At 41.9% G+C, this 131,825-nt stretch overlaps 2 protein-coding genes across 4 annotated transcripts; both read right to left on the reverse strand.

Moving 5' to 3' along the window:
• Nucleotides 1–329: 329 nt before the first annotated feature.
• On the reverse strand, nucleotides 330–54,617 carry LOC142160713 (pancreatic triacylglycerol lipase-like). Its single transcript, XM_075215596.1, has 11 exons — nucleotides 53,742–54,617; nucleotides 21,158–21,206; nucleotides 18,899–19,053; nucleotides 14,090–14,215; nucleotides 13,293–13,427; nucleotides 10,210–10,318; nucleotides 9,216–9,335; nucleotides 7,458–7,577; nucleotides 6,928–7,046; nucleotides 1,046–1,162; nucleotides 330–439 (listed from the first exon to the last, which is right to left on the reverse strand). Exons 2-10 carry the CDS (start codon nucleotides 21,204–21,206, stop codon nucleotides 1,052–1,054), a joined length of 1,044 nt encoding a protein of 347 aa, XP_075071697.1. The 5' UTR covers nucleotides 53,742–54,617; the 3' UTR covers nucleotides 330–439; nucleotides 1,046–1,051.
• A 178-nt stretch (nucleotides 54,618–54,795) lies between these two features.
• Nucleotides 54,796–98,436, reverse strand: CCDC172 (coiled-coil domain containing 172). Of its 3 annotated transcripts, XM_075215597.1 has the most exons (8): nucleotides 98,294–98,436; nucleotides 96,633–96,718; nucleotides 96,026–96,142; nucleotides 93,488–93,653; nucleotides 92,923–93,024; nucleotides 92,724–92,826; nucleotides 73,124–73,211; nucleotides 54,796–55,230 (listed from the first exon to the last, which is right to left on the reverse strand). In XM_075215597.1, exons 1-8 carry the CDS (start codon nucleotides 98,382–98,384, stop codon nucleotides 55,153–55,155), a joined length of 831 nt encoding a protein of 276 aa, XP_075071698.1. In that variant the 5' UTR covers nucleotides 98,385–98,436; the 3' UTR covers nucleotides 54,796–55,152. The 3 variants fall into 3 exon arrangements, with proteins under 3 accessions (XP_075071698.1, XP_075071701.1, XP_075071699.1); XM_075215600.1 differs by lacking the exon at nucleotides 96,026–96,142; XM_075215598.1 differs by lacking the exons at nucleotides 54,796–55,230; nucleotides 73,124–73,211 and adding an exon at nucleotides 91,474–92,617.
• Between the last annotated feature and the right edge of the window lie 33,389 nt (nucleotides 98,437–131,825).

Genomic DNA, 131,825 nt, shown 5'->3' on the forward strand with positions numbered 1-131,825 from the left:
CTTATTGGACCTATATAACTCAATTCTGTAACCAGTGTTGGAAGATGTAGACTATATATAATAAAAAGGAATTACAGCTAGATTGTAACACTTCACCTGATACACAATGTTCTGCTACTGTTCAGCCTTAATGTTTCTTGCACCTGTGGATAAAATATTAGTTGACGTAAAAGGTGTTTTGTAACATTGGGGTTTAATAATGTAATAAGCCCAGGTAACTGTAATATGCAGCAATCAGGAATAACATAATATTGTGTACTGGGTACAATGGTTTATATGTGAGGTCTAAGAGCGGAGTAAGAAATATTTAGTACAAACAGAGACACAGGTTTTCCAAATGAAGCCTTTATTATACGTCATATGTAACATTCACACATTGCCTGGTTGGATTTAGCTGCTGGAACGTGGTGTCCGATGACTTCTGAAGATGTAAATGTATCTGAAAATAAATATAATGAAAAACATTAATAATATACAGTATGTGATTATTCACTCCCTACTGTAAATGATACAGATACTGTAAGTCACCGAGGAGTAACCTTTTATATACGTCACACAAAGCCGAGGTATTTCTTATAATACACAAGTATTCACTAATGATCACTGAGGTGATGACATCAGAACTCACTGCTTATACAGATAATATTTACAGATGTGTATATATATATATATTAGCATGTCTTATATGTGTATTATATATGAGATAAAGGGACAGAGATAATCACTGAGCTCCTCCTCCTACAGTCACTGCGAGGAGCTCTGCCATAAAAAGTAATGAGGGGAATGTCATCCACACAGACATGAACACATAGCTCCTCCTCCTACAGTAACTGTGAGGAGCTCTGCAAAACAATTTAATTATGGGGAGATGGACAATCCTAATATAGAATATAGAGACTTCAGAGTAGACCTGTTCATCTTGTCTGTGTTTCAGTCTTAGATATGCTGTACATGTGCTTACATTCTTACTATTATACTGCTTCTACTGGGAGGCCAGTCCCTGAATCTACTACTTGTTACAATGTAATGATGATTTGCCATTTACCTTTGATTAAGGTGTGGTGAGGTAAAAGGTTTGACTGGAAGAGGTAACACCGCGGAAGGTATCGGCATAGTGACCCATCTTTGGACATCCGGCACTTGGACAGGATTTGCAGCTGCCCTGTTAAATGATAGATAAAATGTTAGCAGAATGTCTGTTTTACCTTACATACTAAAGGGAGGGCAAACAGACATAGGCACAATGGGGAATCAGTGGAGGGGATCACGTGGAAGAGGAGCGCGTACAGGGACATGGGAAAAGGGAGGTGAGGACATCCAGCATGGAGATGGTTAGGTGGATGGCTGGTAGGCTTTAAGGAACAGGTGAGTTTTAAGTGCCCGTTTGAAGGTGCACAGATTAGGGGACAGTCGGATAGGGTGTGAGAGGTAGTTCCAATGGAGGGGGGCAGCACGGGTGATCAGGCACAGAGTGGTCAGACGGGCTAGGATCTGGTACACGGGTGATCAGGCACAGAGTGGTCAGACGGGCTAGGATCTGGTACACGGGTGATCAGGCACAGGATGGTCAGACGGGCTAGGATCTGGTACACGGGTGATCAGGCACAGAGTGGTCAGACGGGCTAGGGTCTGGTACACGGGTGATCAGGCACAGAATGGTCAGACGGGCTAGGATCTGGTAAACGGGTGATCAGGCACACAGTGGTCAGACGGGCTAGGGTCTGGTACACGGGTGATCAGGCACAGAATGGTCAGACGGGCTAGGATCTGGTACACGGGTGATCAGGCACAGAGTGGTCAGACGGGCTAGGATCTGGTACAAGGGTGATCAGGCACAGAATGGTCAGACGGGCTAGGATCTGGTACACGGGTGATCAGGCACAGAATGGTCAGACGGGCTAGGATCTGGTACACGGGTGATCAGGCACAGAGTGGTCAGACGGGCTAGGATCTGGTACACGGGTGATCAGGCACAGAATGGTCAGACGGGCTAGGATCTGGTACACGGGTGATCAGGCACAGAAAGGGTCAGATGGGCTAGGATCTAGTACACGGGTGATCAGGCACAGAGTGGTCAGACGGGCTAGGATCTGGTACACGGGTGATCAGGCACAGAGTGGTCAGACGGCCTAGGATCTGGTACACGGGTGATCAGGCACAGAGTGGTCAGACGGGCTAGGATCTGGTAAACGGGTGATCAGGCACAGAATGGTCAGACGGGCTAGGATCTGGTACACGGGTGATCAGGCACAGAATGGTCAGGCGGGCTAGGATCTGGTACACGGGTGATCAGGCACAGAGTGGTCAGACGGGCTAGGATCTGGTACACGGGTGATCAGGCACAGAATGGTCAGACGGGCTAGGATCTGGTAAACGGGTGATCAGGCACAGAATGGTCAGACGGGCTAGGATCTGGTAAACGGGTGATCAGGCACAGAATGGTCAGACGGGCTAGGATCTGGTAAACGGGTGATCAGGCACAGAATGGTCAGACGGGCTAGGGTCTGGTACACGGGTGATCAGGTACAGAATGGTCAGACGGGCTAGGATCTGGTACACGGGTGATCAGGCACAGAATGGTCAGACGGGCTAGGATCTGGTACACGGGTGATCAGGCACAGAATGGTCAGACGGGCTAGGATCTGGTACACGGGTGATCAGGCACAGAGTGGTCAGACGGGCTAGGATCTGGTACACGGGTGATCAGGCACAGAATGGTCAGACGGGCTAGGGTCTGGTACACGGGTGATCAGGCACAGAATGGTCAGACGAGCTAGGATCTGGTACACGGGTGATCAGGCACAGAGTGGTCAGACAGGCTAGGATCTGGTACATGGGGGATCAGGCACAGAATGGTCAGACGGGCTAGGATCTGGTACACGGGTGATCAGGCACAGAGTGGTCAGACGGGCTAGGGTCTGGTACACGGGTGATCAGGCACAGAATGGTCAGATGGGCTAGGATCTGGTACACGGGTGATCAGGCACAGAGTGGTCAGACGGGCTAGGATCTGGTACACGGGTGATCAGGCACAGAGTGGTCAGACGGGCTAGGATCTGGTACATTGGTGATCAGGCACAGAATGGTCAGACGGGCTAGGATCTGGTACATGGGTGATCAGGCACAGAGTGGTCAGACGGGCTATGATCTGGTACATGGGTGATCAGGCACAGAATGGTCAGACGGGCTAGGATCTGGTACACGGGTGATCAGGCACAGAGTGGTCAGACGGGCTATGATCTGGTACATGGGTGATCAGGCACAGAATGGTCAGACGGGCTAGGATCTGGTACATGGGTGATCAGGCACAGAGTGGTCAGACGGGCTAGGATCTGGTACACGGGTGATCAGGCACAGAATGGTCAGACGGGCTAGGATCTGGTACACGGGTGATCAGGCACAGAGTGGTCAGACGGGCTAGGATCTGGTACACGGGTGATCAGGCACAGAATGGTCAGACGGGCTAGGATCTGGTACACGGGTGATCAGGCACAGAATGGTCAGACGGGCTAGGATCTGGTACACGGGTGATCAGGCACAGAGTGGTCAGACGGGCTAGGATCTGGTACACGGGTGATCAGGCACAGAGTGGTCAGACGGGCTAGGATCTGGTACACGGGTGATCAGGCACAGAGTGGTCAGACGGGCTAGGATCTGGTACACGGGTGATCAGGCACAGAATGGTCAGACGGGCTAGGATCTGGTACACGGGTGATCAGGCACAGAGTGGTCAGACGGGCTAGGATCTGGTACACGGGTGATCAGGCACAGAATGGTCAGACGGGCTAGGATCTGGTACACGGGTGATCAGGCACAGAATGGTCAGACGGGCTAGGATCTGGTACACGGGTGATCAGGCACAGAATGGTCAGATGGGCTAGGATCTGGTACACGGGTGATCAGGCACAGAGTGGTCAGACGGGCTAGGATCTGGTACACGGGTGATCAGGCACAGAGTGGTCAGACGGGCTAGGATCTGGTACACGGGTGATCAGGCACAGAGTGGTCAGACGGGCTAGGATCTGGTACACGGGTGATCAGGCACAGAATGGTCAGACGGGCTAGGATCTGGTACACGGGTGATCAGGCACAGAATGGTCAGACGGGCTAGGATCTGGTACACGGGTGATCAGGCACAGAATGGTCAGATGGGCTAGGATCTGGTACACGGGTGATCAGGCACAGAGTGGTCAGACGGGCTAGGATCTGGTACACGGGTGATCAGGCACAGAGTGGTCAGACGGGCTAGGATCTGGTACACGGGTGATCAGGCACAGAGTGGTCAGACGGGCTAGGATCTGGTACACGGGTGATCAGGCACAGAGTGGTCAGACGGGCTAGGATCTGGTACACGGGTGATCAGGCACAGAGTGGTCAGACGGGCTAGGATCTGGTACATGGGTGATCAGGCACAGAGTGGTCAGACGGCCTAGGATCTGGTACACGGGTGATCAGGCACAGAGTGATCAGATGGGCTAGGATCTGGTACACGGGTGATCAGGCACAGAGTGGTCAGACGGGCTAGGATCTGGTACACGGGTGATCAGGCACAGAGTGGTCAGACGGGCTAGGACCTGGTACACGGGTGATCAGGCACAGAATGGTCAGACGGGCTAGGGTCTGGTACACGGGTGATCAGGCACAGAATGGTCAGACGGGCTAGGATCTGGTACACGGGTGATCAGGCACAGAGTGGTCAGACGGGCTAGGATCTGGTACACGGGTGATCAGGCACAGAATGGTCAGACGGGCTAGGATCTGGTACACGGGTGATCAGGCACAGAGTGGTCAGACGGGCTAGGATCTGGTACACGGGTGATCAGGCACAGAATGGTCAGACGGGCTAGGATCTGGTAAACGGGTGATCAGGCACAGAGTGGTCAGACGGGCTAGGATCTGGTACACGGGTGATCAGGCACAGAGTGGTCAGACGGGCTAGGATCTGGTACACGGGTGAACAGGCACAGAGTGGTCAGACGGGCTAGGATCTGGTACACGGGTGATCAGGCACAGAGTGGTCAGACGGGCTAGGATCTGGTACACGGGTGATCAGGCACAGAGTGGTCAGACGGGCTAGGATCTGGTACACGGGTGATCAGGCACAGAGTGGTCAGACGGGCTAGGATCTGGTACACGGGTGATCAGGCACAGAGTGGTCAGACGGGCTAGGATCTGGTACACGGGTGATCAGGCACAGAATGGTCAGACGGGCTAGGATCTGGTAAACGGGTGATCAGGCACAGAATGGTCAGACGGGCTAGGATCTGGTACACGGGTGATCAGGCACAGAGTGGTCAGACGGGCTAGGATCTGGTACACGGGTGAACAGGCACAGAGTGGTCAGACGGGCTAGGATCTGGTACACGGGTGATCAGGCACAGAGTGGTCAGACGGGCTAGGATCTGGTACACGGGTGATCAGGCACAGAGTGGTCAGACGGGCTAGGATCTGGTACACGGGTGATCAGGCACAGAGTGGTCAGACGGGCTAGGATCTGGTACACGGGTGATCAGGCACAGAGTGGTCAGACGGGCTAGGACCTGGTACACGGGTGATCAGGCACAGAATGGTCAGACGGGCTAGGATCTGGTACACGGGTGATCAGGCACAGAGTGGTCAGACGGGCTAGGGTCTGGTACACGGGTGATCAGGCACAGAATGGTCAGACGGGCTAGGATCTGGTACACGGGTGATCAGGCACAGAGTGGTCAGACGGGCTAGAATCTGGTACATGGGTGATCAGGCACAGAATGGTCAGACGGGCTAGGATCTGGTACACGGGTGATCAGGCACAGAGTGGTCAGACGGGCTAGGATCTGGTACACGGGTGATCAGGCACAGAGTGGTCAGACGGGCTAGGATCTGGTACATGGGTGATCAGGCACAGAATGGTCAGACGGGCTAGGATCTGGTACACGGGTGATCAGGCACAGAGTGGTCAGACGGGCTAGGACCTGGTACACGGGTGATCAGGCACAGAATGGTCAGACGGGCTAGGATCTGGTACACGGGTGATCAGGCACAGAGTGGTCAGACGGGCTAGGATCTGGTACATGGGTGATCAGGCACAGAATGGTCAGACAGGCTAGGACCTGGTACACGGGTGATCAGGCACAGAATGGTTAGACAGGCTAGGACCTGGTACACGGGTGATCAGGCACAGAATGGTCAGTCGGGCTAGGATCTGGTACACGGGTGATCAGGCACAGAATGGTCAGACAGGCTAGGATCTGGTACATGGGTGATCAGGCACACAGTGGTCTGTGGTCTGTTACACCAGACAGCTGGAGAGACTTCTTCTACATGAAGTGACAGGAGCGTATGAGTGATTAGTAGGCATCTGTCAGCACGGCTCTGAGGCAGAGCAGTTTGATAGGTCAGTGCAGGAACAGGCTGGGCTGGGGGGCAGGGGGGCATCTGTCTCCCCGGGCCGGTCCCTTAGCGGGCTACCTTGGGCTGGGTCACTGGGCCACCTGCATTATTTTGTCATTTAAAATAGGCTCCTGAGTCAAGTCTTGCCCCCCGGGCTAAAGTTTGCCAGCCCTTCCCTGGGCCAGTGACAAGACTTTTACTCTGCTAGAGGGAATTATGACCCTCCCCCCCCCCTTCCTACCCACTGCAAGTTACAAGGAAATTTGAAGTCAATGCAGAGTCTTGTGGACAGAATTTGAGATCACTTCTAATATCCTTATAATTTAAGCAGAGTATATGGAACCTTTCCAACTCATTTTGTAATGTTTTCTGACACTGCTGATGTGTAACGCCGTGACAGATGGGTTCCAATGATTTTAATATAAGTATTGGTGAAATTATGGAACACACCACCCTCCAAACTACAAACTGGGAACCATGAAATGAGCCCCAGATGAGTAAATACTGTAAAATATTAACACCCAGGTAAGCAGCATCACACTCAGAGACACTCACCGCCTGGTAGGTATTCCAGTTTGAGCAGGGGTTACTTGTGAAGGTGTTGGCATTGGTGATACTGTCTGTGTAGTACTTGTAGGCTCTCAAGTGGTTACATGTGACAAAGTTAATAACTCCTGAAAAGAAAATCCATTGGATTAATGTCATAAAAACATATCTTTCACCTCAAGGTATACCTCCAGTCTCGCTTTATTATAGCTGCACAAAACGGCCACTCTGTCTAGTGCAGGTTAGATAATGAGGGGGCTGGTGGCTTCTGTGGTATAGTGAAGATTTGCACCTTTGAACCATGTTGGGTGTTTCAGTCATCTTGCAGTCGGGGTTCAGAAATAGTGACATAACCCTGAGGGTTTGGTGCAAGAGAAGCTTAGGAATTGACTGTAGTCTGGTTATTACAGCACAATGATAAATAATGTTCTTAAGTGTCATACACCTGAACTTCCAATACATATACAGGCTGCACAGCACTCATATAGGCAGAATCAGGGACACGGCAGGCCTGAATGTAGTAATAAGACAATATTTACCATTCCATATATCTTCAACATTGACGTTGGGGATCTCTATGTTCTGAGGACATCCAGGCATTTTGATACCACCATTGGGGAAGAAATCCAGATGACCACTAAGCTGGCTTGTTCCGAAGCCTGGAAGACACATATTTTATGTTAGGGGATTATATATTATGACACATGTTCTGTATATGTGGAAACAAGATTTAATTGGTCAAGTATTATACAGAGCAAGGATGGAGCCATTGCTGTAAATCCTAAAATACTGAAGGAGAACCACAGTCATGAAGACTCTTGAAGGAGGAACCGTGTGATAAAAGGGCAGCCATATATGTTATTTGTTGCTCTTATTGTTGTGATTTTATAGCTACATTGTGTTTTACTTAAAATAAAGCAAAGAACAAACCTGACTGACTTGTATCTAAAGTTGTGTGGCACAATGTTGTAGGTCACAGGGCCTACAGGAGTTGGGACTGGAGAGCGGATGGAGTAGGAAATAGAAAAGTCTAGATCTGCCTCTGCCCCCAAATATATAAATGTGGTGTGAAATCAGCTGTTTGGCAGGGGGGGTATATTTGAGAAATGCTGGTGGGCAGGGGGCCATTTGAGGGAAAAGCTGGGCGGGAGGTGATAATGTGCAACAAAAGCTGCTGGGCAGGGGGACATGTGTGAAAAGATTTAGGCCCAGACATGTTGCTGGCTTCAGTCGCCAAACTTTAAGTCCGGTTTGGAGTCTGGTGCTCACCTCCGGTCTCTGGGGTCTGACGCACTGCCCTCTAGCTGCCAGGTAGCCCCCTCTCCGCTATGTTGCTCCCTCTAATGGTGGGCCCATGGAAATGTCTCTTTTTTTAAACTGTGATCATGTGACCGTCTATGTGACCGCAATAGACTGGGCCAAATATTTATCTCAGGCTGGTGACAGCGCCCCCCCTCCCCCCAAGAGGGCACCTGTTACATCCCTCATTCTTACACACTGCACAACAAGCGTCCATAGCAGACTATTTGTTAGGCAATTTAACTTTACATTTTGAACAACTAAAAAACATAACCGACGTCTCCCAACAGACTTAGTTCTGGAGCTACTCCCTTTATCTGACATGACAGAAAAGTATGTGATAAAGGGACACCATTAGTGCGTAATATAGACAAGAGAAACAACGAAAGACAGGTCCTCTGCTAAAACTGGGTGAATAAACCACTCAGAAAAAGAAATAAAAAACTCGCACTCTATTACTCCCTTAAGGGTATAGAGAAAAGGAGATATGTGACAGACAGAGATCCTGTGGCTGACAGTGTGTCAGCTCTGGGGTGCTCACCAAGGAGCAGCTACTAGTTGCAAGGGATTAGTCCAAGGACCCTAGGGCCCAGCACAGGTAAGACTATCTCCCAAATACCATTTCTAGTGTGAGGCTGAATGACTGGAGGCCCTGCAACATCTTCCTCCGTGCAGGCCCCGCTGGTACTATTTCCTCTCTCCCAGCGGGGAGAAAGGAGTCAATCACATGTAGCCGCACCTCTAGAGTTCTGCTGTGTCGGTTTAGGAGTCAAATAAAAGAATTAAATAAAATGATTAAAATAAAAGTTATAATCCAAGCTAAAACTCCTGGATGAGGCTCTATACCCCAAGGTCTTCCAATTGGATGAAAGACAAATACAAAGTAGTTAACCAATACCCTTTCTATAATATCTGAATAATTAAGGTTATTTTAACACAAAAGGACCCCACAGCAGTAAGACAATCACCAAACGCAAAAGAGCTATAAAGATACCAACCCAAGCTAGGAACAAGAGGACCAGCGTCTGTGTGGATCACATCAACGAGAGTAGCATCTGAAGGATCCAGCCTCACTTCTGCGGCTGTGTTCTGGAAGTATGGCTCAGCTGGGTCCAGACCTGACGGGTGAGAACCGACAGAAATAATGAATCCACCAGACTTACTAGTCCCTCCCCCCCGAAAGCATCATTCCTCTTTTCTACCATGAAATTCTTCTACCAACCCTCTCCTCTTCCATCGGTTTAACTGGTCACCCCCAGTTTCTTTCCCAATATCTAATTAGTGCCCAGACTTCAGCTGTTATTTCCTGCTCATCCCAAGTTCCTCCCCATTGGCTATTCCCACTTCTTTCCCTCATCTCACTATTTCCAGTTCTCCCTCGCACCTCATAGGCTATTTCCATCTCTTCCTCATAGCTCTAAGTTTATTTCCAGGCCCCCCTCCCCCCCCCCCCTACACACACGCACACCCCATTTGTTATTCCAGTTCCTACTCACACCATAATTACTATTTCCAGCTCTTCCCCAAACCTCATTGGCTATTCCCACTTCTTCCCCAAACCTCATTGGCTATTCCCACTTCTTCCCCAAACCTCACTGACTATTTCTAGCTTTTCCCCACATCTCATCGATCATTTCCCCCTACACACACACACTGACCAACACACCTCATTGGCTATCCCAGCTCTTCCCCGCAGCTCATTAGATCTTTCCAGATCTTTCTGAAAACCTCACTATATTCAGCTCTTCCTTATACCTCATTGGCTCCTTCCAGTTCTTCCTCACAGCTCATTTACAATTCCCTGCTATTCACCATACATCATTTAGAGTTTCCAGTTTCACTGACTACTTCCAGGTCTCCCCAGACCTCATCTGTAATTTATAGTGCTTCCCCACACACCACTGACAGCCATTGCTCTTCTACAGTTTCATTGGGGTTTTTTGTTAATCACTTTCCCCTGGATGCCATAACTTCTATGTCCTGATTGGTCACCTGTTATCCTAGAGATGCCTCTCATCCTCTTTCCAGCCTCTCCAGCTGTGTGTGCCCCCAAGCTGTGGCCAATCAGATGGACGTTGGAAGGAGCATAGCCAAAGTTTTTCTGGTAACAGATATATTGTATTAGTTAATGATGTCAGTAGTGATTAGTAACAGCATTTAAGAACTAGAAGAATCCTTGAACAAGAGCCCACAGTGTGAAACTGTAGGAAGTGAGACTGAAAGTTGACCTATGGAAGGACTTATTTACAAAAAAGGTGACAGATCCACTGAACTGTCCCCCGGCAGAGGTGACTGCTACTAAGAGGAGGTCACAAAGTGACCAAGTAGTAACACACAATCAGGCTCGGTATCGGTGTGTGCTTCAATCTGCACAAGCTGTAGAAGAGGAGACATTTATACAGGCTGATGGGAAGAGTTGGGTGGAGAGTGGACTGTGGGCACCTTCGGCAGTGCACCATCTGTTATTTAACGAAAGGGGTGGATATAAAGTTGGAGGAGGGCGGACTTTTCATGTGACTTTTACACTTTAACCGTCAACTGGCTGTGTCAGTGGTAACCAGCTGCATAACCAGCAAAAGCAGTGTAATTGGGAACATAACCACTAACAAGTAATGTAACTAGCATCTAACAGTCTAACTAGCATTGCAACAAGCAACCAGCAGTGTAACGACTAACCAGCTGTGTACCTGGTGACCAGCAGTGTATTCAGGAAAAGCAGAGTAATCAGCAACACAACCACTAATGAGTACTGTAACTGGATGTCAACAGTGTAACCAACAGTGTGACCAGCAGTGTGACCAGCAGTGTAATCAACAGTATAATCAGCAGTGTAACCAGCAGTGTGACCAGCAATCAGTAGTGTGATCAGCAGTGTACCCAGCAGTGTAACCAGCAGTGTGATCAGCAATGTGACCAGCAGTGTGACCAGCAGTGTAACCAGCAATGTGACCAGCAGTGTAACCAGCAGTGTGATCAGCAATGTGACCAGCAGTGTAATCAGCAGTATAACCAGCAGTGTAATCAGCAGTGTGACCAGCAGTGTAACCAGCAGTGTGACCAGCAATCAGTAGTGTGATCAGCAGTGTACCCAGCAGTGTAACCAGCAGTGTGATCAGCAATGTGACCAGCAGTGTGACCAGCAGTGTAACCAGCAATGTGACCAGCAGTGTAACCAGCAGTGTGATCAGCAATGTGACCAGCAGTGTAATCAGCAGTATAACCAGCAGTGTAATCAGCAGTGTGACCAGCAGTGTAACCAGCAGTGTGACCAGCAATCAGTAGTGTGATCAGCAGTGTACCCAGCAGTGTAACCAGCAGTGTGATCAGCAATGTGACCAGCAGTGTGACCAGCAGTGTAACCAGCAATGTGACCAGCAGTGTAACCAGCAGTGTGATCAGCAATGTGACCAGCAGTGTAATCAGCAGTATAACCAGCAGTGTAATCAGCAGTGTGACCAGCAATGTGACCAGCAGTGTGACCAGCAATGCAATCAGCAGTGTAATCAGCAGTGTGACCAGCAATGTAACCAGCAGTGTGACCAGCAGTGTAATCAGCAATGTGACCAGCAGTGTGACCAGCAGTGTAACCAGCAATGTGACCAGCAGTGTAACCAGCAGTGTGATCAGCAATGTGACCAGCAGTGTGACCAGCAGTGTAACCAGCAATGTGACCAGCAGTGTAACCAGCAGTGTGATCAGCAATGTGACCAGCAGTGTGACCAGCAGTGTAACCAGCAATGTGACCAGCAGTGTAACCAGCAGTGTGATCAGCAATGTGACCAGCAGTGTAATCAGCAGTATAACCAGCAGTGTAATCAGCAGTGTGACCAGCAATGTGACCAGCAGTGTGACCAGCAGTGCAATCAGCAGTGTAATCAGCAGTGTGACCAGCAATGTGACCAGCAGTGTGACCAGCAGTGTAACCAGCAGTGTAACCAGCAGTGTAACCAGCAATGTAACCGGCATTCTGACCAGCATTCTACATAGATGTGTACCCACTCAGTGGCGCATGCAGGGGGGTTTCTGGGTCTCCAGAGACCCCCCCCCCTCTGCTAAAAAGTGCCCTACATAGCGGCCCTGTAGTATACAGAACAGCAGTGGACGCTTCTTTGACAGCACCGTGGCTGCTGTATACTACAGTGCAGCCGAAACGGAGCTGCCGCGCAGGTTTACGTAGAAGTGACATCGATCATATAAGAAAATACAAAACAGAATAAAAGAACCAGCACTAAACACAGATTTATGGAGAATAGGACATAAAGAGGGGTGATCTCAAATAAGATAAAATGAAAAGTTGTTAGACATCATTAGGGGGATAAAGGTTACATTGGCCTTTAGATTGATGGTCTAAGGACTCTAATATCTCCAGTTGCCTACAGTACTAGGTATTCTCCTGTATTTAATGGGCAGGGTCCTAACCTGGCTCCCCCCGTTTCACTTCCAAGATGGGAAGCGTTGGGGCTGATGGAACGGTGGTTTGACTGTAGATGCTGTGGATTGGTCTTTATTTCTCCTTTTACCTCTAAATGCATTAAGGTATTTTTATAAGATTATGAGACACTTGACATGTTCAGGGAATTTGGAATTTCTTTTTGGACTACCAGGATAGACACCCCACCCCCCCTTTTTTTCAGGACTCTGAGATTTTTACAAGTTATTTCTACAAGTAATTTTTGGACTATACATTTATTCCCAGCTAAGGATTCATTCTATGTTTATTTGTTTACTGTTTATTTTTGCCTCTATTATTAGCATTAAAGCATCCATTTTATCTTATCTGAGATCACCCCTATTTATACCCATATGTCCTATTCTCCATATATCTGTGTTTAGCGCTGGTTCTTAATACAACATTGGATCACCTTGCATGTATTGTACCTTGCTGCTTTTACAGATTACCTTATTGTTTGGTTAGTGCACAGTACTTACTGTTGATCATATAAGAAGAACTGACAGCCCCGGTATCTTTAGCGATGTGCACAATTGTGTGATAACAAATCTGTATTGTGACTCTAGCTTAATCAGTTTTCTAAGACTATGAAGACAGAGTAGTCATAGAACTAAGTTATCATTACCGATAGAATGTCTACAAAATAGGCCACTTCTGCCCCCACCACACGGATATTATTAGACGCCTGTGAGTACAGAGTACGGGATCCACCGCTCCAGTCTACGCAAATGCAGTTTGAGTCTTCAATCTGGAACAGTTTCTGGAGGAAAACATAACATTATAATACAACGTTATATATTATGAACATGTGGTGATGACACATACAGTATTATGGAGAAACTTTACGTCTGTTGATGTTACTTCCTCCCTATCTCCATATACACCTGGGATCATCCCCATCACAAATTGTTGGTACAGAGCTGTCAATATATAAATAATTGGTTGGATTACCCCCTGGTTCACCCTGGAAAATGAGTGGACTTAAAAGAGAGCCTGGAGCTGGGGAGCTGGTGGGTTCTGACGTGGAAACAGCACCGAGGATTTCAAGAACCGAGGAGGGAAGTGTACTCCAGCGGTGCCGACCAGAAGCAGGGTGACTTTGTGTACGGTCGCTGTCTATGTTGCCGTGGGGTATCTGCAGCGACCCTGTTTAGGATTGTTTCAATAAGCTAACGGCTCGGATGATCTTGCAACATGGTATATCATCATCATCATCATTTATTTATATAGCACCAACATATTCCATAGCGCTTATCCTTGTTCATTGATTGTGTAACATTGTGCAGTGTTGTGTGTGAATTGTTGGATCATTTATAGCTTTTTGTGAGAATTTCTAACGTTAATAAATGCTTCAGTCAATGTGGCTTAAATACTCAGACCCTGATGACGTCTAACATCAGTCAGGAAGATATCACGTCATACCCTGCATATGTCGGACAGCCAGGAGCCCTCTCCACTGTCAGTAAAGCCGTGGATCACAAGGCGGGTTTTCCTGGATGTGCGGAAGTTGGATGAGGAGATGGTGGAAGGGGTAATGGCGCTGATCACCTGCAGGAAGAGGATTTGCATGGACATAAGTTAATATATGTACAGGCTCAGTTAATAAGGTAACAGAGAATCTAATGCAAATTTGTTCAATTTTGCTGTTAGCAGCCAGAACAATTCAGAAACTACAAAATGTCATTAAATATTCTTTGTATCCCAAGTGGGATTTTTTAGCACCTTAAGACATTTTTGCATTATTCACAAACACAGAATTACAGCTCCTTGCACACCTGGAGCCTGATTCATTAGAGCACGCGACATAAACGTAAACTGCATTATTTCTAATAGGCACATAAATCGGACTATGCCTCTCGTTGAATACGGGTCTAGGTCCGCTCGGCTCTAACAGACATCACACTGCAGGATACGTCCAATAAATATGTGGAATATAAAGTCCCAAAAGAACACACAGAAAAAAGTATTCAACGATTGTCACCTGTTAATAATATAGTCATTAATGATAAAACATTAAAAACAAAGGTCTTTGCCTTTGCCATTCCCCTCTCCCCATTAAATACATGTGTCAGGATGTTATTAATGTCTACTGTACATAAAATGCATTTTTACAGTTGCTCCTGATTGCAAACATGCGACCGCCATCACCATCACACGGTACTTACACCATCACACGGTACTTACACCATCACTCGGCACCTACACCATCACTCGGCACTTACACCATCACTCGGCACTTACACCATCACTCGGCACTTACACCATCACTCGGCACTAACACAATTACACGGCACCTACACCATCACTCGGCACTTACACCATCACTCGGCACCTACACCATCACTCGGCACCTACACCATCACTCGGCACTAACACAATTACACGGCACTTACACCATCACTCGGCACCTACACCATCACTCGGCACCTACACCATCACTCGGCACCTACACCATCACTCGGCACCTACACCATCACTCGGCACCTACACCATCACTCGGCACTTACACCATCACTCGGCACTAACACAATTACACGGCACTTACACCATCACTCGGCACTTACACCATCACTCGGCACTTACACCTGCCATTAGCTTGTGCAAGTGATACGACAGAAAATATAAAAATCTGACTTTAGCTGTGCTTTAATATGAGATTAGCTCACTACTGCAGAGCTGTAACTAGGCATGTGCCGTCGCCCAGGGCGCAAGCCCAGTAGGGCGCAGCAGCCGTCCGCTACCAGGCTCTGTTTCTACAAGCTTATACTTCCGCAGTGGAACGCAAACTTGGATTCCAAATGCAGAAATTCCTGCCAGTGGAACGACTGCGTGTAAGTAGGTAAAAGTCTCTCTCTCTCCCCCCCAGAAGGAGAAAAATGGAATCCTGTATTACTCCCAAAACATTGCACAATTATCACTATGTTGTTTCATATCGAAGATTCACTGCACACAATTCTTATGCTACATATAATGTCATCTTTAACGCTTTATAAATATAATTATACACTACTCAAGGACTATAGGCACATCTTAGTTCCTGCTCCTACTGGTTGCTGATATGGGATATTTGGGAAGGTGAGCCCTGAAATCATAGTCTCATCCAAGGTGATTATTTAAGCTTGTAGTTTACATATCTAAATCAGAGAATAAATGTGTACTAAAGCAGAGATGGGGTACCATTATATATAAAACTGCAGTCTACTATACCCAGGGCTGCCAAGAGGAATTCAGGGCCCGGGTACAACAAACTCATGGGGCCCCCCCATAGTTGAGTAAGCCCTAAAAATTTTTTGCGCCGCCTGACGGCGGCGCAAAAAACACGACGCGGGTTTGGTCATACATTCAGGGGCGTGTCAATGCGCCATTGGAGCGTGGCTAGCCTAACGACGGTGCAAAAATTTTCGGGAATGTGGTCATACATTTGGGGCCGTGGCAATGCACCGTTGGGCGCATAGCTAGCACATCAAAATCACTAGGTCCTGAATTCACCACAGCGTCACATATGTCCAAGCACTCCTGACTTTTAAGACATCCAGCACCACAGTGTAGTATACAAAGAATGCAGTGTGTACACAAACAGTTCAGTCTTGGCCTGCGCCCACTGGGCTCACCAAACATTGGCATTGTCCCTACTAGAATCACAACATTTCACACACTATGCTGCTCTGTCCTACCTGTTCTTCTCACTTTCTCCACCCGAGGCTGCTGGTTTCTTTAGTTGTGGCTTGCCTGGATCTTGGAATGTAGAAGGACCTATTTGGGAAAAAAATGGCTACATTTAGAAAATTTCAGTCAGACGCAGCGTTAAATCAATAGCACCCACGATTAATAATTAGGCCTTCCTCCAGCCCCAACATTAAAATAATAGAATTCACATGTAATAAATAAACCTATTTCCCGTCATGCAAACAGCCTAGCAATACCTATTTCCCGCAACCATCACTGCCATTAAATAATTCATAGTCACATTTAATAAATAGACCTCATCCTCCCCAAACTCACCTCCACATTCAATAGGCCCCAAATCACCCCATCTTAAATTAATAATCCCCACTATTAAATTGCCTCACCATCATCCTACAAACAAAATAGCGCCCATTAATTAGCCACCACCTACCGCACACACACTACATTGCAACAAGCCCCATCACAACTACACTGCGCCCTCCATGCTGCTTTCCCCCCTTTTTATTCACTCTGTGCCTCTTTGCCCCTTTTTTTTATAACTCTGTGCCTCTCTGCCGCTGTTTTCCTCCTCTGTGCCTCTCTGCCCCTCTTTTCCTCCTCTGTGCCTCTCTGCCCCTCTTTTCCTCCTCTGAGCCTCTCTGCCCCTCTTTTCCTCCTCTGTGCCTCTCTGCCCCTCTTTTCCTCCTCTGTGCCTCTCTGCCCCTCTTTTCCTCCTCTGTGCCTCTCTGCCCCTCTTTTCCTCCTCTGTGCCTCTCTGCCCCTCTTTTCCTCCTCTGTGCCTCTCTTTTCCTCCTCTGTGCCCCTCTTTTCCTCCTCTGTGCCCCTCTTTTCCTCCTCTGTGCCCCTCTTTTCCTCCTCTGTGCCCCTCTTTTCCTCCTCTGTGCCTCTCTTTTCCTCCTCTGTGCCTCTCTTTTCCTCCTCTGTGCCTCTCTTTTCCTCCTCTGTGCCCCCTTTTCCTCCTCTGTGCCTCTCTTTTCCTCCTCTGTGCCCCTCTTTTCCTCCTCTGTGCCCCTCTTTTCCTCCTCTGTGCCCCTCTTTTCCTCCTCTGTGCCTCTCTTTTCCTCCTCTGTGCCCCTCTTTTCCTCCTCTGTGCCTCTCTTTTCCTCCTCTGTGCCTCTCTTTTCCTCCCCTGTGCCTCTCTTTTCCTCCTCTGTGCCTCTCTTTTCCTCCTCTGTGCCTCTCTTTTCCTCCTCTGTGCCTCTCTTTTCCTCCTCTGTGCCTCTCTTTTCCTCCTCTGTCCCTCTCTTTTCCTCCTCTGTGCCTCTCAGTTTCTTTCCTTACCTTTTGTCAGCTTCTTTCTTTTCTTCTCTTCTCTTCTGTCTTCTCTTCTTTCTTCTTCTTTGGTCTTGTCAGGCTGCGGCGCTCCTCACTGACTGACTGCCGGGCGTGACTTGATGACGTCACGCCCGACAGTCAGTGTGAATGGAGAAGACAGGAGAGGAGGGACGCGGCGCCGCGGTCACGTGAGTATTGATTTTTTTATTTTTATTTTTATTTCTTATAGCTCCCCCCACCAACGCCCCCCCCCCCCCTCCCCCTACCCCGCGGGAATTTTTTTTTTAAAAAAATAAAAATACGCAAAATACAAAAAAATAAAATAAAAAAAAAAAATGACAAAAAATAGCAGCAAGGGCCCGGCCCGGGCCCCCTGGCATGGCCGGGCCCGGGTAAAATGTACCCGCTCCCCCCCCCTCTCGGCGGCCCTGACTATACCCCACATGTCCACCCCGGAGGGCTTAAACATTTTGAATTCCCAAGACACAGCCAATCTCTTCGCTAAGTATTATGGGGCCCTCTGCAATCTTAGAGACAATGCAGCCACCCCACAACACTCCCCTGCTCACATGCAGAACTTCCTGCACCACCTCACTCTCCCCTCCCGAGATGACTCTCTCTCTCTCTCTCGTAAATTAATGACACTTAATGGAAAAAACACCTTCTTTAGGTAGAACTGATATGAATATTTATTAAATTGTAGTTATTTAAATTAGATTTTAGTGTTCCCCTTATGGTTAAAATAGTGCATTCTCTATTGCCCAAAACACCTTTTTACATATCACAGTTTTGAGGGGCAAAGGAAGGCTACATGGTACAGTGTGATGAAGAGAGCCATTACTATGGCATAATATGAACTGGGGGCATTACTGTGCCATAATAGGAATATAATATTAAATAACAGATTTTTGTCAGGTAAGGTATGCGTTAATATTTTTTCTTTAACAGTTTAAAACTCTTTCTTATAACCATCCAGTTTTGTGTACCTCCTTTACTGTTCTTATTTGAGTATTGAGTGCATGAAATACTAAAATACCTTTTGGTATATATTTTTGCATACTTTAAATGGTCATTAGAGCAGAGAACCAGTTGTTAATTTATTTGAATCCCACCACTGTATATATATATATCATGTATTTGCAAATATGTGTAACAGAATTCTTTCAGTGAAGTGCTAGCCACACCCCCATATTAGGTTGGTCACTCCCACTTAGATGGAGGGCGCCGGTGCCCTGTCTAGTTACGGCACTACACTACTGCACTACTCACCTGAAAGCTGTTCTGATTATTTCTGGTGTACAGCAGGAAGCGTGTGTTGATTTTCTCCGGGGTCCATGGTAATTTGGCAAAGGGTCGTTCTGCAGTTCCTGACCAAGGTCTGGCATCAGAAAAGCAGCCGATTCTGCTGTAGCAAACCTCAGCACCTAAACATGAGGACAAGGAACATTCATTACCTGTTTAATTTTGGAACGGGGCAAAATCATACTAACACTGTAATTGTAAGATCTGACGGGTAGTATCCACTCACGTCTCATGTCTGTCTCCCTTGTACGATATTATCATTTCTTCCGCTACCTCATGCTATTAATGCCAGCTCGAGACTAGTTCTATATTCCAGAATGTGCACCATATAACATTTTGTGATAAACAGGCCTAGAACTTATCCCCTGCTGCCTGACATCTCCACTTGGCTGTAGGCCCCACCGATCTCACCTGTTTCTATATCTGTACAACGACTTCAACTGTGTTTGCTGCTACCATCTCTGTTTGGCTGATCAACTCACTGAGCCAACTGATCGTCCTGGACCACATGATAAAGCTCCAAAGACTGCCTACTCTATTAACCCCGGGGCAGTATTCTTCACCTTCAGCATTGCCCAGCACAATGTGGATCTATTGTGTGTCTTCCTCTCTTTCTCCTACTCACTTTCACCACACTTCTCTCCAAACTCCTCTTCTCCCTCCAACATCCTATTTCTGTCTCACCCATTATTTCCCCTTCACTACTTGTCACCTCGCTTTTCTGCACCCATGAACTGATTTGTTTCCTGCACCCACCACCCGCCAACCTACGCAACCAAAAACAAACCTCACACCCACAAATCATCACATGTCCTCTTCCTCACAATGAAGCTTCTCATGGCTGCTGGTGACATCTCACTTTCACGCATCTGTCCATGATCTATTCATTTCATAATCCTTCAACCACCTTAACGTTACAGAAACCTGGCTTACCTCCTCTAACATTGCAACTCTCTCCTACAGAAATACTCCCAGACCCAGAAACATTTAAGGGAGTGGAGCAGGCATTCCCCATTCTGCACCTTGCGAATCAAACCCCGGGAACCCTCCTTCTCTTTCTCTTCCTTTGAAGCCCACCTTCGTGTTGCTGTCATTTATCGCCCTCCTGGTTCAGTTTCCCAATTCCTTGAAAACTTTGTTGCCTGGCTCACTTATCTTGTATCCTTGACCTGCCTACTTTTATATTAGGCAATTTCAACATTCTCATTGACAACCCCACGGTCTCTGCTGCCACAAAACTTCTTGCACTTACTTCTGTCTTTGGTCTTTATCTCTTAGCCCCAATGATGGACACTCCCTTGACCTTGTCTTCTCCTGCTTCTGCTCCATCGCTAATCTATCAGACTTGGCTTCCCGATCCTCAAGCACAACTTTCTTTCCTTTAGCCTCACCTTACTGCAATCCACATGCAAACAGCAGAACCTACATTTTTTCAACCAGACCCACTTTACATTTTTCACTAAAACAACCGCTGTCTCTTATGACTTCCCTGTCCTGTCCTAATCACGCTGCCTCTTCCTCCAACAAAACACTACCTTCAGCTCCAGCCAGTGCAGCTCCAGCCCCCTCATGTATTCACCGACAATACAAACCTCAACGTGACACCAAACAAACCCACTTCCTGAAATCTTGCTCCAATGCAAACATCCTCAAATAACAATTCATCCTTTCTTTTTATAACACTGCCCTTTCACTTGCCAAGCAAATATAATTCACTTCACTAATATCCCCCGAGTCTTCTAACCCGCCACCTTCAACTCTGCCCACCTGCACCTTCTCCCCTTCCTCCTTCACAGCCCATGAATCTACCACCAACTTAAAAGACAAAATCTACATCATTCAACGTGTCTAATCCTACAAACCCCATCCAGCTTGTCCTACACCCCTCCAGTCACCCCTCAGTTCATGTTCTCCAGTCTCTGCACTCATCTTATTACCTCACCCTGCATCCTGCCCCCTCTACCCTATTCCCTCCCAACTTCCTCTACTGCATGCCCACCTCTTGTACCCGTCTCTCAACCCTGGCACATTTCTTTCCTCCTTTAAACACGCGCTTATCTCTGGACTCAGCCTTCTCTCCAACCACCACCCTAGTCCTCTCCTCCTCTCCTCCATTTTGTCTCCAAACTACTTAAGGGACTTGTGTAGAACTGTCAGTTTACCTTCTCTCCTCTCACTGCGGCACCTTATAAATCAACGGAATAGTAATAATAATAATCACTATACCTTTCACAGCGCCAAGGAAGAAAATACCAACAGTCCAGATAAACATCATCTACAGAAGACAAAATAGATATTACAAGTGAAACAAATAAAAAGTACACACAGTCATGTCACACTGAAAAAAGAGTACACACGGTGATATGTCACACTGAATAAACAGTACACAAGTGATACATTATACTGAATAAAGAGTACACAAGTGATACATTATACTGAATAAAGAGTACACACAAGTGATACATTATACTGAATAAAGAGTACACACAAGTGATACATTATACTGAATAAACTGTACACAAGTGATACATTATACTGAATAAAGAGTACACAAGTGATACATTATACTGAATAAAGAGTACACACAAGTGATACATTACACTTAGTAAAGAGTACACACAAGTGATACATTATACTGAATAAAGAGTACACAAGTGATACCTTATACTGAATAAAGAGTACACAAGTGATACATTATACTGAATAAAGACCACACACAGTGATATCACACTCACCTTCATCCCTGCAGACTCTCTGTCAGCTACACATTGATAAAAACATTGTACTGTATATATAGACATATGGATGGATGGGAGGAGTCAGTAAATATAGACTCGTACAGTTGGGAGGAGTTAGGCCGTATACTGCTGTACATCCTCCAGCACAATTAATAATTAAGAGCATTTATCTTATAGTGCTATTAATATATCTGTTTGTTACTGTGTCAGATATTAGATAAGTGCACTGTAAGATTCTTACATGTGGAAAACTACCAGTTCTAGTACAACAGAAGCCAGTGAAAATGGTGTAGAATAATATGGGACTTGTCATATATATTAATATTTTCTGTTCCCTAAGGTACATACATGAGTACAAGCACCTACTTCCACCACTACACACTTCGCAAAGTGCGTTATCAGAGCGCAACAGGGAGATATGTCTAAGTTTGGATGCACACTTAGAAATACGCCATTTTACTGTGCATGTGCAGTACAGAAAAACGAATTTCGCGCTTTTTGCGCTATTCTTGAACAAACAGTTTACTGTAAAGGACATAACTGGCAAAATCAGGTGTCCAAGGTCAACACTAAATGAGATTTATTGGTTTAGCAACAGCTTAAGACAACACAGATAAAGAACAAATTTTATGTAACATTTCCATGAATTGATCGCCTCCAAACTACCAAACCAGACTACAGGTATCTCCTGAAATTTCACAGAAAACCAAGAGCTGTCACTGATCTTTAACTTACTGCTACTTGTTAAAGAACTATTATTTTTTTGTACAATTTATCTTTATTGACAAACAAAAAGCATATTTCCAATAAACAAGTAGTAAAACAAGAACAAGGATTTGCTCATAGGCTTAGTGGTTTTGCATATTTATCACACCGCACAGTACAAAACAGGATGTACAAGGTTGATCCTTATATTTATCATTTTAGTCTCTGCAAATATATGTGGAAAAGTAGGTGAGTCCAAAAGACAAAGGTATATAGTGATAAAGCGCTACGGAATTTGCTGGCGCTATATAAATAAATGTTGATGTTGATGATGATGATAAATCCACAGTCCCCTTGGTTGAATTATTCCTCATAAGGTTTATGTGATGTTAAATACTTTTGTGTCAAAAAAGACAAAAGTATTATAGGAGTGATACCTTTATTGAACAACAAAAACAAATGATAATATTTGCTAGCTTTCAGAGCACAGAGGCCCCTTCATCAGGCAAGTTTACAAATGAATGACTGAGGAAAAGGCACAACATTTAAGAGCTGTTACACCAAGAAATTTATAGAGGGGGGGTGGGGGATACATCATTAAGATAAGCTAAAGTAATAAAATGAAGGTTTTCGTCATGGATGGAAGAGTAAAAGTCCTAAGAGTTCAGAGATCTAGAGCTACTCTGCTGTGGGGTGTGAAGTGTGTCCATGTAGTGGGTCATAACCCCGGATGTTATATTGAGTCCTTGAGTCAATGACTGGAATGTTCTTATCAGTTTGAATTCCCATATTTTTCTCTCCCTGTCATTTTTAAAAAGACCTTTTAGTATTAAGACTTTTAAATCTGTCATTCTGTGTCCTGGTTCAGAGAAGTGTTTACCCACGGGGGTGTCCAGAGACTTCCTTATTGTGTGTCTGTGTAGAGCCTCTTTTCTTTTTATTTAAATATTACACGCTCTTACGGTGCACCTCCTGCAACACTGATTGTGCCTGATTCATCAGGACACGCATATACCGAATTTGAACGTAAAAGAGCCGGGAGATACGTCCGGGAACTCACGTAAAGCCATTGGAGGGAAAGGAGAGGAAAGACATAACAAAGAGCAAATGGGCTGAAATACAAACATATGAAAAGCTGAAAAGCATAACAATTTCTGGACAGCTCCTGGTATTCATGGAAGCAAAGACAGCTCCCATGGTCAGGAATGAACAATTGCAGTGTGGGTGTCACTGGAGGTTGGTGACAGTGATCACCAGGGAAACCAGAACATGTAGAATAAGTTACTTTAGAGAATGAAAAGAGTATACCTAGAACTTAGAGCCGAAGTCCTGGCATCCAGCTTCAGCAATTGGTAAGTAAATTAATCAGAAAACCTCGACTCTGTGTTTATAGAGCTCTACTGAATAGGCAACTAATTTGCCTGTCAGGCTACAGTAACTTAGATCAAATCGTATATCTTCTAACAGTAAGACAGAGAAGGAAAACAAGCCAAGAATGTTGCAGTTATACAGTTCACAAGTCAAGAACTACAAAAAGGAATCTTCTGTAGGGTGAGAACTTGATCTATAAGACAGAAAAAGATAAAATAAACAAACATTCTGAGGCTTGGTGAGGAGTCCAACCAAACTTAAGGACTCCTCATGCCAGACAATGCTCATGTGACTCCAAGTGACATTTAGTGGCCTCAGAGCTGAGAGAACTTTATTTTCTATTCATGTTTCCTTTGGGGTTGCCATTTCTCTTCTCCTGAGTGAGCTGCAGTTGGAAGCAGATGTAAATGGTGGTCTTGTCAGTCTGGGAGATAGATACGTTTAGATCGATAAATCAGACAGATCTTGAAAGATTTGGCTTCCTTGGCCATAAAAATTGTAGGTGCCACATTTGACGATCTCCTCTTTCTGGGTGAAATAATGTAATCTACAATTTACATCCCTTGGTTTATCTGTCGGACCACCCCTTTTCCGAGCTCTGTCAAACGTTATGAGCTCTAAGATTTTGTTAAATATTTTGGTCAATATGTCTTTTAGCCCTGTGCTGGGATATCTTCTGGTATACCTCTTATTGGCAGATTGTTTCTGTAGCTCTTATTGTCTAGGTCGGCACTTCTATTTCATAGTAGTTTTAGTTCCATCGCCTGTTGGAAAACAGCCACTCAGAGCCTATTGCGGACGTCATCTGAGATGATTTGTTTTCTTCCAAGACTGTCACTCTAGCAGCGCGGTGTGAAAAATCTGCTCAGAAATTTGTTACTTCTTTGCTTATTGTTTCCTGTAGTTTGACTTCCAGTATTTCAAAATATTGCTTAGTTGGTAAGTCTTGTTTGATTGCCAGTTTTAAGAAGCTGCAGGAACATGAGAATATCACGATTATTCAAAACAACAGAATTATGAGCGCGATCTTTGACTTGAGAGAGTGTTTCAGAGGTGGTGGAATAGTTAGGTTAGGCTGGAGGATGCTAGAGGTGCTTGATACGCTCAAGGAGGTCTTAGGTCTGGATGTTGAGGTGTGTCCATTGTCTTTCCCGAGTCTCCTTTTTGTAAGGGCCCTTCTTGAGCTTTCCCATCGACGTGAGACACTGATTGGTAGCACAGAGCTCTCGATGAGTTTTATTCTAATAAAAACGGTATACTATTGGATGGAAGGTTTATCACTGGCCACTTCTCCTCATAGAGACAATAAACAGCCATTTGTATTGTCCAAAATTAAGTGCTTTGCATTTTTGTTGTTACATTGGTTCTTTAAGACGGCTGATGAACATCAGGGGGTAAATGTATTATGGTCCGATTTTTTCAACTCGCCGGAAATCGGCGACTTTGCAGCTAAACTTTAAAGCGGCGATGGCTTTTAAAAGCAAGTTTGCCTTTACAAGCCATTGCCGCTTTAAATTTTAGCTGCAAAGTAGCCGATTTCCGGCGAGTTCAAAAAATCGGACCATAATACATTTACCCCCAGATCTTCTACTATACTGGTCTACAAAATGTTACTTTTTGAATGTTAAACTGATCTGATAGGGTGTTTCTTATAATATTTTTTGTGCTGATTACAAATTTACGTGGAAAGGGCCTGTGTTTTTGAATAACATGCTTTTAAAAATAATTTAAATTAGAATTTTCCTTTAATATTCACAATATAATACATATGCAGTTAACTCAAATAAAATGAACTTTTAGTGCTGTTTCTGCTGTACTTAGCTTGAGGAACATCCCGTTTTAGTGTCCAGCAGTAATCTGCAAGTATATTTGGATTCTATATTCCTTGGAAGCTAGTTTCCATCATTGATATATCCTGGTTGAGGCATTCACTGTGTTCGTCACTTACATCTCCAAGATTTTCTGGAAAAAAGTCCAAATACGAATCCAAAAATGTATTTTCAAAGACATATTGCATTCAAGGGCTCTGTAGTTTTTAAGAAGTTCATTAACCAGTTCTTTGTAGTTCTCGGTCTTCTTGTTTTCCAGGAAGTTTTTCACAACTTTTTGGAATGATTACCATACAGATGCCTCAGACTCGTTCAAGCTTCTCTCAAAATCTTCATCCTACATGAGCTTTCGTATTTGTGGTCGAACAAATATCCCCTCTTTGATTTTTGTGTCACTTATTCTAGGATACTCTACATCACCAGCAGCAGCAGCTACTTTATATTGTGGCACTAATTCCGCAGTACATCACCAAGTTCCATACTTCTGGTGCCACTGGAATTGGTGGATCTGCACTGTGAGGAACAGGCCTGTTTCTAACCCCAAATTGCTTGTGATTCCACTGATTTTTGTGATACAAAACTAACAGTCTGTGAATGGTCCTTCAGTTCTCTCCATACCGTGGGAAGTGCAAATGGCATGTGACGAGCTTTACCATTCAGCCAACTATTAAGCAAAGTTACACATGAAGCAAAACAGATATGAGGGGCCCAAGATTTGTCCTGATCTCCAATTTTACACCCAAAGTAGAGCTCATACGATTTTCTTACCAAAGGAGTAATGTTTCTTCTTTGTGACTTGAAAGCTAATTCACCACACGTGTAACAAAAATTGTTTGGATGATTTATACGACTACGAGGCATTTTGTGGAAGTCTGCACACTGTATACCTATAAACTGAAAATGAAGGAGTGACTCATACAGTTTCATAATATACGCAGCAGAATAATTTACTTTATTTTCAGCTTATACAGAAATAAGTGATTCATAGGGAATGGCTAATGCATTGAACATGATTGTTTGCTCATTATGAAAGTCATGAAAGAAAAATAAATAATTTTTAAATATTTTAAAAAATACTTATAAACCAGGTTGTTTTTAGCAAAATGTATAATTTTGAAAAACAAAAATGTAAGTTTAAAAAAAATGAAGTCCTTAGGACAGATTCTGAGCTAATATTTGGAATTAGCATCAGAAAATACATACAAATCAGTCAAAATTATCCATTTAACAAAACCATAGTTGACCAGTGTTATCTCTAGGAGTCTTCCATGTTAGTCTAATTTTAGGATAGGTCATAGACACAATAATTAATTCTTCTGTATCTTCAATCAACAGCAGAGCCTCACTCAATTGGAGAAGCTTCAATACTATGTTCTGAGTATACTGATTTTGCTAGAAAAACGGTCTTGTCTGTATCTCTCCTTATAAATTGTAAGAAGACTGTAGTTTCAGAGATGGCCACAAGAGGGTAATAGGGCTCTATCATTTGGGAGAAATGAGAAGGAATGGTCTGTTTTATTATTTAGTAGGGACTTGGCTGCTATGTATTACGACTAAAGAAAATGTCTGCATTTGTAAGTGATGTCATTTAACACAGCGACACTAACATTTCCTGTTTTATATATAATCTCGGCACTGACACTTGCTCAGTGTCCCTGCAACTTGTTTGTGGTGCTTCTGACTCCTCGTTTGTTGCTCCTTGTGTGGTGCAGGATCTCCTGTGTACCGAACTTTGCCTGTCTGACCACGCTGTGCCTGACCACCTGTGTACCAGATCCAAGCCTGTTTGACCATTCTGTGCCAGTCACAGTGTTCCTGATTCCCCTCTGTGACTGGATCACTATTAAATAAGTTTCGGTAAAAATGTATCTAAAGCAAATAGCGCAGGGCGCTTATTTATGTAATTGCACGTGCACTTATTTTTCATATTGTGTATATTATGAGATAGGAAATTGTTATTTCTGAGACCAGGGGAAGAAATGTGTCTCTTGTTTAACCTTGCTATAGGATGTGCCTATTTCTGATGTATATATCTGATACAATGAGCCTTTGTTTACAAAGCCTCTTGTGTATTATGATGTGGGGAAACTAGCTTGTTTTTGGCTTTTGTTGTTCGGTGTGAATATGTATTCCAAACGGTCTGATGAAAGGCCCCATGTTAATTAGATCTTTTGATGTGTGAAGGTCCTGTTAGACAGACAGGAACTCTAAACAATGGAGACAGAACATCTGAAGGGGGGATGTGGAAGTCAAACTGTGTTAGATGCAAAACTAGATTACATCCTGAGATCTGAGTGAATATTCTAGATGGGTTGGAGCTGGCTAGGTCCAAGGGGCTGGCTTACCTCTGCTAGGAGTTATGTCAGAACTGTATAAAAGGTGAGCTGTGTGAGCATGTAGTGTATTCTTCTGATTTTAATCTGAACTGATTACTGGTACTACTAACCAGTGTGAGCAAATAAACATTTTGCTTCAAGACTTGCTTGAAAACATCTTCAATATTGCTGTATTCCTGTGATCTACAGATTAGACCCAAAATCTAATCCGTTCTCCGGCTGACTCTGAGGTTTGGACCCAAGCGTTTCCAGTCCCACCGCTCTGCCTGCTACCCAGCAGCCCTGGTCAATGTGATAGGCCAGGGGGGGATCCATTCACAGCAACCCGGATCCTTAGTAAGAGGTCCGGAGTTACCAGCCCGGGTACACCAGCAACGAGGTACACTAGCAGCATCAGTTACCCAGAAGGAACGTGGTTCTGAGTGCCATAGAAGGAGCTCAGTGGTGGCAGCATTGTAAGCCCCTCCTACTGCGGCAGGCAGGCGCATTTGGGATAACGAAAGGGAACGGTAGCAAAGTAAGCCCAGCGCGTTCCCAGCAACCACAGACAGGGTGGCATAGTCGGTCCATCCTGTCACACCATCCTAGTAGCTGTCTCAGCTATACCCCAGGAATCTTCCCACTTTCCTCTTAGGGCCCAGTGTTACATTCTGAGGCAGTCCAGGGGGCCACGACCTGCGGGTTCCCGACAGCAAAGTCCATCCTGCCTTGCGGAAGTTCTTGGTGAATATTGGGGAATCGGTTAGACTCCGCACAACAGTATGTACGCTCCAATAATTTAAAACCGGCGGTAGTCAAAATTCCGAATGTAATAAAACCGACATTGGCTATTGTTGGTTATACCTTCTGATGTTATTAAAGGTGTCAGCGGTGTTAATGTGGATGTGAAGCCACAACGCTTTTGAACTTAAACAGGTTGCTGTTTATTGAACTTGAATACCAGTAGATATATGCAGGTACTCACAGTTGGTTTGTAATGTGTAGTACAGGAGGCAATCAGGCAATATCCAGTCTTGTATACGGTACACTCTTGTATAGATATACAGATGCAGGCAGCTTATAGGTTATATACTGTAACACTCTGATACTCTCCCATCTGCACGTCCGTGCAGTTTATTGTGCAAGAAGCAAGCTTGAAAATCCCGCCCTGACAGGCGAGTCATGTGACCTGCTACCCAGAAGTGCCGATCACGACACAGAGGAGACAGCGCTGGAACGCAGAGAAGGTGAGTCTGTTACACGTACTTACATATATATTATTAGTTGTTATTATTTTGGAAAAGTGCAAAGCATCAGAAGGTTTTGAAAACGCGTTCAAAAGGCATCAGTGATTTATCTCAATAGTGCACAATAGTTTTCAGGAACTGTTAACTATGTATTTTACCAGCATAAATGAGAATAAGCGCTTAAGGGTTTTTTTTATTGTTATTTCAAGTTTTACCCAATGTTTTGCTGTCAGTTGTACAGTAAATGTGAACTTGATTCCGGAAAAATAAAGATTGCTCACATAAAAGTACACTTTAGCATTGAATTCTTCCTGCATCAGCAGTTATGTATTTGAGGACATTAAGGTAGAAAGAGCAGCGTTCATGACCTGTGAAAATTCCAAGTATGGACAGATGGGAATAATACTAACGTAACTGAATGCAGAGAAAGCTCCACCGCAGCAGCTACAAATGATCTCTCAAGGACACTGGAGGTTTGTCTTATCTTCAGCTTATACTTTTTATACACAGTGGCTGTTATGTAAAGGAATTAATGCCTCCTGTTGACTGCAAGTTGGAATGCAGATGCTGACATATAAAGGTTTATTTATTCAACTGAAGTCCATTAAATTAAGCAAACACCAAAACAGTAATATAATCTAATTGTTTTATAGGTGATGGCTTCGAGCATGCAAATAAATTTGCCAACTATAGACTTTGTGTGTGATTGGGGGGGGGGGTGTCCTTACTCCTCTCTTTACTCCATATTACAGCTATATCCAAGAAAGAATTTGGTGCAAACTTTGCTAAAAAGTACAAAAATGAGAATACTGACATCAAGAAGAAACAAAACTAGGCAGCTCGGTGACACAGTGATCGGCATAGCTGCCTCACAGCACTGGGGCTATGGGCCCTATCTGTATGGAGTTTCTATGCTCTCCCTGGGTTGGCGTGGGTTGCCTCTGTGTGCTCTGTTTCCTCCCATACTCCAAAAACCTACTGGTAGGTTGTGTTCTGGTAAACTTAGTGTATGTACATGTATTCCTATACTTGTGGGGACATTGGCCTGTTTACACACCAACATTGTGGGCACCTCTTCTATAGTGGGAACACAAAATGAGGTTTCCACGAAACTGACTCCTAATAGGCCCAACATCAAAATCTGGCACGTCTCAACAAGTCACTTTGGTTGGACAACAAGTGTGTGTGTTTATGCCGTGGAGGGGATTGTGTGTGCCCTCCACCACCAGCTGTTGGTGGACCAGCAGGCTCATACACATGTCAGACCACGTGTGCCAGAAGTGAAGGGGATTGCAGCTTTCCTGCCAAAAGGAAAGAGGGGACAGTGGGGCACAGCCCAGTGGAGGCTCCTACTGTAGCCTGGAGAGCAGTGGAGAGGAGTATGTCCCTGACCTTTTGGAGGAGAGTGGTTTAGACACCAGCATTGAAAGCGGTGATGCGCCATTGCAGGGTAGTGGAACACATCGAAGGAACACAGAGACTCGTTCTACAACCTGATGGAACCAGTGTTTTAAACACAGAAGGCAGAAGAGATGATGCTGTGTCTGTCCAAACACTTTACAAACAAATGATGGCTCTAGGGCGTATAATACAAAGCAGTACTGCCTGTAGTGTGAAATACCTCTCTCATAAATAGCCTGGCACATCAAGCATGTTCACCGTAAGAAGACTGAAGTTGCCTGGGCCCTGCAATTTCCCAAGCACTCGATGGAAAAGCACATGTTCAGAATAGAGTCAACTTTGCACACAACTCTAAATTAATAAGACAGGCCGAGATGTTCTGATTTCACGAAAACTACCAAAGACATTGTTCCCCAACGTCTCATGCACTGTGCTGCTTGCCAAGGCTTGGTTGCAGGACACATGAAGAGAAGTAAACCAAAGGTGGAAAAACCCAACCCTGGCAAAAAGTCCAGTCTCTGCGTGCCTTTGCTCAGCTGAGTCCACCTGACATTAATGGTGGCTTTTGTAAGCGTTTGAACAACAGATGAAATTTTCCTCACAGTCAAAAAAGACAGATGCATTATCCAAATGAGTCAATATCTCTGTCAGAAGCTTAGAGAATTGGTAAGGATACCGTTACATGCCAAAAGAGCTACCCTTTTGGAGAAGATGGAAGACTTGAGGGACCCCAACGGGAAATGAGATAGTGAGAATAAAGAGGTAGAGATGGAGAAAGATTGGTTTGAGAGGTAAACAAAGAGGATGATCCACAATTGGTGCCAATAGCTGAAGAGGTCCACAAGGATAAACACGGAGAAATTACCCTTTGATTTTCTGGCAAGAAGATCATTGTTAATTTTGGCCAGGTCAGGTTTCAGTGGAGTGGAGGGGGTGAAAGCTATATTGGAAAGGGTCAATGAGGGAGTTCACAGAGAATGAAAAGAGAGGAAAATGTGTGCACTAGGATTACTCCATAGCCTACAATTTTATCACATTTAAAATATGCATTTTATGCTTTACTGGTATACATTAAAATTAAAAAAATATTCTAAAATGGTCTGCTGTTTTTAATATCTACATTCTCATTGGCTAGCAAAATATTAAAAAAAGTGGAATAAGAAAAATTATCTGGGAGATACATATATCAAACTGTTAAAATAGCAGCCTATGGCTGCCACACCACATCTCTGCTCCCTATATTATATAACTGTAGTTAACTTGTAATCCTCATTAGTTGTTAATTTGTCACACTCATTGTTGAAAGTCTGTCATCTATTATGGTATAATCCTTAACCATGCAATAAACACATTTTGAGCCTTGTAGGTGTTGTGTCTGTGGGGGGTCGCTACCCCATGTACCCACCAGGGGGGTTCCCCTGGTCTACCCTGAAAGTACTCACCTGATCCTGAGGGACTGCTATGGAAGGTGTTAGTTACTCTCCCCGGCTGCAGCAAGCCCACCACCATACTTTGTGGCGTTCGCTCCTTGTCCTCCTGCAGACAAGACAAAAGAGACATACCCCCAAGTGGGAGGGAAGGGGGAAGGGACTGTCCGGGGCTACGACCAGGAATGGAGACACTTGCTTGATTCCGCCTGTCGTCACCCCGTGTTATTCTAGCTTGGACACAGGGCTGCAAGTATTCGGGACAGAGAAAATTCTTGCCCAAACTCTCTACTCACCAGTGGTGAGGGCCATCCCGCAGTTTAAGTGACAGGGCTACACTTGCCAGCAAAAGCGTTGCCGGGTCTGGCGGTTCCCACCTGGTACCGTCAGTGCACTGCCGTAACTCAGGTGAACCACGCCCTACCCCACGGGACACTGCCAGCCCTGGAAACATCAGGCTAACCTGCCGGAACTCAGAACAGGCACCCAAATGGAACCACGGGTAGCTCCCCCCAGAACTCACAAGGGCTGTGTTGCAATGACAGCGAGGAACCCAACCACTACCTCTGGAACCTACGGGTATAATGGGTGGGGATTTCCCGGGTGGAAGGACTACCGTGTGGCTTTTCCTCTAGCGTGGCGCTTTGTCCATTTTCCTTGCCCCTTCCAGGCCTAGTGTGTGGCCAGAGAACAGACCAAACCCCAGAGCCTCTCTCCAACGGGTCGCTGACTTCTTACTCCTGGAGAGGAAATACAACCCAACCCCATTAAATCACATAGATTGCACATATACCTTAATGCTCAAAAAAGTGAGAAACTACAAAAAAAAAAAAAAGAAAAAATAGAAAATAGTCTGCAGACATCCAAAACCCGAAAAAATCTTCTAAAGGACAATCTATTCGGATAGTAATATATTACAAACATAAATTCCAAGACAAAAGATGGAAAAATATAATATGTAGATTCATAAAGAGTTCCATTGAGAAACAGACACCATAGTTTACTCCATACAGCATACCAATGACTTTATACATCCATCCTATAGACCAGGGGTGGGCAAACCTGTCCTCAAGGGCCATATCCAGTTCATGTTTTTAGGATTTCTTTAATCATGTACAGCTGAGTTAATCTATTTGGCTGGGTCAGTAATTATCCCACCTGTTTCTACAGACAGAAATCCTAAAAACATGAACTGGATATGGCCCTTGAGGACAGGTTTGCCCACCCCTGCTATAGACCAACAGCTAAATATAAAGTTCCAGGGATACCACGCCAGGAAAAAACAGGTACCTTAGGTATATGATATGTCCAAAAGACCGGTCCAAAAAGCAGTACCGAAATTAGGCTAGGCTCCCCAATTTCATTGCTGTAAATAGAGAAACGCCGGCCGGCTGTAATTTCCTTTGCAAACTCATTCAGTTATAGTTTGGATTGTTGTGCGCATGCACAATGCTCCGTCGTAGGTCTTATAGATGTGTGTGTTGTATAATCTGGATCTTTGTTTCTCAAAGGATATATCAATTTATAAAGTGCATAGATTACGCCAACGCGTTTCACCTGTGCACACGGCAGGCTTCTGCAGGGAATGTTGAATAGTCTATATGTAATATGCAATGTTCTATACGAACATTGCATATTACTATATCGACCGGTCTTTCGGACATATCATATACCTAAGGTACCTGTTTATATTTTTTCCTGGCGTGATATCCCGAGTTATGTTTTATCAAATGCCTAGCAACCGTAGTTAGTTGCTTAAAGTTGTTTTTATCTCATCCTGCATTTTTTAAGTTACCCCCCCTATGTTCTAAAACATGTCTTTTAAAGGGTCTGTTTGTCATACCCAGGTAGTTCAGTTTGCACGGGCAGGTTAAACAATATATAACCCTAAGGGAATCACAATTTTAAAATCCCTTAATGCTCCAGATTCTGGAGTATTTGTCAGTATATTCTTTGACTTGTATCATACATTGACACGCCTTACACCTTGTAAAATCCAGATGGTCTCCTATCCATTTGATTCTTCTCTGGAGATAGGAAGCTATGCATAAGACGATCTCTTAAATTTTTAGCCCTTCTCCATGTTATGTTAATTTTATCATCCAAGACATTTCTAAAATCTTCGTCCATCAATGGAATATTCCAATGTTTTTTAAATATTCTGGCAATGTCCTTCCATGCCGCACAAAAAGTCCCCACCAGTCGCACCTTAGAGTCTCTCGATTCAAGTTTCGGTGGGGGATAAATAATAATATCTTTGTCCCTGTTATTGACTGCTCTTTCTGTTTGTGGATAATTTTGTGACTGTATCCTCTGTGATGTAATATATCTTTAAGTTCTTTAGACCTTTTCTTGTAAGTTTCGTCTTCAGAACAATCGCGTCTCATCCTCAATAGTTCCTCCTTTGGGATCCCTTGATTTACCGGTGGGATATGAGAGCTGGTGAAGTGTAATAGGTTATTAGTGGCGGTCTTCTTGCAGTAAACATCTAACATCAATTTTTCTTCCAACGTTTTGGACATGGTCAGATCTAGAAAGTTAATCTGTCACGAATTTCAGATGTCAATTATAAATTTAACTGATTGATATTTAATATTTCTGTAAGTGTGTCGTGAAACAAGAAGTTTTCACCATCCCAACTGATGCCCATGTGTGGGGTGGCGAGTTTGGGGCGGACCTGGTCCTCTATGGTCCTTATAAAGAAGACCTGCTCATCATCTGGGCAGGAGGCCAGGAGAGAGCCCAACTTTTTGTGGATACATTAAATAAAAATTAATATAATTTGAAAATAGTCTTATGACCCCAGTTCAATAGATTTCTTATTGATGTGTATTGCCTCCCCATATACCCCTTCCCTTTTTTCTCCCTTGTAATTTACAATGTATGTTTTTGGTTTTTTTGTCTTTTGTATGTACTGTGTAATCAAAAAGAAGAAACTTTAATAAAATCATTATTGAAAAAAAAAATAGATTTTTTAGATTGGTCTCTTAAAGTGATAGATGGTTGTATTACGTCTAGGACAAAAAGAAGGTGGATGTTACAAACTATTTGCATTACAGAATCTAACACTACAAACCATGGAGGGATAATATTCCAAAAGGCCAGTTGTTACGATTAAAACGCAATTGTTCTGATGAAATTTACCCTTAGATCCTGCTAAAGCCCTCTCAGAGGTCAACAGAAAAACCCATAGACAGTTGGCTCCCCGAGAAACCTACAGGATGCTATAAATGTGGAGGGACGAGGTGTCTTACATGTAGTCACATGAGAAATAAACAAACATTCTTGTTACATAATGATACCCAATATTCCATCAAGGGCTTTATTAATTTCAACACTAAATATGTGGTGTATGTATTAATATGTAAATGTAACAAATGTATGTGGGTAGGACAGTTAGAACATTAAAAACATGCATTTTGGAGCACAGTCGTTATGTAGTCAACAAGTCCTTGGTGCACAGTGTATCAAGACATTTTGCCGAAGTGCATGATTCAAATCCTAAGGATTTAGAAATTTTAGGAATTGAGTTTATAAAACCCACAATACGAGGTGGTGATAGATTTCGCAGACTTTGTAGACAAGAAACTTACTGGATGCACCTTCTAAATACTTTGAGCCCTAGAGGACTGAATGAAAATATAGAGCTAAGTGGTTTATTATAAGATTTCTGAGAAATGTTTGTTTATATATATGGTTGAATCAGTCAGTTTTCCTTTGTGAGACAAGGGTGGATGTTTGATCTACCATAATATATATGGGGCAGCACGGTGCTCAATGGTTAGCACTTCTGCCTTACAGCACTGGGGTCATGAGTTCAATTCCTGACCATGGCCTTATCTGTGTGACACACGTGGGTTTCCTCCGGGTGCTCCTCCCACACTACAAAAAAACATACTGGTAGGTTAATTGGCTGCTAACAAATTAACCCTAGTCTGTCTGTCTGTGTTAGGGAATTTAGACTGTAAGCTCCAATGGGGCAGGGACTGATGTGAGTTCTCTGTACAGCGCTGCGGAATTAGTGGTGCTATATAACTAAATGGTAGTAATAATAATAATAAATATGAGCATAGGGGTTGAAAGTTCAAGCCTGATGTCATGTGGGCTTCATCATTAGCTTATCTGCATTCTTTGTGTTTTTTAATATTTATTATTTCTATTATAAGAAATCATTTTCATTAGAATTTTTTTCTATATGTATTTTTATTGTATATATGTTAATTATGGATGTAAGCAATTCAGATATCATGCTCGTATATTTAAATTCACATATATATATATTATATATCCATCTGGTACGGCATATGTCAGTTAGGATATTCTATGTGAACAGAATTGATTTATATTGGACTCAGGATATTGTAGTCTCCATACAGAGATGAGACTGAGATCAAAATCGTTCACTAATTAGATTTAGGATAAGTGCAGAGGAAGTTTTTGCCTGCACACTATATCCATTTATACACGTATATATAAGTAGGATTACCTATAATATTGCATTAGGGTACACATTTATACATATATATATATATATTCAGACAAGCTTATAATATTCCTCAACCACCCTCTTAACCTCACTACCTTTAGCCTGTTACACAATTTCACAGAAGACAACTACCCCCGGACCAACATTGTTGTGTGACAGGATCATTTAGCTTATGAGTCACTTTTACCTTTGCAGTCTGGCTGGGCCAAGATGTAAAATGTAGACTTAACCTCATGTGTCAATCTCCCATTGTCCAATAGATTGTAAGCTTGTGAGCAGGGCCTTCTCACCTCTGTCTGTTTTACCCAGTTTGTTTATTAGTTTACTATGTTTGTCCCCAATTGTAAAGCACTACGGAATATGTTGGCGCTATATAAATAAATGATGATGATGATGATGATGATATATACATTCATTCTTTATATATATATATATATATATATATATATATACTTATTAACAAACACAATGCTGAAGGATTTGAAGTATAGCTTTTATCACTGGTTTGTTTTATCACGTGACCACTACACAGCTGTGCCAACTTGTCATTAAACTGAGGAGTAAATAAGGGTCCCACAAGCAGGGCTGTTTCATTACCACAAGCTACATAAGACTTACACACATATATGTATTTTTCTATGAAGAAATTGCCAGGAAGGCAAAGAAACGTGTCAAGATTCGTTTGGATGCGATATATACTATAAATCTATTAATTTAACCCAGGACCATGGAAATCAAATCTTAAATCAGGAGTTCGGACGGGGCATACATGGGTCATTAAGGTCTGTTTGACTTACGTTATATAATCACTGCTGTTTCCCTTTTCCATCTTGATCTGCGGAGCTTTGCGTCATTAGATGGGCTGTTTATCATACATACATCTCCTCTGGGACATTGATCAGCATATAAGCACGTAGCTGCTATCTACAGGTCGGTCATGTGTAGCTAATTACTACAGCCGGATAATTCAAGACACCTCACCACTTACCATCTGGGATCTGTACAGCGGTAATGTTTACTCAGACTTTGAATATTTCTTCTATCACTAAACTGTGAGCCAATTACTTCTCCTGGTCCATCCATTGACTATGTACTCATAGCCATAGGCTGTGTTTCATTCTATGAATATAACTTATATCGCACCGTCTAATCCAGGGGTAGGCAACCTGCGGCTCTCCAGGTGTTGTGAAACTACAAATCCCAGCATGCCTTGCCACCTATCTGCTGGTTATCTACTGGCAAAGCATGCTGGGACTTGTAGTTTCACAACACCTGGAGAGCCGCAGGTTGCCTACCCCTGGTCTAATCTGTACATCAATTGTCTTTGGACATTTCTACTCGAGATATATTCAATCCCCAGTAGGGGACAGAGTTCTTATTTAATTTTTTTAATTGCATGTATATTGTATATAATTGGTATGTGAATTACATTTTTATTATCCATTCAGCATCGTGTTTGATCTCAATCAGTTTCAGCGCTGTCTTAGTCTATCAAACCATCCCAAAGTAACAGGATGTAATCTATATATCTCAGACATATGCTAATATGGCTGGTAAATTTTTCATTTCTCTCATGGAATACCACTCATGGAATACCACTTCCAGCTCCCACCATCACAGAAAGGGATTTGCGTATGTTGGCACACACGATGTGCCCATCGCCGTTCCCATAATTTGCAAGAAGATCTTGTCCTACAAAATAATTTTTAGTTAAAACAAACTTTAAGTTTGATGAGAAATTCACTTAAATAGGTTTTTCTTGCCATGTCCAGAAAGAAGCAAACCGCAGTTACACCTTGTTCGTGAAAGATGTTAGTATATAAAGACTTGACATCAGAAGATGCCAGCGTCATTGTAGGGCTAACGGTGATGTTGTTAATTTTAGCCAGTACATTCAGGGTGTCCCTTACATAGGAATCCAAGCTTGTTACATACTGGCGAAGATGGAGATCAACATATTTACTTGCATTCTTCGTCAGGCTCCCCATCCCGGAGACAATGGGTCTGTCAGGATCTGCCTGTAGCTTATGCATTACATGCTGCTTTGCCTGGCAGCTCCTGCCTTTTATCCTTATTATTATTGCAGCAGTACCTCTGATTACCAGAGGTGCTGCTATTGTGCCTTTCTTGTTTGCTTTAGGGGTTAACCTGTTCACCAATTATCCCATGCACCTGGGTGTGTTCTCATTTCCCCTATATATACCTGTCTCTCCCAGCATTCATTGCTGGTTATTGATGTTACACTCTGTGGTCACTTCCTCCTGTTGTGCTCCTTGATTTATGCTGTTGGGATCTATCTCAACATACATTCTGCTGACCTGTGAACCTGGGACTTACCTGTGCATTTCCCTGTACTTGCTGCCTGGAATCTCTACTCACCTCCCATTTACCTGCAACTGCTGTATATCTGGTAATTTCTGCAAGCTTATTATTACATCATCTGTTCATACTCTCCAGCAATAAACATTGTATGTTTTTTCACCTTATCCATGGCTCCTTGGCTGTATTCCTACATTGATTCGTGACAGGGTCTCCCAGGAGGGTTTAATTCATTTTTATGAATTTTGGGTAACATGTAAATGGAAGGTATTTTAGGATTGGTTACTCTGAGAATATCAAGGTCAGTCTTCAATATTGTTCCCACATGATAAGCATTGTCAATCAATTTATTTTACAGGGATAAGAAGTTGACTATCGAGTTGAAGATCAAACGCTTGTAGCATTTTGTGTTGTTCAGTTGACGGTAAATCTCTATATCTCACAGACATTTTTTCTCATACCACTGGTATTAATATTTCGCTAACCAATGAGATTGTAGATATTTAGAACAGCAATGCATTTAAAAAAAATATATATTTTGATGTATACCAATAAAGAATAAAATGCATGTTTTAAATGTGATAAAATTGTAAGCTATGGAGTAACCCTAGTACACACATTTTCCTCTCTTTTCATTCTCTGTGAAATACAATTAAGCTAATTAGATCTTTATCATCTGTGAGAGACCAACACTTGAATACACAGCAGGGAGTCGTTACCTGTATGCTGCCTGGTTAAAGTGAATGGAAACCTCTGATCAATGTGATGCAGGATATCACAGATTAGTGTAAATTTTGTTAAGTATAAATCGCATTTAAAATCCATCTCACATGTTAATCTTTGAATGAAATATTTCAGTTTCTGCGGAGCCATCTCGGATCAGAGGGCTGGCTTACCCCCTATCAGGATTTGTGTCAGAATGTGTATAAAAAGGAGAGCTGTTTGACCATGTATTATCATTCCATCTGTAACTCTTGAAAGATCGCTAGTACCACAACTTGGTGTTTAACTCTCCTTATTAGGATACTTGAGCTAATAAACATCACTGCTTCAATAACCTGCTTTGATGCCTACTTACCTGCTGTTATTCCTGTGACCACAGATTAGATCAAACAAATCCGTTATCCGGCTGTTCTGAGGTTTGGACCCAGCATCCAGTAACAATACTCTGCCCGCTACCCAGCAGCTCTGGCCAGTGTGATAGACCAGGGGGGGAACTATCCACAGCAACCCTGATCTACAGGAAGAGGTCAGGGGTACCAGTCCAGGTGCCCAGCAAGGGGGTACACTAGCAGCGAGAGATACCCAGAAGGATGCGGTTCTGGATGCCACAAAGGAGTTCAGTGGTGGCAGCAGCTTAAGCCCCTCCTACTGTGGTTAGAGGGTGCATTTGGGATAAAGAAAATGGGATGGTGGCATTACCGGTCCCCAGTAACACAACAGACAGGGTGGCATAGGCGATCCATCCTGTCACAGAGGGGATGAGGGAATGTATGAGGAAAAAGGGAAGATGCCAAAGGAAAGGGAAAGGTGAGGGAAGTGGATGAGGTGGAGGCAGACATTAGTGTAGAGGAAGCGAAAAAGATGAGAGAGGATGAGATCGAGGAGTGAGATGATGAGAGAATAGCAAGGAATTCAACTATTATGGTGGGGAGGAAGGAGCACAAGATAGGGCAGCTGGAGGGGGTGGGAAGAGAGTCAGGAGGGGCCTGGCTGGAAGAGATATCCAATCTGATGGATTTTATTTTGGGGTTGAAAGTGGTGAGGTCAAGGGCGGTGAGGAAGGGAGGGAGAGTAGGGAGGAGGGAGTTGAATACACTGAATGTATTCCAGTGCATTCCTTGTATTATCATCTATTCCAACATATTCCTGGTATTAACACCAATCCGGTCTATCACTGGTACCATCTATCATCATCATCATCAACATTTATTTATATAGCTCCAGCAAATTCCGTAGCGCTTTATAATTGGGAACAAACATTAATAAGACAATACTGGGTAATACATACAGACAGAGAGGTAAGAGAACCCTGCTCGCAAGCTTACAAACTATAGGAAGACAATGGAAGTTTGAAACACAAGGGCACGTCCTACATCATATTGTTCACTGGACCAGCTAGAATGCAAAGGTAAAAGTATTGAGTGGGCTATGTATGTGGCAATGTTAGTCAGAGGGTTGTTGTCTTGTGTTAGTTGTGTAGAGGGTGGTAATAGGGTAACCTAGTGAGGATAAGAGGGTGGTTGAGGAATATTATAAGCTTGTCTGAAGAGGTGGGTTTTCAGAGGAAACTTGAAGTTTTGAAGACTAGAGGAAAGTCTTGTGGTGTGAGGGAGTGAATTTCATAAACTGGGTGCAGCTCGAAAAAAGTCCTGCAACTGGGAAAGGGAGGAAGTGAGGAGAGTGGAAGAGAGACGCATATCTTGTGCAGAAGGAAAGGGCTCAAATTGAAAGATATTTTGAGACAAGTGAGAAGATGTATGTTGGTGCAATTTTGTTGATGGCCTTGTATGTTAGTAGAAGACTTTTATAATGGATTCGTTAAAAAACAGGCAACCAATGTAGAGACTGACAGAGTGACTCAGTAGACGAAAAACGATTTGCAAGGAAAATCAATCTAGACGTAAGATAGATTGTAGAGGCTCGAGTCTGATTTTGGAAAGAACAGTAAGGAGAAAAATACAATAGTCGATGCCGGAGATGATGAGTGCATGAACTAAAGTTTTTGCAGTGTCTTGTGTGAGATATGTACGTATTCTGGAAATGTTTTTTAGATGTATGCAGCATCCTCATTTGTATGGTCTGGCAAGACATCGCTGTGTATACAGTTTATATAATAATTACAATGGTCCATAATACGGTCATTGTCTGACAAAGAAATCTAGTGGGGCTATGTGATCCAGTCAGGGGTCAGAGGGTTTTTGAATATAGAAGAATAAATGTAAGATTGTGTAAATTGTGTAGTGGGTGGTAATTGCAAAGAAGAGAATAGGGAGATTAAGAAGATTGCTCAGAAATTTGGTAAGCTTGCCTAAAGAGATGAGTTTTCAAGGAGCGATTGAAGGTTTGGAGGCTGAGGAAAGTCTTTTTGTACGAGGGAGTTTCACACAGTGGCACAGCCCAAAAAAAGTCTTTAATTAGGAATGCGAGTAGGTAATGAGTGTGGATGGGAGGCGAAAATCTTGGGTAGAGTGAAGAGATATTTTGAGAAAAGGGAAGAAAAGTATGTTGCTGTAGTTTTGTTAATGTCTTTGTATGTTAGTAAAAGTATTTCATATTCGGTAAAGTATGGGCAACTAATGTAGTGAGTGACATAGCACAGCAAAAGTAGAAGAACGTCTTGCAATGAAAGTTAGTCTAGCCATTGCAATCCTAGTAGATTGTAGGGATGAGACCGGTTAGGGGGAGGCCAGTTAGGAGTGAACGGCAATCGTCAATACATAGATTACAAGGTGGTAGTACATGTATTAAAGATTTTTAACTTGTGGGTGATACATGCATATTCTGGAAATGTTTCATAAATGTATGTAACAGGATTTTGATACAGACTAAATATGGGGTGCAAAAGGACAATTCCAAGTCAAGGATGACACCTAGGAAACAAGCTTGAGGTGAAAGGTTTATTTTTGTGTTGTAGGACTGTGGTCAACAGTGTAAAACGCAGCTGAGAGGTCCAGGAGAATTAGAAGCACATGAATAAATGTGATGTATATTATCGTTGTCACTCTCTGGCATGGATGAGGAATGACTTCACATGGCCACCACAGTGAAAGACATTCATTTCTTTGATGACTAGTAATGCCAGAGGTTGACAATGATAAATATAGCTTCCACAGACAGATTCATCTTGAATATGCAGTACAGTTCTGGGCACCACTCTATAAAATAGACATTTTGGAACTGGAAAGGGTTCAGAGAAGGGCTACAAAACTGATAAAGGGTAAGGAGTCATTAAGTTATGAGGAAAGGTTAGCCAGGTTATGCATGTTTACTTTAGAAAAGAGGCGTCTAAGGGGAGATATGATTACTATGTACAAATACATTTAGATTCAATACAGAGAACTTTCATGGGAACTTTCTACCCCAAGGACTATACACAGGACACACGGTTACCGCCTTAGGTTAGAGAAGAGGTAGTTTCACAACCAGCAAAGGAAGGGGTTCTTTACAGTAAGGGCAGTCAAGATATGGAATTCACTGCCAGGGAAGGTTGCGATGGCAGATTCAATAGATATGTTCAAGAAAGGGTTAGACAAATTTTAGCAGAAAAGGGTATCCAGGGTTACGACCGTTAAATAAAATGAAGGACAGTAATGGATCCAAGGAGAGATAAGACTGCAATATTGGGTCGAGAGGGATTTTACCTGATTGAAACAGATTGGCGTTAGCTTCATCTGGATCAATGTCAAATATAAGAAAAGGATAGCAGGAGACCCAAAATAGATTGAATTTGATGAACTGGTGTCTTTTTTCAACCTCATCAACTATGGTACCATGTTACTATAAATTTAATCATACTGTAATACTGATGTATTAGTGAAATAGTACTATATGGACATGATGGTCTGGATAGGTGCTGTGCTCTCATTCCACCATTAGATGGCAATAGATGACTGTATAATTACTTTTTTTATTGTTGGATAAGGCATTTTGTCAAAAACCATAGGGACAAACACATGATTCATAGTGAGGTTCATGTGAGCATTTAGGTCCAAGTGCTGCAGGGATTTGTGTGTTTTGACTTTGTTAAAGGTGACTCAGTTATCATTACATCCATGCTCTCAATACTATTCATAAACCTGAATGTATGGGGAAATAAATTTTACATCAAATAATTCAGCAGGAATTATTATAATTGTATAATAATAAGTATGTAAGCATTGTGCAACAGGTGAAATGGCTCCGTGGAGCATTTTGTTGTGGGCAATGTGTCTTTTTGTCCAGCTCCCAAATACATAGACGCATTGCATCATTATCATCATCATTAGAGAACTCACTCACATCAGTCCCTGCCCCATTGGAGCTTACAGTCTAAATCCCCTAACACACACACACAGACCAAGAGCAATTTTAATAGCAGCCAACTAACTGTTTTTGGAGTGTGGGAGGAAACCGGAGGAAAACCACACAAACACGGGGAGAACATACAAACTTCACACAGATAAGGCCATGGTCGGGAATCAAACTCATGACCCCAGCACTGTTAGACAGAAATGCTAACCACTAAGCCACCGTGCAGCTTAGAAATCTACCCCTTGAAAATCGACCTTCACCTTCATTAGCGGGACTATGACCCAGCTGGAAATGCGCACAGTAAAAGGAGAAACAACTAAAACTTAAGAACCATCTCCTCATTCATTTCAACTTTTACTTTTTCAAGTTAATGTTTCGGTTTAAACTCATCATAGTAACGGCACAGGGATTGTAATTCAATGTTTTCCTTTAGATGGCGACAGAGAGCTGACGCAGATACTCAATATCATCATCATCATCATCATCATTTATTTATATAGCGCCAACATATTCCGTAGCGCTTTACAATTGGGGACAAACGTAATAAACTAATAAACAAACTGGGTAAAACAGACAAAGAGGTGAGAAGGCCCTGCTCGCAAGCTTACAATCTATGGATGGCGACAGAGAGCTGACGCAGATACTCAATAAAGCTTTTACACATCTGAATTTAAGGGATATGCAGATTACTATGCAATTTTAAAATTGGCATCAATCGAATGCAGATTTAGAACACAAACAGCATTATTTATTAATCTATGGTTTACCACAAACTGCACGCGCTTTAGAACAAACCACTGGTTTACAAACTGAACATCATACAAAAACTCTTTGCTCCTAATTTGGCCCTTTGAGATGCATGCAAAGCATAAAAATACAGTGAGAGGGAGTATCTCTGGGCTTCCGTAGGCCTGGTGCAAGGCAACGTGTTGATGATGATGACTGTCACATCTGTGCTCCGGATGTATCGTGTGGCCTCATTTTAGTCATTGTCTGATTATACTCAAAACACAGAGATGTAACCAAAATCTTGTCTAACAAATTATCATCCTTTTGTGCGGTTTTCTACGCATTTGATACATTACACTGTCTGTATGGATCCCAGGACATAAAATTGTCTCTGCTGTTTGAGGTCTGCCAAGTGATAAAAAGGGCTTTATATACAGTTCTTTGATAAGTTGCATGGTTTGAAGATAGCACAAAAAGACTCATTTTAATTTGCGATTTGGAAAAACAGAACTTTGACATCCCCCCCCACACACACACACACACACTCTTCATGTCTGTAATAAATGAGGCCACTAGATTAAATACTTACGGGCATATTCAATTAGCTTTTCCGTCCGCGATTACATGCGACTGCACGAGTCCCGATACCGCAACATTGTGGATTTCTGTGTGCACCCCATAGGATACCGTAATGTCACTTTACGCGTGCAGCTGCGCATAATCGCGAACAGAAAAGCTAATTGAAAATGCCCCTTACTGTAGATATATATTTGGGGAGACTCGAGTTTGTACCAGTGATCTGTACACTAACCATAGTGAAAGTACACCATAAGAGTTGCTATTCTCTTCAATTAGTGAACAACCTTCCCTGGTATAGTACATGTATAAGTTGCTACCTCTGTAAGGGAGGGAGTGTCTCAGTAATATCCGCTCAGGGCTCATTTAAAGAGGTGTATCTCTTCACACGGACCCTTCTTTCTGTAAAATCACTCTGCGCGTGCCCAGACTATACACCAGTGAATGAAAGCACATCCAATTCAATTCAGGGAGGGGATTGTGCGTATGCACATAGTCAGTGTACAGTAAGGGCGTGCCAAGGTTGAGAACACGCAGCAGCGTCTGATTCAAGCTTTGGATCTCTCTCAGATACGTGTTTCCAGCTACAGAGCAGGTGCAAATGCTGATTGTTACATTGCCAGAACATGTGTTTGCAATTAAATGCAATTATAAAAATGCATTTTATGTGCAGCAGACATTAAGAATATCCTATATATATATATATATATGTATTTCATGTATAATTTTTCTTAGAAAAACACAATTTTAATGTATTTTTATTAATGATTATATTATCAACAGGTGTTAAAGTATTTAATAATTATTTTTTTTACCTATGCGTTCTGGACTTTAAAATATTCATAGTGCGCACAAACTGAACCCTGATCCCCTAGTTCTCCAGGAAATTGCTTCTGTGCGGGGTGAATTAAATCTCTTATTATCCCACCAGGTTGCTAATAAACTGAAGTGGCTCAATCAGCGCTTTTATGAAAAGGGCGATAAGGCCGATAGATTACTGGCCACCAAACTTAGAGCTAAGATAGCGGCCCGGAATCTCATGGCTATCAGGGACTCCGATGGAATTTTACATTATGACCCTCAGCGGATACGTGCCGCCTTCCAATCCTACTACACTAAACATTACAACCTTCCCCAGCCCTCTGATCCCTTGGTCTCCCAACAACACTCACAGTTGATTGATTATTTTCTTTCTTCAGCTAAGCTTCCAAAACTCTCCCCACAGGCTAGTACTCTACTGGGGGATGAGATTACTAGTGAAGAGATCGAACAGACTATAAAGTCCCAGAAATTTGGAAAGGCTCTGGGACCTGATGGCTTCACTGCTGTCTACTATAATAGGTTGGCTGGGCTTCTGGTCCCTCGTTTGCATACCCTCTTCAACTCAATCCTGACCGGGGGTTCTTGATCCAGAGATTCTTTGGAGGCTCGGATATCCATCATTCATAAAGAGGGTAAAGATGTTCATGACTGCACTAGTTATCGCCCTATCTCCCTACTTAATACAGATGTTAAATTATATGCTAAAATTTTGGCTACTGGATTAAATTCGGTCCTCCCCTCCCTTGTACATTACGATCAGGTTGGCTTCATACCGTGCCGTCAGGCCAGAGACAATACCAGGAGAGTCGTTGATCTGACTCATATCATTAATACCAGGAAGGCTCCAGCTATTATTCTCTCTCTCGACGCCGAAAAGGCTTTTGACAGGATCTCTTGGAGCTTAATGTCCCGAGCCTTTTCGGCATTTGGAATCTCGGGTAGCCTCCTCACTGGTATTCAAGCCTTGTATTCTCGACCCTCTGCAAGAGTCATGATCAACGGCTCTCCCTCGGACCTTATTATCATATCCAATGGTACTCGCCAAGGTTGTCCTCTGTCCCCTCTCATCTTTGCCCTCGTTATAGAGCCTCTTGATGCATCTATTCGGATCTGTCTGGATATACGGGGTGTGCGAACGGGGGATCTAGAAAGTAAGCTCTCGCTCTTTGTGGACGATGTCCTTTTGACTCTCCAGCAGCCAGGGGAGTCGCTTCCCGGACTCTGCCACATTTTACACCATTATGGGCACCTTTCAGGTTACAAAATTAACATTGCAAAATCAGAAGCCCTCCTGCTTAATATCCCCTCCCTGGAAGGACTGACACTCACCTCCCGTTTTAACTTTCGGTGGCAAAGAAAGAAAATTAAATACTTAGGTATTTTTATTACCGACTCCTACGACTCTCTGTATCGGGAGAACTACCTGGGCCTCTTTGCTAAAATCAGGTCAGAACTTTTCACCTGGCGCTCATTGATCATCTCGTGGCTGGGCATGATCATTTCTGTCAAGATGAACCTTCTTCCTAAGCTTCTTTATTACTTTCAGACCTTCCTGTTAGAGTCCCCCTTTCGGATCTTTCATCTCTCCAAAAATGTTTCTCTAGATTTATCTGGAACGGTCGGTCTCCCAGGATTAAGGTGGCTATCTTAAAACGACCCACCAGGTGTGGTGGTAGGGGTTTCCCAGATTTGAAAATTTACTATTGGGCGGCTCACCTGAGCCACATTGTAGCCTCCTTTGCCCCGAAACCCCCCCCCCCCGCGGATTTGTCATGGGTCGACATTGAATCCGCCTATCTTAAATTTCCAGTTCTTTCTTGTATTTGGGGTATCTCAAAACAAGCTAGATCTCCCCTTACATGCCGATGTCCCACCTTATTATTTTCAGCTCTGATCTGGGAGACCTGCCGGTCCCATCTCAAAATCCCGGTGTCCTCTTTATCTGTCCTACCTCTTTGGGGTAACCCTGCCTTTCCTTCTGGGCTCTCCTCTGCCTTCTCTAGTCCCTGGGTCTCTGCAGGTATTCGATTTGCAGGGGATCTAATATTTCATGGTGCCTTTATCTCCTGGGATCATCTGCGCTCTAAATTTCCAAGTCTCCATCCTAAATTCTATGAGTAGTTATGGCACTTTGTGAGCTCTCTCCTCGGGGGGACTCCTTCCCCCTCCCTTGATTCCCCCTTTGAAACTTTATGTCTCTCTTCACCTTTGGGTAGGGACAGGGTTTCCTATATCTACAGCCTTATTCTTGATGTAATTCTACCTCCGGGAGGTAGGCATGAGAGGGAGTGGGAGAGGGATCTGGGCCCCCCCTGGAGGAGGATTACTGGGAAACTATAAGGGAACAGATTGCCACCAGCTCTATTCCACTTTAGTTAAGGAAAACGCATATAAAATCTACTATAGATGGTATTACACCCCTGACAAACTTACTAAAATGTTCCCTTCTGGTTCTCCATTATGTTGGCGGGGTTGTGGCCAGATGGGTTTTTTCGTACATATCTGGTGGACCTGCCCTAAAATATCCTCCTTCCTTCTGCGCCCTGTCCGGAAAGACCCATGGTCTTTTCTTCTGTTATCCTCTGATTGATGATGATAGACAGTCTGCGAAATTGGCTTCCCATGTCCTGGCTGCTGCGTGCTGCCTAGTAGCTAAGTCATGGAAACAAGTTGATCCCCCACTATGGCGGCCTTACGATCCTATATTTGGTTCATTGCACAGATGGAACAGATTACATACCACCTTCACGATAAGGACGATAAATTCCACCACTATACTATTATAAAATGTTTTTTTGATGTTTGAATATCCTGAGTAATACCACTTTCATACTGCCACCCCGGCAATATCTCAGGTTGTTAACCCGGGATATTGCCGGGGCACAGGGCAGTATAGATAAGAAGATTCCCGGGTCGGGCGGGTTCATACTGCACCTGCCCGACCCGGGTTTTAGAAAAAAAAAAGTGTAAATGAAGATTTTAATTTAAAAAAAATACATAACAAATGTTTACTTAACTTATTTTCATTCAGCGGTGTCTCCGGTGCGTTGCCGGCTGTCAGGGGGACCTCTGGGTACTAAAATGACGTAATTTCTAGTCCATTAGAAATGACGTCATTTTAGTACCCAGAGGTCCCCCTGACAGCCGGCAACGCACCGAGACACCGCTGGCTGAAAATAAGTTACGTAAACATTTGTTATGTATTTTTTATTAATTAAAATCTTTTTTTTTTACTTCCCCATTTTTTTTTTTTTTTACAGTATGAATGGTGAGACCCAGGAATTACATGGGTTGCACCATTCATACTGCAGGCGAGCGGGGTCCAACCTGGGAATTACCCCTCGCAAAATCCCGGGTCTAAGTCCTGGGATTTTAGACCTGGGATTTTGTGGTTGGACTATTCATACTGCACCAAGACCCGGGTTTTTCAGCGTGCCTCTGCAAAAACCCAGGTTTTTGGTGCAGTATGAATAGGGTATAATAATTGTATACTTACCTGTTTCCTCAATCGCATTCTGTTGATGTCCTGGATATCCATTACTCAAAAAATTTCTGTTACATTTTTAATTACTCATGTTTAGCTTTGTTTTCTGTTTTGTTTTGTTTTTTCTACTTCTTCAATGTACTAATTTGCTGATTCATATCTGTATATCATTGAGATTTTTCAAAATAAATAGTTAAAAAAATAAAAATATTCATAGTGCGAATCTTGCGGTGTGTTGTCCCTATGTGTATACGGCAAGTGCCGTATAGGTAGAGAGTACTTGTACCCGCTAGAAACGTTTCTTGAGATCCTCTTGAACTTGAACAAGGGCGTATGTGCGTGCAATTTACAAAATTATGTTCACTTTGCGTTCCTTGATGTATCAGTCCCATGAGTGCATATCTCAGCTTAACATTGTTTGTCTCTATGGAAAAGTGTATCAGGGAATGGACCGTAAAACTGCAACACAGATCTGTTTGTGCTCCACGCAGAATATAATGCAACACAGAAGAATATGCCCCTGCAAACAAAACCGAACATTTTAAGGTAAGGATGTATCTAAAACACAGAAGCTGCAACACAGAGACTTTACAATGCTGCTGTTTCCCATCCAGTAAAATGTGGCATTCTGAAAGTATGAAACACTCTCATCTTAACACTTAAGGGAAGCACTTTCTGCCTATCACCCCGAAAACAATGTTTCCAGATGCCAATAACCAATACCTGAATTAGGGTGGGGGTTGCAATAAATCATCTTGGTGGTATCTATGACTAGATACTGCATCTTTCATATATGTAATTCACTGGCATAGACACAACATTTTTATGGGTAGAGGTCATTAGGATTAAAAATAGGCACGTCTTACAATATTCATACAGCTAAATATATATATATATATATTGTAGAAATATAGGAGGGGGTCTTCTATCTATTCCCGCTGGAAGCTGCCTTCATATTTGGTTAGCTGCGGGTAAACACACATCTGCAGTAAGGTTATATCCATAATTCTCACAGCACCAGGTTTACATTTTCACGCGTCCTGTTTCAAATAATTCAGAACTGATCAGCATATGCTCTATCATATCTGCTGCATTGTCAATTTAATGAGTCCATTCATTCTGTTGGTCACAGCAAGAATATTGTCATTCATTGAGAACTGGTTACACATAGATAACTGTAGTTATCTATGGTGAATGATTGTTATTATCCTTTATTTATCCTTTAAGCACCGACATATTATGCTGCGCTGTACATTGAGTGCATCACAATACAAATTATCTACAATCATATGAAGCAGAAGGTAAAGATGGCCCTGACCTAATGAGCTTACAATCTAAGAGGTGTGGGGAAAACTTGACACATAAAGTAGAAGAATAACAATTGTAGCTGGTGGTGGGGAAAGTGGGTACGAAGCATTAGTAGCCACCGATAATAAAGCAGCCATTGGCTAATAGTGGTACGGTACGGTTGGAATGGGCACAGACAGTGGGGCTGATGCAGAGTTAGTCTCAAAATGGACATAAATTACTTTAAAAAAAAAAAAAAGAGAACAGAAAAATGTTGTATTTCCTGCCGTGTAAGCTGCCGTCTCCAGCATATGCGTCTATCAGCAAGGGTGTAACAGATACACCTCCTAATAGTATATATGTGTGTCTGCAGGTCTGCATACGCCCCATTTTCAGGAACGCGCCTTTACTGTACTCGGCCAACACGAAAACGCCCCTTCTCTCCCCCTTCCCGCCTCTCCTGGAGTGGACAGGCATAAGGTCCACAATTGCGCCAGTCTGCTTAGGCACATATGCCTGTGCCCCCTTTCTGGGCAACCGTAAAGCTATTTCATGCCAGATAGGCTTCTCAAACTGGGGGGCGTCACACTTGGCATCAGTCCCAGTGAGAGGAGAAGACACAAAACATGATCTGCCAACTGTGGAAATCCTAAAACAGTCACATATAGTCACATACATAATATATATATATATAAAGTGGGGGGTATACGGGATATGTCATACCACCACTTCTATTCCAACCTTCATTGCAACACTATCACAATCCAGTCACTTATATATTATATACATATATATATATATATATATCACACACACACAGTGGTAGAATTGGGGGGGTATACAGGGTATGTCATATCGCCACTTCTCCTACTGCTGTCATTGTAACACTATCACAATCCAGTCATATATATATATATATATATATATATATATATATATATATATATATATACATACACACACACACACAGTGATAGAAGTGGGGGGTATACAGGGTATGTCATACCGCTACTTCTCCTATTGCTGTCATTGTAACACTATAACATTCCAGTCACTTACGTTCCCATTACATTTTTGTACCATCACTTCTAAATTTCCACTGCAGCTAATAGAAAAATCAAGCTATTATTTCTTTACATGTGACTCTTAGCCAGCAAGTATATTTATTTATCTGGATTACTGTTCCATATACATAACATTACTGCTATAAGCCCTTTGCTTGCAACCGAGTCTCACATTGACTATTTCTGCTAGGCTGACCGGCCTCGTAATAAAGTTACAGAACTAGCGTCAGAGGTCTTCGCCTATAGCAGTGGCTTTTCCCGTAGAGCTTGATGTGCTCACAGGTACTCGGAAGCCCCCAGGTCTTACCTCTATTGTAGTGCAAGTTTATTTTCGAAACCGCAGCGGCAGGGTGGAGGGAGCAGACCAGATGATAACGGGTGGTCAGACGTAAGCCGAGGTCAGGGGTCTGAAGCAAGCAAGTCAAAGACAGGCCAAGAGGTCAGGGCTGGCAGCAAGCAGGGATATCCAAATAACAAGCAGAGGTCAGGGCAATCAGAGTTCAAGCAGGTCCAAAACAAGCCAAAATCAAAACAGGAAATCTATCAGGAGTCAGCAACTCATCACACAGCAGGTCAGCTATCCACAGGGAATTAAACACTATAACCGGCAGGGAGGCTAAGCCCTCCCTGCCTTAAATACTGAAAGGAACCAATCACAAGGGAGAGGAGAGAGAGAGTAAATGACCCCCAGGAGTGGACTAATAAATTAACTAATTAGCCCCACAGGTGTTTGGGCTAGAGCGCACGCGCCCGGCTGTCAGCACTGCCGGGATGAGCGCTGACTTGAACAGCGTCCCAGGCGTTTCCCAGAAGTGACATCCCGGCTGTTGTCATGACAACAGCAGTGACACAGGTAGGAACGAGAGGCGGCTACCTGCCGCTCGTAACAATTTCGATACATATCATTGTATATTTTGAGATAAAGTGAATATCTAACCCTTATTGAGATGACAGGTGTTTGTGATGCACAGCCTGATATCAGGATAAATCATGTCAGACCTTTTTCCACTTGTGACCTTGTAACCAACAAAAGTCAAGTGCAAAACAATTAAAGAATGTTTAGGAAAAAGTAGTGAAAATAGAAAACCTGCAATGCCCAGTCTGCATAAGTGTGCACACCCCATAAACTAACACTTTGTGGGAGCACCTTTTGCTTGTATTCTAGCAATGAGCTTTTCTGAAAAAGTCTCTATCAACTTCCCACAGCTGGACATTTAGCAGCCCCATAGGTCAGAATACACTGAAGCCAATGGCAGCATTCGCTGCTGTAGTTCGGGGCCCTATTTACACAACATTGTTGCACTGGGGAGGGGGGTGCGGGAACTCTACAGGAAAGGCTGATAAGCAGAAGTTGTATGAAGCTGTCCAAGGACTGTACACGAGAGAGTACAGGGTCCATACAGGCTCCCTATAATATGAAACCGCAGCAATATTCCCATTTCCTATCACTTTTCGCTTGAACATTTCAGAGCTGAAGTGTCACAACTATTGTTTATGGCTTGAAATGTCATACATGGGTTTATCTGTAAGGCCATTACGTTAAAAATATATTTTGTATACATAAAGCAAAAGGCCTGCGGTAATAAAAAATGCAACATAATGTGTGTCCCATTATGGCACAGTACATAAATGGAAAAGCTCACTGCAGATGTGTGCAGCTGAATATTGCAGATTGAATGTCTGTCATAAAAGTGATATATGTCGGCTACAATCTAACCCAGTCGCTTAACCCTTCGCTTGTGTGATGGGAGGAAAGTATGACTGTATTCCCGGTCTGCGGTATTCCAGACATCAAAACTTACTATACATGGCTATAATCTGTGTAGTATTTTACACACCCATCATAACGGGGCCACTATATGGTTGATATGTAAATATCCATGTATCTTACTGAACATTTATAGAAAAACCAAGTGAAAATAATCCATTTATATTACCTTAAAAGGTTACAGGCTCTCCTGCAACCTTTACTATATTATTTTTATCTATATACTTACTTCTGTGCTTTTTAGCCACGTTGTTATATCAGCTGCGATTTGTAGTTGCCCTGGGATACAACACAAGCATGCTCTCTGCACTGGATATAGATGTACTCAGAGAGCGGCTTTGTGACGTATTCCAGAAAGAGAATAACTCCGCCCGATGACAAAAAGACACAGATGAAGACCACAGAAGAAATCTAAAAATAAAAGAGCAATATATATGGTAAAAGTTGCAGGTAGGAATGTGCAATCGTTACATTAAAGCTGCTCTACCACCTAGGAAAACACTTACTTAGAATGCTCTCTGTATTGTACAGTGGTCACTAATATGTTCTCTGTATTGTACAGTGGTCACTAGGATGTTCTCTGTATTGTACAGTGGTCACTAGGATGTTCTCTGTATTGTATGGCAGTCACTGGAGTGCTCTCTGTATTATATGGGGGTCACTGGAATGCTCTCTGTATTGTATGGGGGTCACTAAGATGCTCTCTGTATTGTATGGCGGTTACTGGAATGCACTCTGTTTTATGTGGGAGTCACTGGAATACTCTCTGTGTTGTACAGTGGTCACTGGAATGCTTTCTGTATTATATGGTGGTCACTGGAATGCTCTCTGTATTATATGGTGGTCACTGGAATGCTCTCTGTATTGCACAGTGGTCACTAAGATGCTCTCTATTGTACAGTGGTCACTAGGATGCTCTTTGTATTGTATGGTAGTCACTAGGATGAACTTTGCATTGTACTGGAGTCATTAGTACTGTTCTCTCTAGCATAAGACAGGCTGCTGTGAATCTCCACAGAAAGTCTGTTTCTAAAAAGCACAGAAGAGGCGACTCTTTTGGTAGCAATGTGCCTTTGAACAAGTACTCAGTGTTTACTTTAAAGCTGCACTGACAACCAGCCTGTAAGTTAGTAGGAAATACTGCTTAATAGCTGTGGCCCCAAATCATAACGGTGCCAACTTTTTTCTTCATAATTGGTTTCACTGTAATAAGTTACTTTAAATTTGTTCTATGGAACATTAGAGAAAAGCACATGAATAACTTGCAATGTTACGGAGAAACATCATTGCTATAGAACATTTATTAATACAGTCGTGAATCAAGCAAAGCAATAACCATTTAGTGCAAAGTGAACATTTGTGGTACCGATAAACGGGCATAAACGCCAAAACCAATGCCCGATATGTATAACTCTTAATGTACAGGAACAACAGTCATTAATAATTCAATTTAATTGAACAGCTTAAAGTGAGAGATGAAATAAAACATTATGTTCTGAAGATGAAATTGAATGCAGTCAGGCACATGAAATCAGGACAGAGTATAACACGTCGATCACAGGCAGCCGGTGTAAAGGATTCTGGGAGATAATACTACTCTACAGCAATCACTTATTAACACCTCACTTCCCTCTAAGTAGTTAGGAGTGTAATACGAGTAAATGTCCTGTATCTTCCTGTGACAGCGGTTTTCCTGGAGTAGAGGTTTGGGGTATTTTCTAAAAGTACAAAGAAAGAAATGTAATTACTTAGTCTGCATTGACGTCAATGTTCTACAAAATCGTGTGTAACAGGATCAGGGTGTTGGTAAATTACAGAAATATAGAGCTTTCTGGACCGGCCAGGAGGTGCACCCTATTTCTTTGTAATAAAGATTATTATTCACTTCACTATTAATGATGTTTTTTGTAATTATGGGACAACGGATTTAACGCTGCTACTTAATGGCGGCTGCGCACTCCTCTGCATGCTTCCATTGTTGGACCCATGATGTCACTGCACGGAGTGACTCAGTTCCTGTCCCGTTGATTACTTGCGTTCCAAATAAATGGATCTCACTTGCCACTAATACTATTAGAGATTATATAAGCTACTATTAGGTCCAAATAATACTAAGGGGGAGAACACCCTCAGCACATCACGGCTGTGCATTCTTACTGTTACTACGGTAGATTCTCCACTGATTTTTCCCCGCACCTCTGTGGGGTACGAGGAAAAGTCAGAGGAGATTTCTTGTAAAAATCCGGCAGCCTCGATGTTCTGAGGAACATGGCGTCTAATTTATTCTCCCCTAAATATAATAATAGTGTGCAGGAGACATTAATCATATGGAATCATCAAAACAAACAAACTCTTTATTAGAAGTAATATAAAAACAAAAAAAGTTAAAAATACAAATAATTCTACATATAAATACATATAAAATGCTCCCCCATTCCCTTCCTAGCATAATGAAACCATCTTATATGTGAGTGTAATACACCACCCGAAAACGCACCAAATTGCTTCCACACCCCTTTCTTCCAAGCATAACATTATGCACATGGATACGTTGCACCCTCATGCAAAATTAGCATATTATCAGGGAATAACAAAACTTTTAAAACTCACATGTCCGCTAGTAAATTCCCCATAACTATGTCAGACCTTGTATAAAGTACTATTACTTGGTATCACTATACTTGGTATCACTATACTTGGTATCACTATTACTTGGTATCACTATACTTGGTTACATTTTGGTGTAAAGATTCTGAGTAGTCTGAAGTCAGTGAAAAAACTAAGAGGAAGAAGCGAGGAAAAGTGTAATTCCCCATCGTTGTCATTAATTCTCATATATTGCCTATAAAGTCAAATAGTATATATTTCTATATGCTACAACAAAAACCTATCTGTCCTGAAAAAATATATAAAATGGGAAAACTGGCAGATACGAAAACTGGTCATGAAGTGGTAAAAACCCTCCAGATATGAAAAATGTACCTGCAGCTCTGCTGGCTATAGGGCCAACGTCTATTAGACCCAAAAGGAAAGGACGGTAAGGTAAAGTATTATGGAGTATTAGAACCCTACACATATATACACAGCACCACAGAAATCAATGTCTTGTCCTCTTCACCCAGAATGTATATACACCCAGATGAATGAGCCATACGTGTTACCCACAACTGTCATGTTTCACTATAACATATTAGGAATAAATATAATTTGTATTATGAGCACTAAAAATTGGCAAAACATTTGTATAGGGATAGAGAATATAAAAGATAATGTAGTAGCCACCAATTACGGGTCTCTCACATCCTGATTGTACATTCAGGTTGTCGCCATTAAATCCCAATCACTATGTGACAGGAGTGATTGAATTAACTGCAATTCAAGATTGAAATGAGCTTAGGTTTATATTGGTAACATATAACTATATTATGCTTCACCTAACCAGTGCATGTATAATTATATTGAACACACATATCTCTACACATAGACACAACACAAGATACAGGAGCACTCTTTAAGCACTAAGATCAAATGTATAAATAATTAAAGACAGTTATATGCTAAACTGTAATATAAACTCTATAATAAACTCTCTAATAGAACTAAAACATGAGGTACTCAGTGCACATTTTGATCAAATATATATATGTATAAATTGGATAATAATTTCAATGAACCTTGAATGAGGAGAGTCTGTAATGTTTCTGGTGGATGAAGAGACATTTTGCCACAGTCTCCTCGATATGCAGATTGTATTGGAAGTGTAGTGTGATCAAATCTATACCGCAGAGTTACATTGAGATTCCCATAAAGATTCAAGACTGGTTGTATACCAGCCTTATGCATGGAAGTAAAATCATTTATTACTTCTATTGTATATCTCATGATTGTAATATTGATATCATGATACAATTAATTTCAAGGAGACTGTTGAGTTGCTACCTGAATAAATGATTGTCAATATAGCGTTTACACCCTCTGTATATCTATTTTAAGACGGAGGTGCTCTCAGCTACTATGGTTTCCTCCAACCCTATCACCAGAATTCAAAATATTATCAGTAAAGGCAATATGCCAGGATGGTAAATAATTCCTGTAGCTTATCAGAGTAGCTTTATTTCCCACAATGCACCTTGTAACCATACTTGTCATGGAAAATAAACAATGAAAGAAAAGAATGAAGTCACTGATGTGGGCATAATACCCTGGAGAATTGGAGAAAATATGCAGCTGGTAATTGAGAGATTGTGAATTTGGATACACTGGATTTTTGTATTTATGTTAAATCCACTTTTCAGATTAATTTTGGGGGACATTGCTACCATGGGCTATAGAGGCTGGCACAGCATATGGGCACTTAGGGGTCAACAACTATGCATCGTCTGAAGTTCCTCCTCTCCATAGCTGCTCATCAACAGATCTCCAGTTTATCACATGCTAGGCTAAAAGAATTAAAACAAGGAGCCAAACAAACACCATAACAAATATCCAGATACTGAACCATTGAGCTTAAGGGCAGGGACTGCAGTGTCCCTCAAAAGAAAGTAGATAAATGCATTTAAGTTAAGTGCAAAAATCCTCTCAGCTCTTTCTATTTGGGGACACTGCTACCATGAGGACGATACATTGCTTAGAACAGGGGAGGGCATGCTGAAACACAACAAAACCTTTTGTCCAAAGCTAGCCTACTTGGACAGAAATATATTAAAGTGGTTAAATAAGGAAAAAGTATGGAGCGAGGATCAGATAGCTGCTTAGCTGAGGCTTTATGTTGCGTTGCCCAGGAAACACTCTGATCTTGTAGAGCCCGTTTCCTTGTAGGGTCTGATGAATAACCATTCTAATCCACTAGGTGATAGTCGGCTTTGTTGCTGGCCAACCCCTCTTCTGCGCCAGAAGAGAAGCCATCTTCTGTAAATTAAAAGTTCTGTCCAAGTAGATCTGACTACATCCAGCAAGTGAAACTTCCAAGTAAGAAATTTGAGATTGGCTGTCTCCAAAGGCTCAGACGATGGAAGCTACAAGGCTGACAGGACTAAATTACGATCCCATGGCGCTGCCAGAGGATCTGTCACGATCTGCATTCTGCAGCTCCAGAGTTGCCTCATTACTCCAGGATGATTAACACCTGCCTCTGGTCTATAAAAGCCTGCTTGTCCCAACAGTCTTTGCCAGATCATCCATTGCCCTTACCTGTGTTGCTGTGCCTGTGTCCTATCCTGAGTGATCTCCTGGTATTGACCTCTGCTCATCCTTCCGTTTTTGCACCTCTTCCTGTGACCCCTGACTCGGCTTGTCTGTGACTCTGTACCTGCTGTGTTTCAGTTTTATCCTGCTGCAGAGTAATACCACCAATACCTGCTTTCAGCTCTCCAGTGTTAGAGAACTAACCAGTTGCAGATTGTTACTAGCAGTCTCCACTACCTTGTGGTAAAGTCCTAAATATCATCGCATCCTGTGTCTGTTACCGTCAGTGCCTTGCTCCGCAGACCGGCGCTCCTTGTTTGTCATCTCCACTACTTCGTCCTGCAGACCATTGCATTCTGCATCTGTTGTTTACTGAGCTCTTTTACTATTTCTGCCATACCCTACAGTATTGCATCCTGAAACCTGTGTAACTGGTGTCTATTAAAAACCACTTCGTTCACTACACTCTCTCTGGGGTCTTATATTGGGAATCCTCACAGGAACATACAGTGGTCGCACATGGAGAACTCCCTGCAAGAATGCTTGGGATAAAGGCTAACTTTCTCTGAAACTACAGACCTATACTTCAAGAGAACTGAGTCCCAGACCTTCCTGTAAGAATAAAAGAAAACGTGATTGCCTGAAGGATGCAGTGTGGATAGCTTTTAGCTGAAACTGGCTTCCTAGTTTTTAGCATGGCCTGCATACATTTTTAGCCCTCAGAATCAACAGCCACCGCCGTTAAAGCCAGACAAGCCAGGTCCTAGTGTAGAAATGGCCCCTGAGTTAGTAGGCCCTTCCTTAGCAGAAGCCTCCCTTCTGGGCCTACCTTCATCTTTAGTATGTCAGCATACCACAAACTTTTCAGCCAATCCAGAGCTACTAGAAACACTGGAGCCATTTCTCTATTACTGTATTACTGATAATTTTACAGCACAACATGGTGCCTGCCAACAATGCCCAAGGTCCTCGAGAAGTGCCTATTGTGGTTTAGATAAGAGTCCATCATATCGAACTCCGGCTGAACCCACCTTTCCACGATCCAACGGAAAACCTGTGGGTGGAGAGACCATTTCCCTGGGAGAATGGCATGTCTGCTAAGGAAATCTCCCAATATTCCTCCCTGGGATGTACACCAAAGATACTGCCATAACAGACTATTCTGCCCATCTCAGGATCCTGAAAGTCTTTATCATTGCTAAGAGGCTCCTTGTGCCCCTCTGATGATTTATATATGCCACAGCCACAGAGTTGTCCAAATAAATCCGAAACAGCCTACCTTTCAGAAGGACTGTGCCCTTACTTTGAGCTTTAGAATATTGATGGGTAGTTGTATTGATGGGTAGTAAAAAAAATGAGTAAGTTTTCTCTTGGACAAAACCATGTTACAATGCAAGGGGTACATATTAGTTTATTATTTTGCATATAAGTTATAAATACTGGCTGTTTTTTATATATTTATACTGAAATTTAAAGTTGATCTGGACATGCCCTACCCTAACTATAGGGTAGGACCTGTCCCCACATTTTAAATTTACATCCCCCTCCAATGCAACATCCTTTTGCCAAGGTGCAAAGTTACTCATTTTATTGCTTTACTTTCCTTAATGAATCAGGCCCTCCATTTTGAAGCTTCCCACCAGAAAACTGGTGTTTAGGGAATTCATCTTCAAGATAAGTCGATAGCGCTTGTCCAGTTTTTGAACCAGAAAAATGTTGCAATAAAATCCCTGTGTCCTCTGCTCTTCCAGGACCAGAACAATCATTCCTGATGACAGCAAGGACCGAATGGCCCTTCCCCCAGGAAGACAGGTTGGAGGCCCCTGGAGGTCCAGGCTATAACTCCTCTCTATATACAAAAAAGCCCAAAAAATGTGCAGGCGCTAAAGAATGTGTATGCCTGTAAACCTGAGGGTAATGCAGCTGGAAAAGGGAGTTTGGCAGACCCACACTTGCAAATGATACCAAGGAAAAAGGAAAACCAACGCAAATACCCACTCAGGGAATGGTGAGGTAATATATTTAGTTAGTAGATAAAAAAACTCCTCTCTATAATGCCTCTTACCCACATATCTGAAGAGGAGGCTCTCCATTAGTCGGAGAACAGAAGGAAGGCTCCCACTACAAACAGGACTGTGTGGGATAGAGCCCCATCATGCATTTTGTCTATCAGAGGGTGGAACCTGGGCGCTTGGAAGCCCATGCCTGCTTATCTATCTGCTGACCTCCATGTGGAAAAAAGAATTGACCTCTAGTAGCAGATCATTTAGGCTTAAGCGGAAAGGTAAAGGACTGAAACATTGCTCCATTAGGTCTGCGTGCATTTACTGGAATGAAAGAGCTATTTTCTTTTGTGACCTGACAGATGATCTTGTTCAGTTCTTGTCTAAAAAGCACAATTCTCTCAAAGGTCAGGGATTCCAGAGTCTTTTTGGACTCCAAATCCGCATCCCAGGTTTTGAGCTAAAGTGTGTATCTAACAACCACTGCCAGGGCCGAGATCCTCTGTCCAACCAGACCAGCATACAGAGCTGTCTTACCAAGTACTCTGATGCCTCTTTAATATGTTCAATCAAGGGCAACAACTCTCGCCTAGGTCTGTCAGACTGTAAACCATCAATGACTTGTTTTGTCCATTTTTTTTATGGCCTTATGTACCGACGTAGAAGATAAAATGGACCTGTCGCTATGCTGCCACATAAATGGACTTTAAAATACAGTCACATTTCCGGGTCGTGCTATCATTGAAAGATGCAGCATTCATAATGGGTATTATAGTTTATTTGGATAGGCGGGCCACAGGTGTGTCCACCGTAGGAGTAGGTTCTTTGCAATCATGCAATCATGACATGCAATCATGACAGACGGCAAAGGATAAACTACTTAAAACCTCAGTGGAATTTAGAATGTATCCAGTTTAGAATAAGCCTCCCTCAGCAGTTCTGAATGTTGGGATTAGGATCTGACTTTTTCCTTTTAAATAAAGCAAACTCAGGAACTAGACAGTCCTTCATGATCTAACATGTTATGGCCTGACGCACTGCCATAACCATGGTTGTCAATGCATTGCCCTTTGAAGGACTTGAACTCCGACAGATCCTCAAATTCGGAGTTATGCTGCAGTTCATCTTCTTGTGAGAATTCCAAAGTCGGATTCACAAGAAAGTGAACCTGAATTGTATTCTGAAGCTTATGAGGTCTTTAAACGGGAGAAAAATCTAATAACTTCTACAGCGAGGAGAGGACACTCACGCCAATCAGATAACTGATTTCCCCCAAATTTCTGCTCAAGGTGGCTGAAACTGGCCCACCATAGCAGGGTCTCCTAAGAACTGGGTAATAGTCTCCTGCCACCCAAACTAAGGAAATAGAGGAAGGATTCTCACTCACCTCCTTAGGAAGCGTAGCAAGCTGTGTTATCTTCATCATCATCATTTATTTATATAGCATCGCTAATTCCGCAGCGCTGTACAGAGAACTCATTCACATCAGTCCCTGCCCCATTGGAGCTTACAGTCTAAATTCCCTAACACACACACACACACACACAGACAGACAGACCAGGGTCAATTTTGATAGCAGCCAATTAACCTACTAGTATGTTTTGGAGTGTGGGAGGAAACCAGAGCACCCAGAGGAAACCCACGCAAACATGGGGAGAGCATACAAATTCCTCACAGATAAGGCCATGGTCAGGAAATGAACTTATGTCCCCAGTACTGTGAGGCAGAAGTGCTAACCACTTAGCCACCGTGCTGCTTGTCCAAGCAGGTTCCACCATCTCAGCTGCATCCACCCAGCAGACTACTGTCCTCCGCTTCACACTGCAGTGCATCTGAATGCATTCAGGCATCTGAATCTTGTCGTACATTTGGCTGTGTGGCCGGATCACTTAGAAATAACTTAGTGTATACATTTGTATTAGTGGTGCATCTGCTGTATATTATTGTAAATGTATTGATTTTTGTATTACAAATGTACTGATTTCTGAGGTAGTATGTCATTTTGGTGGCAACTTGTTTCTGTAACATCTTTTGAGGAAAGGAAACCTCATGTTAATTAAGCATTTGGTCTGAGTATGACCAACACATCCTTTTAGCTTGAATGCACAGTAAGGAGTCACCACCCTTTGTAACCTGTGTCAGAGATATAGGGAAACTATCTGACTAATGAAACAGCAAGTAATTTTGGAAATTTAAATTATGCTATCTTTAAATTGTGTTAAATCCAATTTTAAAGAATGAATTGTTTCTTGACATTGCTAAACATTAAATGTGATATACCAGACTTGGTGGTGCCAGGGATAGACAGGGGGCTGAACTCCCTGACACCCTATGTGTCAGAAACTGTATAAAAAGAGCTGTACTGTGCATGTAAATTGTATTCCATTGAATATTCCATCTTTACTTCTGGCTGATCACCAGTACCTCTAACGCCTCTTCTAAGTACCCTTTAAGAGCAATAAACCATCACTGCTTCAAGAATCTGCCTGATGCCTATTGCCTGCTGTATTCATGTGACCAACAGATAAGAGCTAACACTCTATGACAGAGATTACTTTCTTACAACTAGTGTGCAGTTGGCATTCACAATCGGTGAGTGTCTGGATTCTGAAAACACCAGTAGGAGTGGACAGTAAAGACAGGTTACTAATGGAAAAATAAAATGCAGCAAGACCAAAAGGACAGGGTGGCAAATAAAATCCCATGCTGTCACATCCAGTTTCGCCTGGCACCTGGGAAAGTTCAAATAAATCACAGCTTTTCCCCCTTCAGACTTCAGTTTGGAACTAGTCCCTTTATTTGGTATGGCAAATGGGATACAGTAATAGAGACTAAAATTCAGAAACCTGATATCGAGAATGGATAATTATACAATTGTGGTACAGATACTCGAGGAACACGTGATGTAGCTCAGTTAACAATTGCTATAATAAACCGGTATAGAGTACATTACAGAGTAATAAAAAGTATTAAGAACAACCTCCCAAACACACACCACTTTCACCAAGAAATAAATGAAAGACGTACTTGGGACAAAAGGCTTTCCATAGAGGGTCACAACAAAAGGGAACCTTGTTGAGAAGAAAATCGGGAGAGGAACCACAGAAGTGCACTGTCCACCCTGAGCAGCAGAATGTGGGAGCTGTTTTACACTGTGACAGAGAATGTCAGTGAGAGCTATTTTTGGTAGGCTTTCTGGCGTGAAGCCCACCAAGGAGGATTTGCCAACAGCAGGTGTATGACCAGGTCCAGTTTAGAGAGAGGTTCCTGTCCATAGGACAGGTTCCTAATAAGCCCCTCTGTGCCTATCAGCAACAGGCCTGTCTAAAGGGGTGCTGTCTGACCTCAAACCCCCAGTCCTACAGTGTGAAACCTGGGGGAGATGTCCTCTCTAAATCCCTATAAGGAGCCGAGGATTGTTAAGACATTTCTCCACGCTCCAGAGTACGGCCACCATTTTAAGACCAGCGCCATTCAGCACTAGTCCAACGGGGAACCTCTGTCACCGCTTAACATATCAGTGAGGAGGAATCCCCTGTGGAATTCTCCGTGTTCAGGATAGGGAATGGGAAAGAGAGCTGCTGGTCTCAGCTCCACCTCCTCCCGATGTAGAATAACACACTGCTGCTGCAGTAGCTTTAAACCTCTATATATTTTGGATCCGCACTAGACAAAAGCTTACAGAAAAAAACTCTTCCCAAGTATATTGTTAATGATGATGATGAGGATGATGATGAAGGATTGCAAATTCCATTATTTTCCAATAGGTGGGGCATCACAGAATATGTAGCAAAATGAATCTAGAATTGTGACACTTAATTTTATTAATATGCTTTAAAATCTGACCATCCTCTTATGATATATTTTCCTGAAGACTTAATAATAAATATGCTATGTATATCATCTGTAACATTTGTAAAGCGGTTCCTCTATTGAGTTCATTGCATATGTTCATACAATCTATCATATATATATTATGTTCAGGAAAATATATCATAAAGGGAGGATAACACTGAGACTCTTATAAAATACTCTCAAGCTAGCATTGACTATCTATTATACTGAAATATAGGAGAAACACATACTTATTGTTGTTTCATAATTGATGATCTCCCTGGCATGAGATATTGTATATAATTGGATACTTAAATATCATGGTTCACAGAGGACAGAAGAATTTCTGGCGTACTATGGAAAAGGCTAATGTGTCATAAATTTATTATGAAAAGGTGTCTAAAATTCATATCCCCATTAAAAAAGTATAGGGTCTGATTCATTAAGGAAAGGAAAGCAAAAAAGAAGGAGTAACTTTGCCCCTTGGCAAAACCATGTTCCATTGGAGGGGGAGGTCAATTTAAAATGTAATGGCAGATTTATAGTTGGGATAGATCCTAGATCAACTTTCAATTTCAGTGTACAAATAAAGCTATCAAGCATTTTTGTGCTAGATGAAAAAAAGAGCCAGTATTTGACTTATGTGCTAAATAATAAACTAATTTGCACCCCTTGCACTGTAACGTGGTTTTGTCCAAGAGAATACTTAATCTTGTTTTCGCCTTGCTTTCCTTAATGAATCAGGGCCATATAGTGTGAATTTCATATTGATGCCAGTACATTGAAAGCAATACAGATAATAATAAAGTAATACATATATGTATCTGTAAATGATGAAGAATATAAAAAGTAGAGATGGGCGGGTCCGGTTCTCCGAGAACCGAACCCACCCGAACTTTGGGTATCCGAGTACCGAGCTGAGCAGCTCGGTACTCTCCCGCCCATTCCGAATCCAAATCGAGGCCGAACGTCATTGTGACGTCGTCGGATCTCGGGACTCGGTTCTCGCGATACTTCAACTTTATAAATACACGCCTCCACAGCAATCCATCGCCATTTGACAGAGGGAGAGAGCAGGGTGTAGTCATAGGCTAATTAGAGCAGGGACAGAGAATACCATATTGTTCTTGCAATTGCTCTAACCAAAATCGCTAGTGCAGAGAGGAGGATAGAGGTTTATTATTTTTTCTTCATATTTGGCACTCCCCAGCGCTTTTGGGGTGTCCCCCATAATTGTGCATTAATATTTCTGGCTGTCAAAAGTCATATCTGTCAGCAGTATCTACTCAATAATTTGTAGCACACCTCAGTGTTTTTGGGGTGTCCCCCATAATTGTGCATTAATATTTCTGGCTGTCAAAAGTCATATCTGTCAGCAGTATCTACTCAATAATTTTTAGCACTCCTCAGTGTTTTTGGGGTGTCCTCCCTAATTGTGCATTAATATTTCTGGCTGTCAAAAGTCATATCTGTCAGCAGTATCTACTCAATAATTTTTAGCACTCCTCAGTGTTTTTGGGGTGTCCTCCCTAATTGTGCATTAATATTTCTGGCTGTCAAAAGTCATATCTGTCAGCAGTATCTACTCAATAATTTTTAGCACTCCTCAGTGTTTTTGGGGTGTCCTCCCTAATTGTGCATTAATATTTCTGGCTGTCAAAAGTCATATCTGTCAGCAGTATCTACTCAATAATTTTTAGCACTCCTCAGTGTTTTTGGGGTGTCCTCCCTAATTGTGCATTAATATTTCTGGCTGTCAAAAGTCATATCTGTCAGCAGTATCTACTCAATAATTTTTAGCACTCCTCAGTGTTTTTGGGGTGTCCTCCCTAATTGTGCATTAATATTTCTGGCTGTCAAAAGTCATATCTGTCAGCAGTATCTACTCAATAATTTTTAGCACTCCTCAGTGTTTTTGGGGTGTCCTCCCTAATTGTGCATTAATATTTCTGGCTGTCAAAAGTCATATCTGTCAGCAGTATCTACTCAATAATTTTTAGCACTCCTCAGTGTTTTTGGGGTGTCCTCCCTAATTGTGCATTAATATTTCTGGCTGTCAAAAGTCATATCTGTCAGCAGTATCTACTCAATAATTTTTAGCACTCCTCAGTGTTTTTGGGGTGTCCTCCCTAATTGTGCATTAATATTTCTGGCTGTCAAAAGTCATATCTGTCAGCAGTATCTACTCAATAATTTTTAGCACTCCTCAGTGTTTTTGGGGTGTCCTCCCTAATTGTGCATTAATATTTCTGGCTGTCAAAAGTCATATCTGTCAGCAGTATCTACTCAATAATTTTTAGCACTCCTCAGTGTTTTTGGGGTGTCCTCCCTAATTGTGCATTAATATTTCTGGCTGTCAAAAGTCATATCTGTCAGCAGTATCTACTCAATAATTTTTAGCACTCCTCAGTGTTTTTGGGGTGTCCTCCCTAATTGTGCATTAATATTTCTGGCTGTCAAAAGTCATATCTGTCAGCAGTATCTACTCAATAATTTTTAGCACTCCTCAGTGTTTTTGGGGTGTCCTCCCTAATTGTGCATTAATATTTCTGGCTGTCAAAAGTCATATCTGTCAGCAGTATCTACTCAATAATTTTTAGCACTCCTCAGTGTTTTTGGGGTGTCCTCCCTAATTGTGCATTAATATTTCTGGCTGTCAAAAGTCATATCTGTCAGCAGTATCTACTCAATAATTTTTAGCACTCCTCAGTGTTTTTGGGGTGTCCTCCCTAATTGTGCATTAATATTTCTGGCTGTCAAAAGTCATATCTGTCAGCAGTATCTACTCAATAATTTTTAGCACTCCTCAGTGGTTTGTGCTCAGAATGGATTCAAAGCAGTCCACATATGATCTAAATGAGCAACCAGGTTCTGTCACCAGTCCTGATGTTAGTGTTCCCAGTACGTCATCTGGCCAAGGCGATGTCAAACAACAGAGTGTTTTCAAATTAGTGCAAAAAACAAAAACCAAAAAAAAATTTACTGTATTGAAGCGAAAAAGAAGTGTAACTGAGCAAAAGTTAAGTGACGATAAAAAAAAAATTGCAAGCATGCCATTCTACACACGCAGTGGCAAAGAGAGAATGAGGCCTTCACCTTTGGCTATTAGTGGCAGATCCCAAAAAGTTACCCAGGCTACAATTGGTGCACAACTACTGTTACGCGTCAAAGCTGAGCTGCAAGATACCAGTGAGGCATTACAGGAGAATATTTGCTCTGATTCACAAATGACAACAATCCCTGTGGAGAGTCCATCCAACAGTGGGATGTCTAATCGTGAGCATTCTGCTGATGTGTGCCTTAATAGCCCGAGTGTAGCCGGTGATACCCAAATTGAGGATGCCACTTTGGAATTAGAAGAGGATGAGGGGGAGATTTGTGTAGGCGACGAGGGCGCTAATGAGGATGTTGATGAGGATGAGGTTGTTTGTGTAAGTCCTGCACCAGTGGCAGCAGTTCTGGCACGTGACAAGAAAAAGGCCATTGTCATGCCTGGGCATAAAACAAAAAAATCCACTTCTTATGTGTGGAATTATTTCTACCCAAATCCAGACAACAATTGTATAGCCATTTGTAGTGTATGTGAAGCCACAGTCAGTCGAGGGAGGGACCTTAACCATCTTGGAACCTCGTCTATGTTACGCCATTTAACGAGAGTTCATGGCAAAGTGTTGGGAAAAGCTGAAAGTTCTTCCCAAAAGAATACAAGCACTCCCTCATCAGCTAAGACCCTCCGCTCACCGACATACCGACGGCTACAAAATACACCCACCACACCATCCTCATCAATATCCTCAGTAGCGCTCGGAGTTAGCCCGGCATCCCACTTAAGGCTGGATGACTCCGGCACTATTATTGATTCCTCTGAAGAAAGCGTTAGTCCTGCTGCTGCTGTTGCTGCTGCTGGGGGTGAATCGTCATCCCAGAGGCAGGTGAATAAAATGAGCAGTCCTACATTTCAGCAATTAACTGTGAAACAATCATTTGCGAGGGGAAGCAAATATGACAGCAGTCACCCAGTCGCCAAGCGAATCACAGACGCCATGGCTGCAATGTTAGTGTTAGATCTGCGTCCAATCTCCACAATAAACGCAGCTGGTTTTTCACAGTTAATTGAGGTTTTGTGTCCGCGTTACAGAATTCCATCGCGACACCATTTCTCCCGTAAAGCTATTCCACAACTATACCAAAAAGTGTGTAAAAATGTAGAGATTGCGCTGAAAAATGCCATTCTGCCCACTGTTCACTTAAACACAGATATGTGGACAAGTGGAAGTGGCCAAACCAAAGACTATATGACTGTGACAGCCCACTGGGTTGGTCATTCACCTTCACCAGCAGGAACAGCAGCAGCATGTACACCACTACGTAACATTTGTCACAGGCAGGCCACTCTTTGTATCACCGGCTTCACTAACAGGCATACGGCTGACAATTTGTTACGCAAACTGAGAGATGTGATTGATGCATGGCTTATACCACTCGGACTCTCCCCAGGGTATGTCATTTCAGATAACGCCAACAATATAGTGCGAGCATTACAGCTGGGTGATTTCCAACATATTCCCTGTTTTGCTCACACCATCAACTTGGTGGTGCAGAGCTTCCTACGAAATAACCGTGAGGTGCAGGAGATGCTTTCGGTGGCCCGTAAAATTTCAGGCCATTTCAGGCATTCAGCCACAGCATGTAGGAGATTACAGCAGCTCCAAGAGCAGTTTAACTTGCCCTGCCACCAACTTAAGCAAGAGGTGGTAACTCGGTGGAATTCCACCCTGTACATGCTTCAGAGGATGGAGGAACAGCGCAAAGCCATCCAAGCATATTGCACAAGTCATGACATTGGGAAAGGAGGGGGGATGTATTTCACTCTTGCACAGTGGGGAATCCTTTCAGTGCTGTGCAAGGTGCTGAAACCATTTGAAGTTGTGACATGTGAGGTCAGTGCAGACTCTGCTAGTTTGAGCCAAGTCATTCCTTTAATTAGACTATTGGAAAAGCAGCTTGAGAAAATGAAGGAGGAGCTGAAAGCAAGCAATTCAGCAAAGTATGTTGGCCTTGTCGATCAAGTACTTAATTCGCTTCACAATGATCCTCGAGTTATTAAGATCTTGAACTCGGATCAGTACGTTTTGGCCACTGTGCTTGATCCAAGGTTTAAAACCTACATTGAGTCTTTACTTGTAAATGAGCGAGATGTGAACTTTTGCAAGGAGCTATTGCTCAGCAAGTTGGCCGCTGAACTGGGCCTCGGCTTGACGACGTGTCCTCCTTCACTTTCTCAAGCTGTTGCTCGTAAAAAATTAAATTTCCAAAAAAGAAGCAGGGAAGACACAGGGGGCAGACGAGAACAATTTAACATCTGGGCTGGTTTGAAGGATTTTTCAAAAAAAAGTGTCACTTTGCCCATAAGTCCATCCAATATGAGTATAAACATGCAAAGGATGGTGGAGGATTACTTTCAAGAGGTAGTTGATATGGAAATGTCAGACAGTCCCTTTCCTTACTGGGAAGAAAAGCAGGCCATTTGGAAACCCATGTACAAACTTGCTTTGCAATACCTAAGCTGCCCACCCTCCAGTGTGTACTCTGAACGAGTGTTCAGCACAGCAGGGAACTTAGTCAGTGATCGCCGTAGAAGGTTACTTCCCAAAAATGTGGAGAAAATGATGTTTATCAAAATGAACTACATCTTCCACGAGGAAGGCCTTCACCATCCAAGACATCCAAGCACTGACTGTTCTCTAATGGCGGATTCAAGCGGCGATGAATTGATAGTCTGTGATGATGACGTACACACTGATGAGGGTGAGGATGAAGCTGAAGATGATGCCGATAACATCTTTTTAAAACTTTCTATGTAAGTGTAGGGTGCAATCTACCCCCAAAGAGGAAAGGGACTTGTGGCATTTCCATATCACATACCATCTTGAAAGGCTGCTGTTAGGGCAATTTATCCTTAAGGGTAGGGTGTCATAGACAGAGTGACCCTAAACTGGCTTTGTCCATTTTTCATAATATTGTACAGTCTATAATGGCTGAATTTTTTAGTATTTTATACAAGTGGAGGGGGGCCTAGAGAGACAGAAACCAAACTGGCTTTCTCCATGTCAATTAATATTGTACAGTCTATAATGGCTGAATTTTTTGGTATTTTATACAAGTGGAGGGGGGCCTAGAGAGACAGAGTGACCCCAAACTGTCTTTCTCCATGTCAATTAATATTGTACAGTCTATAATGGCTGAATTTTTTAGTATTTTATACAAGTGGAGGGGGGCCTAGAGAGACAGAAACCAAACTGGCTTTCTCCATGTCAATTAATATTGTACAGTCTATAATGGCTGAATTTTTTGGTATTTTATACAAGTGGAGGGGGGCCTAGAGAGACAGAGTGACCCCAAACTGTCTTTCTCCATGTCAATTAATATTGTACAGTCTATAATGGCTGAATTTTTTAGTATTTTATACAAGTGGAGGGGGGCCTAGAGAGACAGAAACCAAACTGGCTTTCTCCATGTCAATTAATATTGTACAGTCTATAATGGCTGAATTTTTTGGTATTTTATACAAGTGGAGGGGGGCCTAGAGAGACAGAGTGACCCCAAACTGTCTTTCTCCATGTCAATTAATATTGTACAGTCTATAATGGCTGAATTTTTTAGTATTTTATACAAGTGGAGGGGGGCCTAGAGAGACAGAAACCAAACTGGCTTTCTCCATGTCAATTAATATTGTACAGTCTATAATGGCTGAATTTTTTGGTATTTTATACAAGTGGAGGGGGGCCTAGAGAGACAGAGTGACCCCAAACTGTCTTTCTCCATGTCAATTAATATTGTACAGTCTATAATGGCTGAATTTTTTAGTATTTTATACAAGTGGAGGGGGGCCTAGAGAGACAGAAACCAAACTGGCTTTCTCCATGTCAATTAATATTGTACAGTCTATAATGGCTGAATTTTTTGGTATTTTATACAAGTGGAGGGGGGCCTAGAGAGACAGAGTGACCCCAAACTGTCTTTCTCCATGTCAATTAATATTGTACAGTCTATAATGGCTGAATTTTTTAGTATTTTATACAAGTGGAGGGGGGCCTAGAGAGACAGAAACCAAACTGGCTTTCTCCATGTCAATTAATATTGTACAGTCTATAATGGCTGAATTTTTTGGTATTTTATACAAGTGGAGGGGGGCCTTGAGAGACAGAAACCAAACTGGCTTTTTCCATTTCTTTACATATTTAACTATAAGTGTAGGGTGTAATATACATTCAAAGACGATGGCTGCATTGCCAATATGCATAGATGGAGAGGAAGACAATCTGTTTTGTGTGTAGAATAGGCCTACCAACGAAGAATTAAACTGTTTTTTTGGATGATTTATTACCTCAACAATTAGATTACTTGTCTCTAAAACAGTTGGAGCACTAAATTGGGTTAATTTAGGCCCAAAAACATGGATTTTCCCAAAAAATAGCAAAACAAAACCAAACAAAACCAAAACCAAAACCAAAACACGCAATGGCGGTTTTGCAAAACCAAAACCAAAACCAAAACACGACGGTAATCCAGATCCAAAACCGAATCCAAAACCAAAACACGGGGGTCAGTGACCATCTCTAATAAAAAGACACCAACAGTTCATATTATTTTTAATTCTTTTGGAATTTGAATGTTTTTTTCCACACATGTTATTACTTTTCACTTGGTTGTTTTAATATGTTGCCTTATTCATAAAGGATGGTCAGAATTTAAGCATATCAATAAAATGAATTATGTATACTATAGGGTTATATTTCTAGGGCTATAATTCTAGCCCTAGAGTGCCCTCTATAGGAACACCTTTCTTTTCTTTTCATTTTGTCTGGTAGCTTTAAACCTGTAAGAAAATAAATAAAATAAAAAAGAAATATAACTCCCTATGGTGGCTGCCATAGGCAACCTTGTGACATAACTTCCAGGGCACTTAGTTTAAAACTGGAGATCCATTGACGAGGGGCTATAAAAGGGAGGAGCTTCAGACTTTGTATAGTCCCAGCTCTATACTGGTAGAAGTGTCCACCAATAGGAAGAAATAGAAAACTAAATTCTAATAGAGCTGGTGGTTCAGAAACATCTTCAAGGGCTGTAACATAGCATAATGCTGCTAGCTGGGCAACACCATCAGCAAATAACCCAACTATGTAGATGTAAATGTTGCACACAAAGCAGGTCTTAGTTACAATGGCAGAATAATGGTTTGGGAAAGCAGTTATCTCCTTTTCAAGCAACAACTTGACACATGTCCATGACAATAACACGGTCAGGTTGGACAATAAAGTTTAGATATGGTTTAGATAGCGACTTATCATGTAGTCCGAGCTCAGATTCCATTCTGTTTTCATCTGTCTGGAGTATTGTACACTTACATGTAATAACAGTTCTTGTGAAGACAATCAGACATGCCGCACTGCCCAACACCTACAATTATGTTTCTGAAGAACAAACTGCCGACTGCACAAGGCAAGAATCAATCTTCAGCGAAATGATAAAAAATGTGTGTTCCCTGGTGAATAAGCCTTCTTTCATAGATCAATATGAGGGGACGTACCTGCTGCAGGAATTGTATCTCTGCACGGAGAGCCTCACACACACTTTCCAAATCATCCTCTTTGTGAGATTCCAGCTCTTTCTTCAGCCTAAGTGCAAACAAATAAATGCTCATGAATCTGTGTTTTGTGAAACAGAGACAGTAATACAGGAATCAGTGAATAGCACCTTTTATGCTCCATGCCTCGGTCTATGTGTACGTATATATGGATCATGAGTATATAGAAGCTCTAATGACCATGAATCATTTCAGGACTATTGTATTCACTCCGGAGATGGGCATTTTCTCCCCCACATCAGCTCTCATTTATTCTTGTATATCAAATTATTCTTGTTTCCTTGTGTTTTACATCGTAATCTAATCGTCATCTCACAACTGCTTTCCTCTATTCACCTCTAATCTCCTGAGAAGTGGCTTTTAAATGAACCCATCATGCAGATTTGGTACTAACATTACCAGAACAGCTTGAGTAAAAGCCTAATTGCAATGTAGTTATTAACATGCATGCCATTATTAGGGAAAATCATGTGCAGATTTAGCAAGCGTTAACTTTACACATGCTGTGCCATTGCCTAGTTACAATATTGCATTGCAAAACTATAACCTATCTACCTATGGTCTATTTATGAAAGGGTGAAAGGGACAAAAAAAGTTTAAGGGTTTCACCCTATTTAACATTGCCCCAGGCCGGTGGAGCCTGTTTAAGAAAGGACACAAGAACCACCTGTGTCCTCCTATCACAATAACAATGCGATAGCAACTCCAGGGGCATAAGAAAAAATATTTATTAGATAAATAAAATATTTTATACCAAATTATTTTTTCTCCTGTTTTACTTATTTGTTTTATAATTTTTTTAACGAAAGTGGAATTTGGAGCTTAAGTCGGGTTTTCAGTTCCACTACGCATTTGTGGACTAGCGATGCCGTATCACATACACAGAGGCACGCTGCACTGGCCTGAGAGTACTCACCGCGTACTGCCAGAATCACCGGGGATCTGGGCTGTTTTTCATAACTCAGGGTTGACTATATTTCTTCTTCCTTGCTCCATGGCAGAAAGCTATGGGTGAAGCCTCTCTTCACTAAGGTCTATTTAGCCCGGCTGCACCTCCTTAACTTTATCCGGTCTATAGGTGGGTGGCAGTTACTTTTGCTAATTTGGATTTGGGCTTACCTCTTTATTGACTCCTGGGGAGCTGCAAGCTGCTGTCAGGCTGGCTACCTGGGATGCAGTTGTCATTGCTTTCAGCTTGACAAACGTAGCTTTGGAACGCACTGTAAGTGTTTCTTGAACATACTCAGTACATGCATACTGAGGTAAGAGATCCTTACAATGGCAGCCCCAAAGGGTTTTCATGGCTGCTTTACCATCTCTGTGATCTAAAACAGCACTGGTGGTTTATTATCTGGACACTGGTTCTTAGAGACTTGGAGCAACATTGGAAAAGGATGGAATCTGAGTCTAATTCCAAACAGCTGAAAAGCACACAGTTGAGGTAAGTCCTTATATCCTGCACTATTTACTGGGTGCACAGCTTAGCAGAGTATATGTGTCCTGGCAACATACTGTTTTCTGCTTAGTATGTCCTCTGGAGAGTGAGGACACTGGGGTTGGAACCGTAGTTCTCTAGATACACACCCACTAGGTTCACGGATCACAGAGGTAAGAAAGAGATAATGACTTCCCCCTCCCTCTTTAGTCACCAAAATAATGCTGGATCCGGCCCCTGGGTGGCATTTAATAAACTAGGTTGGGCCGATGTCTCCCATTTAGCCCACGTCGCCCAACTGGCCCACTGACTGACAGACCGGGTTGACCCGTTATTCCCACTGTGGTGCCCAGTCTATTAACAAGGAGGAAAGTTGCAAACAAGAAGAAACATTCTAAGATATGTGGGGCTTGTGCTAATGTTATTCCCCGGAATCAAGAGCTTGATTGTAGCGCTTGATAACTGGATGAGGAAGGCTATTGTCATGAAAGAAAATTTGCTTGTTGTGGCTGGATCACTTATAAATAACTTATTTGGGGCTGGATCACTGATAAATAACTTATTTGTGGCTGGATCACATAGAAATAACTAAATATTTATTTTAATTAGGACTGTATATCATGCAAAAAAATCTTTTTATATTGGTATGTGTTTTGTATGGAAATGTATGGACTTCTAAGACATGTTATGTTTGGATTTTCCACTTAATCTCATGTTAATTAGACCTTTTCATCGCTCAGTAACTAAAACGTTTGTTGAGCCTGAAAGACAGTAGTATGTAATTATACTTGCTGGTAGACTCCCTACACAAGTGATCACAGAAGAATGTGAATTTAGCAAGTTAAATTGTGTTCAAAGCAAGATTATAGAAACGTTATATCCTGATGGTAAACATTCAACAGAAAACCTCAGACGTAGAGGCGCCGCTAGCAGCAATGTAAAAGGGTGTTAAACCCCTTTAGGCTGATTTATGCGCAGTCTGCATGAAGCACCTGGATTGACTGGAATGGCAGAAGGCTGGATTACTCCCTGCCAGGGAGTGTAAATCTGTATAAAAAGTGCACTGTTTGACCATGTACTATTATCATACCATATGTAACTTCTGGACAACACTAGTATCTCAAACTAGTGTATGTAATTGTCCTTTTCAGGACTTCCTGAGCTGGTAAAATATCACTGCTTAAGGAACCTGCTTTGACGACTACTTACCCTGCTGTAATTTCTGTGACCAACAAATTAGACCAATCTAATTTGCTATCCGGCTGTTCTGAAGTTGGGACCCAGCACTACCCGCAGCTCTGGCCAGTGTGATAGGCTGGGGAGGAACCATCCATCCAACCCTGAACTGAAGGCAGAAGGTCAGGTGTATCAGCCCAGTTGCCCAGCAAGGGGGTAAACTAGCAGCAAGAGTTACCCAGGATGCGGTTCTAGGTGCCGCTAAAGAGCCTAGTGCTTGTAGCAGCAAAAGCTCTTCCTACTGTGGTTAGAGGGCGCATATGGAATAAAGAAAAGGGGACGGTGGCAAGATAAGCCCAGCCAGTCCCCAGCAACTCAACAGACAGGGTGGCATTGAGCGTCCATCCTGTCACATTTGCTTTGCTAGGAGTTAAAAGAAATAGGTCTCAGACCAGCCTTGGTGCAGATTTATCTTTCACTATCTCTGTCCCTGAATGAAGTACAGGAGTATAAAAGTTCATAGCCTAGTGAGGTAGCTGAGAAATCAACTCTGTTTAAACTTGATCAAGTGGATCAGCTAGTAAAGAGTATATATAAAACTCTTAATTATAAAGACGATCCTTCGGCTGATGCAACTCAGGATCCTCTGTTTGGGGATAGATTCTATTCCAGTGCACCAGGTGGTCAAAGGCCTGGTCTCTAGAGGATGGCAAACTTCAGAAGAGAAGGTTGATAATTCTGTCCGACTGGATAAAATGTATCCCTTTAAGACTAGAGATCTGCTGAATTGGTGCCTAGTCCGCAAGATTGATTCAGCAGTGGCTAGGTTGTCAACTCACACTACTATTCCCTTTGACGATAGTGGTGCCCTAAGGGACCCTATGGAAAGAAAGATGGAGGCATTTCTAAAAAAGCTTCACATCTTGGCAGGGTCTTCCTTAAAGTCAGGCATTGTGTATATCTTAGACCCTGAGAGTCTAATCTCTATTTGGATATTGTGGAAGGTACAAATAGGCAGTACCTACTGTGGAGGGTACTATGCAGTGGAGACTATGCAGAGGGGTATTGATTTTCTATGCAAGGCATCAGTGGATTCAGTATCTTTACCTGCTAGGTCTATGGCTACTGCGACTGTTACCAGAAGATCTCCTCAGAGAAAAACTTGAAACCCTAATTCACAAACTCTCAGGTGGTAAATCCTTACACTTACCTCAGGCTCGTAGGAGTAGGTTCCCAACCGCTGTTTCCTACAGACAACAATTTAAAAACTACGAGAGTCTACAGGCCAGGAAGGCAGTATACGAGACAGAGTGCAGCTGGTCCCTCTAGGCAGTTGCTTCGTTCCTCTGGAAAAAGGGGTGACCTAGGCAATAACGGTTCCCAAAATCAGCTCCCAGTCTCAGTAGGGGGCAGACTTTTGGGACTCGCACAATATGTCCAGGATCGCTGGGTTATCGATGTTGTGAGGTATGGATATTGCAGAGTTTTCTGAGGTTCCAAGGGGAAATCATCTCATTGTCTCAAAGAGGCCAGCTTTGTTCCACGAGTTAGAGGCACCAGAGGGAGGCCTGCAGCCTTTCCTACAGTCCCAGGCAGCTGTAGAGGTTCCTTCAGGAGAAGAAGGCACATGTTTTTTTATCCCTCCTTTTCTGGTCAAGAAAGCCTGAAGGGCTTTCAGGTTTGTCTTATATTTGAGGTGTCTGTACAGCTTCATCCATGTGAAACACTTCAAGATAGGGATGCTATATATCAAGAAACTTCTCTGGTGGTGGTTGATATTCAGGGGCTGATTTTCATCAGCCCTGGGTTGATGGTCTCAGTCCGAGAGCAGACTTTCTTCCAATGTGTTGGAGGTGCTGCCGAAATGGAGGGCTGTCCAAAACTTTCACCCTCAGTTGCAGGACAAGATTCTTCATGTCTTTTTTATCCCCAATTTTCTCTTCTTGCTCGGGGCCTCAAGAAGATCAAGCAAGAGCAAATTGAAGTGGCAAGCATTCTCCCATTTTGCCCAAGGCGACCTTGGTTCCCTACGACTCTGGAGATGTTGGTGGAACTCACGTGGCCTCTAACTCTGCAGCAAGATCTCGTCCACCAGGGTCCAGTGTTTTTTTGGGTGCCAAGGATCTGGCTTTGGCGTCATGGAAATTGTAAGGCATCTTCTGAGATGTAAGGACCTGTCTTATCCTGTAATCGAGACTTTGCTTCAGGCCAGGAAATGTTTCATCTAAGCTGCACCATAGGATCTGGAAAAAGTTTATACTGTGGATTGGTGATGGGGTTGGCTCTGTCCACTCTGAATGTGCAGGTTTCAGCTCTAAGTATTCTGCTGGGTAGAGAGCTGGCTTCAGAAGATCTATTAATTATTAAAGGCAGTTAGAAGGATCAAGCCGTGGGTCAGACCACTTGTCTCCCCTCGGGAACTTAATTTGCTGCTCAATTATCTTGTAGATTTTCCATTTGAGCCCCTTAGTGAAGCACCCTTAGGAATCTGACTCTCAAAGTTGTATTCCTTGTGGTCATTACATCAGCAAGGAGAGCTGGGGAGCACTGGACTTTATGGGCAAAACAGCCGTTCCTGAATATTTTTGAGGACAGGGTAGTGCTTAGGTCTAATCCTTCTTTTCTTCTAAATGTCATCTCTGATTTCCACATCAATTAGAAAATTGTGTTACCTATCTTCTATAGGAATCCTCAGAAAGAGAAGAAAAACTTCATAATTTTGGCCTAGCTAGGGCAATTAGGGTGTATCTTTCTAGTACACAGCCATCTATTCATACTTCCCACAGTAGCAACTAGAGGTAAGCTCCCTTCTACCCAAACGATGGAGAGCTGGATCAGAGAGCTGACTGTCTGAGTATACAGGGGAGCAAATTTGGACATTCCTGTGGTTCGTAGGGCACAGTCGACGAGGGCTGCGTCAACTTCGGGCTCATGTTTCCATAGACGGAGTGTGCAAGCCAACAGCATGGTCCTCAAAGCACACTTTTATATCTCCTTTTGGTTGTGTGTGCTAACTGGTTCAATTTTTGGGGAAGAGGTGCTGCAGTCTGCAGTAAAATAAAGTTGCTTTTTGTCTGAATAACTGAGTTATGTTTGTCTTGCTCTCCCTCTATGTTATTGCTGTGGTGCATTGTTAGTTGCCATTAGGTGAGGAAGAAGAAAAAATAAGGTTATACTTACCGTTAATCCTGTTTCTTTGACGAAACTCCATGGCAGCCTATATCTTTCTCTCCCATGATATGTTGTTGTGTTTTTCTCAGGAGGAATTGGGAGACACTCAAAGACAGAGCTGGGAAGGTGCAGCTGGGCTAAATAGAGGCGAGGAATGCTTCTTTTCCTGCCTCTACCTAAGTGGAGAGGGACTTAATCCATTGTTGACTGGCATGGAGTTTTGTAAAAGAAACAGGATTAACGGTAAGCATAATCCTTTCTTTATCAGCAATAGAAAATCTGCTATCACTCTGGCTTAATAAATAGACCCCTAAATCAGAATTACTGTTTTGCATGTAGAACCAGTACTTATGAGAATTTCAAATGTTTGCTGTGGGGCCCAATATATATATATTTATGCCTTCTATATGCCACACATTCCCATTGTATGTATTCTGTGCTCTAGCTTTGAGATACCACAGCAGCTGTTGACAATTGTGGATACTCGTCCTCAAGCTGCTGGATACAGCAATCAGCTACTATGCAACAAGACTGTGCCCTAACGCCAGACATAATGTTAACAGAGTACACAGGAGAGAGGGAAAACCAAAAATAATTCTGTTCTTTAAGTGTTTGGCTGCCCCTAAGCATTATGCAGTCTCTTATGTGTAGGGCTCCCAAAAAACATTTTAAAGTCTATGAGTCGGACTTAAAATTTAGGAGCCAGGCACATTTAAAAACATTTTTATATGGTATTCACTGATCATATACTAATATAAGTCACAATATAATGTATGCACCTGTCTAATTAATGATATATGAAGCCACACACACACACACACACACATATATATATATATATATATATATATATATATATATATATACTGTATATACAGTACAAAATAATTAGGCAGGTATGGAAAAAATGCTGCAACGTAAGAATGCTTTCAAAAATAGAAGTTTTAATAGTTTAGTTTTATCAATTAACAAACTGCAAAGTGAATGAATAGAAGAAAAATCATAATCAAATCAATATTTGGGGGTAAATGTGTCAAATAGTGATTTTTGCAAATCGCTGATATCCGACGAATTTGCAGCAATAGCTTTAAAGGCAAAACTTCCCTACTATTCAAAGTCGCCAGATAGCGACAATTTGCTAAAAACGCTATTTGATACATTTACCACTTGGTGTGACCACTCTTTGCCTTCAAAACAGCAACAATTCGTCTAGGTACACTTGCATACAGTTTTTGAAGCAACTCGGCAGGGAGGTTGTTCTAAACATCTTGGTGAAATAAGCACAGATCTTCTGTGGCTGTAGGCTTGGTCAAATCCTTCTGTCTCTTCATGTAATCCCAGACAGAATCGATGATGTTGAGATCAGGGACTTGTAGGTGCCATTTAATCACTTCCACTTCCAGGACTCCTTGTTCTTCTTTATGATGAAGATAGTTCTTAATGATATTGGCTGTATGTTTGGAGTCGTTGTCTTGCTGGATTATTCCACATCAAATCAACACAGGGTTTCAAACTGACCGTGAAATTTTGTATAATAAATGCTGCCATGGGTGTAAAGAAAACCCCCAAATATTAGGCTAATATGTACACTGGTTTTGAAGTTATACGCATTTAAAGCTCCAATTTTATAATGAAAATGTTGCTTTAAACATTTTTTTAAACTGCAGTTGGGCCATTTTAAACCTCTTTTTATGGACTTTCTATGTAGTTTCTATGCAAAGCATTATGTTTCAATAAAAATTTAAATTGTAAAATTTTCAAAATCAAAAGTTTGATTTTCTCAAAAAATGTTTTAAAAACAACTCAGAAATTGTTCATACTCTTGTTAATAAATCTCCAAAATTGTATTTTGGGATCATCTGCTACAAGAGCTTTCACTTTAGATTGTTTGATAACATAATGACAATGAGAACTATCTAGGCCTGTTCATTACTTTTAATTATTCTCTTTAAACAATCCCTTTGATGTATATGATGTACAATGACACAGTATGTTAATTCTGAAATATTTAAAACATTTGTGATAATTTTATGTCTTTCACATATTATAAGAAAGCTTATTACAGATCATTACCATTTGGTGATGGTGCTACTTGATGGGTTGGAACTAGCTGAAGGTTTCATTTGTTTTTAGTTATTCCATTACAGAAAGCGGGTACATTCAACCTGTTGGACTTAACAGATTCACCTTACAAAGAACATCTACCACAGTGATCCATAACACATCCAGCTTCCCTGGGTATGATAAAGATGGTGATGGCCCAGCTAAATGGAGGAATGTCTCTTACTTCATCGATATTTTCATCTTTTTCCAGAATAAATACGAGCCACCATTTGTTGTCATAGACAGCAGTTACATACCCTCTGATGTCAGCAAGTGGGAGCTTTCCTTGGGATGTTGTCACTGTCTGTTCCAATAATTTTTGTGAGAAGGAAAATGTCTTCACAAAGATTTTTGTTATGTATGCTGCATGTATTTCAGGGTCCCAGGAATTGTTACTGTGTTTTTGAAGTGATTAACCAGAAATATTTCTGCCTCAATGTGTTCTTCTTGTGTTGAGACAGTAAAATGCATTCCTGTAATGCTTTCCTCTGCCCAGTCAAATAGCTGTTATGGTGTAAGAATTTGATTATCATATGGACGTTGCAGGCTTGCTCGGGATGGTAACCTCTACACTGTGCCACCTACACCATCGCAAGGCCCTTTGCCATGTGCAGTCCATGAAAAATGCCATTCTTCTTCTATACCAAAATCATCTTTATGAGCATATGTTGGCAAAGCTTTTCTTAAACTTAAATTGTGCAGCTGACCCATCAGGGAAGTAGAAAATCTTTTTTGGTGGTTTTTCAAATTTTATCTTCCACAAGTTTATGAGTTTCCTCTGGAAGCCGAAGACTGCCATTGTGTTGTGTACCCCTTCTGCAAGCTGCTGTTCCTCCCTGCTCCCAGCACACATTCTCCCAGTCTGATAGTCCACTGTAATTAAACACTCCGCTTTATCAAATGTGACACATATGGTACAGGGTTGGGTAGGCCTAAATTACTGACCATGGGGCTTTTCTTCACTAATTAAAGCCCACCCAAACCTAACCTGTCCCTGTAAAAGGCCTATTCAACACAACTGAAGTGTCTTTCCACGTGGAGCATCGTCTGCGCAGTAGTGGGAGCAGGCGCTGTCTGTAAAATCTTGTCCCCCAAACACACCTGAAGAGGAACGTGAATTCCTCTAATGAAGTGAACTGGAAAAAATATAGCTCTGTTGATTTGTAGTGCCTCAATAAATATAATTATCATGCATCACTCAAAACTGACTCTTGTAGCAGATGATCCCAACATGATGCCAAAATAAAACTTTGGGAATTTATTAACAACAACATGAACAATTTCTGAGATGTTTTCAAAAATTTTAAAATATGGCTTTTTGAGAAAATCTAAATTTTGATTTTGAAAATTGTACAATTTAAATATTTATTGAAACATGCAGCTGTGTTAAATATCATATAAAAGCCATACAATGGGGTTTAAAATCAGACCTTGCCCAACTATCTAGCTAAATTAGGTGAGCTAAAAATGCAATTTAACAAAATGTTAAAAGCATATTTTTCATAAAAAAATTGCAGGTTTAAAGGCATATAACTTCAAACCCAATGTATTTCAGCCTAAGATTTTGAGGTTTTCTTTACACCCATGGCAGCATGTATTATACCAAATTTAATTAAAATTAGAGAATGTAAAGAATAATTTTTCTAAAATTGTGTTGATTTGATGTGGAATGACCCTGCTGCAGAATAAAGTTGGAGCCAATCAGACACCTCCCTGATGTTATTGCATGATGGATAAATACTTGCCTGTATTTCTCAGTATTGAGGACATCATTAATCCTGACCAAATCCCCAACTCCAATAGCTGAAATGCAGCCCCAAACTTACAAGGAACATTCACCATGCTTCACTGTAGTCTGCAGACACTCATTATTGTACTGCTCTCCAGCCCTTCGGCAAACAAACTGCCTTCTGTTACAGCCAAATATTTAATATCTTGACTCATCAGTCCAGAGCACATGCTGCCATTGTTCTGCACCCCAGTTCCTATGTTTTTGTGCATTGTTGAGTTGCTTGGCCTTGTTTCCACGTCAAAGGTTGACTGGTCGCAATTCTTATATGAAGACCACTTCTGGCCAGACTTCTCCAAACAGTAGATGGGTGTACCTGGGTGCCACTTGGTTTTTCCCAGTTCTGAGCCGAAGGGCTGGAGAGCGGTACAATAATGAGTGTCTGTAGGCAATAGTGCATGACATAAAAGGACAAAACGATATACGTAAAACAATGGAATACACAACAAAAAGAATCTGAATAGCAGATGCAGAGCGGCGATGTGAAGTGGGTAGCAGGAGGGAAGCAGAGAAGGGGGACAGAGAACATGATTGAAGGTAGAGAAGATACAACAAAGGTTGGAGGACTGAGAGGAGATGAAAGATTTGAAATATGCAGTGCTATGAATATGTGTATTTTCTTTTTTGCCAATCTTGATGCATATTCTATAAGAATTGTCCGGACCAACGTTATCTGTCTCAAGTAACAACCAAAAGATGATTTGTAATATGAAAAATTGCTTATGATCAACATCGAGTAACAAGTCATTTACAAAACATGTGGTCACATGACTGGAGTCAGTATTGTGAATATGAGACTCTCTGTGATCTTTACAAGAGACATTCAAAAATGAGACCTGTTTTAGAAATAAGCATACATCGCTACTTGTAATAACTGAAAAACGCCACTCGTTATATGCAAAATTGTTTATTATTACAATCCAGTGACTGGCCCGTGATAACACATATGGTCATATGACCGGAGTTAGCGCCGTGAACAGGTGAATATTAGCCGGCTTTATTGCAGGGTCTAGAAGAGATGTCTGAACCAATAAGACTTTATCTTTGATGACACCGCCCATTGAAGGGGCGGAAAAACAAGTCAGGAAGACACCAGCAAGTTCAGAAGAACCCTATGTTTTTTTCTTGTTCCGTGTATACACGTTTTTTGAGACAATATAATCGATTGGAGTAATACATCTTTTTTGCACTTTATGCTAACAGCGTTATTCAATCTCAAAGACTCAAGTATGAATTCTAGGGAGGATACCAGGAATTATCATCAGTCCCTGTAAGGTACACCAGCTGATTGTTTACTAAAGAGGAGACAGTTCTGCATACTAAGTGTGCTTGGGTTCCCTAATTACAGTTACCAACAGACCTGAGCATTCAAGGACGCAGGTGAGAAGGAGGGAATGAAGAGCCGGGATGTGGATGAGACTCACAGGGTGCTGGTGCAAAGTGGTGGGAAGGGTTTGGAGCAGTGTAAGAGGGAGAGGGTTGGAATAGGACGGGAGCCTCAAATAGGAGGGAGGTCACCAGGTGGTGAGAGGCGCAGGGGAGAAATGGAAGGAAGAAAGGGGTGAGATTGGGACTCGGCGGGGGAGGGGGAGGAGGGCTGAGTGGAGAAGGGCAGAGAGGGAGGGAGGAGATTGTAGAGAAAGCAGAGAGGAGAGGTAGAGAGGAGAATGGCACAGGAAAGGAGGGGAGTCTAAGGAAGAGTGTCAGGAAGGGAGCCATGGGCGCAAGGAAGGAGAGCAGACTAGAGGCAAAAAAAGGGATGGGGGCTAGTAGGAGAGGATGTGGGGTGACTGTAAGGAGATGCGGCAGGATAAGAGGGGGCAGATGATAAATAACAGAAGATAGAGTGAGTCTGCAAGGCAGCATATAGGCAGAGAAGAGGTGGGACAGTGGCAAGACAGGCAACAGAAAGAAGGGGGGAAGTAATATACTGATGGAAGTACAATTATAGATCACTGACAATAAGATTATGGAAAATCAGTTAAATAAATGCAATGGAAATAAAAGCAATGGACGCAAATGGAGAAAAGCAGTGGTGGAGGAGTCATAACAGTAGTTGTGGAGGTGTCATAAAACCCAATCCTCCATCATTAACCACTGTATCATTAATGACCCCTCTATTTTGCATCATTATTAACCTTCACTCAGTTACCTACCATCCTTTCATTAACTCCTCTCCATCACTCACTGCTGCACAGCTCCTCCACATTTATTCAGAAGGCAACTGATCAGTATCCCCGATGAGTACTTCCATGCCATCACCAAGCAAAAGCCCACTTGATCAGAGGAACTCATTTGTGACTGGAGCACCGCTGAGCAACTTTACATTTGGTGCTCTAGAATACCGTGCACACAGCATTCTGGGACATCACTGAGATGCTGGTGTTGGAGGTCAGAGCAGGGAGCTCATTACAGAGATCTCTGCTGCTGAGTACACAGACAAATGTCCTGATTCATGCAGTGCACAGATCCCTAGGAGTTAGGCAACATAGCACAAATCTCAGGACCCATAGCCCTGGCGCCTGGTATTTATGGAGCCATGACATAAGAAACACATTCACAATGAGCCAGGTGTTTGTGCTTTGTAAATGGAGTATACATAATAGAAAGATGGATTGAATGTAGAATGTAAGCTCTCGGGGGCAGGGCTCTTTCCACCCTATCTCATGTCTGTCTACCTCGTACGACCCTAAAGTCATGACTGAATTATTTTGCTGTTTGTTTACTTACAAACATGGATTTCGTAATGGGCCTCACGCTTCCTATAATTGTAAGCTCATAACTACCCATGTATATGTTAATGTGATTAATTATTTTCATATATCAATTATTTTGATTATTTTATTCATGTACATCATATCTGTACAATGATTCCTCAGTACTACAGAATCTGTGGCGCCCTGTAAATAAACGTTGATGATGATAATGACTATGATGTATATTGGCACCAATGTATAGAGCACTTAATAGATGAATTAGCAGAACAATTTAATGCAGTGCTTGAAATAAGAATAGAGAACTCTACAGGAGGGAAGTGATAATGTATAGTGCTAGGTTTAACTATGAAGAACTTATAGAAGGCTGGTGGATGCAGGAGTGAACCTGGCATATTCTTGAATCAGCTGATTTCTGCAAGGACAACTATGATGAAAAGCAAAACGACTATTAGAGACGGGTGCTTTCATCTAAAAGCGAGAGTCGCCGGGAGAAGAAGCTTAATTTTTCAAGAATGCAGCTGAAACATATGTTGCTGGTCTAGAAAGAAACTAAAGAAAAGTAATAGCTCCAGCAGTATCCTGTGGATCTAAGGCAATGGGGAGTGGAGGAAGAACATGAAAAGATCATAGGAAAAGACTCATGCACATAAAAACATATAGAGAGAAGGCGTTTCACCATGTGGAATAAGCAGGTCCCAGCACCACTATTCACAGAGCTGTACTGAAATCAGAGTAAGCATAGACTAAATCCAGGTGAATGTACTGTCATGTGGGGCATCAATGGGTAGCGGGGTAACAAGCAGTAAACCAGTACATGTGTGTAGCTGGATAGCATATATAGGAGCACTACAAGGTTACCTAACAGGCCTGAAACACAGATGTCGAGATCTCCTTGTGTTCAGACAACACAGCACCTAAAGGCGAAGGAGAGTCAGCAACTGCCAACAGAGAAATGTCAACATAAGATCAATAATACAGGACCTATACAGGGAACAAGTAAGTACACCAGATCATCAGGACCAGAAACACTCCTACAATGCACTTACACTGGATAGCAGCGAGAAAGCAGATTACAGGCCAGGAACTAAGGTTAAGCTGGTCACTAATAGAGATCCCAAGTCATAAGAGGAAACTGCTGAATGTAGTAAGTGTGCCGGTGTCTCACCCCACAGAGACTGCATTATAATAAACCAGGGTTAAAATACTCACAAACACTGATGTGACATCATTGGCCTTTGTATGAATCAACCAAAGAATGTAGTGAACTTATGCAGACCAAGCCTAGACCTCAAGCTTTGCTGGCTGATAGAGAAGCACCTCCCTCCTGACATCTCAAGCCAGGACAGAGGGATGAAAAAGCACTTGTTATTTCATCTATCATACAACACAGTCATACATACTGTCGTGAACATAAAGAACTTAGTTATTTATAAGGGTTAACCCATCACATAATTGTGGGGGATAAGGCCTAAATCATAACTGCAGTGTAAATACGGTATATTAAATGAAATTATTGATAAGTTGAACTACTGCAGTGTAAAATGTGAAGACAGAAAGTCTGTTGTATGTGTATTTGATGGCTCTGTACACTCCAGTGTGAGAAGATAGGAGTGTCACCTGTGAAAGCTTCAAGAGCCCCTGCTGGGAGATATATACTAACCTGGGATGGAGTTTTGACACCTGAATAGACTTTTAGGAACTGCTCAGCAAAGTGTCTGGCTCAAAGAGCCCATGTGCTGACTTGGCTATATGTGATATAGACAAAAATAATTTAATTTTAAAATATGCCACTTAAAAGCAATAAAAGTAGTGATCAACCACATATTCCTCAATAGCATGATGAAGGGCAGCTCATATGTCTAATTAAGAATTCTGCCCCAAAAAGAAGTTAAGGAAATGAGTGTAAGCTCTCTGAACACACTGCATTTAGGCGTGTTTGGTATCAAAAGACAAATTCATAAGGGATTCATTAATAATAAAATTGGGTCTGTGTGACACTCCACAGAAAAGTTAGGTCACATGCAAATGGTGATTGAAAAAAGTATCACAGACCACAACCACCAGGAGGTGGGAAGGTGTAAAGGTGTCTTTAAAAAGCTGAGACCAGTTGCAACAAATTGTCGGTCTTTTCGGAAAATTAATCCACATTGATAAGATGTCCATCTTCCTAGCCAATTTCCCATGGCACAGATTATGCAATCATGTAAATGATACTCTCATTGTAACCCCTTTTATTTTAAACTGCTTTGCTTGTTTATGTTATATCAGTTGTTTATTAATTGTTTTTCTTTATATCTGAATGCCCGGTACTTTTTTATATTAAATCTATAATTTAATATGTGGCATTCTTGATACTCTAACGAATCCATTAGCCTGTTAAGAAGAATATAGCTCGACCAAGTTAACCCTTTGAATGCCGGTGTGTGATTTGTTGATACATTTGATTGACAAGCTTAGTGTGTTCTTGCATTTACATTTGTGTAACAGTCTGGAGGAGTGAAGAGTTAACACTGTTTGCTGGTGTGGGCCTTGTTAGCCTGTGGGTAACTAGAAGCCTTGTGTGCCAGTGTGAGAGAGTATATTGGAGTCCTATTGCCCGTATTCAATAGGTGGTGGAAAACCTGAAGTGTGTGGGCTATGAGCGCTGTTTGGGGCGATTCAGTAGGTTTATAACCTGTGTGATAAGTAGAGAGAGAGACTGCGGGCTGGAATCGTGTGTAACCTCATACAGCAAACACCCCAAAGTCACGGCAGCTGGGAGCGTGTTCGTGACACATACAGTAGTCTTTGATATACTTTAATGAGATATAGTGACTTTCTGCTCTTTAAATAATTGCTGTTACTGTTATTGGTACATTATAAAATCTGGTAAGTTGAATGCTATCTATACATCAGGAAAATTCGTAATGAATTCCTTTGTTTTTTAAAAACTTCTCGAGCATCCTTACAGAAATGGTATTAAACCAGATTCCCCAGCATCCTATAGCTCAGCAACACACATATAATACAGCGGGAGGAAATCAGCAAGCAGATTGTTATTACAGAAACTCATTTGGCATGAAATATACCTCTCTGAAGATTGATATTTTCTGCTTATAAAACTTAACATAAAATTAAATTGCAAATATTTCTCAAACTGTGGCCCTTAGGCAATCCATCGCTAATATAAAACATTGGTTCAGCTCTAGTGGGCCTGTTTCCTGCTATGATTTATAAGGAAAGCAGCTACATTTCATTCCATAGAACTTCAATAATGACAATTTGTTCTCTTGCCTATCAGAATGCCAGGCCAGACCTTTACATTTAGATGGATAAACAAATTTGAGATTAAATTTCCAAGATACCCCTCATCCTACATGTATGACCACCCGAAAACGGCCACCTCCATACCGGGAAAGTTTTATATCTGTAACTGGCTGAGAAGCATAACCTTCACAAACACACAAAAACAATTCTCCTTCAGCCTCAAGTCATTCCCTCTCAAACTGAGGACACAATGTTTTAAGTAAATGGCAGCGGCATTCAGTAGTTCATTTTTAAACATACTCACTTTGATTAAAATGTAAATATTACAATTAAATATAGCGCAGAACGGAAAATCGTTTCAGTTTTCTTTGCATAAAAAAGTGAAACCCATTTCTTGGAGTTAAAGGCAAATGAAACTTGTCACTTACTGAGCCTAAGAGAAGGATTTGCAGAGAGAATAATGAGCTGACAGGGAACCGACTGGAGAATGCTTGGAGCAGAAATCCAGCTGGTGACACATGGGAGGAGGAGATATAGTGACAAATTGAATATTATGTAAAATGATAATGCACTAAAGACTGCACAGAGCATTCAGATGGTGCAACAGGAATGAGACTGAATTATAAAAAGTGCCGTTAGTGGGGATAAAATGTCTATCTTTTTGCTATGACAAGTCAGAGATGAAATTACTTTTGTAAACTGAAATAAATTTGATTTTAAGTTGATACAGTACTTGCAGTACTGCAAAGGCACGAAGGTCCTTTCGTCTGGCAGAAAGCAAAACACTATTCCAGCCCAAACTTGGAGAAATGCTTCCAATAAGGACATTCCTGCCACATCTTCACGTCACTTCTCTCCATGTTTTACCCTGTACGTTACGTCTATTCTCCAGGTCACAGTTTTCTTGTAGGTTGATGCAGATTTTAATCTATATTTTACACTTCATTCTCTGTACACCAGAATAGTAATTAATTCATAAAGTGATGAATGGAGAAGTCATTAAGATGACACTTTCATAGAGGAATTATACAAACCAAAAAAAACAAACCTGTAAGTGTTATGTTCTGAGAGAATCGAATTTCCAGTGAGAAAAATAAAGTCCATCTGGTCTGTCTATGGGACAATTGTCTAGGAGCATAAACTGAAAAATACTGTGATCAGTAAGAACTGTCCCTGGATGGACAGAACCCACACCATGGTATCTTCATTCTGAAGAATCACATTTAATGGACAGTAATTCCTTATTGCCAATATCGCAATTCTTCTCAGATGAGGTCATTTGGTGAGTAACATAGGCACATGGATGCAACAACATCTTCTCAAGCACACATAGAGAGAGCATTGCTCCAACAGCGGAATCAGAGGCATTTACTTCAACAACAATAGTATGCAGCACGGTGGCTCAGTGGTTAGCACTTCTGCTTGACAGCACTGGGGTCTTGAGTTCGATTCTAAACCATGGTCTTATCTGTGTGGAGTTTGTATGTTCTCCCGGTGTTTGAGTGGGTTTCCAGTTTTGTTCCCCACTCCAAAAAAATTATAAATATAAAATACTACTAGTAGGTTAATTGGCTGCTATTAAATTGACCTTAGCATCTCTCGGTCTGTGTGTGTGTGTGTTAGGGAATTTGGACTGTAAGCTCCAATGGGGCAGGGACTGATGTGAGTTCTCTGTACAGCGCTGCAGAATTAGTGGCGCTATATAAATAGCTGATGATGATGATGACAATAGGTAGTTTGGTATTTGGAAGTACCCATATTGGTGCTCATATAAAAAGCAGACTTAAGTCGAAAAAAACCTTCTTAGGTAATCATTCGCCAGGAATTCCATTTTTGGTGAGTTGTGTAATAGGAAATATTATTCCTGAAAAGTGTTTTATACATTTTGATAGAAGTTTGCAAAGCCAATAAACCATTGCACTTTCATTATTAGGGTCAGGCCAATTAACAACCACATCAATCTTGCTGGGATTCATGGTCAGACTATCTGGGAAAATAATATACCCTAAGAATTGTAATTGGGCTTTTTCAAATCACAGTTTTCCAACTTAATCTATAGTTGGTTCTTCTCAAGTTTCGGGCACAGTACAGACGTTTGTGATGTTGCTCAAGGTTACCAGAAAAAAAAAGATTGTCATCTAAGCAACTACAAATTGATCCAGTAGATCTCTTAAAACATCATTGCTGAAATGCTGGAAAGTTACATAGACAGAATGACCAAATACTCAAAAGGTCCATATCTGATCCTGAAGGAAGTATTCCACTCATTCCAAAATTTTAGCCTTCTGTAGCCTCTCAAGCAATTCAGGAGTTAAGGAGTTGGTAACAGTTCTTAACCAAAATCGTATTTAATTAGACATAGTCAATACAGGGACGTAAGGTAGAGTCCTTCTTTTCAAGAGAGACTTCAGCTGCACCAACTTGACAAGTAAATCCGCCCAAAAGGTATTGATGATCCCAGTAATAGCTCAATGGGGCATTTGTAGGGGTAATTAGGAGGTAATTGATCTGCATTGTTTTTATCACAGACATCCCAAAATTTTCTGTATTTTGGTGGCAACTTGTCAAAATCTTTAGAAGAAAGTTCAAAGACCAGTTGGGCTCCAAAAACCAGAGACCCTGGAAGACAGTTAACGTTGCAGAGCTCAGAGGGAAATGATAAAGATTAAGTATTCAATTTGATGGAAGGATTATGTGTAGATAGTCAGGGGATTCCCCCACAAATTGGAAATTTAGGTGAAGCAATCAAATTAAAGCTTATAGTTTCATGATGTCCATTTGCAGCTGGATGGTCTCATAAGTTACTGTGCCAAAAGACAAAGGAGACCCATGTACAATCTTCATAGATACAGGACTTTATTTAATCCACGATTCAATGTGGTTATCCTGAGATGATGTCCAGGAAATTGCCTGGAAGTGACCTGGAACAAAGTGTGATTGCTGGGCAGAAGGTCTCCTGCGCCTTGAGCCAGGGAAATTAGTTATTTTAAGGTGGAAGTTGAACAACTGGGTTCCTTAGAAACAACTTGTTTAAAGTCTGTTATAGCAATGGTTTGACAAATCTTATTTTGGAAGGTGAATGCATAATGTCCTAAGTTTTCACTATATAGACAAAGATTCTCAGCATGACGTCTGTATTTCATTCAAACTGAGAGGTTTCCTAATGACATTAAATTGCATGGGTTCAGGTGAGACACCTGGACATCCTAATGATGGGCCCTAAAGCAGTATAGATCTATACAGCTGATGCATTAAAGTTACCAATCCCTCTCTCCTTCTCTCGCACAGTCTTTGATCAATCCAAATGTATAGCCGGATAATGCATCAAGAAAACCAGGGGTCTCAACTCCTTCACTTGCTCAAAAAGACCCCAACGGAACTGGGTTTTTTGGTCAGAAGAATACTAGGTGGTGGAGAATAGTGACATAGACAATGAGATGAGACATCCCCAACAATCAGTAACCTCATTTATGTGTAAATCATATAGGACCCTGTATGTCAGGTGTAGTTATTATGTTTCCTGAGATCATGGAAAATGAGATGAGACATCCCTCAATCTATGTGTTCATCATACAGGAAGCTATATACCAGGTATAGTTAGGGCAGTGGTTCCCAAACTGTGCGCCACGGCTCCCTGGGGTCCTGCGTCGGTCTCACAGGGGTGCCATGGCCAGGGCCGGTGGTAAGGAAGGCAGGGGGACTACTTGGCAATTATTTTGGCTTAGGGGTGCCTTGAAGAGACCCTAAGAGAGCCTTGAAATGAGAAAGTTTGGAATCCACTGTGGGTCCTGAGAAGTTTTCTGAGAATTAGATGAGACAACTCTAACAATCAGCAACTTCAGTCTATGTGTAAGTACTACAGGAAGCTGCATGACAGGCAGACTATGTTGGAGACTGCGCCCTCACCTCAGACATTCTGCATCCCTCTGAGGCTTCTGGCTGATTGTGAGTTTCTCTGCTTTCAAACTCTTAGTAACACAAATGGCTGCAGCAATCTCTTCGTCCAAACCTATGTCCAAGAAACACACAATTTAATAGTACTTCAGTCACACAGTGATTCTGGTGGGAGCTGTAGCTTAGTAACAGACAAAATATTACAATTTACCTTTCAGTGTTTCCTGTAATTCACCCAGATCTCTCTGGAGTAAGTTCCACTGGAGATGGAGAGAATTCAAATGGATATTTTCACATTTCAGGGAATGGATTTCTAGAAAATAAAAGTAAAAACATAAAATAATAATTGTAGTGACAGACGAGCAAAAAGCTATGGGATTTTGGCATCAGGCAAACACATCTGTATAACTGGAGTGGATCATGTCTGGTAAGTGAAATTAGCAGCTAGTGACACCAGGTAACACCTGGGAGGGAGAGTACAGACATAGGCCACCTGGTGAAAGTAGGACCCCCAGCACTGCACCAGCCAGTGGGACCTGTCATTCCACAACAGCTGCAGACGCACAGGAGTGAGACTCTTGTCTCTAAACTGAATACATCTGACAAGCATTCGTTTGGGTACATTCTTCACACAAGATAGTGACCTTTACGAACAGCCACAATGCCTATGTGCCTCAGTACTTCTCTACTTAATGGGGAAACTGCCCTTGAACAGCCCCTGATGGCCACACACAAAGAAAGATTGTAAGATACAAACCATTACCAGTGAAACCCACCATTCCTCAGTGTGTCAGCCTCCATTTCAAGACTCTGGCTTTCAGCTTTGGCCTCCTCCCGGGCCAGCTCTTCTCTGTTACTTGTCAGCCCATAATTAAAGTTATAATCCAGAACTTCCTTCATAAACTGTTCCTCTTCCAATGCCCGCTCTTTCTTCATCTCTTGCTAACACAAATAACATAACCACTAGTCAGGACGTGCTGGAATCCACAGATGATACATGAATTGTTATTATTATAATCCTATATCTATAAAGAACCAGCATATTATGCAAAGTTGTACATGGAGGGGACCATGACACCAACAATTTACATACAATGACGTGAAACAAAAGGTAAAGGTAGCCATGCCCAAATGGGCTTACAATCTAAGAGGTGTGGGGAACCCTTGGGATAACAATTGGTGGGCAAAGTGGGTGTGGGTATTGTAAGGCAGAAGTATTATTAGCCTACAATAATGAAGCAGCCTTTGGTGAGCGGTGTTTCTGTGCAGCCTCCGGTGGCGCGGTACGGTTGGACTGAGGAGAGACAGTGGAAAAATGAACAGTCACCTGCTAGCACTCATAACCGTCCTTCACTATCCATCTAAACTGAAGCGCCTTCCTCTTCTGTCTTTTTCGTGCTACATGAATAAACTCTGAATAAGTGCTTCACACTTTTTCCCTTTCCATATGTAAGAGATTGCTACAGGCAGGCCTGTCTTTATACCTGTCGCATTAAACGTATTGATCAGCAGGCTGAAAGTCTCCGGCTCAGAATATGTGTGTGTTTAACGTGGCAGGTAAATGGTGTTTTTCCTGCTGTGGACTTGAACTTTAGAAGGCTCAATAATAGCAGCAGCTGTGAACACTCTCCTGAAAAGCAGGTACCTGCTGGCAGTAATTGCTCTTCACCTGGGATAAGGACAGATGTCTTGTGAGAGTCTGGTTTTATGTTTATCATTTTGTTTTTGTCTTGTGACCTGAGCGCATAACCAGTACCTGCTAAATAAATCCATTTGAGTGCTGGTTACACCAAAATTGCTGGACTGTGACTGAGTTTTTAGTGGCTATGCTGCACATGCCAACCATTTACCCCAGGAAGCAGCAATCTTGCAAAATCCCCTGGTGCCACATTGTAAAAGCTTCTTTCAATGCAGACCAGCTCAGTCAGACCCCCGGCAGTGCCTTAATCGCTCAGTGACAGAGTTCATCTCACAAGCTCCATCAAAAGGAATTCTGCCAGGTGCTTAGTAACAGTCCGAATGTACAACTCCATGTTTAATGAATTCACAATACTTAGTCCCAACTTAATCTCAGAAGCAACCTAAAACCAGCTTAATACTTCTCCTTCTCTCCTGGCTCCTCAGGACAAACATATGCAAATTGAGGTCCACCACCGACACCATGCTACTGATCTACAGTCTGAGTATATTATCTGCCATAGCTCCCAGACTGTTACTCAGGCCTATGGTACTGCTGGAAAGGTAAAGTATCCTAGTTCCAAATGTCCAGCTCTGCATACATTTGTCGCTAGTAATCTGGGACAACATTAGTAGGGGAGAGAAGGAATGCTAATCGCCTTGAGCCAAAAGTTACAGCTAAGTAAGTCATTTTTAGAGAATGTTGTTTCTGAGATTAAGGGCTAGATTTACTAAACTGCGGGATTGAAAAAGTGGGGATGTTGCCTATTCAAACCCGCAGCTTAGTAAATCTAGCCCTAAGTGTTTCAGTTTTTTTCTTATTCTCTTTTGTTTATATAGTGCCAGCATACTCCAAGCAAACCAGTCCCTGACCCAGTTGGGTTTATAATCCTATTTCTCAGCCACATAAACACATATTCACCAAGGTCAATGTTTTTCAGAAGGCAAGAAAACTTCCACTATGTCTCTGAACAGCGGAAAGAAACAGGAGCAGCTAGACATGGGGGCCAGCTCTGTGGGCACTTGAGCACCCCAATATTTGTGCTGCCATTACCCATCTCTATGGCATTAGTCAGTCACATGGGGAGGGGGTGACATGACTACCCCAAATCATTTTAAAATGTGGCTCCTATGCACCAGTGATATCCCTTTAAGTGTTCCTCTCTGCCCATATGAAATGTATGGAATTTTGGAGATGTCTAAAATATTTTAATGCAGCGTCCTATCTGTTCCTGTAAATATATCCTCAATCTCATTATACTATTTGATCAATATGCACTCAGAACCTTATCCTCCTATGCCCCAAATGTATAACCTTATATTTAACTAAACATAAATCACAGGAAGTTCCAGGTCTACCCATCCACCTCCATTCATTGAGTCCCCATCCTGCGGAGGGGCAGAAGTATAAAAAAGATATGGCGATTGGCAGTCGTAGAATTATTGAGGGTGGAGTATTGTGCAGGAAGACTGATAAGAGACTGGGTCACATGGACACTGGTATATACTGTTTTTTCACTTTCCTAATAAAATGATAATGATGTTGCCCCTGACGCCTTTGATTTTCACCTTACGCCAGGAACACCCCTTGATATCCCATTACACAGGAGACCTAATTTTATAGAGTTTTTACACACAAGCTTAAACTGTAGATCCTGCGTTTCTTTACGTAGTTCACCCTTCAGAATCTCAAGGCCATCTTGTCGCTTCCTCAGAAGATCTTTTTGAAAACCCTTCTCCAGCAGGAGGAAAACCTTTAAACGCACAATATAAAGAAACTGATCAGAGTGAGTTTATACAGCAGCGTGCTCAGAAATTGCTTTAATGCTTTTCCTTTAATGAGAAACTGAATTGAAATGCTCAATGCTAGAATCTAAAGCACTTAAAGTTATTAATGCAATTGAACGATATTATGTACATGTCTATAATGGCTTCTAATAAAAAAAATGGTTTCACCATTGCTAATGATAAGTACTGTAAGTGGATATTAAAAAGAGCCGGGGTTTAAAATAAAGAAAAGCCTTAACAATGTGAGGGGGTGTTTTACCAGGCATTCTCCGCAAAACAGCAAGACCAGTATGTAAATTGGTCATTGATTTCTATTTGGATCGGGGTGCTGGCCCTGCTGCCCAGTTATATACAGACTGCTCACAGGGCAGTACTCTGTTCTCTGTCAGTGCTCAGACCCAGAAGCGAACGACCTCCTGACAGTTCCACTGTAATTGTCCCACAACAATTCCTGACCTTATTTTCCAGGACTTCTTTTGCTTCTCGAATCTTTTCTGTGACTTCAATAATTTTTTCATGACAAATGCTGGTTTCTGCTTTTACTAAGAATAAAACAATACATGTTATACAAATGTGTTGACTAATATGGAAAGCACAATTGCCCTGTCCCCCTATAAAGCTGCTGTCCTATTTGTTTTATAATTTAAAGCTGTCATCTACTATCATAATACCACAAGTTACTCATTCTTGGCAAACAAGTGTTGAATCCGTGTGTAACACCACCAATCTCTTACACAGCGTTTGTTACCTATGAAACAGCAAATTTATTACTCAGACTGGCTTCTGGGTGTGACCAAAACAGATACTAGACAGACTGAACATGTAGTATTACACAAAAGTTAATTTGCTTGTTATCCATAGAGTCCAATCTGTCATTTTTGTAGACATTTAGAAAAAGAACGTTTCTTTACACCGATTTTCATAGTTTCCCGCCAGTGGTCGAAATGGAAATTTGGAAGTGGTGGTATCGAAATGTAATGGGAATGTGAGTAAATGGAATTTGATAGTTTTACAATTAAAGCAGTGGGAGAAGTGACAGTATAGCATACCACCATATACCCATCCTCCCCCCACTTTGACCACTGGTGGTAGCTACAAGAAATTTTGGGCTCTGAGCCAATGGATATTATATATACAGATCTATACATTGGCCCTAAAAGAGGGACAAGTTAGGAGGAAAGGTACAGGGGCTTGCATGCACATTATAGGGACACTAAGTGTGTGTGTGTGTTCACACACATATATATATATATATATATATATATATATATATATATATATATATATATATATATATATAACTTTTTCTACTTATATCCAATTGCATAGCAAGATTCAATTTAACATGACGCTTTTTTATAGGCAATATGGGGTGCATTTATCCCATCAAAGTTTGAGGATATCTGCCGAGTACATATTTAGCGTCTTAGCGAAATTAGGAGGGTCACAGCAAAGTGTCAATGACGGTGGGCTGCGGTTCCAGGCCGGGGGAACCAAGCGTTAGCGGAAAAGCACTGCAGTAAGCGGCTAGGGGGGAATCAGTTGACAGCAACGAGGATACCTCCCCTTCAAAGGACGGCTATGTTCGATACCACTCTTATGGGGAGCTCCTGTAAGAAGCCAGGATAAAGGGGGGCGAGATCTCCAGGGCCAGAGGGCATTGAGGGCCCCTCGTATTGGTTGTGATTTATAGGTGATGGCTGTAGCTGATGGATGCACTGCTATTTTTTGCTACCTTTACAAATGTTGACATAAAGCTGTAACCTAGTTTCCCGCAAAACGATTCTCATGTCTTTATTTCAGGGGTAAAGGGGGTGGGTAATAAGGAAGGGGGCATCAGCCATTAGGCAGTTTAATATATAATATATAAAATATATATATATATATATATATATATATATATATATATATATATATATATATATATCAGCCCACGTTACTGCATTTGAAGATTAACTGGTAAAAGCAGCGTCAGACTATTATCCCCCTGTGAGGTTGCCTGATGTAATGTATGTAGAGCTGCAGTGAATACAATGATGCACGCTATGGTGAGGACGGGGTGTTGCGCCCCCTGTGGACTAAGCTGATTACACTATTTTCAGGAAAGGACTATTCACCCTCCTGGATGACTCTGTGACTCTCCTGAGCCTGCTGCTGACAGAGGAATATGTGGTGGAACAGAGAGTCCACACTCATCTCCTGCAGCATGGTGCCCGCTAGGCCGCGTTACCATGGAAACACCTCATCGCCTTCACCCACTCCCGCCGCTTCCCGCCCAGGCCTTACTGCGCGCACTGCATCCTGGGACCTGGAGTTCTCTGTGCTGTTATTCCGCGCCTGCTCTTTCCTGGACTGGACTACGATTCCCGGAATCCTCTGCGCGGCAGCTCAGCCAGTCAGCGCGAAGCAGCCGCCATCTCTCCGTCCTCTGCAGGACCCCTCAGTTGTAGATCTATGAATGAAAATGTTTATGTCACTAAAGTGGATATAGGTAACTTCTAGCTCTCCAGCTATGATGGAATCACTGTGAGGGTCACTGGGCATAGGGAAACTGGTAATCTTGTTGACATGGGATAATGCTATGCTGATATATATGGTTGTGTTTCATTAATAATGTACTTCTAGTTATTTTACTGGTATCTAAAAGAGTATATAATTGTTAATATAATATAATAGTAGCAGGAGCCTGGCAGGTATGTTAGACTAAGGGGTAGATTTATCAGACTTTATAAAAAGGAAAAGTGGAGATATTGGCCATAGCAGCCAATCAGATTCCAGCAATAATTTTCTAGAATGTACTAGATAAATGACAGCTAGAATCTGATTGGTTACTATGGGCAGCACCTTCACTTTTTTAATTTTAGAAGGTTTGATATATCTACCCCTAAGTCTCATGTGAAATGCAGAATGTTGTCTAAAACAATAACAAACTGATAAAGATACCCCAGGAAAATGTAATTAACAAAATGTTGAAAGCCTGGTGGAGCATAAGAGAATGCAAAAGGCATGAAGGTTCTTCATAGTCGCCATCACGTATGATGAAAGAGGTCTCCCACTCATCTCCTTAAGTATAGATGAGATTGTATGCTTCCCATAGATGGAGTTTAGAAAGGATTGTTGCTTCACAAATGTGCTCAAAGAATTCTGAGGTATTGGGATTTTTTTTTGTTATTTTGTTTAATCCTCTAGTTGGTGCATAGTCTTAAAAAACAGTCTTTTTTGCTCAACCATGAAGAACCCAGCTCCAGTAGGGCTTTTGTGGGTGAATCACCTTTTCAAGTGTATTTTATTGTATTCTAACATGGCTCGAGTTTCGAGCACATAAAAAGGATACACATAACCTCTGGAAGGGGTAGTGCAATGAGAAGGATGGTGCTGGGCAAGGTTCTGGCCTTGCATTTTCAGAAGATGTCTGCAAAGTCTGAATTTTTCTGAAGGAAGAAAGGATTGCAGATTTGAGGCTGCCAAAGGACTAGACTGAGCCAGGTTTAAAGATTTAGAAATAAAATATAAAAAAAATGTGCATATCCAAAAAATTTAATATTTTTGGTTAGTACAAAATGATCACAGAGAGTCCCTTAATCCAGGAAAACTGAACTGAAAGATACATTGCACAGAGTTTGCAATGAGGACTGGAAAACATATTTCTTGCTTGAATTGGTGATAACGTCCAGGAGGGTCTCTGTGAAACCACATAAATGTCAGCATTTTCAAGCAACAGAGACAGACAACATGGCTCTTGGTGCCACAAAACATACATAGACCCAAGGATTGTCTATGGAAGTGTTCCTCTTCAGGATCCGGACCTGGCAGTGCTCAGAAGAGGCCTCCGCTCACCTCCGGATGCTTCGTTGCAGCCTCACCCTGTACAGTGGTGGTAGATCTTTCACTGGCTATTATGCTGCTATTTGTTTGCCCATCAAATATAGTCCACAAGTTGTAATGCAGAAAAGAGAAGGGAAATAATCACAAAATGTATATTTTTTACCTCTATAATCAATGCAATTACTTATGTAGATGACAGCTGTCCTTTTATCTTGGTATACATACTGTGTTTCTAGATTCCCATACATTTCACATGCGTATTAATTTTAAGATTGACTTTCCTGTGAAATGCATTACCTGCTGATAGAAGGCGTGTTGAACTGCACAATCCATCAATGTCCCACTTGAAAAGATGAACGAATTCTGAAAACACAGACGAGTGGACATCTCTCACCGACGTGCAGGAATTTTTATATTGATAAAATTGTGATAGACCTCTCAATACTCCGCCTGGCCTGTCCATCATTTTCACATGCAGGAAAAATGTGTTGTTTTTTTTTATTGTTTATTGTACGTAAAATGTTCATGCAGGGATGTAATGTTTATTGTTTCTGTTTTATGATTTGACTTATTATTTCTTGTGCAGAACTGTCAGGGTTATATATGATTTCTATATACCAGTCACTTCTGCTGTGACTCCTACTTTTAGTAGGAATAGATAATAGTCCATACAGAATAAACATTAACAAGACAAGAAACAATAAGATAATTTTTGCTGGAGACAACGGAGGACATTTACAAAGTGCACCCATTATGATCGGCCAGTGAATTTCAATGCATGTCAAGGCATACACCTACCTTTCAATCTTGGAGATGTCTCCGGAAACTAGACGTGCGTCTCATTGTGCAGAGAGGATGACAGCGAGAAAAGCGGATGATGACAGTCTCCAACACTAACCAACCAAATTGCTGTTTGCGATTGCACTGCTGATGCTGATTGGTGCGTTCTTCGTCCCTCGGGCAGATATGCTTTTATACATGAGACATACATGAGACATGGGGCTATAATTACTATGTGGTGGTTCCACCGATTCCCGGCGCTTTAAAGTAATTTTCTTCAGACGGCAATTTTATTAAAGACAGAACACGATGGGCTTTGTCTTTAATAAAAGTTATTATGCCCAACTTGCGACAAGCTCTGCATCAGACCTTAGAATACTGAGTGACATAGTGCCCCCCACCCATTCCACACAAGGTAACAGGCGGAGGGTAGGCCAGTGTGTGTGTGGGAAGGGGGAGTGCCTAGGGTACCTGTGTAGGCCCTGATTACATGTGGCAGGTATAACACTGCATGAAGCTATGTTTTATATTTTCTGAAAATGCGCTTTTACATCAAAGTGCTTCATGGAAGCACAAATAAGTTCCCATTAGTATTAGTGGTAGAATAGCAATCTCAGATTAAAGTCCTACAAAAAATGCTTCATTTGTTCAAAATAGTTTTTATCTAAGTGGAACTGAAGCTCATATCAGGGCTTCCAGTTTCCACTGCACTTATGTGAGTTGGCATCCCGGCGCCCACATGTGGATGTAGGCCGAGACTGACCCGGTAAGCGGTAAGTAACCCTTAGCCCTGATTATGGTTCAGCTTCCTCAGTAATATTTCCTCGTTAAGTTGAGGCCATGTATTACTTTTTATTGCTATGGCAAGTGTCAATATCACTGAGATCGGGGCTCTATGAATGTGACTTTTGTTGCAAAATATATCTGTAAAAATAACAGACAGGCAGGGTCCCCGCACTAGAATGGACCCCTGACACACTCCACTATCTGCTTCCCTCACATGAGAACTTTAGAGATGAGGCACAAGAACACCCGGGACTGTTAGACTCATTGAGAGACCAGGGATCTGGCAAATGGATCAATCATCATCATCACCATTTATTTATATAGCACCACTGATTCCGCAGCGCTGTACAGAGAACTCAAGTTTTTGTTTTAGATTTTTGCTTATCAGTCCTTTAATCACTAAACTTTTCCTGTCAGAGTCATTTTGAATGCAGACATTTACAGTTTGATTGAAGAGCACAATGTAATGTGTATACTGACCATGTGTGGTCATAAGTATACAAATTTACAGAATTTTACTGAACATACAGAGAAGAAACTGAGATAAAATAGAGACCATGTTCTTTTGTTCCGACTCCATGATCGGTAGATTTGTTGGTTTAATTAAGAATGTAGAGAGCACCTGTCATCATGAATTAGCATCTTCTTATTCAGTAGTGTATAAAACACATCGTGATACCTACTTTTTCCAGGTATGATTATTAACTTATATTTATAAGGCACCACTAGGTGTCTGCACTGCCATACTTATGGGGTTAGGGCAAACAGTAATACATAGATAGGAAAAGCAACTAAAATCCATAATTACAAACACTAAAAATGACATAATTAAATCCCGCAAAATTGCATAATTACATTAAGATAACTAAGAGAGAGAGCACTGCTTGTGATAGCTTACATTCTAGAGGCAGGGGCAGACATACAATTGGAAAATTACTCTAGCATTAATCATAGTTGACACTAAGAATCCACCATTTCCTGTCCCAAATTTGTGATAGGAATTGGAAGATGTAATGGTGTTGTTCTGTACAGAGAAAATTAGTGAAAGAATGGTGATGTAATATACACTATGTATCAGTGGTGGAAGAGGGCCGATATACTGCGGTAGGCTAAACCGTTACTTCTACTGCCTTCATGGTAAAGCCTTCATTAATTTACTTTTCCATACCGTTACCTCTTGAATTTCTACCTCGACCACTGCTGTGTACTAGCATTCACCACCAACAACAAGGTATGTTTGTTTATTATAGATCCATTTACCCCATCTGTGTTTCCTGCTGAAATGTCCTACCTAATGTTAATGGCACTAGCATGCAAATGAAATAGAGGTAACAGATTCATCCCCCACAAACACACACACACCTACCGCAAGACAATAATGCTAATTGCAGCAACACAGTGTGATAGCAGCATCATGCCACAGCGAGTGGAGCATGGTGACACAGTGACATCATGCCACAGTGAGCGGAGCATGGTGACATCATGCCACAGTGAGCGGAGCATGGTGACACAGCGGCATCATGCCACAGCGAGTGGAGCATGGTGACACAGTGACATCATGCAACAGTGAGCGGAGAATGGTGACAGCGGCATCATGCCACAGCGAGTGGAGCATGGTGACACTGACATCATGCCACAGTGAGCGGAGCACGGTGACACAGCGGCATCATGCCACAGCGAGCGGAGCATGGTGACACAGCGGCATCATGCCACAGTGAGCGGAGCGTGGTGACAGCGGCATCATGCCACAGCGGAGAATGGTGACACAGGGGCATCATGCTGTGATGGGCAGAGCGTGATAACATTGTGTCTTCATTCTGTCTAGCCCGACTTCTGGGAGCATGTTAGATTCTCATGGCAGTTTCGGGAGAACATCCACTATTTTGGGACTCTCCCAGACATTCCTGGGGAGTGAGCACGTATGCTTTCCAGACACCTACTTGGGTTTCTGTGAAGTAGACTGGTCAGGTTAGTAAATTGGGTCAGGTTAGTAAATTGCTCCCTGGAAGGGCAGAGGGGGCTAAAATTGGCAACATCTGTAACAGTGAATATAGTCTCATCATGTATTAATGAACCTGGCTCAGTGAGCAGCAAAGCTTTTCTGTCCCATATGACAGTGAGTTGTTTATATAACACGTTCTACATTGCAAACTGGTCTCCGCACAGCTATGTGTCATCCACATAGAATTCCTAATTGTCTCTATTGACATGTTTGAAGGAATGTCATTTAGGCGGCCATTCATTTTGCTGTGATTTATAGCTTTGTAATATACTATTGACTTATACATTAAGTGCAGGCCAATTTATTTTAGATTCACTGCCTTTCAAAGTAAATTCTTAGATGGAATTTGTGGGCTGCAACTGCCCATGAAATCACCTCATATGCTTTATAATTTCCACACGCAGGGCCAAGTTTTTATTGTGATAAACATTCTGTGTCGCAGAGTAACACAACGTGTAACGTGCCAGCTGCACATATTTAGAATATTGCTCGCTCCTATTCGGCGCCTCCTTTTGGGTGGCTTTTTATAAATAACTGTGCCCGGAAACTCCGTCATGAGTGATGTGTTGGCACGCATTCAGTTACGCTTCTGTGTAGTCACGCGTTTTGCCTATTTATTTTGAGCCAGGTGACGATGCCTAGATCTTCTTTACCATTCATTGTCCTACTCCGTGTGATTAACGGCTTCTAACCAGCTACTCCGGACCTTTGGCTACTCTTCTGGTTATTTATTCTTGCGATTCAGCACAGATAGTGGGCTTCTTTTCTCGAAGCCATCTGCAGTTGCTTTACAACATAGTCCAAGGTCCTCTGCGGTCCAAGGGTTCTCGGGTAAAGCTTGAGTCCATTAGACTCTGCATCCCTGTGGGCAACAATTCTTCATGATGGATCATCGATATCTTTCAAAATTGAACATAAGGAAATATGCTTAAGGGATATATCAAGTTTCAGACATGTTTTTATATATTAGCCTCCCCTCCCCTTGATACTTACACTTGTAGGGGTCCATCAACTACTTTAAAGAGAGCACCCCACAGCTTTCAGTCATATCCTGATGCCAAGGACCCATCAATGGTGAAACTGTACCCCTCCCACCAAAATATCATCCAGCCAAAGTCACCACATTTGAAAGTTTACTAAACTACTACACAGTGCTACAGTATTTGGTAACTGGCTGTAATGGGCTTCTGCTTAGTTTTACAATGCAGGATATCTCAGAAACATTTATCATACCTTAGAGCGATACAGTCCTATTGTTATTACAAACACTCTGGTTCTCAACACAAAACAGATGGAGGAGATCTGATCTTTTCCTATCTTAAATAGATCTCTTCCCCAGTGTGAAGTCCTGTTATATTTAACACCACATTTTTCTTTTCTTGTCTTTAATGCTTTGCTGGGAATGTAAACACCGGACTCACACAGATGTTATAGCTCAGTCTGGATGCTCAACTCTGAGGATCTTAATGTGAGCCGGCTGCCAGGCTTTACGTACAGGCCTTATGGAATCTTTCCCGTTTCTATCTGTTAAATCACTGATCAGCCGTAGGGAATAGGAGATGCAGAAGGAGAGAGAACAGATGGACACCTTAAAGGGGGATTACAAATGTCTGTCACATACCTCAAGCATTATCCTCTACTGTGTTCTTGGCTACTATTCAACATGCATGATGCTGTACACTGTACACTACACTCTATATTTAATCATTGTTTCCATACATCACTATAGAACATGAATTGTTATCAGAGGTAGGCGGCCTGAGGCTCTACTGCTGAGGAACAACTACAAGTCACAGCATGGCCTGCCTAGAGACACAGATTGCCTAAACCTGGATATCTTGGCGATACTATATTGGTCCTACAAAAACAACATTATGCAGTGACAAAATGTATCAAATTCTGCTTTGTTCCACACTTCTTGTGACTGGTGCAGCTTCCTACGATAATCGTAATAAAATATTAACATTTTACTCCACTGCAATGTGATATTTTATGGAGCAGAGATTTTTATTGAGCCTCAACTGACAAATCTGCTTTGTTTGCCACAAAAAAAGGGTAAAATGATAGAACTGATACCATGTACATTATTTATCAAAAGAGAGGAAATAATTAGATTTTTTTCCTCCCTTTGGTTTCTCATTTCACTTGTATTAGGCAAAGTGCAAAGTTTATCATGTTGTCTGGCTACATAATACCCGACTGTCCTCGCTTTGGAAATGTGTGGCGTTAAATAAACTATTTTCAATCCCGACTCTAAGGTGTCATCTTGATGTAGATCTTAAACCAGCAGCTAATTCTTTGAGATAAGGATCATTTTATGCTGTGAAAGCTCAAATGGGCTTGTGCGTCCATAGCAAAACACAGTTATTTGATTAGAACTCGGTGCAGCCTCGATTATTTTCTATTCTCATCCGCTGAGAGCTAAAAAGTTTGAGAATGTGCAGAGACTGGAGTGATGTCTGATTGGAGCCCATGTTTAATGTTTTTAGTCAGTCTCTTAAAAAGGGAAACATTTCAACCCTGCAATTTAGTTGTGGACCTGTCTGCAGTTGTATTTTTAGTTGGCAGCATTTTTTGGACAGACATATAATTGTATAAAGGTTGAGTGCTGTGAGGTTTTGTGCTTATTTTTTTATTTATTTTACTTATTTGATTTTTCATTTTTAGTTTCCTAGAAAAGAAAAAAAGGAACTGGGAGAGGGCATTGAGCAAAACGGTCCTTCGCAATATTTGGAGATACCTGAGAGCCAGTAAGTATTCGGTTTCGGGAATTTAGTAACATTAATTTAACCTACTAATCTAAAGATAGCTACACATATTGTACTATATTGTATTGTACAAAATTGTCCAAACCATTTCACATGCACATCTGGAAACCATCAAATTATGAAGTCATACTCAGATTTTATCAGGAAGGCTCAAAGTCTGGGCATCGGGTGATCATATTGGAGCATTTTGGGTGGTCATTGGAGGGCCAGAATGACTGGTCCTTCTGAGATTCAGCCGTTCAACCCTGAACAATTTGATCTGTGCCGTCTTCAGCTTCATGTGTTTGATCACATTACTCACAGGTCTGGTTCTTTCAGCAACCCGGCCCAACCTGTCTGCCCAACTTTAATGTAATGATCTCAGGATCCTAAAATGAAAGACCCCCGCACAAAAAGTTATATAGATAAAAAAAAACTTGACTACAGAGTCTGAGCAGACATAGTGGAGTGGGTCTCACATGCTCATTTCAGATATATGACAATTGGATCCTAATTAATTAGAACTGAAATGTTCTTTTTTAGCTCCTAGAAAACATTGAATGTATAGCATGGATTCTGTGAATAATCCAGAGACATATTGCTCTTACTGGAGAGAATCCACCACTGATTACTAGGACTGAATTCAGAGGAATAGCAGGGATACTAAGACTGGCTGCTCTTACTGGAGAGAATCCACCACTGATTACTAGGACTAAATTCAGAGGAATAGCAGGGATACTAAGACTGGCTGCTCTTACTGGAGAGAATCCACCACTGATTACTAGAACTGAATTCAGAGGAATAGCAGGGATACTAAGACTGGCTGCACTTACTGTAGCGAACCCACCACTGATTACCGGGATTGAAATTAGAGCTATAGCCGGGATACTAGAAATGAAGCACATAGTGTTCTTACAGCAGAGGACCTGCCACTGACTACTAGGGCAGAGTACAGAGTTATACCAGGGACATGGGGGTAAATGTATCAAGCTGAGAGTTTTCTGGGGGGTTTGAAAAGTGGAGATGTTGCCTATAGCAACCAATCAGATTCTAGCTATCATTTTGTAGAATGTACTAAATAAATGATAACTAGAATCTGATTGGTTTTTCAAACACGCTGGAAAACTCTCAGCTAGGTACATTAACCCCCTGGAATCTGGAAAAGATGTTCTGTTCTTACAGCAGAGGACCTGCCATTGATTGCTGGGACTGAACTCAGAGCTATAGCAGGGACACTCAGAATGACACAGACTCACCGATCTTAGTGCAGATAAACCTGCCGCTGACTGCTAGAGCGGAGTACAGCACTATACTATCTATGAGTGATTGCATGAATATTAGGAAATAGATGCAGATTCAATGTTCTTAGAGATCTTGTCACTATCCACAAGGAATTGTAGTTACATTTCTATATAAAAATAAATATTTTATAGTATATCATTTATTTTAACTGTATTATGTGGGGGAGACACAAGCAAACCTAATAAAATAAATCACTTTTTCAAACCATAATTACTTTAATGCTTTTAGATACCCCCCCCCCCCATGAATTGGCTAGATCCCCTGCATACAGGGTTGTCAAATGTTTACTCTGTGGAAGATCTGAGGCCAGGGCTGGCCGGATATAATCTGTCTGTTGGACGTTCTGAGTTAGCAGGAGCCAGTGTCCAGCTTTATAAGCCTAGTGCGTAAGGCATTGGTTCACAGGGCTGCATTTAAGTGGCTTTTTCAAGATTTTCCTTCTTTTATATAGGCTTATTTGAATATTTTACCTAGGGATGATTGACTAAATGTCTCCCTATCATTGTTGTAATGGGGTGACTACCAACCTGAAAGGCAGGTCTGCAAGACTATAAATCAATTCCAGCCCATTCCACAGGAGGGCACTCTCAGCCAACCATTGAGTTATAACAGCGCTGTACTAAAAGCAAATTAACTCAAGGGAGCCGACAAATCATTAACACGAATTAACAACTTGTTTCCTATCAATTATGCTGAATTCTATATTCTTGTGTCTGGGGGTGGTATTTATTACAGTTAGAAATGACAAATGTGAGTCCCACCGTGTCTAATATCAGAAGCTGGAATATATGAAAATGATATCAGATGTTGTGTGTCACAGTTTGTCATCATGCGTTTGTTTAAGATGAGAAGGCTGATTTGAGCACCCGTCCTTCCCAACACCACCACCTTCAGCAATGTTGGAACAATAGAAACACTCTTGTTGTGTTTCTTATACTCTGTGAATATAATGCAGTGATTTCATGGGGTGTAAATCTCAGCGAATCAAGGATAAGGTCATAGGAATAAACTGGGGTTTGTCATTTGTGATCTGATGATAAATTGATATTATGCCGCCATGACTGTATAATGTGCCTGGGTCGCGGTTCACTGACCCACCCTTGTATCTCACTCACCTGCACACTATAAATCTGCTGCCTGACAGGTGGGATTTATTCTGCGGGGTAGTTGTGGCAACTGATATCGTTAACAAATGTCACAAGAGCTTAGTGCTAAAAGGGATCCTAACAAAAACTATAATTATTAAAAAGGAAGACAAATATTATTATTATTATTCAAAAGCACCAATTACTGGGGGAGCGCTGTACAGAGTAAATATTACATACAGAACATTAAACCATTTACATCATTTTACATTTACACTACCTAGTAACAAAAGATAAGAGAGAGATAAACATTAGGGGCAGAAGCCTGGAGGTGTGTCAGTAAGGGACCCACAGTTTACCCCACACATCCCTAGAGGTGGAAATATTAACTTGCAGAAACCTCCAAACCTGCACTCATGTTACTTAGTCAGAACACTAGCAACAAAATAAAGGTCGCCGGCACCAAAGTAAGTTGCACTTCCTGTAAAGAACTGGTTGCAGTTTACCGTCAGTAACCGACTTACTGACCACTCCTACTGGTGTCACCTGCCACCAGACACTTGCGGACTTGCACAGTAGTTGGAGGTTTCAGCTGCCACAACTAGGCTCCTTCGCTGACTTCTGGATTAGCTAGTATAGCTGCTACAGCGCCTCTTCGCTGTGGGTTGGCTGGTACCTCCTGACCGCTTACTGTGGATCAGGACTGCTGGGTAGCAGGCAGAGCGTTCACACAGAGATGTTGGATTCAACACATGACAGCCGGAAAACGGATTAGAGTGTAAGCTCTTATCTGTTGGTCACAGGGTAGAGCAGGCAATAGGCGTCAGGAGGAATCTTCAAGCAGTGATGTTTAGTTACTCAAGGGGTCCTTACAAGTACCATTACACACTAGTAGGAGGTACTAGTGATCATCCAGAAGTACAAATGGTATAATACTACAGTTGAAATACAAAATACAGCTCTTATATACTGTTTCTGACACACATGTTAGCAGGAGGTAACTCAGCCCCCTTCGTATCTGGCACCACAATGTCTCAGACATTTCATCAGATATTTAGCATCAAAATCTAATATATATAAGCCTAGCGGTGTGTGTTAGTGTGTGTGTGGAAAAAACTATTTTCTCAGAAAGGGCTCATCCAATTGACCTGAAATTTGGCATACTGACATTATTTGACAAAAAAATTAGAATAGTCAAGTCAGTTAACTTCCATCATCCCCCCTTCCCCCCGTGGGAGGGGTAGTAAAGGCTAAATTTACGGGTTGAGGGCTCAAACTCTTGACCGTGTGGGTATTTATTTACCAGAGCCTGTGTTTGGTCATGGACAATTGTATGTCGCATTTTCACGAGTACGGAGAAGCAGTGATGTGAAAGTGCAGGTTATGAATACTGGCCTTCAAGGAAGACTGATTGAGCACAGCGATAAGGTGTTTAGCAGAAACGTTGTGTATCGAGAGGTTTTAGAACAGTAAGACGATGGAGATTAAGGATGTGGCGATGAAGATGAAGGATGAGGTGATGGAGAAGAATGATGAGGTGGTGACATGTGGACAAAACCACGTTAAAAAAGGGCGCTTGCGTCGGGAAGTAACGCTCTTCCCCTGAGGAGGCCTGGGCTATGGCCCAAATGCATGACAAGAACCTTTTTAACACCTTAAGTAGCTTTATTTGACTAGAATGCATGAGTATCATGCACGGGTTAACTTGTGTAATATAACTTGTGGTCATTCACAGATGAAAAAGCTTAATTAGTATGAGGCTTCCTATCTTCAGACAGTTGCAGAAACAGATTTCCTCTAACATGACATCAGTACATTCCCAATGCAAAATTCAGTACATTTGCAATGATAAAAATTGGTGCAATGTGCCACTAAGTGAAATAAATTTATATCCAGCCACAAAGCCTAACACAAGAGATATCACAGATATCTCCTGCTTTAGACTAAGACTATGGACAGCACGGTGGCTCAGTGGTTAGCACTTCTGCCGTACAGCACTGGGGTCATGAGTTCAATTCCCGACTATGTCCTTATCTCTGTGGAGTTTGTATGTTCTCCCCGCGTTTGCGTGGGTTTCCTCCGGGTGCTCCGGTTTCCTCCCACACTCCAAAAACATACTAGTAGGTTAATTGGCTGCTGTCAAAATTGACCCTAGTCTGTCTCTCTCTCTGTCTGTGTGTGTGTGTGTGTGTGTGTGTGTGTTGGTGAATTTAGACTGTAAGCTGCAATGGGGCAGGGACTGATGTGAGTTCACTGCACAGCGCTGCGGAATTAGTGGCACTATATAAATAAATACTCCGGGTCAGAAGCCGGAGTTGTTAGGGGAGAAGAGTCATCGTGTAGCCTCCTGTAGGATGCGTACCGGGATGATTTTTTAATAAATGGCAGCAAAATATCATCCATTAACATTGCCAGGGCCAGACTAAGGTCCACATGGGCCTGGGGGTGAAAATTATAAAGGGCCTATCGTGAGAAGTGCCATCTCACCGGAGGTGTGGCCAGATGTGTGTGGGTGTGGCCAGCACCATAGAGGGTATAGCTTGCACTTCTTTCCAGCACCTACATCTCCCTCCCATCTTCCCTTATATAAAAAGTGCAACACTAACTGGTTCACACAGCATGTATGTAAAAAGAAGAGTGGAAATACATCCCAGCTGTTCCTAATGCTGGGACAAGCTCTTGGCCAATCAAAATAGTCCTCTAAAATCAGAACTATCCTGATGGAATCGGGACAGTTGAGAGGTATGTTATTTTATTGTACATTGTAGACAAAAATACAATGGTCAATTATTTTTATTTATAAAGTGTTTTTTTTTCATCAATAATTTTTATTGAAGTTTTTGCAAAATATTCGGGTAACAGAAAAAAAAAGAGGGGAATCAACAAGGGGGGATACAAGGGGGGTGATTGTTCAATGAGTATTACAACAGATATAAATCCACACATTCTGAAAATGGAGAAGACACAACAAAACAAAAAAACATTGCAACCACTAATCTCCCTGGGGGGAATCAGGTAAAGCCAGGAGCGCGTGGGTGGGGGAGGAGGAAGATGACCCTCTATTTGCACCCACTCCCTCTGTAACATATACATGCCTTTTGAACCACTTCATGATAGGGGCCAATGCAGAAGTAGAGTATGGCACGTCATCTCCATTTCAAAGCTGTACTGCATTTTAGAAATCATTCGAGCCAGCGTAGGGGATTTATAAAGTGCTTTAACAGAAGCATATATGAAAAATGCTAATTTTCAGGTTTTTAACATTGAACAAAGTACAGGGTGCTGAAAATTAAATAAAAATTTTATCTTGAATCTAAGTATAAATATATATAAAAACACTATATTTTATATATATATATATATATATATATATATATATATATCTATATTATTCAGGCTTTCACTCTCACCACTCCACAGAGACTGTGCTGACCAAGGTTGTCAATTATTTGATCACAGCTAAACTAAAGGTGATTACTCTCTTCTAATTCTCCTGGATCTCTCTGCTGCATGTGACTCTGTTGACCACTCTCTCCTCATAGAGACGCTACAATCCCTGGGTCTTGAAGGCACTGTCCTATCCTGGTTCTCATCCTACCTCTGCTCCACTTCCTTTATCAGTTGGAGACCACAAGGCTCAGTCCTAGGTCCTCTGCTATTCTCTATCTACACCACTTCTCTTGGAAAACTAATAAGCTCCTTTCGATTACAGTATCATCTCTATGCGGATGATACACAAATTTATCTATCCTCTCCTGATCTCTCACTATCTGTGTCTCGCGTTACTAACTGTCTTCCTGCCATTTCATCTTAGATGTCCTCTCGCCAATTCAAACTCAATCTTTTAAAAACAGAATTAATATTCCCACCCACCAACAAAAGCGTCTCGCCTGACATCTCTATTTCTGTTGATAACACGACCATAAATCCCACCCCACAAGCTCGCTGCTTAGATGTAATTCTTTACTCGAAATTATACTTTGTTCCCCACATCAACTCTATATTTACATCATGCAGCATACATTTAAAAAACGTACATATCTCACACAGGACACTGTGATAACAATAATTTATGCACTCATCATCTCCCACATTGACTATTGTAATTCCCTTCTTACCGGTCTTCCCAAAAGCAGACTCAAACCCCTACAATCTATTATGGATGCAGCGACTAGATTCATTTTCCTTGCAAATCATCCTTCCTCTGTTAAACCACTCTGTCAGTCTCTACATCGGTTGCCTGTATTTCCACGAATCCAATATAAAATTCTTCTACTTACACATAAGGCCATCAATAAAATTGCACCAACATACATCTCCTCACTTGTCTCAAAATATATCCCAACTCGACACCTCCGTTCTGCACAAAATCTGCATCTCTCTTCCACTCTCATCACATCCTCCCATTCCAGCCCACTAAATTCTACCTCTGCAGTCTAGCTGGACCAATATGCAATATGATGGAGCACTTGTGTATCAAACGCCCATTCTCCAATAGATTGTAAGCTGTGAGCAGAGCCCTCTTACCTCTCTGTCTGTATGTATTACCCAGTATTGTTTTATTACTGTTTGTTCCCAATTTTAAAGCGCAACGGAATCTGCTGGCGCTATATAATGTTGATGATGATAATAATATTATATATACACATACACATATACACATACATTCACACACATTCACTGTCCACTTAGGCTTACCTGTAAACCTGCTAGTTAATGCAAATATCTAATCAGCCATTCATGTGGAAGAAACTCAATGCATAAAAGTATACAGACATGGTAAAAAAGTTGCAAAAATTGCAGACCAAACACCAGAATAGAGAAGAAATGTGATCTAAGTGACTTTTAATGTGGAAAGATTGTTGGTGCCATATAGATTGTTTCAGTATCTCAGAAACTGCTGATCTCTTGGGATTTTTACACACAACACTCTAGAGTTTACAGAGAACAAAGCTCAAAACCATTACCATCCAGTGAGCGGCAGTTGTGTGGGTGGAAACACCTTGCTAATGAGAGATGTGAGAAGAGAATGGCCAGCCTGGTTCCAGCTGATAGAAGGCGACAGTAACTCAATTAACCATGGGTGGTATTCAGAAGAGCATCTCTGAGTTCACAGAACATCCAACCTTGAAGTGGATGTGCTAAAGCAGCAGAAGACCACACAGCACCCTTGTGACCACCACACAAGGCACAACACCCTAGTGACCACCACACAATGCACAACACCCTTGTGACCGCCATACAACACATAGCACCCTTGTGACCACCACACAATGCACAACACCCTTGTGACCGACACACAATGCACAACACCCTAGTGACCACCACACAATGCACAACACCCTTGTGACCGACACACAATGCACAACACCCTTGTGACCGCCATACAACACATAGCATCCTTGTCACGTCCACACAATACAGAGGGCAACCTTGTGACCGCCAAACAATACATAGGGCAGCCATGAGACCGCCACCCAATACAGAGAGCAAAATATGATTTTTATTGATACAAACATACTGTGCAGTTAATGTGTGAGAATGTGATTATCAGTTATTGGTCATTTTCATACATCCTAACACCTCAAATGGCCAAAGGGGAATATATAAGATTTGTTATATATAACTATTCTTTCTTCAAGTGTTTATACATCTGAGCAGACTTCAAATTACAAATAGTTATATATTATATTTTCAAATATCCCCTATTGGGCCTTTTGTCACATATCCCCTGTTGTCACATATCCCCTGTTGTCACATATCCCTTGTTGGGACTGTTGTCACATATCCCCTGTTGTCACATATCCCCTGTTGGGCCTGTTGTCACATATCCCCTGTTGGGCCTGTTGTCACATATCCCCTGTTGGGCCTGTTGTTACATATCCCCTGTTGTCACATATCCCCTGTTAAAAATAAATTGTTCCTACCTATTGTGTTAAATGCCGCTGACCTCCGCCTGGGACTGGGTGGAAGTAGCACGAGTCACACACAGCCTCTGTAGACACAGCCCCCACCCCACTCAGCAACAGGCAGCCTCACAATTAGCTGCCTGTTGCTTTCCAATGACAGGTATGCCCCCTGGACACCAGGGAATCCTCCCACCCTCCCCACACCAAGGGCCCTCACACAAAAATAAATATTTTTTTTAATTATTATTTTTTTTTTACTCCAAGCTGGCCTATTTCTGTGGAGAGGCCTGGGGCTGCAGCCCCATCAGGCCCATTGGTAATCCAGCCCTGACCGTTGCGACAAGGGATGATACTTAACGCCGGGGGGGGGGGGGGACAGTTGTTGGGTTTAGCACACGTTGTATAGTGTAATACAAGTGTGGACACAGCAGTAGGTGTCAGAATGACTAAAGAAGGGTTACAGCAGATGAATGTGGGATTGCTGTGTGCTGCTTAGTTCTCTAGTCACTCCCACATCTGCTGCTGTATATTCACATTTATTACATATAGAATAATAAATGTCCATATTAATGATCTATAAACGCCCCTGGGTGAGGCGGTCAGTACATTTGTGATGCTAATTGCTGCTGTACCTGATTGTGTCTTTCATTCAGTCCGATGCAGTAACAGGCGGTCTGGTGTTGTTATTGAAGTGCTTTCCCGTGGGGGCTGTGTACATCTCTATCCAGGCTTGTTTGTTCTCCTTATTAAGCTAGTTTTACACAGACTCAGCAACTTACTCTAACTGTTATGCTGCATTTTCTCGCCAATTACAGTTTATTTTGGCAAAGAGAAAAGTTGTGAGGCTGCGTGTGCGAAGTGGAGTATTTATGGAAGGGTGTGTGATAACACAAATTTCTGTGTGTAATTAGGCTAAAAGATACATAAGCTGCACGGGAGAAGGTCTCTGTGTTAGAATGTTAAGCTGTGCAGTGTGCGCTGAGCATTGCTAGTCAAACATGTCCATATGTGATGGGGATACAATAACTCCCTTACTTGTTAATCTGCTCCTCATTTACATCTATCATTGGAAGCTTGTGTCCCATATGCACTGGCTGTTATTATTCTTGTCCGTGGACACTTCTGCTGACGCTCATGTATGAACATACAGATTTGTGGCCATGCAGAGATGAAGTTGTTTTCTATTGTGACATGATAAGCCAATCTTTTCACATATGCCGATTTGTACAGGTACGAGCATGACTTAATGCCGACTCCAATCAATAGACTGTCCCACCATCCCGCCAGTCAGGAATTTTGGGAAGTATATCTGTGGTGCAAACCTGCCACTGATGCATGAGGCAATGCAGCGGTGTACTTATGGGAGGTAAGGGAGTTTTGGTCATCCTAGTGCTTCGAAAGTGCAAGGCATGCCCCCGGGAATCGTGGCATGCCCACAATGTGATGAAGAGCCGTGAACCATTTTTGATAGCATGGCTATCATCATCACCATTTATTTATATAGCGCCACTAATTCCTGTACAGAGAACTCACTCACATCAGTCCCTTCCCCATTGGGGCTTACAGTCTAATTCGCTAACACACACACACACACAGAGACAGACAGACTAGGGTCAATTTGTTTGCAGCCAATTAACCTACCAGTATGTTTTTGGAGAGTGGGAGGAAACCAGAGCACCCGGAGTAAACCCATGTAAACACAGGGAGAACATACAAACTCCTCACAGATAAGGCCATGGTCGGGAATTGAACTCATAACCCCAGTGTTGTACGGCAGAAGTGCTAACCACTACGCCACCGTGCTGCCCACTTGTCCCGAATCACAAACATTGACTGTTGTAATGTGTCCAGATGGATGACTGCAGGGAGGTAGTGCACCCAAGACCAAAACAACATTTTGTGTTGCAAGACAATATATTGAGTGAGATTTTAGAGGTGGAGCTTCTGTATGAAGGTTGAGATCCCAGATTTATTGAGTGGCCTGCAAAACAGCTTGATTCATACTGTACATGTTGATAGAGTCTATGTGATCAGGTGTCCACCATAACTTTCTGTCTTTGACGCTACCCAGGCCACTGCAAACACCAAAATGACTAAAAGACTGTAATGTCTTAATGCATGAAATAAGGTGCACAGTACAACTTCTTTTGTTCTGTATGCTGGATGTAATTATTAGTATTTGTACTTGTTCTGTAAATTCTAGTTTCTTTTGTTACTGAGCTGGCACCAAGATTATCCACTGTAACATTGTCATTCCTTATATTAATCTTTTTTTGTCAGTATGTTGTCCTGCACAGAATCTGGTTTGAAGAATAGGTGATTCAGACTGTAAGAATAACTTGATGTGTGACCTTGATATTGAAATGAGCTAATGTTCATACATAAGGGCATCTACAAACTGTCAGTCACATCAGCAGGAGTCAGGATTGTATAATAAGGGGTAGAAATCAGCAGGGGGTAATTTGTGTGGGTCTGGGAATATTTCCTCCAGGCCTCTGTGCATGTACAGTATTCTATTCACCTTCGTACTTCAAGCTGTAGGTTACTGCCTGAGGTACCCAGTTGTATACTGGATGTGTTTGTTTCTGTATTTCTTTGTTTGAGGCATATAATAAAAACCAACATAGTGGACAAGTGGAGGACACAACTTTTCTATCTCACTGTGCAACAAAGGTGAATCATACAATCATTAGAAAACAAGAAGGACAAAGAGCTGTGATTGTGATGTGCACATCATACTACATAAAAGAATCAGATATAAGTACTGTTGTAAATTATAAGAAAATCCCATTCGGGTTTATATAAAAGTGCTGAAACAGCTCATCAGAGGTCTTCCACCTTTCTGGGACCTGTTATCGGGATATCCAAGAATGGGAACATTTTACATCTGTACTAAATATATACAGCCGGAAAAGGAAACCCTACCATCATCATAATCTATTTAGTTATATAGCGCCACTAATTCCACAGCGCTGTACAAAGAACTCATTCACATCAGCCCCTACCCCATTGGAGCTTACACTCTAAATCCCCTAACATACACATATACACACAGACAGAGGGAGACTAAGGGAAATTTAATAGCAGCCAATTAACCTACTAGTATGTTTTTGGAGTATGGGGAAAAAAAACGGAGCACCTGGAGGAAACCCACGCAAACATGGGGAGAACATAGAAAACCCCACACAGATAAGGCCATGGTGGGGAATTGAACTCATGACCCCAGTGCTGTGAGACAGAAGTGCTAACCACTAAACCACTGTGCTGCCTACATCATGTCTGGTGTGTTTCACTGACTACAAATATCTCAGGATAGATGGAGGACATCCTTAAACCCTAGTAAGAGATACAGCAGGCTACCTCCAGGAAAGACCTATTAAACTGTCAGTTATGGATCTGCTATCATTCCATGGATGTTAGCCATCATACAGTATTATATTCATGTCACTTTTGTGTTTTCTTTTTTCCTTTAAAAAAAAGTCTCTAATCTCCTAGCTAACACGTTACTAAGCATTGCTTCTCCTTCACCACCCTGAGTCATTATTCCTAGGTCTGCGGTATCGCTATAAATCCTTGTCATTATGATATTATTATGTTTTGATTATTACTATCTCTGTAGTATCTCTATTACTCCTAGTAATTACTCCCAGTGCTGCAGCATATCTACTAATGTTAGTAATTATTACTAGATCTGCACTAGCTCTATTACTCCTAGTAATAACGACTAGTTCTGCCGTTTCTCTATGACTCCTAGTAATGATGACTAATTCTGCCGTATCTCTATTACTCCTAGTAATAATAACTAGTTCTGCCGTAACTCTATTACTCCTAGTAATGATGACTAGTTCTGCCGTATCTCTATTACTCCTAGTAATAATAACTAGTTCTGCCGTATCTCTATTACTCCTAGTAATGATGACTAGTTCTGCCGTATCTCTATGACTCCTAGTAATGATGACTAATTCTGCCGTATCTCTATTACTGCTAGTAATAATAACTAGTTCTGCCGTATCTCTATTACTCCTAGTAATGATGACTAATTCTGCCGTATCTCTATTACTCCTAGTAATAATAACTAGTTCTGCCGTATCTCTATTACTCCTAGTAATGATGACTAATTCTGCCGTATCTCTATTACTCCTAGTAATAATAACTAGTTCTGCCGTATCTCTATTACTCCTAGTAATAATAACTAGTTCTGCCGTATTTCTATTACTCCTAGTTATGATGGCTAGTTCTGCTGTATCTCTATTACTCCTAGTAATGACGACTAGTTCTGCTGTATCTCTATTACTCCTAGTAATGGCGACTAGTTCTGCTGTATCTCTATTACTCCTAGTAATGACGACTAGTTCTGTCGTATCTCTATTACTCCTAGTAATGACGACTAGTTCTGTCGTATCTCTATTACTCCTAGTAATGACGACTAGTTCTGCCGTATTTCTATTACTCCTAGCAATGGCGACTAGTTCTGCTGTATCTCTATTACTCCTAGTAATGATCACTAGTTCTGTCGTATCTCTATGACTCCTAGTAATGACGACTAGTTCTGTCGTATCTCTATTACTCCTAGTAATGATGACTAGTTCTGCCGTATCTCTATTACTCCTAGTAATGATGACTAGTTCTGCCATATCTCTATTACCCCTAGTAATGATGACTAGTTCTGCCATATCTCTATTACTCCTAGTGATGATGACTAGTTCTGCCGTATCTCTATTACTCCTAGTAATGATCACTAGTTCTGTCGTATCTCTATTACTCCTAGTAATGACGACTAGTTCTGCCGTATCTCTATGACTCCTAGTAATGATCACTAGTTCTGTCGTATCTCTATTACTCCTAGTAATGATGACTAGTTCTGCCGTATCTCTATTACTCCTAGTAATGATGACTAGTTCTGCCGTATCTCTATTACTCCTAGTAATGATGACTAGTTCTGCCGTATCTCTATTACTCCTAGTAATGATGACTAGTTCTGCCATATCTCTATTACCCCTAGTAATGATGACTAGTTCTGCCATATCTCTATTACTCCTAGTGATGATGACTAGTTCTGCCGTATCTCTATTACCCCTAGTAATGATCACTAGTTCTGTCGTATCTCTATTACTCCTAGTAATGATGACTAGTTCTGCCGTATCTCTATGACTCCTAGTAATGATCACTAGTTCTGTCGTATCTCTATTACTCCTAGTAATGATGACTAGTTCTGCCGTATCTCTATTACTCCTAGTAATGATGACTAGTTCTGCCATATCTCTATTACTTCTAGTGATGATGACTAGTTCTGTCGTATCTCTATTACTCCTAATAATGATGACTAGTTCTGACGTATCTCTATTGCGCCTAGTAATGATGACTAGTTCTGTCATAGCTCTATTACTCTTAATTATTATTACTAGTTTTGCCGTATCTCTATTACTCCTAGCTCCTAGTACTGACGACTAGTTCTGCCATATCTCTATTACTCCTAGTAATGACGACTAGTTCTGTCGTATCTCTATTACTCCTAGTAATGACAACTAGTTCTGCTGTATCTCTATTACTCCTAGTAATGACGACTAGTTCTGCTGTATCTCTATTACTCCTAGTAATGACGACTAGTTCTGCTGTATCTCTATTACTCCTAGTAATGACGACTAGTTCTGCCGTATCTCTATTACTCCTAGTATTGACGACTAGTTCTTTCGTATCTCTATTACTCCTAGTAATGATGACTAGTTCTGCTGTATCTCTATCACTCCTAGTAATGATGACTAGTTCTGCCATATCTCTATTACTCCTAGTAATGACGACTAGTTCTTTCGTATCTCTATTACTCCTAGTAATGATGACTATTTCTGCTGTATCTCTATTACTCCTAGTAATGACGACTAGTTCTGCCGTATCTCTATTACTCCTAGTAATGACGACTAGTTCTGCTGTATCTCTATTACTCCTAGTAATGACGACTAGTTCTGTCGTATCTCTATTACTCCTAGTAATGATGACTAGTTCTGTCGTATCTCTATTACTCCTAGTAATGACGACTAGTTCTGCCGTATTTCTATTACTCCTAGTAATGACGACTAGTTCTGTCGTATCTCTATTACTCCTAATAATGATGACTAGTTCTGTCGTATCTCTATTACTCCTAGTAATGATGACTAGTTCTGCTGTATCTCTATTACTCCTAGTAATGATGACTAGTTCTGCCATATCTCTATTACTCTTAGTAATGATGACTAGTTCTGCCGTATCTCTATTACTCCTAGTAATGACGACTAGTTATGCCCTATCTCTATTACTCTTAGTAATGATGACTAGTTCTGCCGATCCTCTATGACTCCTAGTAATGATGACTAGTTCTGCCGTATCTCTATTACTCCTAGTAATGACGACTAGTTCTGTCGTATCTCTATTACTCCTAGTAATGATGACTAGTTCTGCCGAATCTTTATTACTCCTAGTAATGATGACTAGTTCTGCCGAATCTTTATTACTCCTAGTAATGATGACTAGTTCTGCCGTATCTCTATTACTCCTAGTAATGATGACTAGTTCTGCCATATCTCTATTACTCCTAGTAATGATGACTAGTTCTGCCATATCTATATTACTCTTAGTAATGAGTTCTGCCGATCCTCTATGACTCTTAGTTCTGCTGTATCTTGATGACTGTTAGTAATTATTACTAGTTTTCTGTGTCTTTATTCTAGTAAATATTTCTTGGTGTGTCAGATGTGCAGTACGTCCCCACATGGAAGGGCTGATCGCACTGCAGAGCTTGGCGTTCCGAGCTGCAGTTCTTGGCTTGCGGGCAGACGGAACGGCACGTAGATGAAATTCTTACAGCTTTCTTATTAGACTCATAAATCTTCCGCTGTGTAACACAAGTGCAATTGAAAAGATATCTTGGTTATTTCAATGGATGGGAAAATGACATTACAAATCAAACATGGCTCCCCCTGGATAAGTCTGGAGAAGTCAGGATATAAATGGGAGGGATTAGCATCTCTCCGGCTCCCTCTGAATTTTTGGTCTTCAAAGATTAACCCTTCACAGCCTGAGGAACCTGTAACACATTTACATAACCTGGGTCCATCAGCGACATCTGAGGAGAGTTATAGGGCAAGTAAACTTGGACGGCATCTTGGTCAAGAGGACATGTGGTCAGAGGAGCTTTGTGGCAGCATGGGACATAGTCCATTTATAATTTCCATATTGAAATTATTAACTGTTTTATTTTAAACTGGCATCTTCCTCTGGTTGAGCATTGTATATTCTTGAGTTGGCATTAGGCCTTTTGTCTAAGCTCTCCCCTTGTAAGCCTTTCTTACCATAAGTGGGCACCAACTGTAACTTGAAGGTCTGAATGAATGTTTGCTGCGAAGTTACTCTATGGAGGCTGGTGCTGTATAGAGAGATAGGAGGCAAATCAATGCAGATCAATTTTATTTTTATTTTTTTTTCTCATTTGAATTATTCTGACCTCAGCCCCCTGTTTATGTAGGAAAAAATGGGCAGTTCATCAGGGACATGCGAAGCACATAAATTAAGATGACAAGTTTGGGAATAGAATTGAAAGCTACGGATCACCAAGGTCTAGACTTACATCAGAAAACATATTTTATCCCACTACAGAAAAGGGTTTGGTGCCGACCATGAAAGTTATCAGTGGATTCACTGGTGGCCTCAGTCCTAAGTAGGCCTCTAGGAAAACAAACATATAGATTAGGGTGAATGCTACATCAGATATATTATATTCAGCCTCATGTGGGACATGGTAATAGAAGTCACCGATGTGTCTGCATCAACAGTCTGACTCTGGAACTTGCTATGGCTCTGCCGCAGATAGAGCCTCTCCTCTTAAATGTCCCTAATGTCCTCAGCAGTGATCTACACAGACACTTCATTATTTACAACTCATGTTTGTACTTGGAAGTCATAACAATGGGATTCCCCAAATTCTGTGTCCAGCCTGCAAATTCAGGTCATTTTCCTCTATTTACAGAACAGAGTGTCCTAGTGTTTTCTGCAGATGACCTTCCACGGACACCACCATCTGCCAGACACTCCGGGCAGTTCCAGGCTGCATATGGTTTTCATCGGGAAAATGTCCTTGCTCTGCTTTTGTTTTGACCAAATGAAGTTATCAGCTCAACCAAAAAGTGGGAGCGATCAGCTCCAGCCCCTCCTCATCTCTCAGCACCCTGCATCTGTTTACTTAACCCTGCTGCGACCGCCTGCACCATATTGCTGCAATACATCTAATAATATCAAGTGAAAGACCTGGGACAGACACCGCACAACACAAATTAGAGAATCAGCTATCTGGATAGTTTATCTCCCATGGGTACTTTATGGGGACTGACAGTCACTCCAAGTCATATACAGGTGAGAAGATAGCACAGGATACACGCCAGATGCTACACGCTTAAATGTATGTGTCTGCATTTTTACATACAATCATACTAAATACATATGAGTGAAACATTTTGGAAAACGTTCTATAAATAGGTCGCTAAGAAAACAAATGTCAAAAGTAAAAAATACTGATTGAACAACTGCACATTATAAACTGTTTTTGTTTTGGGGTTTTTGTTTTAAAAAAAAATAAATGTATTACACAACTGTTTGAACTAGTGATTAAGTTCCATTGACTTGAAAATAGAACTTTTGGCTCAATTTCCAAATTCTCATGTTAAAGGCATAAAGAAACAATTGTGGGTCCCATAGTAAAATTTTGTAGGAGCCGCCATGTATCACCCAAACTTGAAAAAACATTTAAACACAACAAACAGCTGTCCCCTCATGTGCAGCTTTAACAACATAGTAGGCACAACAAGCAGGGCCAGTGCTGGGATATTTGGAGCCCCCCTGTAATATGTAATCAGGGCACTTTAACAATAATGCTTCTCACATAACGTTAATCCCCGACATAACATCAATACCCCTCACATAACATTAATAACCTTCACATAACATTAATCCCCCACATAACAAATGCACCACACATAACATCATTCTCCCACAAGAGGCTTATCTATTGTTGAAATCTCACAGGTTAACAGCCTTCAGCCCTGGTGGTGCTCTCAAGCTCACACTCCCAACTGTCCCCCTCTTTTTCTGGATACATCCTCTAAGAACTCAGACAGACTCGAATACTCCAAGTAGTCAACAGTCTAGTTTTCTTAGCATTACTCAAATGTGTTAGAGTCGAAAGACAATGCTTAACTCCAACATCAGTCTTCCCGAAAGTAGTGTTTAGCTAGATTTGCAGCTTATTTTCCCTGACCCCTCTGAAACAGATTTGAATGGACCCAGGATTTTTCTTATAGACATCCGAGTCTCTCGTGATCATAGGTTTTGTCCACCCCTTGAATCGTTACCATATGTTTCCCACGGAAAGATGTGGTATGTGAAAGTTGGGCCTGGAGGAGCATGTGGGTGGCCACTGATTGGCCCTGTTGTAGCTGATGCCCCTGTTACCCTGGTAGTTACCCCACTGCATATCAGGTATATTTACAACCACGGGCATCGCTGGAAACAACAATAAATAGAACAGGTATTGTGGTATTATTTGATCCATAATGATCCCCGTGTAAATGCAAGATGAAGCCATGAGTGCTGAAAGCCGGCAAAACTAACAGCCAGTGGGGGTTACTGGAGAAGATAAACAGCCCTTATGTCCTTATCCTTATGTCATATAACTTTATTTGAAATTGATGTGTTCTCCTCTCCCCAATACTGTCCGCAGTAATGCCAATTTTGCTTATAAACTAGAAGTCAACAACACGTGCAGAAGTCAAGTGTCCTGAGAAATGCTTCAATATTTTTCTTATTTTGGATGATCTGTCTCTGATGTCCTGTTCTTTCACTGTTGGACACAGCGCCCTGGAGTCTGCTAGAAGCATCTGTGCCCAATGGGCCTCTAGATTGTAAGCTCTCATGCGCAAGGCTCTCTTTCCTCATGTTTTCTTGCCTTCACTATCCTTCCACCTGCACACCTACATCTAGCTCCTTCTACCTGGTCTCTTAGTCTCGTCCTTCAGCTTCTCTGGCCCAGTCTCCTCTGCCCTTACTAATGGGAACTGGCCTACTTCAGACTGGTGTGCTCCCTGTTGTGTTCCTTTCCCTCCTCCGTACTCCTTCCCATGCACTATGTAACTCGTTACTGTTGTTGTTCATTGTTCTGCGCTACTATGTAACTGCCATATGCTTTGTACTATGTATGATGTTTGTTCTTTGTGATATTTGATATCATTTGCTCTCTCCCCCCATTGTACAGCTCTGCCAACTCTATGCAGCGCCACATACATAAAGTATAATAATAATAGTGAATAAATTGCCTACTAGCCATTATTTTGCCCTTGAATAGACAACTGCAGCCCTCATTGGCTCTGTTTTATGGATAGGCCTAAAATCCAAACCATCTGCTGTACTTACAGTAATTGCGAGGGGGTTATTTTAAGTAGCATATCTATATGTACATTATACAGTCATCATAGAGAGTACGCATCTGCATGTAACAAGACAGGTCTTAAGGATATCTCTGTTTCAGTCATATAGCATCATTAACACCAGCCACACCAAGGGCTGGTTATCTTAGTGCATGGGTTAATCAGATCTGTGATATAAAATCCACGCATATTATTATAACCGATCACAACAGCAGGGATTTTTTCCTCATCGTTACATGTTCTTTGTCTCATTGAAACTTTGATAGAGAGGGAATATTTTTGTAATTAAGAGTGCAATCTCTGTATAATTTCAGCATAATGAATCATGCTTGAATTCATTACAAATTACAGATCGCATTTCACCAACTTTAAAGACGGATTAGAATAATTCCAGCTTTGTCTTCTCTCTAACATTGTGCTCAGAATATATTTCCTTGTGTGGACTGTGGAAAATAACTGGTGATTTGGATGTTGCACTTACGCCATACTGCTGACGGGGAGTAAAGACCACCGTAAAAGAGAAAAAGAATGACCAATTAACAGTAAATGCACAATTTGTTTAAATTGTTGTTTTTCTGCTTCTGAGCATCTTCCTGAGGTCCTGTTGATTAGGAATCATTAAAATGCGGGAATCCTTCTAGCTGAAACGCCACAGAGAATTTAGAACAATGATGTTGATTCTGATTGTTTAGTAAAATCAAATTGAATAAAAAGTCAGGACTGTGAGTTTCTGATACTGTAGCATGTACCATACTTACCTATTCTCCCGGAACATCCAGGAGACTCTTGAATTTCAGGGAGTCCTCCCAGGAGCGAAGGCCGCCCTCCCGAAGTGGGCAGCATACTGTAATGAGCCTCAGGGGTGGAAATTGCTCATTCCTGGAGCTGTTCCCATGTTAGACAGGGGCTGCTAAGCTTCTTTCTTCCCAAAAACACATCTCTGAGGTGCCAGTAATCTGGCTTTGGTCTATACCTTCTTTAAGACGTCTTTAACACCATCTTTGCGTCTTTTATATGGGAAAATGCATTTATTGGCGCAATTTTACCAATGCAATAGCAACACTGATATGTAGAATTTTAAAAAAAAATAAATATGCCCCACTCCCATGACTTATTAACCACATACACAAATCTGCAGTATTTTAGAAGAAAAACTGAGACATTCAAATCAACGAAAGGGGAGTCCCTGAAGGGATTGATGCTGGACTTTGAGTTGGTGGTTTTGCTTTTCCTGGCGTTTCTATTACAGCAAATATTATGAGGTGTAAATGTGCAAAATAAATGTATGGACTGCGCTCATTTTTACTCTTCTGTAACTGACACTTAGGTCCTTCTCACGTGTTACATGCTGTATTTTAGTAGCAGAGTCATAGACTAAAACTACTGTATATCCCTTTAGAATCCTTGTGTAATATTTGGGGGGGCTGTGGGGGGCTCACCTGATATTACCTCCGTCCCAGAGGTAATATCAGCACATTACTCCTACATTGCACACAGTATAAAGTTAGAGGGGACACCGCTAAGAGGAATATTCTGTTGAGTATAACAGTACTAGACTACACAACCGTTTATGTAAATCAACTAAGTTTAATTATGAATTACAAAAATGACTTGTGAACGTGTGGCCTGAGCCCATGGTGACATCTATTGGAGCTTATAATACAGTCTCCTTCCTCACTCATGATGCCACCATGGAGAGTTCAGGTCAGGGGTGGCCAGATACCATAGCAAAATTTTGTTAAGGGCCTGGCAAACCCTCTATGGTATCCCAGGTCTCTCAAAAGAGCAGAGAGCTACTTCTGTGCATGCACAGTAACCACAACTATTGTATTAGAGGGAGGGTTCATACTCAAAGTGGTCACAAACACACATTTACTGTTGCTCTATCCCAACTTAACGATATATTCCAGATCAGTAATGAAGCACTGATCATTTTAACTACCCGACAATCCATGAATTAAATGAAATAAATACAGCTGGTACAGACCAAATAGCAAAAACAAAATAAAACATAAAGAGTAACCTTTAAAGTAACTTTCTGTAGCCCACCGAACAGTTGTACCCTAACTCTGTGCCCACACTGAGCGGGTGATATGTTGGTGTACATTTATACTCCCGCTGGCAACATGCCTATGATTCATAGATCACTTTAAGAACCGAGTGAAGAATGACAACAAAGAAAGGGAGGGACTTCACAATGACCGTCTCTGAAACCATCTGTCCGGCATCTGTTTTTCTCTGTTTATTTAGGAGTCATTGTAAATCGATTCAAATATTCAATAATACAACACGTGCACCGACGCTGGAACATGCACTTCATGTAAAACTGTCCAGTATCGCAGCGTAACTGTGACAGTTCAGTAATAGTGGAAATCTCCTGATTGCTGCATGATTTTAGCAATATGTTTATTTATTAACAGCTATTTAAATAGCTCCTATATATTACACAGCACTTTACAGAGAATATTTATTCTCTGCCCCAAAGGAACTTACAATGTATATTCCCTGCCGCACACACACACGGAGAACATACATTCTCCACACAGATATACAGCAATGCTGACCACTGTGCCCCCGTGCTGCCCCACTTAGGAGAGCAGGTAATTTTGAGTATCTGGTGGCTCCTGTACTCTGCGATCAATTGTCAACTTGTATTGAGATTTTATTGACAGATTGGTACCGGTATACAACTGAAGCAGCAAGTGACATAGAATCATGTAACGTTTCGGTGACTTAAACCTCTCACTTATTTCTACACTCCCAGCATTCCTAGTACCTCTCTACAAGCCGATATGTAGACAAAAGGAGTTAAAAAGGCCTTGTTCGCACGGGTGTTAATTTTATGTCTTTACTTCGCATCCTGACTCCCAACCATCCTCTCCCATCCCCCCACTTCTCTCCGGTCACCGTCAAATTTCAGCATTGTAATCTCTCGCCTTGACTACTGTAACCTCCTTCTCTCTGGCCTACCTGACTCTCACCTTGACCCTCTTAAGTCTATCCTTAATGTTGCTGCCTCATTTTTCTCTCCCGCCGCTCTATCTCTGCAGTCTCCCTCCAACAGTCACTACATTGGCTCCCCATGCCCTACAGAATTAAATTTAAACTCCTCACCCTCACCTTTAAAGCTCTTAATCAATCCTCCCCTCCCTACATCTTCAATCTCATCTCTACCTACACTCCTAGCCGCCCCCTCCGCTCTGCCTGTGACCTCCGCCTCACTGATCACCTCCTCTCACTCCCGTCTTCAGGACTTTGCCCGGGCTGCTCCCCTGCTGTGGAACGATCTTCCACGTTCCATCAGGTTAGCATCTACTCTCAAAGGCTTCAAGCGTGCCCTTAAGACTCATTTCTTTATTCAAGTCTATCAGTCCTCCTAACTCCCGTGTCCTGGCTCTCTCCCCCAGTTAGTACCATCCTATTTGTGTCTCCCGCTGTCCTTTAGGATGTAAGCTCTCAGGAGCAGGGCCCTCTCTCCTTATGTGCTCCTTCTACTACTCTATCACCCTCTGTACCTCTTGGCCGGCTTCGCTAGCCTTGTTTTCTTTAGCTTCATCCTACTTCTCGCTGATTTCTACCATCACTTTCACTCATTATCCCAGAAATAATTTAATTTGCATTACCTTGTTACCTGTGTGTGTATATATTTTTGTTCTTTCTGTATCATGTTGTGTCTTGGGTCTCTGTTTTCTGTATATGTCATGTACGGCGCTGCAGACCCTTTGTGGTGCCTTATAAGTTAAAGATAATAATAATAAGTGTTCACCCTCTGTAAAGTACAATGAGGTTCTGTAGGAATACTCACTAAGTACATAGTATATTGTACCGCAGGGTACAGCAGGGTACCGCAGGTGCGCAGTGATGTTTTAGTTACTTAATGTGTCTTTTTGTGACTAAGAGATCTATTTATTATTAGAATCCCGATCACGGAAATAAGGGGTCTATTTATGAAAACCTAAATCATGCTGAAAAGCCTAACACAGGAGATATCAGATATATCACCTGCATTAGGCAAATTACCACATTAACCACAGTCCCCACAAAAGGTCTGGGTAATTTTATCAAGTTCTGAAATCTGAAGATGGTGTTAGTTATTAAATCCTATGGGATATCTTCAGATCCCTCACCACAGCTTACCTGCTCCCCCTCCAGTCAATATCACAAAGCCACTTTTGCAACAGTAACCAGAGTTTTAAGATAAGAAAAGTCATCATCGGGCAGGGAGTGCTGGCAAATTTTAGCCCAAGGGGTAAGACTCAACTCGGCAGCTGATTAGGAACATTTTAAAGGAAAAAAATGCAGATGGCTCAGTGACCCAGCCCAAGTTAGGCCACTTTGGGACCAGCCCGGGGGAACAGATGCCCCCTACCCCCCCCCCCCCCCAGTCTAGCCTGCCCCTATCGCTGAGATAGCCTATCAGGCGCGCTGTCCAAGGATGATTTATTAATAAATGATTATGAAAAATCATCTGTCATTACGATGACAGATCTGACAAGCACTAACTCTTGTGCTACACCCAATAAGTTAGAATAAATGCAAATATGAGGTATCTATAGATTTAATTGTAGTCTAGTAGACATGTAGTCTTTTAGACATAATTAATATAGAAGGTTACATGCCAGGCAAGAAATTGTATTTGAGTTAACTTTTACCCTTACAGGTTATTATTTTATAATTTACTGCTTGGCATAGGATGATTCACCACATGTACCCTTCTGCCCATGGTAATGATACTTTGACATTTAGATACGGGAAGTGTACTGCATGTCATTAATTTATTTGTTGTTAACTCATAAATGTGTTAAACCCACAATTTCTTGCCTGGCTTGTATCCTATGTTATGTATGTCTACAGGACTACATTTTCATCTATAGATATCTCTTATGTGCATTTATTCTAACTAATTGGGTGTAGAGCTTCAGTTAGTATTTGTCAGATATTGTTTTTCGGAGATTGGTAATTCTCTGAACCCAAGCAGCTTCTATTGGTGCACACTGAGTGCACAAGATTGTTTTGACCCTTGCATTGCGATGACAGATGATAATATATGGCGTAAAACCCCGTTAATTAATAAATGGGACCCTAAGTCTTATCAGTCATCGCCACAGTTGATCAAAAAAATATCGCCGAGCCAGATGCCCCCTGACCTGCACCAGTAAGGGTTGACGTACCACTTTGTGCCATTTATTATAGATGTGAAGTTGCGTGAGCCGGCTGGCTGCCAGCGCACAGTGCTGGGAGCGGGCAGGAGAGGCAGATAAAGGTCCTCATTCCCAGCTTATTACACAGAAGGATACGATCACAGACATACAGATAACAGATGATAACGCCATGTGTCTGTACATTCTCAGTAAATATGGGTGTACTGACGTGGTGGTGAGCACTCCATGCATGTTCTACAAATGTATATATTTAAGTGACATTTATTTCACATGGAGTAAACCTCATCTCTGTCCTGCTCCTGAGATGAGCTCTGCAATGTTATCTGTATAGAGGCTGCTCTGGCCTCAGGCAATACTATCTCTTTATTAGGTCTCTCAAAGAGGCTCACAGTGCAGGACTGCACAGAACACTATAGACTATTCACACTGGGAGCATGAAGAAAAATGTACAATTGTCATTGGCAGAGGTAGGGAGCCTATAGCTCTCCATGTATAGACTCTTCATGTTCTCTGATTAGCACCCATGATGGGACTTGTAGTTCCACAACAGCGACAGAAACATATGTTGCTTAGGCCTGCAAATGTGTGCACAGAGCACAATTAAGACAGATGGAGATAACTTGGCTCGTGTGCTGCAAATATGGTCACACATTTGAGCCATTGCTTGAAGAGAAATATTCTCCAAACAATCGGCATTGCAGTGCCCGCCAGTAAACATGGTTTGAAAATTATATATTTCATGCAGTACGCACATTTTAGACTTTAATTTCTGTTTCCAGAGCAACAATGGAGCTACTTAATTCCACCGACTATAAATGTGTAATCATATACAGCATACAATATAGTTATATGTGATCAAAGAGAGATAACATCACATTTCCCATTTATCCTTATCCCACTGAAGCCAGGGCCCATCAGTATGTTCCCTGGTAACTTTGATGGTTGACCGCTAAAGCATGATATATAACTGGTATATTGGCATTCATACATTATGCTGTAATATGCAATGTGTGCGCAGTGGGATAAAGATATAATCTGGGGGGCAGTCATGTTTCCAGAGGTGATTAGGATTGAGAAACTCTTACGGATGTGCACAGGAAGATGCATTGATCATCCTCCCAGTACTCTTTTAGGAGCGCACCTACTCCCCGCTGTGGGGAGCGGCTTCTGCAAACTATAAGAGCGTCTGGAAGAAGGTGGAAAAGTCTGCTGAAATGCAGAACTGTCACATTGTAGCCCTTTTGTTGCATCATGCTTTTCCATTTTTCAGCTAAGATATTGCTCAGCTTGCCTCATTTATGGCCTAAATTATAAAGAGGGGTGCGGGGACATCGGGACTGTTACATATGGCTCTTTTGTGGGTTTGAAGCTTTTTTGGTAAAAAGTGCACATGGACGTGACATATTAAGCTTATACGATGAGATCTGATCTCCATCAACACGGAACTGATGCAAAAGTTCTTTTGCAGCTTGAAAACTGCTGTACCACCCTCAGCAAGGAACACCTCTGAAAGTGTCCCCTTTCCATCCATTTTTATTATTTTGATAATGAAATCTTGTTTTTCCACTGCTGCAGAAAACTAGGTCCATTTGGTGCATATACTCTT

This window comes from Mixophyes fleayi, chromosome 6 (assembly GCF_038048845.1).
Source record: "Mixophyes fleayi isolate aMixFle1 chromosome 6, aMixFle1.hap1, whole genome shotgun sequence".
NCBI lineage: Eukaryota > Metazoa > Chordata > Amphibia > Anura > Limnodynastidae > Mixophyes > Mixophyes fleayi.

Bases quoted from the DNA above. Each gene is read 5' to 3' on its own strand.
- LOC142160713 (XM_075215596.1), bottom strand. From the start codon at position 21,206: ATGATGTTTATCTGGACTGTTGGTATTTTCTTCCTTGGCGCTGTGAAA. The intron at 9,336-10,209 runs GTGACCAATCAG...CTCACCCGTCAG, and splicing joins AGGCATCTCTAGGATAACAG to GTCTGGACCCAGCTGAGCCA. The intron at 7,578-9,215 runs GTTGGTATCTTT...TGTGTCTTCCAG, and splicing joins TCCTCTTGTTCCTAGCTTGG to GCTTCGGAACAAGCCAGCTT.
- CCDC172 (XM_075215597.1), bottom strand. From the start codon at position 98,384: ATGCTGCAGGAGATGAGTGTGGACTCTCTGTTCCACCACATATTCCTC. The intron at 96,143-96,632 runs GTCAGGAATTGT...GTGCGTTTAAAG, and splicing joins AAGAAGTCCTGGAAAATAAG to GTTTTCCTCCTGCTGGAGAA. The intron at 73,212-92,723 runs GTGAGGGCGCAG...GTTTGCACTTAG, and splicing joins AGGGATGCAGAATGTCTGAG to GCTGAAGAAAGAGCTGGAAT.